This window comes from Schistocerca cancellata, chromosome 5 (genome assembly GCF_023864275.1).
Source record: "Schistocerca cancellata isolate TAMUIC-IGC-003103 chromosome 5, iqSchCanc2.1, whole genome shotgun sequence".
NCBI classification, from domain to species: Eukaryota; Metazoa; Arthropoda; class Insecta; order Orthoptera; family Acrididae; genus Schistocerca; species Schistocerca cancellata.
The window spans coordinates 555,739,898-555,884,076 of record NC_064630.1 but is presented as its reverse complement, the minus strand read 5'-3'; the positions used below and the strand labels follow the sequence as shown (position 1 = coordinate 555,884,076).

The window sequence follows — 144,179 nt, the reverse complement described above, 5'->3', positions numbered from 1 at the left end:
CTGACTTCCTCGGCGTGCCGTATTTTACTCCCTCGAAGGCCACTTGCAAAAAAGTCTGAAACTTTATCGTTCAGATAACATGAATATGCCGTCGAATACCAGGAAATACAATGCCTGAAAAAAATGTGAAGCACCCAGGAAACTTAATGAAACTTCACTGGTTCAGAAGGAATGTGGTCATTACAGTGATCACAATATAGACTCAAATTCACAGAGAACATGGCAGTAAGAGCACACTTACCAGTATGACGTCAGACACCTGGCCTGGATGCTTGCACTGATTTGGTTGGAATGGGTGTTGTACAGCCGTTGTATCCTGTCCAGGGGCAGGCTGGACCACAACTGTTGTAAATGGTCATTGATATTCTGCATCCTGACACTGGAACAAGATTAACTCTGGCACAGCAGGCCGCTGTGGCCGAGCGGCTCTAGGCGCTTCAGTCCGGAACCGCGCTGCTGGTACGGTCGCAGGTCCGACTCCTGCCTCGGGTATGGATGTGTGTGATGTCTTTAGGTTAGTTATGTTTAAGTAGTTCTAAGTCTAGTGGACTGATGACCTCAGAGGTTAAGTCCCATAGTACTCAGAGCCATCTGAACCATTTTTGAACTCTGGAACTGATCCCACACATATTCAGCCGGGAACAGATCTGGGGACCACGCTGGTCACGGGGTAGCTCAATATCATGCACATAGTTCCTAGAGACAAGCGCCATGTGTCGCCGTTCATTGTTCTGTTGAAAAGTCATAAGAGGTAACACATGAGGATGCAGGCTGCCCATGACGAACCATTGTACCGTCAGAGTTCCCTCTATTACCACCAGACGCGACGTGAAATAATATCAAATGGCTCCCTGCACCATGTCGCTAGACATAACACCACTGTGCCACTCCAAAACATTGGATGACTGAGACCTCCCCCCCATACCACCATACTCCTCATGACTGAACACAATGTGGAGCCATTCATCGGATGTTCATGATTGCAGGTCCTGGTACTTGTCGAAACGCAGCCCCTTGTGTTGTGTTGTTAACGGCAGCCTACATATGAGACCGTAATTCCCTAGTCCGTTGCTGCCACTCTCCGACTAGTGGTATGGGATGAAGCAGAAAGCTGCAGGGAATCCACTGCTTCTCTCAGGTGGCAGCGCAGATGTGAAGCGGTTACGATATGCTTGGTGCACAATAAGACGATCCTACCTTGTGTTGATCAGACATGATTGACCGGAACTTTGATGACGATTATGCCTGACCTCACGTTACCATCCACTCCTACATTTGGTACTGTGATATACAAATGCGTCGTACATATGTATACTGCACGATTCGAACAGTCGGCCAAACAGAGGCCCACAGTAAGGCCTCTTTCAAAGAGTATCAGGTGCTGATAATGCCATCTCACACGATTGCGTGGTGTTTTCGTGTCCTTAAAAGTGATCAAGCAACATTTCAAGTGTTCACGCTCCTTATAGATCGACCCAGCCTGGTAACAATGAGAGATTGCAGGCCACTCTCACTTCTGATTCGGTGTTATGCCACTTCATGTTCTTAGGGAAAATGATCTTTATTGCAAATTTGACTTCATACATCATGATAGTGGTGGTCAGTAGTTACTGCTCTTGTGGTGGTCAGTAGTTAATGCTCTTGTCTTCGTGGTCTAGGGAAGGAATAACGGTAAGCTTTACGTGCGTTCAAAGGAATAGGGTGCCGATTTAAACGACTGCAGTAAAAGCCCACAGCGATGGTGAGTCGAGGGAAGCGCGTTTTTTCTGAGGAACCTGGGGGAGACATTTCCGGACTTCCAGGAACCTGGGGGAGACATTTCCGGACTTCCGAGTTCTGTGGTCACATTGTGCATGCACTTTGGTTGGTGCTGGCGCTGAGAAATCACCGCTGCAATGGCCCGCGCATTTTAGACCGGCAACAAAGCGGAGGATGGGCCTTTATTAGGCAGGAAGACGACAAAACAACTGTGAGCGTTCTGCGGATTTCTGTGGGACAGGGCCACTGGCGCCCACACGTCCAGACTCTGTTACAAAACACATATGTGAAAGCACGAGGCTTTTAGCGAGTTTATGGCCATTCTTTGAAAACTTTGAAATGGATGCACCAGGGGAGATAACAAGCTTTAATGGTGGGATGTAGTTCCATCCGGATCATGCTGTTAGCAAAAGAAATGGCAAACGTGTGGGAAAGAGGCCTCGAAGCTGAATTTCTTTCCTTTTCTCCCAATTAACTTTATAATCTCTGATTGGTCAAATCGGGGTATGCAGAGCAAAGCCCGCTCTCCCAGCTTCGAATGCCGGGCTCCAACGCGTGATTGGCTTGTGATAAAGTGGGGGAAGTCTAAGACGTAAATGTGCTTTGCTACCGACCTGAGGAGTAAGCGGACGGAAAGTGCAGAGGACATTCTTGTACTGGCGGTTCACTAGTAAAGAACTGCAGGTCTGTACCTAAACGGTGAGACTTGTGTCCTTTGATAGTATGCCACTCAGAGCCTGTGCCAGTCACCTTCTGAACTGTCAGAGGTACTGCTTCTAGCATCACACACACAATGAGTCTTGCATAGTCGTGGCATGAAGTCATATTGGTTTGGCAGACCAGCAAACAGGTCCACGTGCACACTGGAATCCACTGGGCTTTCAGAGGCTCATAGGGATGTACCTACATTCTGAATTAATCGAACGTGAGACTACGTACTTGCATTTTTCGGGCGAGCGCCACTAATAACAGATTGCGGCCGTCCATGACTTCAGTCGCTAAGCGCATCGTGGTGTGCCGCCCTGACCAGCAGGAGGGTAAAGTATCCGCTGCTAAGGCTTAGGGCTCCAATATATGTTTCTCAGCACCCTGTTCTTTCGAAGCATATTTTTCTTTTTGGAATGGTAGAATATAGATGCTTGATGGTGGCGCAGTTTTAGTGCCATATCCCTGATTCACGTTTATGAAGTCAGATAAAGCGATTAGTGTTCTGATTAGTGTCGTGTGTCGATCCCCAGCTGATCACTTTGTCCACCAAAGAGCCCGCGTTAGTGAAAGAGTTTGTCAAATAAAGATGTTTGTGTGGCGTTTCTTTAGTCATTTTTTTGTCTTGTTATGTTAAGATTGAATAAATCTATTGTCACATAGATCACAAGTTATCCCTGAGTTCTGATTAACAGTACCTTCCCATTTTTTTAAAATTAAAGTCTAGATCTGAAACGTAAGTAGAAGGTTTTCATTTGGCGTCCCCTGCCAGGATGTCTTACTTTATTAACGTTATCTTTCAGCAATACTTAATAGGAACAACATTAATGCACAGCGGTGGCCATACTACCTATCTCAGAGAATTATATACCCGTCCATGGTCTGCAAGTGTACGACGTCACACTGACTTCTGACCATGTCTTCTGAATGCTTCACATTATTCGTAGGCAGTGTATTTCAGAGAAGAATCCATCTGATTTTCGTCTCCCTTAACAGTGCTGTCACATACGCAGTGCATTTGAATATGTTGCGTAGAGAATACAAGATATCTGCACAGAAAAATAATGCAGGGCAACAATATACACATCAACATTTATGCCCAAGCTCGATGTAGTGACCTTTTGACTTACGGGTTTTCGTCTTATGGAGCCGGCTATCTAGGCGCAAAAAATTGGAATACTTACAATAAAAAATTGAAAGTAGCATTGTGAAATGTAATCTTGTGTTTGTTGGCATCAGATTTCCTTGTCATACAACAGCATGCTATATATAGATCCATTACAGTCGTAGACACTCAGTAGATATATTTGAGACACAACTTTCACACACGTCTATGACAGGTCCATTGTTTGCTGGGTAAGAAAACTCTTTACGATTAGCAACCCTAATCTATCCTTCGGAGTCTCGTAGCCAAGAATGTCATAGTGCTTTTTCTTTTCCCTTTACTTCTTGCTGCCCCATGCGGTAGTTACCTACAAAATGAATCAAAACTGCAATATATATATATATATATATATATATATATATATATATATATATATATATATATATAAATGGTGACAATTATTGAACTATATGAAACAAATGTAAATTAGTTACAAACTACGGCGTGCACACACTTTTTTTCAACACGTAAATGTCACTACAGATATTCTGATTTAGGTTATGAGTAGTTCTATTGCCTGCCATCATTGGCGATGATATGACGCAGACGAATAGAGAAATTCTGCATGGCCCTCGGAAGTGTCTAAACATCGATGCTATCGATGGCCTCCTGAAAGACTGTTTTCAGCTCAGCAATGGTTTTGGAGTTATTGCTGAACACCTTTCCTTTAATACAGCCCCACAGAAAGGAGTCGCATGTGTTCAGATTCGGGAGAATATGGCGGCCAATAGAGGCCCGTGCAGTGGCCTCTGGGTACGCCAGAGCCAGAATGCGTTCCCCAGAGTGCTCGTCCCGGACATCAAACACACTCCTGCTTCGATGGGATCGAGCTCCGTGTTGCGTGAACCACATATTGTCGAAATCAGGGTCACTTTGTATAGAGGGGGTTAAATAATCTTCCAAAACCTTCATGTACCGTTCGGTAGTCACCGTGCTATCAAGGAATATCGCACCGATTATTCCGTGGCTGGACACTGCACACACACCCGTTGAGGGTGAAGAGACTTTTCGATCGCAAAATGTAGATTGTCTGTCACGCAAATTTGCCAATTTTGCTTATTGACAGATCCATCCAAATGAAAGTGGGCTTCGTCGGTAAACAATGTATGCATGCGCACACTAATTCTCATCATGCCCCGCGGCCAACCCTGCAGTATGAACGTACTAAAGAAAACCGTCCAGAAGTTATGACGATTTTATTTCATATAGTTCAGTAATTGCCACCATGTATCATGTCATTATTCTGATTACACACAACAGTCTCATTGCTCAGAGGCACACTCAGTTTTCTTAACTTCCATTACGAACAAGTGCGATTCAGGATTTTCTATTTTTAATAAGTGATCTTAATCAGAATAATATGCTTTCGCAAGAGATGTATTCCTTATCTGTTTTTTAACTGTGACGTAGTGAGAGCGAAAATTTGTTGAAAGCAGCGCGAGGGTTTATTTTCATAGAAATATAAAAAAAAGTTTAGAAAAAAGAATGAAATGTTTTGTAAAATGATTTGACTATAAGTAATAAATGAAATAGACTACAGAAACATTTAACGTGCCTTTGAATGGTGCTCTAAGTCATGTACAGTAAATCAGGCCCCTCAAATATTTTGCTAATCTATTTTATTTAAGACGAAACGTTCCACAACATACGGATAATTTGGGGTGTAAGAAATGGGAAGGAAAGGCGATGGGAAAAAGATAGGAAGCAAGTAATGACATCCAGCCCCGTTCCATGTATTTGTCCCAGCAGCTTCATTGCATGTTCGACAGAACAGACACCACTCATATCGATAATTTCACAAAACATTTGACCTTTCCTTCTAAATTTTTTATTTTCTACTTTTGTTCAGAAGGCATCAAGTATGATATATTTAAATACTAGTCGGTATTTTTACATTATTAACAGTATTTTAATTAAAGGAAAGAAGTTTCATTTCATTCTGTAATTTGATATCTATTTTGTTCTTTCTGCATGAAAGAAGAAATTCCACAGTTTTTACTGTAATGTATGCAAAATATTAGGTCTTGAGGAGAGCGACTTTCTGGCACTTTATTTACGTAGCTAGCAACAGCTGTTCCTGGAACATTTAAGTATCCAATCAATGTTTCAGTTTTCCCTCAAATCACAAGTTAAGTTTTTCCTGTTACCTCTGATTACTTTCAAGCAATGAAATATCTTCTTGCAAATTTAGACTTCACGCCGGTTAATTCGATAGGACATTTATCCATTTCTCACTCTTACGTTGTTCTACTTGTCTCTCATGTTTTTGTCTTCTTTTTCCTTTCTTTTTAAATTGTGATTTCATTCCCTTGCCCCATATGGGCAGGGGAGGGCTGCCAGCGGCATAAGCCATTGTTCTTCAGCCGAGTGACATTACAGTTACAAAAAGAGGCAACCATACATTTAAAAGGCGAAAAAACGGGGGCATAAGAACATAATAGGTAGAGACACGGATACGTTCATTGTGGGACAGTTAAAGAAGTGAATATAAAGTTAAAATCCACAGTTGGCGATTCGTGAAGAACATAAAATCCCCTGAAGATACTTGTCCCTGCCTAGCTACGTACTGTTATTCCTGCTTTTCTGTATAGCAGGAGTGGGAATATCCTTTGTGTCTTTGTAGTATTCTAGCTGCTTCAGTAGCACAAGATCGAGCTCATGGTCAGGATATTTTAAATTAATGGATTTAATGAGCCTTGAGTCTTTGAACTTGCGAAACTGTATCTTATTTGGGAGCCAAAACTATCCGGGCAGACGAAATTCAGCATCACTGCGCCATCTATCGCCTGCGGAGTGTAGCGCAACCACACGAGTAGGAAACGGGTGGCTACTCCTCGTGATGAAGGAGCGGAGCCTCGCGCCATCTGTAGCTCGGCCCAGGAGACACATCGTTAAGCAACAGGCTTGGCCTCATTTTCTCTGCTGTTAGCGCAACTGGTGGTCTCGCGGCCTTCTTTACTCCTGTTCGAAGATGATCTTGCTCGCTTTTCTTTTTTTTTCCAAATGTTCAAATGTGTGTGAATTCCTACGTGACCAAACTGCTGAGGTCATCGGTCCCTAGACTTAAACACTACCTAAGCTACCGTAAACCAACTTATGCTAAAAACAACACGCACACCCATGCCCGAGGGAGGACTCGAACCTCCGGCGGTAGGGGCCGCGCAATACGTGACATGGCGCCTCAAACCGCGCGGACCCTCCGCGCGGCATTTGTTTTCCTAATCGATAATTAGGCATTTAGCTACAATAAAAATACACAAATTACTGCATGCACGAAAGAAAGTAATTATGCTGAAGTTACACAGGTGAATTGTTAATCTCCACTTACTCTCTAAATACTCATTGCTCCCTGTCATTGTTTTTTTAAGTGCATCTTTCATTTTCCCTAAAGTTCTTCATTCAGATCGGTGCAAAAAACTGAAACTCAACAGACTGGAATTTACATCTGTGTCTTGTATGACAGTTCACGCGAAATCAGAATGGTTAAGCTCCTCTGTGGTATTCGTCCTTCGGACAGGTACTACAGTTCTACAAACTTTCAGAAATGACATTACGTCCCCTAGTGACTGTAATCACAAGTGGAGTGAGATAAAAATGACTCCACATGCTTTCGTAACAGTCCTGATTTCCTCGCCCTGATTATGCAGCCCTTATAACCGTATATACGTCGGTGGCAGTGGAATCGTTCTGCTTTCAGTTGCAAATGCGGGTCTCTAAACTTTCACAATAACGTTTCGGGAACAGAATGTCTTCTTTCCTCCAGGAATTCCCATTTGAGTTCCAGGAGCATTTCAGAATTACACTTATGTTCATCGAACCTACTGGTTACAAATCTAGCAGGACAACTCCGAATTGCTTTGATCTCTTCCTTTAATCCGATCTGGTAGAGATCCAAAACACTCAAGCGGTATTCAAAAATGGGTCTCATAGATGTTCAGTACACGATCTCCTCTATAGATAAACTACACTTTCATAGAAATGTCCCAGTAAATCGAAGCCGACCTTCCCTGCAACTGTTCTTACATGCTCGTTCCTCTACATATCGCTTAGCAACGTCATGCCTAGATATGGTATTTAATACACGTGACTGTATGAAGTAGCTGACCACAGATATCGTCCAAGTTATCAGGTACACTCCTACAACCAATCAACAACGACAATCTTCTGTACATTGCAACATTATCAGTAAACAGTCGCAGACTGCTGCTCACACCATTCGCCAGATCGTTTATGTACGATGTTTGTTGAAACAATTCCAGAATATTCCTAATTTCGCGCCAATGGTGTGTTGGGGCGAAGATCGGTTGTCATCCTCGCACACGCCTGTGTTTAATGTATAGCTGCCGGACTTTCATTGTTGCATGTCTGTTGGTTATTGTTCAGTGCTTTATTGCGTAGAACGTGGTATCATACACACTTGGCGAATTCCGAGATGGTAGGGTTGGAGGAGCAACAAGTCTGCATTAAATCTTGCATGAAAATCAAGAAAACCTTTACAAAGACATACCAAATGGTGCGGAAGCCTACAGTGATGAGCTCTTAAGCCTTACTTGGTGTTACGATTCGTTCAAACGGTACAGCATAGAATCTTTTCTGTCTCAAGGATATGTATTATATTCGAATGCTCAGTAAGCATTAAGGATATAGGTCCTTAATATAGCGGATCAGTTCTTTTATCCGTCTTATATATGAGTCACCTGCGTTTTTTTCCAGTCGTTGGACTAGACCTACAGTTTCGCGACAAATGCAGGTTGGGCAACGAACTAGTGTCAAAGTAAGGCCGCACTGGGATTCCATCCGGATCTTGCGACTGTTTTGTTTTCAGCTCTCAGTAGCTACTCAATACCAGGGATCATATTTTTATGTCCTTCGTATGGCAGTTTCTGGGATGGTCAAACCATTATACTCATATACATGTGCGATTCCGGAAAAGAAGAGAATCGAAGTGTTTGGGAATTGGTGTGGGAATGCTGAAAATTTGTCGGACTGATGAGTAATGAGTAAGTTCTTTGCAGAATGGGTGAAGAACATTTGGGAAACGTTGACAAGAAAGAGGGATAGGATGGTAGGACATGTTTAAAGGCATGAGGGAATAACATTCATGACACTACAGGGAGCTGTAGAAGATGAAAGGAGTAAGGAAAAAAAGAAATTGGAGTACATCCAACAAATAATTTGAGGAGATAGAGTGCAAGTACTACCCTATGATAAAGGTGTTGTGACAAGAGAGGAATTCGAGATAGGACGTACCAAGCTAGTCACAAAGCTGATGACTTCAAAAAATAATAAAAAATTCGGTTCTCCCCCGCGAGTGAATTTTTAAACGTGAAATTTAAAACGTCAGCTTTTCTTTTGATGTCGTTTATTGCCACAACAAACTGGTCGACGAGTGACTGAACAAAAGCCTTCGGCCCGCTTAGTGATTCCTTCGTAGAGCCATAATTTTCTCAAGGTCTCGGCCACATTTTTCTGCAACGTATGGCAATGGAATTTGTTCTATACTTTGCGCGTCGATCCTTTTTTTTATAGAAGCATGAATTTCTAATTACTTTTGCCATGCGGTGTTCCTGCATTCGTTTTTGAACCGAGAATGCAACAATATCTGTTTTCTCAGTATTTTCTGAATTTTGTTGTTAACAAAGGATGGATATTTTCCGTCCTCAATTAACTTACTCGGCACTTGCTTCTCCAGAGCGCAGTCTAAAATCAGTTTAAGCATTGCCCGTAATTTCTCTATGTCCATCGTATCCACATTACTAAGCAGCTAAAACGATCACCCGGTCACTTGACCCAGTTGAAGGTCGTCCATCTGACGGCTTCCTGGGGCAACAAAAATTTCATTTTCAGTATTTCATTTAGTTTGTAGGCATCTGACTCCCTCGTCATACATCCCACGCCATACACACATACATTAAAATCACAGACACTCAGCAGATACACTTGAAACGTGACACTCACTCACTGCGGTGAGAGTGGTCATTGCTTGGTGGGTGAGAAAAGCCTTTCGGATTAGGAAGCTGAAGCTATCCTTTGGAGTCTCGCAGCCAACAGTGCCGTAGAACTCTTTTTCCTATAGAATACATTATTTTTCAGAGATGTTCTCAATTTTACGAATTTGCTTTACGAAAACGAAGTCACTCAGATTCAGCTCGGTTTAAAAATTCAACATGCTGTCATAACCTACTCGCTAAGATGTACAATATTACGTTAAATTCTTAACGCAGTAGGTCCAGCATTAAAGTTAGAAACTGTTTGTACGGCTTGACGCAGAGTAACTCACTCATCCAGTAGTTCAGAATGAGAGCAATAACCTACATGTAAGTAACATTACACGTAATTTGAAACCTTTTTGAAAATTTTTTTCTCTGACTTCAACAAAATAACTAACGGAGAAAAGTTTATCTTTGACTAAATTTCGGTGTTCGAGCAGTAAAATTTCAGCATCAGGCATTACTTTATAATTTGTTACTTCTTTACAACTAACTCTAAATGCAACACAGATTACAGACAGTACCCACATGTACTACTGAAGGAACCTTAAAGAATACACTACTGGCCATTAAAATTGCTACACCAAGAAGAAATGCAGATGATAAAGGGGTATTCATTGGACAAATATATTATACTAGAACTTACATGTGATTACATGTCCACGCGTTTAGTGTGGATAGATCCTGAGAAATCAGTACCCAGAACAACCACCTCTGGCCATAATAACGGCCTTGATACGCCTGGGCATTGAGTCAAACAGAGCTTGGATGGCGTGTACAGGTACAGCTGCCCATGCAGCTTCAACACGATACCACATTTCATCAAGAGTAGTGACTGGCGTATTGTGACGAGCCAGTTGCTCGGCCACCATTGACCAGACGTTTTCAATAGGTGAGAGATCTGGAGAATGTGCTGGCCAGGGCAGCAGTTGAACATTTTCTGTATCTAGAAAGACCCGTACAGGACCTGCAACATGCGGTCGTGCATTATCCTGCTGAAATGTAGGGTTTCGCATGGATCGAATGATGGGTAAATCCACGGGTCGTAACACATCTGAAATGTAACGTCCACTGTTCAAACTGCCGTCAGTGCGAACAAGAGTTGACCGAGACGTGTAAACAATGGCACCCCATACTAGTCCATGCTGCTGCAAACGTCGTCGAACTGTTCGTGCAGATGGTTGTTGTCCTGCAAACGTCCCCATCTGTTGACTCAGGGATCGAGACGTGGCTGCACGATCCGTTACAGCCATGTGGATAAGATGCCTGTCATCTCGACTGCTAGTGATACGAGGCCGTTGGGATCCATCGCGGTGTTCCGTATTACTCTCATGAAGCCACCGATTCCATATTCTGCTAACAGTCATTGGATCTCGACCAAAACGAGCAGCAGTGTCGCGATACGATAAACCGCAATCGCGATAGGCTACAATCCGACATTTATCAAAGTCGGAAACGTGATGGCACACATTTCTCCTCCTTACACGAGACATCACAACAACGTTTCACCAGGCAACGCCGGTCAACTGCTGTTTGTGTATGAGAAATCGGTTGGAAACTTTCCTCACCTCAGCACGGTTTAGGTGTCGCTACCGGTGCCAACCTTGTGTGAATGTTCTGGAAAGCTAATCATTTGCATATCACAGCATCTTCTTCCTGTCGGTTAAATTTTGCGTCTGCAGCACGTCATCTTCGTGTGCAGCAATTTTAGTGGCCAGTAGTGTATATCGTTGTACGACACAGAGTTTGTGGCTGTGGTGGACTGGCTGGTAGAGCACTAGGTCGACCTCGAGGAACCGGTTGAATCCCAGGTAGGAGCGGGGATTTTCCATAGTTCCAAGTCCACTGAGTCTGCTACCAGATGAATGCCGAGGATGTTTCCCGGGGCTAAGAGGAGACAGTGGCGATGGCTCCGCCACCTTCCGCTCCTAGTGCCACGGTCAAGGAAGGGCGTTCTTTACCGGCACTCAGGCCGATAGCTCTGTTGCAGGTTTCCACCACAGACTTTACCTTCACGATACAAAGTTCAGGAGACATGATGTCATAGGAATTGACAGACGTTAAAAAGTAGCTTTTCTTCAAACAGATTGCAAATTACTCGTCCATGAGAGCACGATTCTTTAAAGAATCGGGCGTGGCTGGTTACAGGTTGGAAATAAATGATTTCCATGAATTTTCTGAGTAGGATGTTAACGACAAATGGTTCAAATAGCTCTGAGCACTATGGGACTTAACAGCTGTGGTCATCAGTCCCCTAGAACTTAGAACTACTTAAACCTAACTAACCTAAGGACATCACACACATCCATGCCCGAGGCAGGATTCGAACCTGCGACCGTAGCAGTCGCGCGGTTTCGGACTGCGCGCCTAGAACCGCGAGACCACCGCGGCCGGCTGTTAACGACAGATTATCTGCTGTTTCAACATAAAAACTCATCCTTCTTGATAAATTTACTAAAGTTAGTAACCATCGTGGCTATGATGACATTGCGATCGCTAATCCTTGTCTAGGTTCTGGTAAAGTCAGACCTATTTCTGCCTATGAGATGTAAAATATTTCCATTACTTGTTGGTTGTTAAACTGGCTGCTCATGGCAGTGTTTGAGAAGCGTTCAGAACTACATCGCAAGACTATATGTCCGTACCACCTGCAATGAATCCATAGGGCTCTCGGTCTATTCTCCGTAGGATAAAGTCGCCTCCATCTGACATTGCATGATCGGAGTACCTCCGCGCTACTGAGCGTAGATTTTCTTTGAGTGGCTCTGCAAGTGCTACAGTGGAATAGAGATGCCAATAAAAACATCCGCTGATTAATTTTATTTCACTTAGACTGGTTATCGCGTCCAGATAACTTCACTGTCACCTCAGTAGAAATAACTGCGTATTGACTGGCGACCGTTCATCACAAATGGACTCCACTCTGTTAATCAAGTTGCTGCTGCCTCTGTTTATTGCATCCCTGCCCTATCAGGGGGAATCCTACCACAACGCTGATCAAGAAATTTCCAGCAAAAACGGTCAAGAAATAGACGGAGACTCTGGAGGAGACTCTTCACTCGGCTCCAAACCGCGGAATCACAGTCAGTTCTTGAAATGATACTGCAAATCGTAAGCTCTGCTAACAACCCCCGAGCAAGAACATCGGCCTTCACCACTTCTGCCCATTGCCTGTGTAAAATTAGGACGGTCTCAGAGCCCAAGCGACACATGTCATGGGTGCCAACATGAGCCACAATTTGCAGATGACTGCACCCTGCACATTTCGGATGAGTCTGCCCAGGAGGCATACCCAGCGGACATTGGACTTCTTTCTGGCACTGTACACGATTTGCCTAAGAGGTTCCATAACGGTCCTAAAATTGCAGCTCTCGATAACCGGCAAATCTCTCTCTCGTAGCGCTTTTTTGCATTATTGCGAAGAAGCGGCCACTTGTCCAATCGCGTAGCGAATGGCTGAGACCAGACAGCCAGTCGCTCATTCAATTTTAGCTTCGAGCGACGCCAAAGCGTTACAGCCTGCCTCTTATTCTGTTGAGTGTGATCCTACACGTGTCGGGTATGCTGAAAGGCGCCTCGGCAGCTGAGCTCCTGGGCGAAACAAGCAACGATTGAGGTGCCCCCTCCGAAACGCCAGTTTCTCCACCGCTACTTGACCCCAAAGCAGCATCGTGCAGCCATGTCTATCTGTTGCTGCTGGCCCGGGCGGTAGCTTAGCGCTTCGTAAACACTTAGCTAGTATGCTTGCGGATTCTCTCTTCTATAGATTAATTTCAAGGTCAATCCCCATCACTTTAGCCTGTTCTGGTTAATAACTGGTTTTTTATCATGAAATGACGATCATCACATCGTTGGATGCATTGGTTATTTGACTGCATGGTCTATATGAAAAAACTACGTGTTGCAGTCAGTTAGAGCGTAGGTGAAAGTTTTATCGGCGATGTTTCATTTCCTGAGATTTCGTCACAAAAAATCGCACAAAAAGCTCGTTCTTGAAAGACCTTAAATGTGTCATTACACCAAAATTTTGTATGCTCGGAACATGCAGTTTTATAAACGGAAGCCACCAAATGCTACTCGTGAACATTACACAGATTCAAGCTAATGCGGAATTTGCTGGATATGTTTTTGTCTACTAATCGCAGCACGAAGTGTGTTTTATTTTATAACGACTCTACGTCACAGCACATGATTGATGGGACAATTCAATATGCGAACGTCAAAGATCCCAGTCCCTGTTCGGCACACAAGTATAACCTGCCAGGAAGTTTCAAATCAATGCACACTCCTCTTTAGAGTCAAACTTCATTTGGAGTTTAATTCACACTCGTGCAGTACACTACATAGTGGTTCATGATGTAGTGCCAAAATAATTGTATCTGAGCTTTTGTTAATGAAGTCATTTTGTTGGCTTCGGCAAACAACAACAAAATTACCACCTTTTATCCTTGAGTTTCACTACAATTTAGTCCTTCACCATAAAAGTCACTACAAAAAAATAGTGGACATGATACTGAAGGAAACAAACACATTCGGTGTTCTACATACTAACGTGACATCACTTGTCCTGCTCTGTGATTAGCTGATACATGTAAATCGAGCAAACGTCTTACCACATTAAACATATCTGAACTTTAACTTCTATGTCTGGTAGTTTTCCTATTTAAACTTGGGACTTATGCTGCTTTAATGTGACATCCTTCAAACCCAGGGACTCCACTGGCCAAAAGAGTAATAAGAATGTTTATTCAGACATACAAAGTAGCACTTAATGGGAGGAAAATGAGATTCGCCACTTCATTAAAACTGTGACATGACTCTGACTTACTCTGAGTATAGTTGTCTCTCGTTCAAAGGTTCCATTCCTATCCACCTACTACTGTGACATACTCTATTATCTCTCCTTCTCAGAGCCGCCCCTGACGAACAACACATAAATTTCGTCCAGCAATAACCACCTAGAAAGACAACTTCTCATTTTCTATTTTCTTATTCATTGGAAGTGGATTTAACTCCACCCCCCCCCCCACCCCACCACCACCCCCTCCCGTCACAGTATCCCTTTATGCACTACAATAAGTGCCTTGTTTTCATTTTCTACAGTATCCCGGACACAACATAACAGTTATGCAAACCGTTGGATGGCTATTCGTAGTAAACATTACGTTCAAGCTGACACAGCAGTCACAGGATGGCGTCTGCAGCACGTGTTAGACTCAATTCAAGCCACCAAATCAACTCGGTTCTGGGTTGTGATAAAGTGAAAGTGTGGGACGAAAATGTAACACGGATATCTGGGAAGTACCCTCTGTTTCCACGTGCATGGGTGTAGTGGGTGGACAGGGACAGTCACTGCACTGGAACATGTTGTAGGTCAGTGTCCTTAGAACTGCGATAGCGAGTAAGCCGAACTCCTTCTGAAATGAGAAAAAATTAATGCATCGACGAGCCCTGCTGTGCCGGGACCACGAGAACACAATAGCCACCGTCTACCTTCTCACACAGGCTGCCGCTTAACCAAAAACAGAACCTTGACACGCACTGCCTGCTATATGGACATCACTATAGTACTCCATTCCACATTCTTACATTCTCGGGAAGAGTTTGACACGGTACCCCACTGCAGACTGTATCAATATGAAGATGGTCGAACGATATATGGATTAGGTTCTCAGATATGTGAGTGGATTGAAAATTCTTAATAGAACCCAGTACGTTGAACTCGAGGGCAAGGGTTCGTCAAGGACAAGGCTGTCGTCAGGTGTGGCCCTGGGAATTAGGATAGGACCACTCTTATTCTCTGTTTACACAAATAATTTGACGGACAGGGTGTGCAGCAGCCTGCGGCTGTTTGCAAATGATGCCGTATCGTATGGTAAGGTGTCGTCGTTGACTGGCTGTAGGATGATACAAGACTACTTAGACGTTATTTCTAGTTGGTGAGACGAATGGTAGCTTGCCATAAATCTAGAAAAATATAAATTAACGAAGTTGAGTTGGAGAAACAATCCCGTAATGTTCTAACACAGCGTTAGCAGTGGGCGGTTGACACCGTCACGTTCATTAAACGTCTAGGAGTAACGTTGCAAGGCGATGTGAAATGGAACGAGTACTTAAGTATGGTAATAGGGTAAGCGAATGGTCGACTTCGGTTTATTGGGAGAATTTTAGGAAAGTGTGGTTCAACTGTAAAGGGGACCGCATATAGAACACTAGTGCGACCGATTCTTGATTTTTGCTACAGTGTTTGGGACCCGTATCATTAAAGGAAGACGTTGAAGTAATTTAGAGGCGGTCTCACTGCTTTACTACAGTCAGTTTCCGTCCACACTTGAGTATTACGGAAGTGTACATCTTCATGTTTTCACGACGCAGTAATTGCTCCATTAAATTTCGGGTGTGCGGCCACATAACTTCCACTATTTCTAATATGCTTTTCGGCCATCATCAGAGTGAGCCGAAAGTGAATGGGTATCTCGACTTAATATGAAGCTGGCCGAACGGTATATGGCCGAAATGTTAGAAGTAGTGGAATTTATACAGCCACAGGCCCGAAGCTTAACTGAGGATTACAAAGATGCTTCGTGAACTCAAATGGAAATCCAAGGACGGAAAACGGTATTCTTTCCGCTGAATATTTTTGAGAAAATTTACAGATGGCGGCTCATCCCTATGTCCAGCGTCCTGTCTCTCCCCTCCCCCCATTGTCGTTCGCATCTTCCTACAGGACAACGGTGCGGCATTTCGAGCGGTGGGGGGGCGGGGGTGGAGTAATGTGCTGGCGTAAGCTGTCACGAGCAAAGATGAAGAGCGAAGTTCGTTTAGTAGGCGCTGGATCAAGCGCGCCTCCATGAGAGAGACACATCGCAAGGAACAGGCCGCCAACGCCCTCTCGGAGCATGTGCTTAGGCCGCCACCACTGACTGGAGGCATCACTCATTCATCCAGTTTGGCGTGTCAGTTTACCCACAGAGCGGGTTTAGTTCGTCACAGGCTATGATAGTAAAAAGCGACCAGTTTAGTTACTATAGCAGGACTAGTTTACCACAGCCAGAATTGTACTTTACTAGCAATGAGAAACTAAAGTTGGTAATGGCAAAATTACCGATATTGACATCACATCAGTCTGCAAGAGGACTGCTACTGATAAGCTTGCATCACAAAACATGGACTCTATTCAAATTAAGTAAATGTTTCCAGTTCATGTAAATAAAGAACCATAATAATACACGTGTACATTTGTGTTGTAGAAGAGGTTACCCATAACAACATTCTTCCCTTGCTTCCTCAGGTACAAGACTCAACAGTTACATTGCAACCAACTTCAAGATGAAGATTTATTGAATAGGATTGATTTATAAGCACAAGTACAGTAGCTGTACACTGGTTCTATGTATTATTACAAAGTTGAGGGAGGTGGGGGTGGGTTGTTCACTTTGGCGCTTACACCGTTTAATGTGCCTTTTTCAGGACAATTACAATGTCCTTATCATATGATACCTATCTATACCTCAGTTAACTTCAGCAAGCAATTAGGCAGTGGGGATGAGGTTAGGCAGTATTTATTATACACAAACACTGGCATACAGGCAGCACATCCACCAGACAGCAGAGCACATGTACTTGTTGCATACACACTCTGCACCTGCAACCATCAGCGACTGAATGAACAGCAGCGGCATCGCCCCCCACCCCCTCCCCCGATAGTAGGTGCTGTATTCCCTCCCTGATGTCTGCTGGCCCCCCATAAAATGTACAGCAGACTGACTGTGCACCATGGCACTATAACTTGTCACCCTATTATGAAAAGACGAGTTGTCAAGTTATAGTATATCACTCTGACAGTTGCATGTTTCCAATTTAACGGTTTTCGTTGAAGTTTGCTATATACATGATGAACATAATATACCACTCCTCCGCTAAGCTCCAATTTGTCTGCCACCCCGTCATCCTGCTATTGACTGTCACCATGATTTATTATGGATTCTGTTATTATCCACATTAATAATGTTTTGAAGAACTCTGTTATGTAAATTATCAACATTGTTGCGCCATCCAGAAATCGTGGTGCCACAGCCAAGTTGGCAACTCGAATCGATTCTACATACATTAGTGAGGTCTTGTTGCAGTCCGTAATGTCTGTCATATGGGAGGCGCTCCTGAAGACCACGCCTCCCCTCTGAGCATAGCAGTGCGCTCATACTGAGGACAATATAGTGTCAAGCTGGCAAGAGATCTGTCATAATGTGACCTCATCTGAAGGAGTAAACATCACCGTACACGGACAAGGTGATAATTAAAGTTTCTGATGGACTTCTTCATTTAAATGTGAAACGTAGTGCTGCAAGAGAACAGTTAATCTGTTCGAAAATGGCTCTGAGCACTATGGGACTCAACTGCTGAGATCATTAGTCCCCTAGAACTTAGAACTAGTTAAACCTAACTAACCTAAGGACATCACAAACATCCATGCCCGAGGCAGGATTCGAACCTGCGACCGTAGCGGTCTTGCGGTTCCAGACTGTAGCGCCTTTAACCGCACGGCCACTTCGGCCGGCCAGTTAATCTGTGCATGAAGTGATTCTTTGATAGAAAATAACAGCTGTCACTTATCAAGCAGTCCTGTGCCAAAGATCTGTGGCTAAGTTAAGTAAATCTTTCGTTCATTTGTGTACTTAAGTTAACTACTATTTCATGTGTTTTTCTTTAATGTGCCACCTCAGTGACCAATCAGAGAACCCACAGTTGTGGCCGGATGGAAGTATTTTCGCCTGGTTACAACAAACAAAATTTAATACTGGGACATAGCTTCCAAGATCTGCTTAATACCATGTAAATCCTGTTTCTGTGCACAGTAGGGTAATCACAGTGCATGACGCAAACCGTTTGCAGGTTTCAGGGGATATATCGAACCAAATGTATATTAAATTCCTGTAAAGTGCGAATGCAAAGCAGATGTCGAGCAGCGTCAACAGATGTGTTAAAATAACAATAAAGAAACAGGACGTGTAGTGCCTCAACAGATAAGTTTCATTGTCACCCGTCTACCAAATTTCGACTACTTTTCAAAATCACATCTAAATACCCATTTAGATTATTAGAGTAAAAAAATATTCTTTAAGCTGTAAGTTAGATCAGCGGTGGCGCTTTGCAACATGCATGTGTTTTGTAGTAACTTAAATGTGATTCCATGGCAGAAAATCGAAGAAGTTAATTCATAATCACATCAGTTACCTCAGAACCATAAGCCTAACTTTCTACTTATTATTAACACATCTGCCGATATGCAGCCATCAATAAAATGGTACTCTGTGCACTTAAAGTGCTCTGTAGTGAGCAAATGGAGAATAATATTTTATAACTATCGCTGTCACATTATTGTTCCTGTACAGGAGAAGTATTAGTTTGGCCTTGCGAGTTATTTGTGAAAGGATGTAATTTATTGTCTGGAACGTAATGGCCTGGATTCCTTCAACGGTAAATCTATCCATGATGCACAACGCCTACCTTGTAGCGATGTTCTCCGTGTACTTTTTTTTATATAGTTTTTCCACTTTAGTTCGCTCCAGATTGTTACTTCCAGGTATTTTGAAGATTATTGCAGTCTCCAGAGACGGTGAAATTATATGGTAGTGGATGTCTTATGCTATGAATACGCAGTATGTAACATTTCCTTGCGTCAGGTTCTCCCTACACGTACTATCAATCCTCTAATCCTCTGCAGTTTGCTAGGCTTCTCGCGTCACTACCGTCTTATAGATAACCTCTGCTTCTGCGAACAACCTTTGTGTATTACGATAAGCACTCTGCATGTATTTTCTACACACATATTTACTTTCCACCCTAAAACACCTACTTTTGGACGAATTTCAGAGGAGCATTAGAGTAACACTTACATTGTAGCTTGACAGCGACAGTGAAGAGCCAAGGAAACTGGTAAACCTGCCTAATATCGTGTAGGGCCCTTGCAAGGGCGCAGAAGTGCCGCAACACGACGTGGCATGGACTCGACTAAAGTCTGAAGTAGTGCTGGAGAGAATTGACGCCATGAATCCTGCAGGGCTATCCATAAATCCGTAAGAGTACGAGGGGGTGAAGGTCTCTTCTGAACAGTACATTGCAAGGCATCCCAGATATGCTCAGTAATGTTCTCGTCTGGGGAGTCTGGTGACCAGAGGATATGTTTAAACTCACAAGAGTGTTCCTGGAGACACTCTATATCAATTCTGGACGTTTGGAGTGTCGCATTGTCCTGCTGGAATTGCCCAAGTCCATCGTTATGCACAATGGACACGAATGGATGCAGGTGGCCAGAAATTATGCTTACGTACGTGTTACCTGTCAGAGTCGTATCTAGACGTATCAGGGATCCCACATCACTCCAACTTCATATGCCCACACCATTACAGAGCCTCCACCATCATGAACATTCCCCTGCTGACATCCAGGGTCCATTAATTCATGAGGTTGGGTCCATACCCATACACGTCCATCTGCTCGATACAATTTGAAACGAGACTCGTCTGACCAGGCAACATGTTTCCAGTCATCAACAGTCCAATGTCGGTGTCGACAGGCCCAGGCGAAACATAAAGCTTTGTGTTGGGCAGTCATCAAGGGTACACGAGTGGGCCTTTGCCTCCGAAATCCCATGTTTCATTGAATGTTTCGCACGCTGAGACTTGTTGATGGCCCAAATTGAAATCTGCAGCACTTTGTGGAAGGGTTTCACTTCTGTTACGTTGAACGATTCTCTTCAGGCTTCATAGGTCCCGTTCTGGCAGGATCTTTTTCCGGTCGCGGTGATATCGGAAATTTGATATTTAAGCGGATTCCTGATATTCACGGTACCACTCGTGAAATGGTCGTGAGGGAAAAACCCCACTTCGTCGCTACCTCGGAGATGCTGTGTCCTATCGCTCGTGCGCCGACTATAACACCACGTTCAAATACACATAAATAGTGATAAGCCATTGTAGCAGCAGTAACTGATCTAAAAACTGCAGCAGACAGCTGTTGCCTTACATGGGCGTTGCCGACGGCAGCGCCGTATTCTGCCTGTCTACATATCTTTGTATTTGAATATGCATGCCTATACCAGTTTCTTTGGGGCTTCAGTGTATATTGCATCCTTGTGTGGTAAAGTAATACGAACTGCAAAACCCAATCTATATGCGCCGCCTTTGATGACTGTGACCCCATATATGGGTTATCAATTGACTGACAAAATTCTCCCATTACAAAATGAGTGGTGTGTGGAGTTCTAGACTATTGATCCACGTTCAGACTATATAGAAAATTTAAAAAAAGCTTACTGTTGGATACCATTTCCTTACAAAAATCAAAGTAAGGCACCTGATTTACTGTTGTTATTTGCAGAGCATTGCCAAGTGACAATGTTTATTTGTTTATAGAAGTAGTTCTACATTCACTTCTGTATTTAGACTATGACTTTTTTCATGCGACTGGACTTACGAGTACACCCAGGAAATTAAAAATATTAGCCCTCTCCACCTCTGCATCCAACATATCCACCATGGCCTCATTGATTTCAACTTGTGCACCCCCACCAGCCTAGAAAGACAGGCTTGAGCAAGTTCCATTTTACGCACTGGTTTCAAATTGGTAGCTCTCTCCACCACTCCAGACTTACAAGGGCTATGAATGGTGGACAGCAGTTGGAGTTGGGAGGGGTTGCATGTGTGTGTGAACCTATGAGTTCACCTAGCCATCACTGCAGTGTTGCTGTTCATAAGTACGTTTTATTTGACCAGTTGTAGATCGAAACACATCAATGATGGAATAACGCTAGACCTCAAGTTCGCCGTCTTAATTGGACTAGAGAGTGTCCAAAACTATAGAAATTTTCAGGTCAATCAAACAGAGTGGAGTCACCTGTCTGAAAATCTGTCGTAAATCGAAACTCAACTCACCGCAGAATACAGCCCACATGAGAAGTAGACACTAACGTGTTATCCAGAAGAGATATAAAGACCAACAGCAGCAGTAGTCATGTTACCATCTTCATAGCAACAGTGTTTGGTGGTACAGCACTAAAACTACTTTACCATGAGACAACACATAGTGTGGTATCAAGTGTCAATACCACCCCATAGGTGTTGTTGCATTGGTAATGGAATTGAAAGTTTCCGTTTGATGCTGACCGCAGTCGTGCAGTATCTGTCATACCCATTGCTGCATGTCTGCTGAGCCCACACCTCCAGCAGCTCTGTCCTTTGATCCAGCGGCAGCCATCCAGCCTACTTGTGCACGGAGCCACTACACTACGATGCCTTTGTTCGTACATAAGACAGCTAGTCACATCCTAGTTGCTACTAATGAGCTGGACTGTATTTCTTGGTGAATTATTTGCATTGCTTCATCTTATTCTTGTAGGAATACAAGTTAAGTAAATATTCTGTTTGTTGTGTTAACGTGGTCGGTAGTCATTTCTGCTCCTGTCCAACTTTCCTACAACACCTCTCTGTCGCTCCCTTTCCTTACCATCATGTATGGAGTCATACAGAACAAATAGTGTATTTTTCCAAAATCTAAGTGTTTCAAACACGAAAATGTACATGATGCAGTGTCTTTCACCATTGGGAGAATATACCATTTAATCTATATTGTAAAAAAAATTGTACAATAAAGTGGTGGAATGTATAACGTGACAAAGTTTGTGTGCATGTTGAACGGCATGATTGCCTTGCTAAATGTGAACATGATTATGTGCATACAGAATTTAATGAGTACAAATGAATCATTTGCAAAATATTGCTATATAGTGAATGGCTGTGATCAAAGACGATTAATCATGTATTAATAATCCTTGTGTACATGAGAGTTTTACAAAACCTAATATATTTTTAACATTTCAACAGATATTTAATTTCTAATAATGCATATTACGTTTCCATGCATTACTTTTATACATGAGCTGCTGATCCACTTTGAATTTATTATTATTATTAGTATTATTATTCCTATTTGGTATGTACTACTGGTGTAAGGTTGCCTAGGAGTGAAAGGACAGGATCAAATAAGAACTGAACAACATTCGTATCAAGATTTTATAAACGCTTCTCAGTAAAATATCTTTATCCATTAGGCCAACAGAACCTTGACATATTAAGTCAAAACTGTTGGATCAGATAAAATTATTTAAGAACAATTACTAATAACTGATCAACAGTGTTATCAATTATTTAATTGAGATAAAATAACAAAATGTCATTCATGGAAATATGAAGAACGAAAGTTTAAGTTTACAACAAATGGCCAAGGCAACCACCCCTGCTTACACCTGATAGTAAGGAAGTTCAGCAGCCAACCGAGATTCAGCTTCAAATAATGCCACAAGGCAGAAACAGTAAATACTAAATCATCACACGAGATGGAAAACATAGGCAGAAGGAAGACGAAAAGGTTTGGCTGGTGAATCTCGTCCATGTGAACACAAGCTTGGTTTACAGGTATAAGTATAAAAGTACTAGAACCATATGCGCAACAAGATTTGCCCTGGTGAGGTGCATAAGCTTGCAGGCAAGTTGTACCAGTAGTGTCAATATGTGAGCCCTGCGTATTTGTTTTTACCAGTATAAAACACGTCAGTTATAACAGTAGTGTTACATGCATGTTTTATATTCGGTATCTTCCATATTTTGATAAATAATAGTCAAATTTTACTTTTGGACGCAGAATTGAAATTTTTCGTTTGCAATCAGTGATCTGTAGTCCTACTTGCCCCTTACAACGAGCAAAATATTTTTTAACGCAAAGTGCTACTCTACATGCCAAAATACCTACCTGGGGAGGAAACTGCAGCATGCAACCACTTCACATTGTTATTTATAGTCTATGCTGATATTTTGTATTCCCCTGCAACATCTAAATTTCTCCATACACCGCGTTTAAAGTAATTTGTAGGCGTTACTTTCACATCTGCAATGGCTTGTTCTTTTCCCAGTACCAGTTTATATTCCTCCACTGCAGCAATTATTTTTGTAGTATACTTCAGTTTTCATTTCTTCAATATTGTTATATTCTATTTCCAGCTTTTTTTTTGCTCAAAGATAATATAATCCTATCTGTTTTTACTTCTAATGTGATTTAAAAGTTTATAAACATGTGCTGACACTGAAGGTCAGACGATAAGGTAATTGCAAAGGCTTCTTAGCCGCATTAATGTCACACCAACAACGGGTTAAGCCATAATGACGTTGCTGTTGAAATATATTCTCTTCAACTGTGGCTCTCCTGAGGTCACCCAATGTGTGAGGAGGTTTCCTGTGACGACACACTGCAAGTTGCAAAATTCATTCCAAGTGTGCTCAATTGGTTTCTTACTAGATAAAGATGTTCTTGAGATTGATATGGTGTGTTCGTTGTATCATCATATTGACAGACAAACCTACCAGTGGAATGAAGGCTGTATGCTGAAGACACTGCATAGAGCTCAAAGTACCCATGACAGTGAATCCAGGCATACATCCATACACGATACCAGACCAGAGCATCACGCACCCACTTCCCTGCTATATTCACTAGAGTGTACTCCAGTACAATGCTTAACGATGATCATCAGTATCAGACAAATAATCCTGCACTCCTCAGTGAAGAGAACCTGACACCAGTGAGCCATCCAGGTGTCCCTTTGCTCAACATCTTTGTGCACTATTGTGCTTTGCGGGGAAAGAGTTAAATACTGTTGTTTGTATTGGGAATATAGAGGCCAAACTGATTATGTAGAGACAGTTGAATACTGTCTGAGTCAACACAGTCCCCCCAGTTTTTCTTTTCGAGGTACCCAAAAGCCCCAAATTATAGGTAGGCGTCATCAGCAGATGTTCAATACAGGCAACAACAGTGAGGCACATGTTCGATATTTTGCGTTTCATGACAGCAGGTGAATGTTTGAAAGATGTCTCTGCGATACATGGCAATTAGGTGGGCAACATCCCATCCCTCTTGCCATAAGGTAAATGGAACAGCCGCTACCACAGCTGCACCAGATATGCTAGAATGTCTCCCTCCCTGATAAAAAGTCCTACTCACACTTCGGTTCATTGCTATTTCCATTGTGGCATAATGGCTAGTGCATCTGTCTAGTAAGCAGGATATGTGTGTTCGAATCCCAGTGCTGATACAAATCTTAATTTATTGTTTCAGCCTAGATCATCACTATAGATAAAGGTGAGACTCAATTTGTATCAGGAACATCAAATGTATGTGATTAATATACACATAAAAAAAAGTTTTGCATCATCCCGGTTCCCAGAACTCCTGAAGACAGATGTTGACTGTGGGTATTGTAACACAGACACGGTCCCTTTGACCGTTCGGAGATGTCACTAAACCTGCCTAAAGATGTAAACAACAATGCATTAGCAGCAGTTATTTGGTGGAGGGGGTCGGATAGTCGATCAGTTCCATTCATTCCACCAGGAAGAAGGTAAACAGTTCGTTTTGTCTGCAACTCAACCACGCCTAGACGGTCTATACCGCGGTTCGCTCGCGTCCGCATTGTTACTTTGCGCCACGAAGGGCTCTCAACAAGGGAAGTGACCAGGCGTCTCGGAGTGAACCAAAGCAATGTTGTTCAGACATGGAGGAGATACAGAGAAACAGGAACTGTCGACGAAATGCCTCGCTCAGACTACCCAAGGGCTATTACTGCAGTGGATGACCGCTACCTACGGATTATGGTTCGGAAAAACCCTGACAGCAACGCCACCATGTTGAATCATGCTTTTCGTGCAGCCACAGGACGTCGTGTTACGACAAAAACTGTGCGAAGTAGGATACATGATGCGCAACTTCACTCCCGACGTCCATGGCGACCTCCGTCTTTGCAGCCTCAACACCAGGCAGCGCGGTAAAGATTGGCGCAGCAACATGCCGAATGGACCGCTCAGGATTGGCAACATGTTCCCTTCACTGGTGAGTGTCGCATACGCCTTTAACCAGACAATCGTCGGAAACGTGTTTGGAAGCAAGCCTGTTAGGCTCTACGCCTTAAACACACTGTCGAACGCATGCAGCAAGGTGGAGGTTCCCTGCTGTTTTGGAGTGGCATTATGTGGGGCCGACGTACGCCGCTAGTGGTCATGGAAGCCGCTATGACGGCTGTATGCTACGTGAATGGCATCCTCCGACTGATAGTGCAACCATATCGGCAGCATATTGGCGAGGCATTCATCTTCATGGACGACAATTCGCGCGCCCCTCGTGCAAACCTTGTGAATGATTTCCTTCTGGATAACGACATCGCTAGACAAGAGTGGCCAGCATGTACTCCAAATATGAACCCTATCCAACATCCCTGGGATAGACTGAAAAGGGCTGTTTATGGATGACATGACCCATCAACCACTCTGAGGAACCTACGCCGAATCGCCTTTGAGGAATGGGACAATGTGGACCAACAGTGCCATGATGAACTTGTGGATAGCATGCCGCGACGAATACAGGCTTGCAACAATGCAAGAGGACTTGCTACTGAGTATTAGAGGTACCGATGTTTACGGCAATCTGGACCACCACCTCTGAAGGTCTCGCTGTATGGTGGTACAACATGCAATGTGTTGTTTTCATGAGCAATACAAAGGGCGGAAATAATGTTTATGCTGATTTCTATTCCAATTTCCTGTACAGGTTCCGTAACTCTCGGAACTGAGGTGATGCAAAACTTTTTTTGATGTGTGTATAACACCTAAGTCGAAGGTACAGGCAGGAGTAAACCCATTTTACTTATTGCTAGGATGCTATTCCAATACTGCAAAGCCTTGGAAATATTGCTGCAAATTTAGAAGGGGAACAGCAATCGGCTATGGTGTGAGTTGGAATTTCTTTTCGGGCTAGAGATGTACTAAGTTATTCTGTGTAACTATAGTAGTCCCAGTGACAGTGTGGCATCTGGGCTAGAGAATTTGCCTATTATGCTACATTCCGGCTTTCACAGCTGTGCAGTGCAAGATGTGCTGCTTTTTTTCTGCCTGTGGAGTGCACGTGCTCGCCGTTGTTTACTTTTAGAGGCCTTTACTTATGTGTCACTTATTTATACAAGAGCCATAGTCAACAGTTTTCTAAAACCCACACCATGATTCACTTTTTGTTATGATTACACCGGACCAAAGCCTTTGGCAATGGAATGCTTCCTATGTGATGAAGGTAAGATCCCGGCTTCTGACTTTATGGGCATCCATTTGTCCATTTTGAAAGCAGCACGCTGTACTTCAAAGTAGTCAGTGGCACAGCATGTGAACGAATTCTTCCTGACACCAAACATGGATTAGCTTTTGCCATGCTGACAGTAATGTCAGCATAGTCATTGTCGAACAGCTTAGCTTGTGCATGTCCAACATACGAGTCCTCGAACTACCATTCGAGCTCCCAGAAGAAGACATTATCGCGGTACATGATCATACCGTCAAATGCAGGGCACAGTTCCAAACATACTCCATTCTTAACGGTGTACAACAGACATCAGTCTCTTTACAGCGCGCCATGTTACATACCAATCAGCAGGTGACGCACAGTCAGTATATACAGTGGCAACCCAAGACCTGTTCCAGATGAAGCAAAGAAGACCACCTGAGGTCTGAGGATCTTCAGCGGCACATCACCCTATAGCAGACCACTGTTGTGGCGTCTCCAACACTGATGACGGTTTTAGTGAACAGTTATGTATCAGCACTCTCTTCCCCACACACTGACCATCACCGAGCGAGGTGGCGCAGTGGTTAGACACTGGACTCGCATTCGGAAGGACGACGGTTCAATCCCGCGTCCGGCCATCCTGATTTAGGTTTTCCGTGATTTCCCTAAATCACTCCAGGCAAATGCCGGGATGGTTCCTCTGAAAGGGCACGGCCGACTTCCTTCCCCATCCTTCCCTAATCCGATGAGACCGATGACCACGCTGTCTGGTCTTCTTCCCCAAACCAACCAACCAACCAACACTGACCATCTTCAGCCAGAACACATACCCTTCGAGCTGCCACGGATAACGCCAGGGTCGACACATCACCTCACAACCTGACGTGAATTCAGGGAGACTACCAACAGCAATGACTGGCAGTCCCCTCCCAGCCGATGATATGGAGGCCACATTGCTCATCATCCCTGTATGGGCTGCATCCTAGACTACAAAGAGTTGCTCCCATCTTTCAACACAGAGGGATGGACATCTAGATTATGTTCAGCTAAACGGCGCTGTCTGACTCGATGAAGCTATAGAGAACCTGCACGATGGCCAATTACGACATCTTCAAGCTGGATATGTTGCGTTGGCACTACTCCGCTGGCTAGCCAAAGGCATGGCAATCACTTCATGAAAATGCATATCGACAGCTTTTATATGTCAGGCTACACCTGCAGGCGCTATATAGGACGCCTCTGCTGTGACCATTATATTCTTGGAACTAATTTTAATTGTGTCCAGCATCCTAAGAATCAAATGCCCCACTACAAAACCTGTTAAGAACGCGCCTTGTCGTCCACTATCTGTTGCTCAGCGACACTTGATGTTCAGCATGGGAATGCACCTGGACATGCTTACCAAACAGGTCACTCCATGAGCCATGATGACATGATTAACATCTCTCAGGAATTCACATCTGCATTCCAAGATGGAGAACATGGTCACCATGCTCAAACAGTGGAACTGGGATGCCTCCCTTGCACACAGCTTGCTGGACATATTTCAGCCAGTGCCAGCAGGAAACATCACAACCCATCTGGTACACATTTCTGAGTTCATTGTAGACTTCAGACCACTATGCCTACATCTGCACTACTCTCCTCCAACAAGTGGTGTAAGGCAGTCATATGCAGAGGACATTAAACACCGCCGGCTGCGATGGCCGTGCGGTTCTGGCGCTGCAGTCCGGAACCGCGGGACTGCTACGGTCGCAGGTTCGAATCCTGCCTCGGGCATGGGTGTGTGTGATGTCCTTAGGTTAGTTAGGTTTAAGTAGTTCTAAGTTCTAGGGGACTTATGACCTAAGATGTTGAGTCCCATAGTGCTCAGAGCCATTTTTGAACATTAAACACCTCCCATCTTCATGATCCTCATTGCCTTCAGTGCTTTACTGAGACCTGGGCCACATGTGACCATTGGGACCTTTGCTTGCCTAAGTGCCACACAATGACTTGGTGGCTGGAATGTTCCAACTCTGTCATTTGACCACATTGATTCAATATGGCAAGCAAGTAACTGTGTAGTGTTGGAACGCAACTTACTATTTCTACACCATTCCCCATTACCTCAATATCCAGCTGTCCTCCCCTTAATCTCAGTGTGTATGCAGCAGGATTAAGGTGAAAATAGTGACACAGACACTCTGTCGACTGTAGGGGGTGATGGTCAAGACCTGACATCATGATTCAGTGGAAAGAATCACCCTGTCATGCATCATTTCGCCTCCAATGGGAAACGATGATGACTCATCACCAAAATCTCCAGCTCCTGTGGTCAGTCCATCATTTGTCAGGCCAAAATTATTTGTGCCTTTATAGATCTCTTCTGTACAATTACCAGGAGGAGCTCACCGGCATCGATGCTGAGGAGGTTACATTATCACATGTTGCACACATCCTTGCTGGCGCTGAGGTGAACAAACTGATAAAGGAGGTTACATGTGACGAGATCAGCAATGCAATTAAAACAGGTGCTTTGAATGAGTCGCCTGGCTTTAATGGGTTGCCAGTAGAATTTTATCGGGCGTTCCTTGCGCTAATGGTGTTGCGGTGGCCAATAAATTTCCTGAAGTGTTGACGATGGACAATGATGTACTACCAACTTTGTCAAGGGAATTATGGAATTATTATACCCATCCACAAACTGCTGCTAGGAACAACAGCAACATTCTACAGCCCCATAATTCTATTTAACGTATGTTATAAGATTTTTGCACATCTCCTGGTGATGCATTGCCATAAGACATTCTCTTGTGCACCATCACCAGAATGGGCAGCTCCAGGTGCCCCAGTTAATATATAAATTGCCACAGAGGAATGTCGTGATATAATTGCACTGGCAGCAGCATGCAGACCCTGCCACAGTGATTGCCATTGATTTTGACAGTGCATTTGACAAGATACAGCATCATATTCTATTCTCCATCATTGGCCAAATGAGTTGCCACCACCCTTCTTTGCCATCAATGGCTCCTATACAAGAGCACAAAATCACTGATTCAGGTCAATGGTTGTTATGGTTGGTCCAAGGAACCTGACAACCCTACTTTCTGGTCTCACATGACGACCGCACACTTTTGTTATGATGCATTTTCAGATGGACTCCTGCTCTCAGTTCACTCATGGACCAAAGGACACATGGTACTTGGATTATTCTCAGTGTCTGGAACTTCAGTGGGTAGTACCATGTATGTGGCTAAATCCTCAGAGATGCCCACTGGTCACGCCCTCTCACATGAAAACTTAGCACCCCTCCTGAGTATAGAGAACCTTTGATGCATTGCGATAATTTTCACATCTATCGTGCATCGAGATGCTGCCATCAATTTTCGGTGTACCAACATGGCAGTGCGACCTAGACACCTTCACCAACTCGATTTTTTATATGTTGAATACCTGAATTAACTTGTGGCATCAAGATGATCCACATCACACAAGTGCTCCAACTCCCATCAGCTACTGGACACAGCCTACAGGCCATGTTCAGATACTTCCTTATGGCCAGTGTGCTCTTTAAGGTCCGTTACGTAGTGCCCACGCTCCCCCCATGAATGTGGGGGCTCTGGCTTCGCTATTCGACTCTGAGCAGCGTCTTTGCACATGGAACTCAGGTGCCTCCCTTACACACTGCTCACAGACATTTTTACACCCATGTCTATATTTCCACTGGAGCCTGTAGGTCACATCACACCCCATCTGGCACTCATTTCTGAACTTATCGTAGACTTCAGTTACAAAGTCCATACTCAGCATGCATCTACCTTGAACCAACGATAAAAGAGCATACTGGCCATAAAAAAGTATCTGAACATGGCCTGCAGGCTGTGTCCAATAGTTCATGGCACCTTGTTGCGTGTGGAAATTCAGATCAAAGCCTTCATGCAATCAGATTGTCAGACGCTCTGGTTTTATGATTTTCCATCTCATGGACAATGATGTCCACCACTTGGATCCGTTAGACTTTTATCCATCCTAAGGACACTCATTTCCCCACAGCCAAAAATCATGCTGTTGTATGGATCAAGACATTGCCAACCACTTGCTCATATAGTCGCACTTTGACTTCTGGCAGTAGTTACAAACCACCCACTGTGAAATTAAGCAAGCTACTGCACCTTCTTCGCTAATTACCTCAGCTGGATGGTGCCACATGTGGTCGGCAATACCACCCCCTTGCTGCCATTTGAGACAGCCTGTGCTACATTTATCTATTGTACCACACAGCAGGCCAATCCAGGCATTCCCCCAAGTCTACTGTACCCCTCCTTGGTTTCCCTCCTCTTATGCACTTCTGCCCAATAGTGGTGCCAGGGACACTTTGGTCCAGCCTCACATGTTGACCCTTGCCCACTCTGCCCCCACACCCTATCCACCAAGCAGGAGGATGATTGCAAGTCTTACCGCATCTCTGCCCCTTCTTCCCTCTTTGTCTACAATCTCACACCTTTTAGTTTAATTTTACTTTATTTGTTTACAGATGTTTACTGCCCACACACATCATTAATAAAGATTATTATATGCCTTGTTCCTAAAAGTTAGAGAACTTCCTTTTGAAGGGCAAAGGTCCCACGTAGTACATATATTAAAATTGGCTAGGAACCACAAAAATGTAAGCAGGAGACCCAGGTTCGAATCCTGGTACTGGCACAAATTTTAATTCGTTGCTACAGCTTGTATCATTATTGTAGATATTTTGCCAGCTTACACTATATGATAAAAAGTATCTGATCACCTATTAGTGGACATCAATATAGGCTATCTCGAACCTTTACCTTAACTACTGCTGGAACTCTGCTGGGGATCTTTTCAATGAAGTGTCTGAATGTCCATGGAGGAATGGCAGTCCGTTCCTCTTCATGAGATACTGATATTTGACACTGGGATCTGGAGCGAAGTCGACCTTCCAACTCATCTGAAACGTCTTTAATTGTATTCGGGTCAGGATTCTTGGCATACCAATCAATTTCAAATGTGTCACTGTCCACATACCACTGCCTCGCTGGTTATCCTTCGTGACAGGGTGACCTGTCACACTGTTACAGTCATCGTCTCCTAATACTTTCTCGACTCTACACAGCAAGCAATGCCGCAAAGTTTGTTCATATCTTTTTGCATTTACCGTTTTTTTAAGCGCAATAGGGCTACCATATTCTAACCATGAAAAACACCTGCACACTGTAACATCATCTCCTCCGCACTTCAGTTTTGGCATTACTCATGATAGCAGATAAAGTTCTGCATGGATTCATGAAGTCTAACCACTTCCATCACATTGGCACAGGTTATAGCGTGAATTTTCACTCCAAATCATTTGTTTCCATTCATCCTCGGTCCGGTAGCGTCACAGTGGACACTACCTCAGGAGACACTTAGTCGCTTAGCATTGTATACAGAAGTATGTGTATTACAAGGAGCTCATCGAACATTGTAACTCATACCTTTTAACATGCTACACACAGCCATTGTAGTAGCTGGACTTTAGAACTCAAGAGTTATTCCTTCTGCCTATTTTATATGATTTTGTACAATCTCTCTCCGCAGTGCCAAATGGTCCCCTTCTATCAGTACATTAGGTCTGCCTGGTCTTGATTTAGCTGTCGTTATTACTTCACGTTTTCACTCCAGAGTCACATCACCGGGGCTTGACTTGGGCAGATTTAGAAAATTTGAAACGTCTCTGTCCAATTTGTTACTCAGGTCACGTTCAATGACCAGACCAAATTCGAAGTCACTGAGTTTTTCTGACTGACCCATTGTGTTGTTATTGCTTTTCTACTGATAATATTTTTTTAGCATGTTTAAATCCTCACCCCTCATGGTAGAGGAACAGGCTATTCCAGAGCAAGTTATTTGCTATTTACGAGCAAATGAGTTATACATAGCAGTATAGCAAAGTCGGTATGAGCACAGTTTTAATTTATCGAATGGCCCTAGTTGTTGATGTGGCATCGTCACACTTTCGATATCAAATTAACTAATTAAATTGATCAATTAGTTACCCCTCCTTCCCCCATATGGAAAAATGGCGGGAAATTCCAACTCGGTGGGAAATTCAAATTTTCATGGGAAATTCGAATTATCCTGAGAAACACAAATGGTAACTACATTTCATTGCAAAGAGCAAAATGGCGCAGTCTATGACGTCACAATCAAGGATGACTACTGGAACAGTCTAACTCTCGTACTCCTATTGGCAGGAAATCCTAAAATTGGTGGGGAATTCAAAAATCACCAAGAAAATTCAAATTTTTTCCTGTGGTTGTGAAGCATGGAATACTAGGGAGTAACTCTAGCCAGTCTCATCAACAAGTGCCAGATGCAGCGAGGATATTTTCGCTGTTAGTTGTAATGGTCGCCTGGTCGTAGATATTGCTAATTGCTATAATCGCACTTATTCATTCCTATTTACGGAGCTTGTTAGCACTTGATGTTAGGTTGGCGCCATTAAAATGCATTGTGTTGTGGTAATCGCTGCTACTTGCTGGATCGCTGCTGTCTCTCGATGCTGATGCTGGCTCTACATCTGATTGTCTAGGGTTAAAAACATGAGGTCCCGTGTTTTTTATGTGCTTTTGATGATAAAGAACGAGCGAAACCAACAAATATGTAAACTTCAAATATTTATTACTCTGGTGGCTATCTTAATTCCACTGTCCACCAAAGACCATGACACAACACAAAGTAGTATTTCCGTTACATGTTCTTTGCATTGTTTATCCACCTCAAACAATAACACACAAACGCACTTTACCAAAGTGACATTCCGACTGCCCCTCGACCCTTCTTGCTGCTCGTATTTATAACATTGTCAAAGAACTACTAAAAACAGTATAGTTTATAAGTCACATGTACATCTGTTATAATTTGTGCAGAAAAGTTATTAATTTGCATCGAGTGACATAATTTAACATGTTATTAAAATGACAGACAGATTTGTTGACTTGACCGAATAATTCTTTGTTACAAAAAGGCCGTTTTTTAGAAGTTTGTCAATTGACTTCTCTAATTTGCATAAATAAGTAAATAACATGAATTATTAAGAATTACATTGGTTTTCGTCTAAAATAGGATTGATTTCGTGAATACTGAGTGAAAACGCTCCTAGTGAACAAATAGGTTTCACTGGGTGATTTTTATTTAAGGAGATCCAAAATACCTAAGTTGGCCACTATTTTTCGTACTTCATATTAATTATTTAAGATGAACTTAGTGTTTTTACATGATAACATTTGCTGTATCAGTGATCAAGTGATATAAACTTTTGTGTGGGTCAGTTACTCAGTATAATTTAATGGGTTGACTGTTTATGCAGATATGTTATGCAATCATTGTTAACATACACAATAACTTTTCTATAATCATAAATACTCGTTAAACTGGTTGAATTTGGAGGGTATCGCATACTTCGGTACAGTAAAGCCTTTAATATGTTCCGTTACAATACCCCCCTCGGGTAATATCATTTACAGAACGTTAATGATATTAGCCGACTAGGACAAATGTGTCAAATGGTTAAAATTTGGAAAAGTACTACTTTAATAATTTTTTTTTGTTTTACTATGCATAATGTGTATGTATGCAATGACCGTTACACCGTTTCATAATGACTTTTTCCTTCAAATATTTTAGTTGTGTTGTTTCAAATGCACTTTGTGTTATGGCTGTCAGTATGACAGCATAATAAAAATATTTAGTAATATATGAAAGTAAGAAAACTGTTAATCTTTGCTCCCAGTGAGCCACATGGAAAATGATCAAAAACAGACACAAATATATCACATGCGATTTTAAGATATATAAAAAATATATGTAAATTATTTCAAAGTCAGTTCTCATTGAGTCACAGATTAATCAAGATAATAGAAGGAACATAAATATATTACATAGATGGACAGGTCATATGTCCATAGGAAAATATTGCAACTGTCTGCTCTTTTTGAGCCACATAAAAGAAATGAAAACAAAGAACATAATTATAAGTATGGTCATGATATATAAACACAAACACTAGAGAAGTCACATGTATGAGTATAATATGCATTTGCAAAAAAAAAAGAAGAGTTCTTTAAATATTGTCTCCCATTGAGACACAGTCAAGATAGTACAAGAACATATTAATACTAAAATTGGACACTTAAATTGGTCACAACATAACACAAACATCAAACTTGGTGAACATCTGATTAGCTGTAGACAATTGTACACAAATCTTATGCCTAAGAACACAACAGTCACAAAATGATGGGTCTTGCACAACAATTTTTTCATTGTCTTTTATTTGGTGCAAATATGTTCCATATTCAACAATACAAAAGGAAAATAATAAATGTTTGTCACCTTCTTGCCCATTGCAAGTAAAGAAGATGTCTCAAAATTTAATATTCAATAGTGACAATAAAAATTAAAAAAACATTCTCTCAGAGATCTGGAACTTTTCCAGGGTCTGTAGGATGAGTGGTAGTTGCTATTTGACACACCCAGTAAAAATCTTTGCTGATAACATGCTTTATGGAAAATGGGTAAGTGACTGGATTCAAACAGGGAAATGTGCTTAATCATGTTTATATGGTTTCAATTCAGTGATGTTTCTTAATCCAAATAACCTTCTTGATCTGGGAAAGATAAGTCTATACGCATTAGGGTGTGGGCTTTCTTTTATTTCAAATGGACAAATGTCAATGTTAGTTTTACATATGGACAACCTAGCTCAACATCTTTGTCTATTTCAGTATTTTCAAACAATAGATCATTTTCAATTTCTTTAGTTCCTAAGCCTAATGTCTCTTTCCTACACTTAGACACATCCCTCTCTGTTTGCAAAGCATTGACATTTAAACATAAACCTTTGTTTTCATCTGTTCCTTTTAACACAGTGTTGTCACTTAACAAACTACTGTTTTCACCCCCTTTTTTATAAAGTCCACTACGGATTCTTGTCCACCATGTAGGATACAAGGTTGCACTTACCTTTGCTAATTCTTTCCAAAAGGCATATTTGTTTATACAGTTTCCATAGTTGTTCCACAAAACTTCTAAAAACTTTTTCCCTTTTTCTTGAAAACACACATTTACATTCCATCCCTTTATATTTTCTTTAATATTATTATTATTACCATTCTCATAGATTAGTGTTTCATAGTTCCCAATAGGCAATAGCTTGTCCTCAGATACACATTCCCTAGCCTGCATTTCACTTAAATTAACCACATTATTACCCATGTTTGTCACATCACTTACCTTTCCCACATAATCACTTTTCAATTCTACCAATACTTTTATTTCTTCCTCCACACTCTCATCAGTAACATCACTTGATTTAGGATCATTATGTAAATGTCCCTCTATTACTTCTTCCTCCTCCTCCACAACAACCCCATCTTCAGTTTCCCCCTATGTATCTGAATCTCAGCAATTGAGTCTTTGGCTCCATTAAACACTTCATCATCCCCCTTCTTATCAAATAAACCCCCCAAAATAGATTATATTTGTGGTGTGTCTGACTTGTTATTAACACCAGTATCTTTTTCAGCCCAACTATGGAACTCTGCAATACATTCAACTTCTGCACTTTCACTAACTACCTGCGCTTGAACACTGTTTTCATTAATTGTATCACTTTTACTCATAGTATCCCAAAACCTTTTATTAAATTCTAATTTATTCATTCTAACAACATCAGTATTTTCAGGGTACTTACTCTTTACATTGTATCTTCTTCTCCAGTTTCGGTTATGTGTTGTCCTGTCATAGTATTGTCTAGCCCCAAAACTACGGACATCTAGTGGGACTGTCCACCATTTCCCGGCTGGTTCCCTCGATCTGTCCGTTTGTAGTTGTCGTTTTGTTCACTAGTTTCAACAAACCCCCTTCTATCTTGTTCTCTTCCCCAATACCTATTTCTATCATTCCTGTTATCTCTCCTCCCTCCTCCCTCCTGTGTAGTGTTGAAATCATTTTCATATCTCCTATCTCCCCTATTTGGAGCATTATTTCCAGAATGTTCGAAGTCTCTCCTCCCATCATAATCTCTATTTACATTCCTGTTCCACCCCCCATACTGGTTGTTGCCAGAGCCAAAACTTTGGTTATTTTCTCTTTCCAAGGCCCTATCTAATCTATCTACAAATTTCAGGAACTCTTCCATTGAATCGTCTGGTCCATGGACCAATTCCCACTGCAGTCTCTCTGGTAACCTTCTTTTTAAAACATCAATTTGTGTCATAATATCAAAAGAGTTATTCAAATGAGCAAGTTTTTTCAATTGATCTCTGCAAAATTTTTGCATTCCCCCTACTTTCCCTCTGTACACTGGTCCATTTAGAAATTCTGACTTTAATCTGGCTTGTATGGATTGTGACCAAAATTTGCAAATAAACTTAGCTTCAAACTCGTCAAAAGTATTCCAAGAATCATTATTCTCATTTGCCCAGGATAGGGCCTCCCCTTCTAGAAACCGTTTTACTAACTTAATTTTTTTGTTATCTGACATTCCTACAACAAACATATCCTTACATTGGTGAATAAAGTCAATAGGGTGCAGATTTTCACCAGGAAAGCATTTCACTTGGATGTGCCCATACATTGTATTTTGATTGTAAAACATTTGTTTTGACATCAATGCATCTTCCAATTGTGTATATTTAGTGTGTATATTTTCTACTTTTGTATCTACATTAGTAGTATACAGGTTGTATTCATGTTTAAGGTTTTCTGATGTTTTGTCTATTCTCTGATCTAATCTTTCAACTTCAGTATCTACTCTGTTGTAGATGACAGCAATGCTGTATGTGTTAGCTTGTATGTTTTCATTTAAACTTTCAACTTTAACTTGAAATTCTTTTCTGAAGTGTATCAACTGTTCTCTAGTGTCCTTACTGAGGGTAGTTTCAATTTCCTCACATTTCTCATTGAGATGAGTACTTAATAGATCAAAATCCAAACTTAACTTATCCAGTCTATCTGTGAGTTTCAAACTTACTTGTTCACTTGATTGTTTAACATCCAAACTTACTCGTTCAATTGATTGTTTAAGTTGCGAGCTTATTTGAGTTGCAAACCCTGCTAGCCACTCTGTTAAGTTTAATTGTTCACCATCCCCTGGTTCAATTTTTACATTTCCTACGATCTCATCACTCTCAGGTAGAGACATGTTAACTAATAATTATTTTAAATGACAACAACAACAAAATACCTTGTTATATGTAGCTATGCTATGATGTCGTGATCGGTGTTTCTGTTGGCTTTCTTCACTTCTATTCAGTTTTATCGAAGCTGAAGTCTTGATAGATGAATTCTATTGACATAATCCAGACGTTAATCTTCCGAGCGGCGTAGTCGCACAAACACACTTTATTTATTTATTTATTTTTGACATATTTTCACTGTTGCCACACTGCACAAATAAACTGTTTTGGAATGATAAGCACTTACGAAATTTATCGCTGCACTATTATCATCGATGCACTTAAAGATCCCGGCTGAGCCCCCACTTCTGTAATGGTCGCCTGGTTGTAGATATTGCTAATTGCTATAATCGCACTATTTCACTCCCATTTACGGAGCTTGTTAGCACTTGATGTTAGGTTGGCGCCATTAAAATGCATTGTGTTGTGTTAATCGCTGCTACTTGCTGGATCGCTGCTGTCTCTCGATGCTGATGCTGGCTCTACATCTGGTTGTCTAGGGTTAAAAACATGAGGTCCTGTGTTTTTTATGTGCTTTTGATGATAAAGAATGAGCGAAACCAACAAATATGTAAACTTCAAATATTTATTACTCTGGTGGCCATCTTAATTCCACTGTCCACCAAAGACCATGACACAACACAAAGTAGTATTTCCGTTACATGTTCTTTGCATTGTTTATCCACCTCAAACAATAACACACAAATGCACTTTACCAAAGTGACATTCCGACTGCCCCTCGACCCTTCTTGCTGGTCGTATTTATAACATTGTCAAAGAACTACTAAAAACAGTATAGTTTATAAGTCACATGTACATCTGTTATAATTTGTGCAGAAAAGTTATTAATTTGCATCGAGTGACATAATTTAACATGTTATTAAAATGACAGACAGATTTGTTGACTTGACCGAATAATTCTTTGTTACAAAAAGGCCGTTTTTTAGAAGTTTGTCAATTGACTTCTCTAATTTGCATAAATAAGTAAATAACATGAATTATTAAGAATTACATTGGTTTTCGTCTAAAATAGGATTGATTTCGTGAATACTGAGTGAAAACGCTCCTAGTGAACAAATAGGTTTCACTGGGTGATTTTTATTTAAGGAGATCCAAAATACCTAAGTTGGCCACTATTTTTCGTACTTCATATTAATTATTTAAGATGAACTTAGTGTTTTTACATGATAACATTTGCTGTATCAGTGATCAAGTGATATAAACTTTTGTGTGGGTCAGTTACTCAGTATAATTTAATGGGTTGACTGTTTATGCAGACATGTTATGCAATCATTGTTAACATACACAATAACTTTTCTATAATCATAAATACTCGTTAAACTGATTGAATTTGGAGGGTATTGCATACTTCGGTACAGTAAAGCCTTTAATATGTTCCGTTACATAGTCTAGCACTAGAGAATTGCAAGAGCTAGGCTGATCAGTAGCCCCATATGGGTAAGATGGGTAATACGAGTAATAATACGGCAGCGGACTATCACTGAAACCATCTGCAATCTACAGGTGAATAGCTGCTGAAAGGAACATAAGAATGGGTAACAATATTACACTGTCCTAGTGATGCTATAAACCCATCCTCCTACACACGGGTAGCAGCAGCATTGGGAAATGAAACACATTTACATCTATTTACGAGTCGCAAGTCATATCATAGCCAACAGAAATGTGGGAAATACATTATACGATATTTTTATTAGTGTAGTGCTCATTACAAGGCATCTCAAGACGAGAAAACTCTCCTGTCACCTCCCATCTAGTCCAGCGCCTTCTACCGAGTACTGTGCACTTGAAACCAACTGACTTTGTACGTGCACAGCGTGACAAGCTAACCCCTTGGCTTCCACTTGGGCGAGTCCTCATGGGCATGCCTGACGCTGACTACAGATAGGGGTCGATAACTCCTAGCACATTGCAAGACAAGCAGGTGCAGCTTGGCTGTAGAGCTATAACTGCAATTTCCCCAGTTTAAAAAATCCTGTTTACCTAATGCGAGACAGGGATGTGGTGACCATACACCTCGAATTTATCACGTGAAATTTAGATTCCTCCCTTTCATGAGCTTTATTTTCGAAAGCAGAAGAAATCAGAGCATACTCACGTTTTCACATCGCTAAAGTATCGTTGCTCGTTGATTCCTAGTATGAAAGTCATGTATGGCATAGGCTATTTTTCCTCTAAGTATTTTCTCACCTGCTAAGTAAATCTGATCTTATCAGTTTTATATCTGTTATGTCCTGCATCAGACGGCTAGAATATCAAACTCATTTTTAACTCACGACGAAGACCTAAGAGAATGCTCTACCTCTGTCTCAGGATACCTCCTCACTTTCGAACTCTCTTAACGTAGTCAAATGCGTCATAACTTATACACTTCACTTCATATATTCGGTAACACAGATGATTTCATTACGGTGGCTATCTCTCCTTATGTAGGTGTAAGATTGAAATTTCGTTAAAAGAGCGCCCTCTCAACGAAAAAAACGCCTCATTAACACTCCAACTCTTGAATCATATACAGGAAGGTCCATTGATCGTGACCGGGCCAAATATCTCACGAAATAAGCGTCAAACGAAAAAACTACAAAGAACGAAACTTGTCTAGCTTGAAGGGAGAAACCAGATGACGCTATGGTTGGCCCGCTAGATAGCGCTGCCATAGGTCAAACGGATATCAACTGCGTTTTTTTTAAATAGGAACCCCCATTTTTATTACATATTCGTGTAGTACATAAAGAAATATGATGTTTTAAATGGACCATTTTTTTCGCTTTGTGATAGATGGTGCTGTAATAGTCACAAACATATGGCTCACAATTTTAGACGAACACTTGGTAACAGGTAGGTTTTTAAAATTAAAATACAGAACGTAGGTACGTTTGAACATTTTATTTCGGTTGTTCCACTGTGATACGTGTACCTTTGTTAACTTACCATTTCTGAGAACGCATGCTGTTACAGCGTGATTACCTGTAAATACCACAGTAGCGCAATAAATGCTCAAAATGATGTCCGTCAACCTCAATGCATTTGGCAATAGTGACCGACATTCCTCTCAACAGCGAGTAGTTCGCCTTCCGTGATGTTCGCACATGCATTGACAATGCGTTGACGCATCTTGTCAGGGGTTGTCGGTGGATCACGATAGCAAATATCCTTCAACTTTCCCCACAGAAAGAAATCCTGGGACGTCAGATCCGGTGAACGTGCGGACCAGGTTATGTGCATCGACGACCGATCCAGCTGCCATGAAATATGCTATTCAATACTGCTTCAACCGCACTCGAGCTATGTGCCGGACATCCATCATGTTGGAAGTACATCGCCATTCTGTCATGCAGTGCAACGTCTTTGTAGTAACATCGGTAGAATATTACGTAGGAAATCAGCATACATTGCACCATTCAGACTGCCATCGATAAAATGGGGGCCAATTGTCCTTCCTCCCATAATGCCGCACCATACATTAACCCGCCAAGGTCGCTGATGTTCCACTTGTCGCAGTCATCGGGGATTTTTCGTTGCCCAGTAGTTCATAAAATGCCGGTTTACGTTACTGCTGTTAGTGAATGACGCTTCGTTGCTAAATAGAACGCGTGCAAAAATCTGTCATCGTCCCGTAATTTTTCTTGTGCTCAGTGGCAGAACTGTACACGACGTTCAAAGTCGTCGCCATGCAATTCCTGGTGCATGGAAATACGGTACGGATGCAATCGATGTTGATGTAGCATTCTCAACACCGACGTTTTTGAGATTCCCGATTCTCGCGCAATTAGTCTGCTACTGATGTGCGGATTAGCCGCGACAGCAGCTAAAACACCTATTTGGACATCATCATTTTTTGCAGGTCGTGGTTGACGTTTCACATGCGTCTGAACACTTCCTGTTTCCTTAAATAACGTAACTATCCGGCGAATGGTCCGGACACTTGGGTGATGTCGTCCAGGATACCGAGCAGCATACATAGCACACGCCCGTTGGGCATTTTGATCAAAATAGCCATACATCAACACGATATCGACCTTTTCCGCTATTGGCAAACGGTCCATTTTAACACGGGTAATGTATCACGAAGCAAATACCGTAAGCACTGGCGGAAAGTTACGCCATACCGCGTACTTATACGTTTGTGACTATTACAGCGCCATCTATCACAAAGCGAAAAAAGTGGTCCAACTAAAACATTCATATTACTTTACGTACTACACGAATATGTAATAAAAATGGGGATTTCTATTAAAATAAAAGCAGTTAATATACGTTTGACCTATGGCAGCGCCATCTAGCGGGCCAACCATAGCGCCATCTGGTTTCCCCCTTCAAGCTAAACGAGTTTCGGTCTTCGTAGTTTTTTCGTTTGACGCTTATTTCGTGAGATATTTGGCCCGATCACTATCAATGGACCACCCTGTATATGGCACTCTCGCCTTTCTTCCACCTGCCTGGTGACACAAAACTGATTGACTAATTAATTAAATTTATCGTGAGATTCCCTTTGCATGGTAATTTTTTTCTGCAGTCAGATTATACTCCGCAGGTAACCATTACAAGCCCTTCTGTGACGTCTCTCTGGACTTCCCACAGGCTAGCGTGTCACGTCTTCCGGTACCAGAACGGGTGGTAACCATCATCATATAGCTGAAGACATCCAACGCTAATTATGTTCTGTCAATTGAATTCTCACACACTGATCCGGAACTAAACCTGCTGAGACCTGTTCGTCTATGGGGCCCTCTAACCGGCCCAGGATTTTGACGATTTAATGCGTCAGTCGGGCAGAGGTTGGCACGACATCACTTAGGGAGACATCCGACAACTCTATCAGTCAATACTAAGCCGAATAATTGTTTGCGTAAGGGCCACAGTGGATTAACACATTATCCTGTGAAGCTTTGTCTTTTGAATAAATCATTCAGTTTGTTTGAAATTGTAATCATTTGTTTGTCCATCTATACATGTATATCACATCTAACGATTTCTGTCCCATACGGATAATTCCTTTGGGGTTCGTCTTTTTTTGTGTGATACAAACTACATTTACGGGATATACAATAGTTAGTTTAGGTAGCTCATAGCGGTTAGATAGCATTTGGTGTAAAGTGTAACTTAAGCTAAATAAATAAAATAGAAATATTGATAAAATATTGTGTTAAGGTGAGCAGTGTGTTTTAATTACTTGGGTCGGCTACCCTCGGAGAGTGCAAGTTACAGATGACATTTTAGCTTGTAATATTTCGTGTAGATTGGTTTGTGGAATGTTGTGTCAAGGTTTGCTAAAATATTGTCTGTTGGTCAATGGCGCTGTTGTCTTGCTTTGTTCGTATAGTGTAGTCTTTATCTGTGTTGAGAGAGAAAGAGGGAGAGAGAGAGAGAGAGAGAGTCTGGCGTCTAGGTGGGGTGGGTGCATTATTGGTCACAGATCCATTGTGGGCGAAATATCCGGAAGTCTTTTCCGCACTGTACACGAGAAGTACGTGTATTTGCGTTTTGGCCGTCTGTTTTTTTTTTTTTTTATTCTGAATGTCAAAAGTTCTTCCATGTCTAATCGTTTGGTTAGAATATGTTTTTCGCAGTTGGCGTGTACTTTTATTAGTCTTGTCTGTAGTGGTTCGATATCAGCGACGTCGCATCCGTCATTGCTGGGTGTAATGTTGGAAGATTACCTAAGCTATGAAGGAGTCTTCGTTCTGTTAGGTGTAGTCTTCTGCATTGGGCTTTGTCAGTCCTGCTGGGGTATTGTAAGTTTGGATGACTGTCGGGAAACTGCTTGCGCAGAAGCTTCCATGTATTTGATTTCTTAACTTTTGTCTTTTTCTAGTCTTGTCTGGAAGGCAAGTGAAGTGCGTCTGAGAGTTTATATGTTTGTCTGGGAACACGTCTGGATACCTAGCAGAGCTTATGTTAGAGGCGTGATCCATAGAGTGAACTGTAGATTTTTTTTTCTTTTCCTCGTCAGATGTCGGTGTTGGAAGAGTATTGCCTTATTTTTCTCTTTTCTTTTTTTTGAGGGGGGGGGGGGGGGGAGTGTTCGGTCTATACCTAGATTTGATTATCCATTGCTCTAATTTTAGAAGCTAAGAGGCTGTCTTTCTTTGTACGGTCGTCGTGTTTGCAGCAGTGCACCGGTGCTTACAAGGGAACCTCCCCATCGCACCCCCCTCAGATTTAGTTATAAGTTGGCACAGTGGATAGGCCTTGAAAAACTGAACACAGATCAATCGAGAAAACAGGAAGAAGTTGTGTGGAACTATGAAAAAACAAGCAAAATATACAAACTGAGTAGTCCATGCGCATGATAGGCAACATCAAGGATAATGTGAGCTCAGGAGCGCCGTGGTCCCGTGGTTAGCGTGAGCAGCTGCGGAACGAGAGGTCCTTGCTTCAAGTCTACCCTCGAGTGAAAAGTTTAATTTTTTGTTTTCAGACAATTATCAAAGTTCAGGTACTCACACATAATCAACTTCGCTCTCCAAAATTCCAGGACATGTTCAGATTTGCTTGAACATATGCAGGATTTGACGGTCTACGTAAGGAAAAATTTGAAAACGTTAAAAACATATGTTTTGACAGAGCACAGAGAAAACTGTGCGACTGTGAAACTGTTGCATTCATTTGTTGCAGTTTATGTTACACACTCTTATGTTATCATAACTTTTTTGGGAGTGATTATCACATTCCCAAGAAAACCTAAATCGGGAAAGGTACATGAATCTTTTTACCCATTCGCCAAGTGTGCAAGTTAGGAGGGTCGACAACACTCTCCTGTCGTGTGACGCACATGCCGTCACCAGTGTCGTATAGAATATATCAGACGTGTTCTCCTGTGGAGGAATCGGTTGACCTATGACCTTGCGATCAAATGTTTTCGGTTCCCATTGGAGAGGCACGTCCTTCCGTCTACTAAGCGCACGGTTTTGCGGTGCGGTCGCAAAATACAGACACTAAACTTATTACAGTGAAATGAGACGTCAATGAACGAGCGGACAGATCATAACTTTGCGAAAATAAGAAAATTAAAATTTTAACTCGAGGTAAGACTTGAACCAAGGTCCTCTCGTTTCGCAGCTGCTCACGCTAACCACGGGACCAGGGCGCTCCTGAGCTCGCATTATCCTTGATGTTGCCTATCTTGCCCATGGACTACTCAGTTTGTATATTTTGCTTTTTTTTTCATAGTTCCACACAATTTCTTCTTGTTTTCTCGATTGATCTGCGTTCAGGTTTTCAAGGCCTATCCACTGTGCCAACTTATAACTAAATCTGAGGGGGGTGCGATGGGGAGGTTCCCTTGTTAGTGTCATCTGCATATCGTGCAACTGTCTCGTCTCTTGGTGTAGTTGAGATGTCCGCGGTGTAGAACGTGCGCAATACCAACGATAGTACACCTTCTTGTGGGACGCCTGTCTGGGGTGCGAATGTCGCTGATGTTTCTTCCGTACTCGGTAGGTCCTTACGGTTTGGCAGAGTTAGGTAGGCTCTTATTACTTTCAGCAGTTTCGTGAGGATTCCCAGGTAGCTCAGTTTGAGGATTAGTTTCCTGGTGCTAAATATTGTCGAATGCACGTTTTGCGTCGAGGAACACTGCGAGTGTGCATTGGCCATTGTCGGAGCTCTACGTGACGATGTAACGAGTTTGGAAAGGGGGTCATTTGTTAGGCTCGCCCGAACTTGGCGTTTTCTATTGCTGGTGGAAAACGAAATATTCGAATTCGGAAATTCTTCCCTTAGCACCTCCTGAACGGCACGCAAAACTCATGGCAGACTAACTGCACAAACTCGGCACACTCTTCCAAATCTGAAAGGAGCAAGTGCACGACATCCGACACTATTTACAACGCTCTTAAAGAATTTTTGCAAATACTACACCAATGAAGAATATGAGAAAGAAAACAAATTATACATAAACACCAAGTTTATTATAAATTTGACACGCAAAAATATTTCCTGAAAACAACAGAATTTCTTTTATCATATGTTCTGCTCACGACTGCTTTATATGAAATGCACTTTACAAATTCTAAGTTGCCAGTTCCACCATTTCTGAGTGAATCTAATTTCTGCTGTAGGAAAGTTAGCCTCTTACAGATTTTTGAGTCCGTTTTGACCATACGGCCTTTTTTTTGCTGAGTTAATTCTTCTACATCTATGTCTACACGTCTATATGGATACTCCGCAAATTACACATAAGTACGTGGCGGAGGGTTCATCCAATCACCTTCACAATAATTTTCTATTATTCCAATCTCGAACAGCGCCCGGAGAAAACGAACACCTATATCTTTCCGTGTGAGCTTTGATTTCTCGTATTTTATTATAATGATCTTTTCTCCCTGATTAGGCCGGCGTCAACAAAATATTTTCATATTTGAAGGAGAAAGCTAATGACTGAAATTTCGTGAGAAGATTCCGCTGCAACGAAAAACGCCTTTGTTTCAATGATGTCTGCCCCCAATTCTGTGTCATGTCAGTGACACTCTCTCCCCTATTTCTCGGTAATACAAAACGTGCTGCTCTTCTTAGAATTTTCATGATGCACTCCGTTAATCCTTTCTGGTAAGGATCCCACATCGCGCAGCAGAACTCCAAAACAGGACGGACAAGTGTAGTATGTAAGCATCAGTTTGTTCATGCTTCAGACTTTCTAAAACCTGAAGATCTTTGAGTGAGGAGATTCACACGAAGCTTTGAAACAGGAATGAAAGTTTTCACAACCGTTAGTTGTTCTCCACAAGGAAGCGCATAATGCTGCCCAAACGTGAGAAGGAAACGGCGCAACTTCGTCAACAATGTAATTTTGAGTTACATAATCGGCACATTTGGTGAGTTTCTGGACTTGTGGCAATATGCTGACCAGATCAGAAAAAAACATTAGGAAGACCTTTTGAGGATCTAAGTAGCTAAGCCCAAAGATGTAATTCAGCCACTGGCTTTTTAAACTGTCTTGGCCTTGTATTTTTGTTTTTCGCTACCTAAAATAGTAGAAAAAGAATGTTTTTGGAAATTTAAAAGGCAAAGGTTTTTTAAAGTCTACGACTTAAGAATGAATGATGTATAGCTAATTTTAGGAATAACTGTATACTACTGCGTTTTGAAAAAAGCTAGTGGTATTCTATACTAATTGTGGCCGTTCATCGTTCAACAGTAATACGGCGCTCTTAACATAACAATTACAATTCCATTTACGAAGCTTGATCCAGGTGAAACCGACAGCAAGTGATCTTGACTTATTGGAGAGGAGACTTGATACTCTCATGGATGCGCTGTCCGACGTCAGTTACCACCGTTTTTGGATTAAAAGATCTTTGCCTCTTCCTGCATTCATCTTGAACATGCTTTACAATTTTCAAACGTATCTTGTTCTTTCTATCCGCTATAAGCCTGAACACTAATAGCATGTGAGAACCTCCAGAGTAGCTGTGGATCGTGAATAACGGGAGAAAGTGTTTCGCTGAATACTGAAAACTAACAGCCATCAATATAGTTTCCTGCTGACGTGGGTATTGTAGATTGGAGTATGGTGAATAAAATTACATGACAATTTTCCTTATTATTATTGAGGTCAAAGGCTTCGCCTTTTGTAGTAGTCACTTCCATCAGCGACAAGCCAACACGAATTACCATCGGAGATTTCGGCAGTTTCGGCATACTCTCCAAACGAGAATGAGTAATACTGTTGCAAATGTACGGTACCTCACATTCTCCGTCGCTAACAGCTTCATGGTTTCGATTTGTCACCTGCTTTTTTGCATATAAGCTTTGAGATCTCTCATCCGAAGCTTCACTATTTGTTTTAACAGAATTCGGCAACATTCTCCTGTTTAATACATGTTCTCGAGCTGATGTGTGGTCATTAGTGCCTTACAAACGCGAAACTAAGTTTTCGCCGTCTACTGTGTGTGGGGTTAACTCACCCTTTCACTGTACCTTTCTTCTGATCATTAAAAGTTCCAGATTTTGAGTATGCCCCATCTGGTGAGCGAATGCGTCTAAACCCTGCTTGAATCAAGGGGAGGAGTCTGTTGTTCTCTGCAAAGTGTTTGAGTCAATCAGTTATGATTCTTTCGAAGGTCGTTCCTACTACGTCCAACAGACAAATGGTCTGTAAGGTCGTGGGTATGTCCTTGGTTTGTCCGGCTTTATTGCCATCAGCGTCTTACTTACAGGGTGTTTCAAAAATGACCGGTATATTTGAAACGGCAATAAAAACTAAACGAGCAGCGATAGAAATACACCGTTTGTTGCAATATGCTTGGGACAACAGTACATTTTCAGGCGGACAAACTTTCGAAATTACAGTAGTTACAATTTTCAACAACAGATGGCGCTGCAAGTGATGTGAAAGATATATAGTCTATTCACCGAGAGCTGGGACGAAACATAAACAGTGTCACGTGAGCGACTACGCTCGTTTCTAGAGAAAGCATTCGGTGTTCACGTGATACGTAGGGGTGTGGAAAATCCTTGGCGCACGCTTTGCATCTGGCGGCGTTCGGCTGGCTGCCGAGCTGTCACAGCGGACTGTGAGAAACCTGGGCAACAATGTACGAAATAAATAATGTTAAACTGAGTTCATTCTGTCGAAGCAGATTTATTTTGATTCAGGTTTCTAACAAAACGCTCCATTAAAACAGAATTAATTGTTAATTTTAATAACAATACCAGTAATAATAATGAGAAATGACGAAACAAGGTTCACTCTGTCGAACTTGAACTGTTTTCATTGAAGTTTATAATAAACGGCTCCTCTCTCTCCTCTATAATGCAATCTAATTTCCACATTTGAGTTTCCACTTTTTCTACGACATGGAGGACGCACTTGTTCCAATCCTGTCCAGTCACTGTTCTTACTGCTTCTTCTAGCAGTACTTTAACTTCCGGCATTTTGTATGTTTTGTTTTTCGCTGCAACATAGCCTTTGATTCTGGCCCACACTAACTCAATGGCGTTTAATTCACAGTGGTACAGAGCAATTCTGAGAACAGTTTTCCCTGCATTCTTCGTCATTTCATTTATTGCGTATTCGTTGTGCGCTGATCTGTGATTTTTAACTATATCTAAAATTTCTTTCTTCATCATACCGTCTTCGAAATCGATGTTTTTAGATTTCAGCCACTCTGATATTTCGTGCTTATTGGAATTCGCATTGGGAACTTCCTCTTTTCTCCGAGAATGTTACGGCGCGTTATCAAGAACAATAACTGCATTTTCCTGAAGCCGAGGAAGAACATCTTGAAACCACTTCTCGAAGGTTTCGGCGCACGTCTCCTCATGATAATCTCCACTTTTCTTGGATTCGAAAGTCCACAAACATCCTTCAACGAACCCTGCTTTGCTGCCAATGTGTGCGATAATCAGACGTTTCCCTTTACCTGATGGGCCCTTCCTTCCGGTGGATAACCCGGACAGAAACGCTTGTTTTGAGGAATTTATAGTGTCATCTACCCAGACGTAACTTCGGGTATGTCCTGCGTTCATCCACGTCTCGTCCAAATAGTAAATGGGTCTGCCTTCATCTCTCAACCGTTTAATGGTTCGAATTGACAGTGAAAGGAAGTATATCTAAAGCCATTGTCACTTAAATTTGAGTCAATATTACTGCTGTTATGAGTAGTTTAGAAATAAAACCACTATAGCAGTATATATTTATGATATACATATTTATCAAATTTTAGGCCATATTTGCTTGTAATTAAACTATGGATCGTATTAAGCATTATGAGTTCATAGAAGTTCCGAGATTTGGGATTGTGTCTAAGAAAAACACGAAATTCTTTTAAAATATATCTCATGAAACGACAGGTGATTCAAAACTGCATGTTCCAGTGGTTCCAAAGAGAAACCACGACTTTAAAACAATTGATTTTTTACTTTTTGGCAACGTATTCCTGTATTCATTGCTTACTATGATAATAAAGATTAATTTTGTAATCAAAAAATTAATATTATGTTCCAAAGTGAAATCACTTCTTTAAAATAATTGTTTGGTTTTTGGCAGTCACTTCTTATATTCGTTAACATGATGGTGGAAGTCAGTTATATATATTGTTGGGACTTAAAGGGTTAACTGATGCTCTACATTGCGACTGGGGATTTGGCTAGAAAGATTGAGTTGCAGGAATGAGAATATTTTCTGCGTAATACTCCTTGCTTCTTTTATATTGGCGAGCCCTTCTCAAGTGAAAGTATTCGTCAACTCCGCACTACGCATAAAAGTGTCCTTATACTTCTGATCAGACATTGTATATTAATGGCCTCTGACGTGAAAATGAGATACCCGACGAAGTATGTACTTTCTGACAATTTCTGAAAAGTATTCATGGTCTAGGATAAAACCCAGTAAACATTATGGAGCTTTCATGACTGTGGACTCGTAGGAAATGTTGATGTCACACTCCTAGGAGTCACAACTGACAAGAAGCTGATGTGGACCACACACTGCACATGCGTATTCTAAGCTCGCAGGAGTAATTGAGCTCGACAGGAAGCTCAGATGTGTGATAACTCAAATGTGTGACAACAAATCATTACTTAATCACAATCTATTATGCACTGTTGCACAGCCACATCACATGTGGATTTCTGTTGTGGAGACTCTTTACTCCAAGTAAAAATCTATTGATCCTACAGAAATAGGCTACGAAAATATCTTCCAGGACGGTAGACCCATTTTCAAACAGTTGAAAATAATGACAATATTTACGCAGTATGTTTAAACTCCCTTGTCTACATAAAAGGAAAGCAAGGATCCTTCTGCAAGAGGTAAGAGTTTCACAACACACGAAATAAGGACGAAATTGATATTTCAAGCTGTCGCCTAAGTAAGACACTGGACAGTTTTCCCACAGTAGCTCTAAAACCAACTACCAGCAGATGTTCGAACACTGTCTCTGATGACATTAAAGGCAGACTGACACGTGTACTCAAGCAATAGCCGCTGTATTCTGTAAACGAATTTTTTTCTACAAGTGGAACCGTAGACCGGTCAACAAGATACCATCACCCGTGAAGCCACAAATTGGAAAAATTTAAGAGTTGTTTATAACCATAGTTTGTAATATCAGTGTTGTATAATGCTTCTTGTCACTTATTTTAGTTTTAATGATTATTTTAATATATAATCGAAAGATGTGACGCAACCTGAGCAGCCATCAGCCAGCGAATGATGTTGACTTCGTAATAGTAATATGTTCTAATATGTCCGTAATTCCCTTTTTTCCTTCATTCATAATGGGTGCTGAATGAAACAGACCCCACATGTGTGCAATTAAGGCGAAGACAGCCAAAGATCTCTTCAGTGCAAATGCACACCAGGCTCGGACTGGGCAAGGGGTTCTACATTCGTAGTGTGTGGATAAGCTGAGAATTTGGGTCTGACGGGAGGCATGCTAGGGTAGTCTGTGCAAAGGCGATGACCACTGTGTTAGGATGGCTTAGTGGTCAGAGCATCTGCCTAGTAAACAGGAGACGTGGTTTCGAATCTCGGTCCAGCGCAAATTTTGAACTTTTCTCAGTGATTTAAATCAATGCACACTCGCAGCCAATGTCTAATTCCTTTGTTCTTGATGCTGTCTGTCCAGCCATGACTAGTGAATGACAAAGAATTGGTAATAAAGGTATTATTTTCTGTAGATAAAATGGTTTCCAAAGTAAGAAAATTCAGAATTTATTCCCACGTCAAATTAAGTAATGTAGCAGGTTCACTCCACCATTCAGAACGATCCGTAAATTTCCCTGGTATTTAACGTGAACCCTCTCTGTTCATTTTGAGAAAGCGAGATGGTCTTGAGCAGTATGTCGACGGCTAGTGAGTTGTGCAGCGACAGTGGGAGTGCTCAGGTGTTTCCGGCCTCTGGAGGGGGGTAGAGCACCAGGTGGAGCGGCACGTCCGCCTTGTCCAGCGGCAGGTGGGGCAGGACTTGCTGGCGGAAGGCCAACCCCACGGTGAAGGGCGGGGGACCTGCGTAACCTGCCTCAGGACGCAGCCTGCCCAGGTAGACGTCGTAGTAGCCGCCGCCGCGGCCCAGCCGCCCTCCGTCGGCGGTGAAGGCGCGCCCGGGCACCACGATCAGGTCCAGACCTCCTGCACAGCCAAACACACGGCAAACCAGGTCAGTTACAGTCACTCGGACACATTAACACACTCGGTCCTTCAGGTCTATGTTGTTATCTCAATTTATGGCCAATAATACTTGAAGCGTTCGACGATGTAATACGGCGCAAGATGTTGGACAGTATGAGAAAAACAGGGGTAGTTCCAGTTTTCAAGAAGGGTCGTCGATCAGAAGCGCAAAACTATGGGCCTATATCTCTGACATCGATCTGTTGTAGAATTTTAGAACATAATTTTTGCTCGCGTTTCATGTCATTTCTGGAAACCCACAATCTACCCTGTAGGAACCAATATGGATTCCGGAAACAGCGATCGTGTGAGACCCAACTCGCTTTATTTGTTCATGAGACCCAGAAAATATTAGATACAGGCTCCAAGGTAGATGCCATTTTCCTTCACTTCCGGAAGGCGTTCGATACAGTTCCGCACTGTCGCCTGATAAACAAAGTAAGAGCCTACGGAATATCAGACCAGCTGTGTGTCTGGATTGAAGAGTTTTTAGCAAACAGAACACAGCATGTTGTTCTCAATGGAGAGACGTCTACAGAGGTTAAAGTAACCTCTGGCGTGCCACAAGGGAGTGTTATGGGACCATTGCTTTTCACAATACATATAAATGACCTAGTAGATAGTGTCGGAAGTTACATGCGGCTTTTCGCGGATGATGCTGAAGTATACAGAGAAGTTGCAGCATCAGAAAATTGCAGCGAATTGCAGGAAGATCTGCAGCGGATAGGCACTTGGTGCAGAGAGTGGCAACTGACCCTTAACATAGATAAATGTAATGTATTGCGAATACATAGAAAGAAGGATCCTTTATTGTATGATTATATGATAGCGGAACAAACACTGGTAGCAGTTACTTCTGTAAAATATCTGGGAGTATGCGTGCGGAACGATTTGAAGTGGAATGATCATATAAAATTAATTGTTGGTAAGGCGGGTGCCAGTTTCAGGTTCATTGGACAGTCCTTAGAAAATGTAGTCCATCAACAAAGGAGGTGGCTTACAAAACACTCGTTCGACCTGTACTTGAGTATTGTTCATCAGTATGGGATCCGTATCAGGTCGGGTCGACAGAGGAGATAGAGAAGATCCAAAGAAGAGCGGCGCCTTTCATCACAGGGTTATTTGGTAAGCGTGATAGCGTTACGGAGATGTTTAGCAAACTCAAGTGACAGACTCTGCAAGAGAGGCGCTCTGAATCGCGGTGTAGCTTGCTGTCCAGGTTTCGAGAGGGTGCGTTTCTGGATGAGGTATCGAATATATTGCTTCCCCATACTTATACTTCCCGAGGAGATTACGAATATAAAATTAGAGAGATGCGAGCGCGCCGGAGGCTTTCCGCCAGTCGTTCTTCCCGCGAACCAAACGCGACTGGAACAGGAAAGGGAGGTAATGCACGTAAAGTGCCCTTCGCCACACACCGTTGGGTGGCTTGCGGAGTATAAATGTAGATGTAGAAGTTACAGGGGAAGACTAGTAATATACGATATGTACGAGAACCAAGAGGAAACAATAAGAGTGGGAGACCAATAACAAAGTGCTCGCATCAAAAAACATATAAGACAGGAATGTAGTCTTCTGCCCCGACTTTTCAGTCTGTACATCAAAGAACCAAGGTTCAAGAGTGGGACTTAACTTCAAGATACAAGGATAGCGTGATAAGATTCGATCCTCTGTGAAAACGAAGAAGAATTACAGGATCTGTTGAAAGTCTGATGAGTGGAGAATATGGATTAAGAGCAAGTCGCAGAAAGACGAAAGAAATGAGAGTTGGCAAAAATTAGAATTATGAGAAAATTATCGTAATTGGAGATCACGAAGTATATAACGTCAAGCAATTCTCCTATCTATGCAGTAAAATAATTCACGATGGACGGAGCAAGAAGGGCATAAAAAACATATCAGCACTGGCGAAAACGGGACTCCTGATCAAAAGAAGTCTACTAGCAACAAACATTTCCCAAAAGTACGTTTGAAGCACGGCATTATGTGGTAAAGAAACAAGAGCTATGGGAAAACCGCAACAGAAGAAAATCGAAGCATTTGAGATGTGGTGCAACAGAACAATGTTGAAAACTAGGTGCACTTATAAGATAAGGAATGAGGTTCTGCCGGGAATCGGCGAGGAAAGGAAAATATGAAACGAAATGGTCGTATTTCATGGCCCAAGCAGTAATGAGTATATTCAGCCCAGTTGTCAGTCGTGTGATTATTGCCAAATGTTTCGGGACAACCTTATCCCATTTTCAAGTGCTTTGTTTCTAAGCTCTGAAAAGGTGTAATGACATGAAAAATTTTCAAGCACTTGAAAATGGGATAAGATTGTCACGAAACATGTTGTGGCAATAATCACACGACTGACAACTGGGCTGAATATTCTCAATATTGCTTGAATAACAGTTGTGTGATGGCTTCACATCAGTTAGTATGGTACTGACTGCTGGTAACTCCCACCTGCGAAGTTCGGCCGCCGATCTGCAAGCCTTTTTAGCTGTCGCCACATTGGGTGACTCCGTGTTGACCGTGATGAAACGCAACACCCAATCCTCGAGGCCGGAAGTCTTGGCCGGCAGCATCAAAACAGTCAGGAGATTACGACCGAAAAAAAGGCTAATACAGTTGAACAATTCTCGGCCTAGCATAGAAATGACGTTGAAATCAAAACGTTTTTATTTCTGTAATTACCTATATCAGTGTATCACTGTAAAAAGGCTTGCAAAATAAAAGTTTCATTGCCCAGTTCACAGTTGATATACACTCTGGAAATTGAAATAAGAACACCGTGAATTCATTGTCCCAGGAAGGGGAAACTTTATTGACACATTCCTGGGGTCAGATACATCACATGATCACACTGACAGAACCACAGGCACATAGACACAGGCAACAGAGCATGCACAATGTCGGCACTAGTACAGTGTATATCCACCTTTCGCAGCAATGCAGGCTGCTATTCTCCCATGGAGACGATCGTAGAGATGGTGGATGTAGTCCTGTGGAACGGCTTGCCATGCCATTTCCACCTGGCGCCTCAGTTGGACCAGCGTTCGTGCTGGACGTGCAGACCGCGTGAGACGACGCTTCATCCAGTCCCAAACATGCTCAATGGGGGACAGATCCGGAGATCTTGCTGGCCATGGTAGTTGACTTACACCTTCTAGAGCACGTTGGGTGGCACGGGATACATGCGGACGTGCATTGTCCTGTTGGAACAGCAAGTTCCCTTGCCGGTCTAGGAATGGTAGAACGATGGGTTCGATGACGGTTTGGATGTACCGTGCACTATTCAGTGTCCCCTCGACGATCACCAGTGGTGTACGGCCAGTGTCCCCTCGACGATCACCAGTGGTGTACGGCCAGTGTAGGAGATCGCTCCCCACACCATGATGCCGGGTGTTGGCCCTGTGTGCCTCGGTCGTATGCAGTCCTGATTGTGGCGCTCACCTGCACGGCGCCAAACACGCATACGACCATCATTGGCACCAAGGCAGAAGCGCCTCTCATCGCTGAAGACGACACGTCTCCATATGTCCCTCCATTCACGCCTGTCGCGACACCACTGGAGGCGGGCTGCACGATGTTGGGGCGTGAGCGGAAGACGGCCTAACGGTGTGCGGGACCGTAGCCCAGCTTCATGGAGACGGTTGCGAATGATCCTCGCCGATACCCCAGGAGCAACAGTGTCCCTAATTTGCTGGGAAGTGGCGGTGCGGTCCCCTACGGCACTGCGTAGGATCCTACGGTCTTGGCGTGCATCCGGGCGTCGCTGCGGTCCGGTCCCAGGTCGACGGGCACGTGCACCTTCCGCCGACCACTGGCGACAACATCGATGTACTGTGGAGACCTCACGCCCCACGTGTTGAGCAATTCGGCGGTACGTCCACCCGGCCTCCCGCATGCCCACTATACGCCCTCGCTCAAAGTCCGTCAACTGCACATACGGTTCACGTCCACGCTGTCGCGGCATGCTACCAGTGTTAAAGACTGCGATGGAGCTCCGTGTGCCACGGCAAACTGGCTGACACTGACGGCGGCGGTGCACAAATGCTGCGCAGCTAGCGCCATTCGACGGCCAACACCGCGGTTCCTGGTGTGTCCGCTGTGCCGTGCGTGTGATCATTGCTTGTACAGCCCTCTCGCAGTGTCCGGAGCAAGTATGGTGGGTCTGACACACCGGTGTCAATGTGTTCTTTTTTCCATTTCCAGGAGTGTATATTCTGATTACTAGTTTCAGCAAAGTTATATTGCCATATTGAGATCAATTGATGTGTGAATTTTAAAGCCCCTACCTGTGGCACATTGCCATCTGGCCATTGAGAACATGGAGGTAGCCTCACAGAAAAGACACTCCCATGCCAGACTAGGCACCACTAAAATAAAATCCATAACTGTATCAGCGAGTGACAAAGTTGTCAAATTCATTAGATAGAGTACATCCACTACTGTCAGGTTTGTGTGTGTGTGTGTGTGTGTGTGTGTGTGTGTGTGTGTGTGTGTGTATGAATAACTGGCTCCGAACTGGCAGTACGGAACCACCCGCTGATGAACTTACGCCTTTTATTTCAGTGTACTTAGTGTTACCTGGAAATGTCTTCTCTGTGATGTTTTGAGTGGCTACGCGGCAATGTCCCATACGTGGCGGTTTTATACTTCACGTATCCGATGATCTAAAGATTGCACTATAACTTTGCTGAAAGTAGTAATCAGTATGCATCATCTGCGAGCTGAGCAATAAAATTTATATTTTGGAAGCTTTGTACGTTTTTATTTCTTTTGTATTGATGAGTCTTCTGCAATAATATGCCAGCTCGGTCTGCTGGATAGTCATTTTGTGTGCTACACTTTTGGCTAATATGGGTGCGAAATTAAAATCATACACAGACATAGCGTTGATACTACTGACTTTTTTTTACATTGGTACATGGTGGAAGACGGTAGAACTGGTACAGATAAAACTGTATTAACGATTTTTATGCTGGTACATGATGCTCAATAATTAGAGGCCAACCTGACCAACAGGTGTTAAAGACGAAAAGCTGTCATAGACAGGGCACTGTACCGACAATATTTTTGTTTTGGTTTATGAGGCACAGTGATGCAAATACTAGCTCGATCTGAGTTATATTTATGGTTATATGGCTCTTTAAAGTTATAGAATTGTGCATGTCCCATTCAAGCGGATAAACTGTAATGCTGTGGTCTCCTAAGTTTGTTTGTTACATTTTGTTTATCATCTACAGAAATTCACCCTAAGTTTGTGTTGGTTTTTAATGGAACTGAGTCTTGTTTTGAAAATGGCTGATGTAAAGCGCGTCGCGAAACTGTAACCACACTGAGTTACCTGCAAAGTCAGTGGATCGTAATGGCCATCTTTTGATTATATGGAGTAGGAGGAGTTGTGAAGCAGATAAGTTGTGATTGAAGTTAATTATATTAGCTATTAGATTCTGGGCATCACTACAGTAGATTTCATATAAGCCGACAATTTTGGCAGAGTTATGTCTAACATGTGCTTCTGCATTTATTGAATGATAACCAAGACTAAATGGAAAATTGAAGCTCTTAAAAATATATGGACAGTTTTAAAAATGAATGAAAATAATGAGGAGGCCCATGACACTACAAGCACATAAAATATCATTCAACAACTGTACGAGTGGGAACTCCAGGGTTGTCTTCCCAGAAGGAAGCGATCCTTCCTATCAGGACGATACTTCAGGTACGGAGTTGGCACTTGGCCTCAGACCGATACACGCAGGAAGATGGTGCCCCACAGGGGAGCGTCTACAGTGTTACCCGTAAAATGCTCAGTTGCCTTAGTCAGCACCCCTGTCTGATGCTGTCCCTTTGTGGACGATTCTACAGTCTTTTGTTAGTCTATTGGTCTCGAGAGGACTGGTCGAAAACTGCAACTGACGTTAAGAAACTCTAATTATCGGCTAAAACTACAGGCTTCAATTCGTCCCCAGATTAATACGTGTGTCTCAGATTTAGTCGGGTATGTAGTCGTTAATCAACCCGATCTGCGACTGGGGGACATCACCCTTACTTTTAAAGATTCAGTAAGGTTCTGAACTTCATCTTCGATGAATAACTCACCAGATTGGCACACATGGAGCATCTGAAAGGAAGAGACCTAAATGATCTGACTATCTTAAAATATCTATGGTAGGGCACATACTGAGTGGCATTCCCGTATTCCAGATGAACACTTAGAGGAGCTTCTTTCTCAGATTGTAAATCTGAGACTTTTCCACGATGTATCACAAACATGTGGAGAGGCCTCAGCGAATGTGTCGTCCAGACCTTACCAAGAAAGAACACGTGATTAAGGTTTACTAACATTTGCAATCATGCATTAGTTCAGGAGCCAAAATTACAAATCAAATAAGCGCGGTGAATGGCAGATTGGACGAACATTTCAAAAGGTAGAAAACTGTTACGCAAATTTCTATTAAAATAATTTTTCTCTGTGTCAGGACCTGCCAGTGTGTTAGCTCTGTATGTGACATCAGATGATGGGGGAAAAGCAATCGAGGTCGCAATCTGCTTTGTCGATATGAGCTCTCAAAAACAATTACGCTGTAATCCTTAAGATACCATATAGTTTAACAAAGTCTAAAGATGGCGTAAATCGTTAAAAAATGGAGCCCCTGCGCTCAGACTGGAGACTCAGATACGTTATAGTGGACGTGTATCTTTTTTTACATGGAGACGCCCTCCTGGTAACAGAGCAGAATGACCAACCTAAGGACTAGGGAGTCTTTTCCCGCTATTCCAGCGAAAAAGCTACGGAAACGGTGAGCGTTTCCGCAACCCCCTCTCCCTCCCCCCCCCCCCCCCCCATCTCCGACGATAAAGTTGGCCACAGAAACCAATATTTCTCCGGAATAGGCATTTCACAATGTCTCCTTCGAGACAATCAAACCATGGAGACCTCCTCTTGCAGCTCATAATTAGCAGACTCTTGATGGAGCCCATTCAGCTGCAGCTATGGGACTGTGCAGTAGCTGCCGCCACCTTTAATTAAAATGCACTAGCCTCCATTGCCTTGGAGCCAGTCATGTGTAGAACTACGTCGGTAGGTTTCCGGTCACGCTGCGAAGACATGCATGCATCTACTGCACTCACTCGTGTTTTACACGTAAATGCAGCTTTCTCTGTGAACTGACCGATGCTAATGGGTAGGTTTTGCCACACTGTCCGCCTTTGTACTCAGATCACCCACTGTCAGCAAAAATTGAGCCACTTTTTGTTCAGATGGTTTCCAACTTTTTACTAATTAGGCGTCTCTAGGAGCTGGACGAATATTACTTCTTGTTTCATTGTTTCTGTCTTAAAATTTGTAATTCACATGGAGCACTGACTACCTCACTTTTTATTATGATTGAAACGGTCAATGTATAATTATTTCACTGACCTACTGCTTTTCTGTCATGTGTTTCCAGGCTTCCGCCTGTCCCTTGTTCTGTATCTTCATATGGCTGAAACAGCTGCTGTAGCTTTGACTTGCGATGCTGTCACGGTTCAGGAGGCCGGAGATTTTCAAGTAAAACCGTTTTATCTGTTGATAGAGAACTGGTAACAGAGTTATAGAAGCAAGATTATGCAAGGAGACTGTGGTGTGTGAAGAACAGTTTGGGTTCATACCTGGAAGAGGAACGACTGATGCAATACATGCTTTAAGGCGGATAGTGGAGAGAGACGGGGAGCTACAAGCCGATCTACATATGGCTTTCATTGATTTGGAGAAAGCATATGACGGAGTCCCAAGGGACGAAATATGGAGAAGCATGAGAGAGCAGTGCGTGCCACAGAAGTATGTGAGGTTAGTGAAGGAAATGTACAGAGGAGCAATGACACAGGTGAGAAGTAGTTTGCGCACGACAGAGGAGTTTCCAGTAAAAGTAGGGTTACATCAAGGGTCTGTGCTTAGTCCCTACCTCGTTGACCTGATTATGGACGTGCTGGTGAAAGATGTGAAGAAGGAAGCGCCGTGGAATATGATGTTTGCGGATGATGTGGTTCTTTGTGAGCAGAGCATCGACAGACTTGAGGAAAAGCTGGTGGATTGTCAGGAAGGCACTAGAAGAAAGAGGGATGAAAATTAGCAGGACAAAGTGAGAATATTTAGCACTGAAGGATGTGCAGATGAGGTCTTGCAAGATCCAGGATGATGAGCTGAAATCGGTCTGTAAATTTAAATACCTGGGGTCGTACATACAGAGGGACGGAGGACTGGAAAGCGAGATACAACACCGAATAAATTGCGGTTGAAACAACTGGAGGAAAATAAGTGGAGTATTGTGTGACAAGAAGGTGAGCAGTGGGTTGAAAGGGAAAGTGTACAAGTCGGTGGTAAGGCCTGCTATGATATATGGGGCAGAGACATGGCCAATCACAGTAGCCCAGGAAAGGAAGATGGAAGTGGCGGAAATGAGGATGCTGAGGTGGATGTGTGGGGTAACAAGGAAGGACAGGATTAGAAATGAATTTGTTAGAGGAGCTGTGAAAGTGGGACCCATGGTGAAAGAGATACAAGAGAGCAGGCTAAGGTGGTATGGACACTTACAGAGAAAAGGGGAAGAGTATATCGGAAACAGAGTTGAAGATATAAAGATTGAAGGAGCGAGAAGGAGAGGAAGATCGAAGATGAGGTGGAAGGATAAGATATCCGGGGACCTGAGGAAGAAAGGATGGAAGAAGGAAGAGGCAATGGATAGAGTACTATGGAGGAGAAGGATCCAGAAGAGCAACGCCGACCCTACGTGACGTGAGACAAGGCGACGATAAACAAGAAGAAGAAGAAGAGGGAACTGGTAACAGATAGGACAACAATTTTAATCGATTCTTCTTATTTACTTCGAATGAGACGCCATCGCGCAAACGTTTGATCGTTTTCGATAACAATCCCACGACAGCCACAAGCTCCATATCAATATCTAATGCCAGTATAACTCTTTTAGTGCCGAAGTCCTTCTTTGCCGCCGGCCGGAATGGCCGTGCGGTTCTAGGCGCTACAGTCTGGAGCCGAGCGACCGCTATATCTGTATTCAAATTCCAAAAAATGGTTCAAATGGCTCTGAGCACTATGGGACTTAACTTCTAAGGTTCAGTCCCCTAGAACTTAGAAATACTTAAACCTAACTAACCTAAAAACAGCACACACATCAATGCCCGAGGCAGGATTCGAACCTACGACCTAAGCGGTCGCGCAGTTCCAGACTGTAGCGACTAGAACCGCTCGGCCACACCGGCCGGCTCGAATTCCAAAAATCGGGTATTTTAACGCAAAACTCTATCGACTGTACTAACTAGACAATATTGGATCAAGACACTTACCATATATGTGATTACAGTGCTGCAAGAGTACCTTTCTTTGACCCCAGTTTTGTACTGAACATAGGCAAGATACAAAATTTTGTTACAGACATTTCTGTAGCGCAGGTGTGCAAGGAGTCGCGCTGTGGCGTCGGTGTGCACGATTTTTGGTCCACCCTGTATAATGCTGCTTCTCTATTATGACATCCGCGACGTTCAGCCCTCCTCTATTGGTTGGAAGTGATCACGTGTCATATTTCACTTTGAATGTACTGTATCTCTTAGATTAATAAAATCGCCTGGGCCGGCCGCTATGGCCGGGCGATTCAGAGCGCGTCAGTCCGGAACCACGCGGCTGCTACGGTCGCAGGTTTTAATCCTGCCTCGGGCATGGATGTGTGTGATGTCCTTAGGTTAGTTAGGTTTAATTAGTTCTAAGTTCTAGGAAACTGATGACCTCAGAAGTTAAGTCGCATAGTGTTCAGAGCCATTTTTGAACCTTCTTTGCCAGTGCTAAATTAATTCTGATATCTTCTGTACTTGGGCTGTCCTGTGAAATCTTGCTCCCTCTGCTTGCTTCTTCCACTACTACATCGTTTCCAATTTTTATTTTAAGCAAGTCATTATTCTCCTCTCTACTACTTAACACCTTCGTCATTGGTTTGTTATCCTTAAGCAGTAACGTGTTCCAACTATGCTGTCCAATCCTTTAAACAATTCCTCTTGACCGTCCTTACGCCCACACAGATAAGCAACTTTGCGTTACACCCTTTATCATTAGGATAACTGGGTAACAACTTATAGGTGGCTATCTGGTTTCAGGATATTAACGGCCCCTCAGAAACCCTTATAGTGTGCGCGCTTCGCTCTGGAAACGGCAGAACGCCTTGCTGTCCAGGTGCGACCTGGCTGCCTCGGTGTTTCCGAGTGGCGCGTTTCGCCAGCCATCATTCAGCTGCCACGCCACGCGTTATCTCCCGGCGTGAGCGCTGCCGGCAGGTAGCAGGTGGTGGACCCCTCTGATGGATGGCCTGTGCGTCGCAGCAGGCCGCTGCAGCCGCGCGCTGGCTGCCTCTGTTCCGCTCTCTTATCTGCACGCGGCTCCAGTCGCTAAGCGCCCTCGTTACGCAAGCCTTAAGCGCTCGAGTTTGCCCGGCTATTCGCATAACAGCTCCGTCTACTTTCGCGCAAAACGGCGCAACGAGGTTTTCTTTTCCCTTAGAAAATTACGGCCACTTCTTCGAAAGAGGTCGCAATACCGCGGTACTGCACGGGTGCGCTGCGATGGAATATCTCGCCAGATTTCTGATGATGGAAAACATTCAAGCCCTGTGACGTCTGACTTAAAACTCGATCTTTCCTTTAACAGTCGAGTGCTAAGATCGATGTGTCTTATATAGTTGCTAGCCGTCCTGTATAGGAATTTGTGACAGTTAAGCTGAGTGACGCTTGTGCGGAGATGGAATGTGTTGATAGTTCTGCGGTGACCAAGACATTTCAGATAGCTTTTATTTTCTTACTTTCCACTGGCAGTGTTCCTGCAACCAACATACTGTATGCCTGTCGATCCATTAAGGACGCGGGACAGTGACTGGTCAAATACACACATAAAAAATGTTTTGCATCACCACGGTTCCCAAAACTCCTGAAGAAGACGTTGACTGTGGGTATTGTATCACAGACACAGTCCCTTTGACTGTTCAGAGATGTCACTAAACCTGCTCAAAGATGTAAACAACCATGCACGAGCAGCGCCTATTAGACGGAGGGGGTCCGACAGCTGATCAGTTCCAGTCATTCCACCAGGAAGGAGGTGTACAGTTCGTGTTGTCTGCAGTTCAACCATGCCTAGACGGTCTATACCGTGGTTCGATCGCGTCCGCATTGTTACTTAGTGCCAGGAAGGGCTCTCAAAAAGGGAAGCGTCCAGGTGCCTCGGAGTGAACCAAAGATATGTTGTTCGGACATGGAGGAGATACAGAGCAACAGGAACTGTTTATGAGATGCCTCGAAAATGGTTCAAATGGCTCTGAGCACTATGCGACTTAACTTCTGACGTCATCAGTCGCCTAGAACTTAGAACTAATTAAACCTAACTAACCTAAGAACATCACACACATCCATGCCCGAGGCAGGATTCGAACCTGCGACAGTAGCGGTCGCTCGGTTCCAGACTGTAGCGCCTAGAACTGCACGGCCACTCAGGCCGGCGACATGCCTCGCTCAGGCCGCCCAAGGGCTATTGCTGCAGTGGATGAACGCTGCCTCCGGATTATGGCTTGGAAGAACGCTGACAGCAACGCCGCTATGTTGAATAATGCTTTTTGTGCAGCCACAAGACGTCGTGTTACGACTCAAACTGTGCGCAATAGGCTGCATGATGCGCAAATTCACTCCGCAACGCGGTACAGATAGGACCAACAACATGCCGAATGGACTGCTCAGGATTGGCATCACGTTCTCTTCATATTCGCATATGCTTTCAACCAGACAATCTTCGGAAACGTGTTTGGAGGCAACCCAGTCAGGCTGAACGCCTTGGACACACTGTTCAGCGGGTGCAGCAAGGTGGAGGTTCCCTGCTGTTTCGGGGTGGCATCATGTGGGGCCGACGTACGCCACTGAGGTCACAGAAGGCGCCGTAACGGCTGTACGATACGTGAGTGCCATCCTCCGACCGATAGTGCAACGATATCTGCAGCATGTTGACGAAGCTTTCGTCGTCATGGGCGACAATTCGCGTCCCCATTGTGCACACCTTGTGAATTATTTCCTTCAGGATAACGACATCGCTCGACTAGATTTGCCAGCATGTTCGCAGATATGATACTCTATGGGACATGCCCACAGGCGCCGACTCCATGGGGCCTGAAGGGGCCAAAGCCCCTTCAAAAATTCGTTTTTTTTGGGGGGGGGGGCGGGGGCGGGGATAGAGCACCTCCAATAATTTAAGAAAATTATTACTTATATTATGCAGTGTAAAATCAAAAAATTATGTTGGAATTTTTTATTTTCTTTGTTTTACGATAGTTACCTTTCACAATAAATTCAGTAATGAGTTAGAAGAAATGATTATAACGGTAGTAAGCAGGTTAACTGAAAACGAGTGGTGTGAATGATGATAGTGTTACAGTGCTGTGGTCACACTTAGAATTTGTCCCGGTGCACGAACCTTTTGGTAAAGTCTGGCGCCGGCTGGCCAGCGCTGCGGCTGCGGCGACATCAAAAGGACTGGAGCATAAGCGCCTGAAACCCTCTCCCTCGCGTCGCCTTGACGCTTCGAGACATTACGATGCCAAGGCTATATAAAGCCCACTCTGCTGTCGCAGACATTCAGTGGGGATAGTTTCGTTCAGCGCATGCTGCTGAAATGTTTAGTGTTTCGACTTTAGTGTCTAGTGGACTATTTGATATTACTATATTTTAATCGTTTACCTTAGTCTCTTAGTGTATTGTGAATTAAGTTTCCAATAATTAATTTTATTACCAAAAGGCGCGCTTGGAAGTTGATGATACTGCATGTCAACCTCCAACAATTATTGTGTCAATTGCTTCGTCGTTTTCAGGCGAGAACCATTCACAGCCGAAACCTGGACAATTCAGCAAGAGAAGATCGTTTCAGAAATCTTGGTTGATAAAATATATATGGCTAAAATATGAATCATCTATCGAAAAAGTTTTTTTCAAAACCTGCGAAGAGGCGGATGCTAAAAGTCTATTACAATTTTCTTCAAAAAAAGAAGATGCATTTACTTCTGTATGGTTTTCTAAATGGGAAAAGGCTTCGGAAAAATTCCGTCTTCATGAAAATACCTTTACACATAAAGAAGGTGTTCTGAAATTAAATTCTATCACTAACCGAAGTGTTGCCTCCCAATTGAACGAACAGTTGGATAGTGATATGAAGAAAGGCCGTTTAGTTCTTGAGACAAATTTTAGTACCGTTCAATTTCTATGCCGACAAGGACTAGCAATTAGAGAGCAATAGGTTAAAAACTCAAATGTTTTTCAATTGTTGGAACTCCGAACGAATGACATACCCGAGTTTAAAGATTAGGTAGGGCGTTCGGGCTATAAGTGGACGTCCCATGATATTCAAAACGAGATCATTGATCTACTAGGAAAGTCTGTGTTGAGAAAGGTATGGGCTTCAATCAAGAAGACTGAACATTTTTCTGTTATGGTTGACGAAACAAGTGAATCTTTGATTCACGAACAAGTGTCATTTTGTATTCGTACTGTCGATCATTCCTTAATCATTAACGAAGACTTTATTGGCTTATACGAGACACCCTACACTGAATCACAAACTCTGTTTAGTATTTTAGAAGACGTTTTTGCTCGTCTTGATTTGTCAATGTATAACTTAAGAGGACAGTGCTATGATGGTGCCTCGAATATGACAGGTAAGTTCAAAGGACTAAGAAATTAGTTTAGGATATACAACCAAAAGCACGTTATGTGCACTGCACTGCCCACAGTTTAGATTTGGCGTGTATGAGGGGTATTATGGCTTTAGCCAAGGACTTAATAAACACCGTAAGGGAATCTAACAAAAGAATGGGACTTTTCAGAATCATACGCTGTGACAGCGCCAACGACCAAGCTGGTCTACGACCCCTTTGCCCGACTCGATGGACTTTGTGACTTCTAGTATCTTGAGAATACTGAAAAACTTTGAAGAAGTTCTAGAGTTTTTTAAACATTTTCTGCAGAGGACAAAACAGAGGCAGGTTACAAATGTGCAGGCTACCTTAAGTCAATGTTACAATTCAAGACTTATTTCTTTTTGCATATTTATTGCCCTGTAAAGAACCCAGTGGAGGATGTCAATGAAAAAATTCAATGCCCTCATCTAGGTGTTGCTGATCTGGAAAAATTGTATGAGGGCTTGATTTGTATATCGAATGGATGGCGTGATAGTTTTGAACACTTTTTGGAATTGTGTTCAAAAGAAAAAACTTCACAAGTTGATATTCCTTCGCTTCCTCGGAATCGAAGCATTCCACAGAAGCATGAAAACTACGAAGCCAGCTCACCGCACACTTTGAAAACCCCGAAGGAATACTACAAAGCTATTTACATTGAAGTTGTGAAACGATGCAATCTTGCATTACTGAGCGGTTTGCTTCGACTGGACTCACACAGGTCACTATAGTTGAGCAAGAGTGCTTGCTTTTAATAAACAGAGGTGAAGCAAATTTGGAAAAATCAACTGAGTTTTTCAAAAATGACCTAGACATTGAGAGAATGCGCTTACACTTGAATATGTTAGCCGATATCGCGAACAAAAAACAACTGTGCTTAAAAAATATGCGTGATGTAAGAAAGTACATTACACGCAGTTGGAGAAACGTTATGTAAAGTACTGAAGTGAATTAAGCTTCAATCTGGACCAACAGTGCCTTGATTAACTTGTGGATAGTATGCCACGATGAATACAGGCATGCATCAATGCAATAGGACGTGCTACTGGGTATTAGAGATACCGGTGTGTACAGCAGTCTGGACCACCACCTCTGAAGGACTCGCTGTATGGTGGTACAAATACAATGTGTGGTTTTTATGAGCAATAAAAAGGGCGGAAATGATGTCTATTCCATTTTTCGCTCTGTGATACATAGCGCTGTAATAGTCACATACGTGTAAGTACGTGGTATCACGTAACATTCCGCCAGTGCGGACGGTATCTGCTTCGTGATATATTACCCGTGTTAAAATGGACCGTTTACCAATTGCGGAAAAAGTCGATATCGAGTTGATGTATGGCTATTGTGATCAAAAGGCCCAACGGGCGTATTCTATGTATGCTGCTCGGTATCCTGGAAGACATCATCCAAGTGTCCGGACCGTTCGCCGGATAATTACGTTATTTAAGGAAACAGGAAGTGTTCAGCCACATGTGAAACGTCAACCACGACCTGCAAAAAATGATGATGCCCAAGTGGGTGTCGCGGCTAATTCGCACATCAGTAGTAGACAGACAAATTGCGAGAGAATCGGGAATCTCAAAAACGTCGGTTTGAGATTGCTACATCAACATCGATTGCACCCTTACCATATTTCTATGTACCAGGAATTGCATGGCGACGACTTTGAACGTCGTGTACAGTTCTGCCACTGGGCACAAGGGAAATTACGGGACGATCATGCATTTTTTGCACGCGTTCTATTTAGCGACGAAGCGTCATTCACCAACAGTGGTAACGTAAGCCGGCATAATATGCACTATTGGGCAACGGAAAATCCACGATGACTGCGACAAGAGGGACATGAGCGACGTTGGCGGGTTAATGTATGGTGCGGCATTATGGGAGGAAGGATAATTGGCCCCCATTTTATCGATGGCAATCTAATGGTACAATGTATGCTCATTTCCTACTTAATGTTCTACGGATGTTAATGTAAGATGTTTCACTGCGTGACAGAATGGCGATGTACTTCCAACATGATGGATGTCCGGCACATAGCTCGCGTGCTGTTGAAGTGGTATTGAATAGCATATTTCATGACAGGTGGATTGGTCGTCGAAGCACCATAGCATGGCCCGCACGTTCACCGGATCTGACGTCCTCGGATTTCTTTCTGTGGGGAAAGTTGAAAGATATTTGCGATCGTGATCCGCCGACAACGCCTGACAACATGCGTAAGCACATTTTCAATGCATGTGCGAACATTGCGGAAGGCGAACTACTCGCTGTTGAGAGGAATGTCGTTACACGTATTGCCAAATGTATTGAGGCTGACGGACATTATTTTGAGGATTTATTGCGTTAATGTGGTATTTACAGGTCATCACGCTGTAACAGCATGTGTTCTCAGAAATGATAAGTTCACAAAGGTACATATATCACGTTGGAACAACCGAAACAAAATGTTCAAACATACCCGCGTTCTGTATCTTAATTTAAAAACCCTACCTGTTACCAACTGTTCGTCTAAAATTGTGAGCCATATGTTTGTGACAATTACAGTTCCATCTGTCACAAAGCGAAAAAAGTGGTCCAACTAAAACATTCATATTTCTTTACATACTACACTAATATGTAATAAAAAATGGGGGTTCCTATTTAAAAATACGCAGTTTATATCCGTTTGACCTATGCCAGCGCCATCTAGCGGGCCAACCATAGCGCCATCCCTTTAAGCTAGACAAGTTTAGTTCTTTGTAGTTTTTTCGTTTGACGCTTATTTCGTGAGATATTTGGCCCGGTCACGATCAGTGGACCACCCTGTATGTGTGTTGTAGCTTTCACATTTTGAAAACTGCACAGTCGAGAACAGCTAATACACCGTTGGTAAAAAAATCGCAACAGCAAAGAGGAGTTGTGGGACACAAACGAAGATTAGTAGGTGTGTTTCTACATCTGAAAGACGATGTATATTCTACATTTCGCAACAGTCGTGTAAGAGCGGCGCTAGTAGCGCCACAATGACGATTCGAGTCAGGTTTGCTTTAAATTCACGCTGTAACAGCCGTGAGTGTTAGTTACCTTTGACTCTGGACTTGGTGACTTAATGTTAGTCAAGCATGCCTTTCAGACGACAAAGACGCCATTAAAGATGCCATTATCAACACCTTACTTAGTTTGAACAACGTCGTCTAATAGGGCTAGAAGAAGCTGAATGTTCCTTCTGCGATGCTGCAGAAAGATTTGGCAGGTTGTAGCCACTGTACATGATTGCTGGCGGTCACATGAAAGCACGGTCCCTAGAAGACCAGGCTCCGGATGGCCGTAAGATGAACGGGCTCTGAACGGGCACACGTGGAACCACCAACAGGGAAGAGAATCGTGTTCAGCGCATGGCTCTGGAGAATCGCACTACTCTCCAGCGACAATCTGATAATAAGCTGGCTCCACAGTGACACAGCGAAGTCTTCCAAATCAGCTACTTCAAGGACAGTTCCGAGCCAGACGCCCTGCAGTTTGCATTCCACTGATCTCAGAACATTTTCGACTTCAGTGGTGTCAACCTAGAGCTCATTGGACGGCGGGTTGGCGGTCGGTTGTGTTTTCTCCTGGAGAAAGTTGGTTCTGCTTCGGTTCCAATGACAGCCGTAGGTTGATTAAGAGAACAGTTGAGTGCCTGCAACCAATCTGTCTGTGTGCTACACACACTGGACCTGCACCTGGATTTGAGGCCTGGGATGCGATTTGGTATGAGAGCAGGAGCACTCTCGTGGTTATTCCTCGCACCCTGTATGCAAAACTGTACGTCAATCTGATGATTTGACCTGTTGTGCTGCCATTCATCAACAGCATTCCAGGTGGTGTCTTCCAACAGGATAGCGCTCATCCACGTACCACTGTTGTAACCCAACACGCTCTGCAAAGTGTCGACATTTTGTCTCGGCCTGCTCGATCACCAGATCTGTCCCCAGTCGAGGACATATAGTACATCATCTAAAAACTCTAGCGTCATCCACAAACAGCATTATCCGCCCCTGTGTTGACGGACCAAGTACAACAGGGATGGAATTCTATCGCACAAACTGACATCCAGCACATGTATAACAAAATGCAGGCATATTTGCATACCAACATTCAACAGTACACCCGTTATTAATGTACCAGCATTTTACATTGCAATGGCTTATCTTATGCTTACATTACCTTGTAATCTTGCAATGTTAATCACTTAAATACGTTACCCAAACAATTTATTCCTAAAATTTAATTTCTCTAAATTATGAAATATATTAAATATTTTTTGGTGCCGCGATTTTTTTCAGTCAATATGGATGTGTGAGAAAGTTCAGTTACATATGCTCCTTCACAAAAAAAAAAAAAAAAAAAAAAAAACAAGAGTGAAATATCGACTAAGCCATCTCCACTGTCCTGGACTGGTTTTTTAGGTAGATATCGACTCATAAGCAGAAATGAAACGTGCCATCCTTCATGAAATAAAGGCATACAACAACCAGGAAAATCTTCTACAGACACGAAATTACTGTAGTATTTAGGAAGTAAAAGGGAATGGCATCAATACAAAACCACGTTCAACGGCTATCCTTTTAACTGACTGAAAATGAAATGATTTCATTTCGTGGTGTGTGATCTAATAGTGAGATGAAAACCAGAGACATAAAAAAAAAGAGCCCTTGCCCATACGCTCCATTATTGCAGTATTACACTCGGGCCTCTAGATATGATGGTAATATGGAAAGGACTGATACTGAGGTTACCTGTTTCGAAACAACTAGTTCATCATCTGACTGCTGATCACATCTAAAATTACATTGTACTTATGCTATACATGTTGGCAGTTTTCGTTGTGTCAAAATAGGTTGGGTTGCTGGTGCTTGTACCACTGATGCTATTCTCTACCCTGACACATGCCCTGTCATCCTTTTCCTTCACCTAGTTGGTATTTTCTGCCTATTTCTTTCCTAAACGGTTCTGCAGAAAGTTGTCTCATTGCTTATCATATTAGTCCCCTTAACTTTCGGCAGCATTCTGCAACAAGATGTTTCCTTATTTTACGGTTTTCCTCACAATCCGTGATCACTCTTACACAATGCTGTACTCCAGACGTACATTCTCAGAAATTTCTTTCTCAAATTGAGGCCTATGATTCGATACTACCTTTCTTTTGGTGAGGAATGCTACATTTTTCTGTGTTAGCCTGCTTCTTACATCATCCTTGATTTGCTTGGTAAGCCCTATTTTGCTTCCAAGGGACCTCAATTGCTTCGTTTGTTATTGTAGCGTAGCATCTGCATTCGGTCAAAAAGTGCACCAGGCTGGAAGTGAGGTGCAGCAGAGGCAGCCTTAGGCAGGCAAGTGTGTTATGCATTGCAAAACAAAACACGGAAGACAGGCGTTGCCAAGGGGAGACAGCTGGATGCAGTATAGCAAAAGCCAATATAGCAACAGCCAACATTGCAGTACGCTGGTGAAAGGAGGGAAGCCTTTCCTCACTTGCCACCTCAGAAGTGTTTATAGTGCGTGCCTCAACCCCTGAACGAACATAGTTTGGAGCGTATAAATATTCAGCCTTTTGTGTACTAAAATATTCTCATCTCAGTGTCACGGCCCACACCTCGAGCCAGTGACAACCAGAGCGACATGCTGGAATGCAGTACGGGGTCCGCTGTTTTAACAAGGTTAGGACAGCCTGCCCTGAGACATGAAAGCAGTCGCCGCCAGAGCGGAGAGCCGCCTGCTTGCTGGAAGGAGGTCACCCCATCCCTTGTGTAAGTCTCAGCTGTGCTGCTGCGCTGTCAGCATGGTCACATCTGGAGATGTCGCTGGTAGCAGCATTCAAGTGATGCCACATTCGTCTCCGCTCTTTCCACTGTCAGCAGTGCTGAACGTCTATTTTCTCGCGTGAGAGGCAACTGGATGCCTCCACCTAGCTTTTCCTGATGTACTACAGCAGAACAGCAGAGCACAGGAATAAAGAAGTTTATTAAACAAATCTACTGTCGCCCTGGCGTCTCATTTCACTCTCCATGGATCTCCTAACACTTTACTGGAAAGCCTGTAATTCTGATGTTACGTTTTTCGCAAATCTCATTTTAGTTGCTCCACAGTACGTCAGTTTTCTTTGATTTATTCCAAATTAAATTTTGCACTCAGCAGTTTGTTTATACCCTTTAACGTTGATGCAGTTGTTCGCCACTTTCACAGAGAACAGCAACATCAATGATAACCTTTCAACCTGAATTTTAATTCCATATCTCAAACACTTTCTATTCTTTCATTGATTCTTTGATGTATAGGTATATAGTTTCATCTGTAGAGGTGAAAGAATGTACCGCTTTTTAATCACACTACCAGTGACAAAATAACTGTGAAAATGTGTCCTCTATTATATCAAAACGGTGTTGTGCAATGTAGTAGCATATTATGTTACATGGTATCTGTAATCCAGTCTTCTCCCCATGTTTTAATTGGAACATAGAAAAGACCCAGATACCTAACTGTTAGTGGTGCTGACAGCTCCTTTTGTGTCTTTATTAGTCACCAAAAAAAGAAAGAGATTAACCCTATTGGAGGCTGATGGTGCCAAGGACTCCTTCTCGTCACAACTGACGTCCACAGGGGCAATGAACTCGTTCACGGATGGTGACACCAACTGCATTGAGAAGCAAGAGAATCATTCATCCATACATTGCGTTCTGTAAATCCCTGGACAGTCTTCATGGATTATGAAACAAGTCAAATTATACATTGACAATAGAAGCAGCCACCGCAGTATACTTCTGTGAAGTACACTATCTGATCAAAGGGATCCGGATCCTTATTAGTGCGTATTAAAATGTGATGTGACCATCCTTTGGCTTTACGATGACTCATCAGTGGCTCCTTCCGAAAATTTCAGGCGATTTTATAAAACCACTCCCTGCAAAGCTAGATGGTCCTTGTACGTCAGTACGTAAGGTCTGCTTGGCCTTGGTTCAGCTGTGAAAGTCGCTTCGCTTTTCCACTTCACAGTCACATCACCGAGAGTCGAGTTGGCCAGCTTTAGAAGGTTTGAAATGTCCCTGATGAGTTTGTTACTCAGGTGATATCCAATGTCTAGTCTTCACTGATCTTTCCCTATCAACTGATTGCGCTGTTAATGCTTCTCTATTGGTAACACAAGGTTCCTCGCCTCTTTTTACGCTGGCGAGTCTACAACGCCTCTTCTTTTTGATGATTTGGTTTGATTTGTACTTGGCCTCGGTTAAAACTCGATAGAGTGTTGAGATCGTTATCAAGTTACGAAGACGACGTTACACAAAATAACAGTGCTGAACCGAAATGTCGACGTGCGTGAGATATTTACTTCACCAAGAATCGTAATTAATCGTTCGTAATCGATGTTTAACTGATTAATGAGGAAATATTAATGATAAAACCAATACAGTCACATCCACAACAAATTCCCTACAAGCTGGTCGCAATTTCAAGTATCGAAGAAATCGTAACAGTGGGCTTGTTATTTGAGTCAAAAATTCTAAACAAGCGCCGAGCGCTACAGTCAAATATTATCGATGAGCGTAATTATTACTCGGGAGTTTCATGTCAATAATTTGATAGAATTGTAAATCACAAATGCACGACTTGGCACGAGAGGGTGTTTTATTGCACTATATCAGTCACTTCCTAACCGAGCCTTGAGAAGAAAACTTTCCCAGGTGTTGGAGGGATTTAAATTATATGCTTTGGACCTATCACTGAAGTTCCATAAACCACTGGCTGTTATGAATGAAAATTGTCTATCAGTGTTCGTTGCCTAAATCACTGTATAAGTAACGTTTAGTTCAATTATCTAGTTAAAACTTCACTTTATTCTAGTAGGTAAAAGTCCTCCGTTCGAATTCTAATGCCATGGTATTTGAAGTCAGAAGATCGTATTACTGCGTCACAACAGAACACAATTATTCAATCTCAAAAAGAATCTAAGCGCGCCTACGTGTACGAGCATTCAAATATATGACCTGATTCGGCTAATTCTCGTATCGTAGTGACAATGCATTGAATTATACTTAGTCATTACTCACGATTCCCAAAGAGTCATCACACGGAGTATCCTTTGGGATCGTTGGTTCTACTTTGCGAATGTGAATTTATGCTAATTTTGTGATTTATTATGATTTTGATTTTAATTTTACAGAAATTTAATCTTTCTTCCGTAGATTGCTAAATTGTCAAGTCTTAGATTCCTGATTTAATTACTTGTTATTGTCCTAAGAATAGTGATAAATGGAACTTCGTTCGCTTATTCACTTTTCTGGGAATTTGGGACTTGGGGGGAAATCTTTGGGGTATTGGGAGCTAATTTTTGATTTTTATTTCTCGTCCGAGGAAGTGGAATATAAGTCCTCCTCTCGTAGCATCTAGTGATCAGTTCGCATTCCATAGGGGTGTCCGGATACTTTTGATCAGGTAGTGTATACTGGTAATAAAGAGCCTGCTGTGGTGGATAACATTAGAAGGCAGGCACCTCGGAGGGAAATAGTTTGCTGCCTGCTGGTGACTGGGAGAGGCTCCCGTACCTGTGAGTAGCGCGTTCTCCCTGGAGTCGGCGTCGTCGCCGCTGGGCTGGGAGATGCCCCAGGACGTGCTGGGCATCGCGGACAGCTCCTCCACCGAACGCAGCCGCAGCATCTCCATCCGTGACTCGCGCTCCCAGTACCTGCCGGACGAAACATTGTACCACTGTCCTGAAACTGTTTAACAGGCACGAATTACTTACACGCGCATGCCCCTGCCAGCATTCACGTAAGCCTAAGTCAGCTTACATGTGGAAACACCGTTCTTGAATACTGTCACGCCAATTTACGTGTAAGGTATGAAAGTTAAACGGCGTTTCGCTTTCTTGCAAGAAGTCACTTCTCCCATCATCGCCTACAAGCTAGGTGTATCTGCTCTCATTCTGATATCGTTTGTTTGACAGAACAGGTCTTGACTGGTTTCTTTTGTGAATAGTTAGTGCCATGGCAAAACAATGGACTAAGTTTTCAACCAAGTAAATAAATAATTTATGAAGTGGAAAAATGATATTGAACAGTGCAAATGGAATCTCACTCCACAATAATAAAGTAATACAGCATCGTTTAAAGTGATGAAATGGACCCGAAAATTATTGTAAAGAGGAAAGTAGCCTAGCTGAAGTTCATGTTACTCCAGAACAGTCAACAGCATAAAGTTATTGTTTATTTCAGTATAATGATAATAATTTTATGCTTTAGTCATCGCCTGTATAATTCCTCTTTCGCTTGAAAGAAAAGATCAAAGAGGAAGTGCAGTTATCTTAACGGCATTAGCTAGGAAAAAAACCGGCGAAATCAGTGGTTGCTGATTCGTTGCTAATAGGTTGATGCATGATCGTGAATTGGTATTTCAGTGCCTGTATGACCCTTCTAATGCTATCATTCCTTGTAAGAAAACGGAATTCGTGTGATAAATTTAGAATACATGGAGTGTCTATTAATGACCATGCGATATGCATTGAAGGCTGCTGCAACAGTAGCCCGTCAATGTTATCACCGAGCCGGCCGTTTTGGCCGACCGGTTCTAGGCGCTTCAGTTCGGAACCGCGCTGCTGCTACAGTCGCAGGTTCGAATCCTATCTCGGGCATGGATGTGTGTCATATCCTTAGGTTAGTTAGGTTTAAGTAGTTTCCAAGTCTAGGTGACTGACGACCTCAGATGTTAAGTCCCAGCCGGCCAGTGTGGCCGAGCGGTTCTAGGCGATTCAGTCTGGAACCGCGTGACCGCTACGGTCGCAGGTTCGAATCCTACCTCGGGCATGGATGTGTGTGATGTCCTTAGGTTAGTTAGGTTTAAGTGGTTCTAAGTTCTAGGGGACTGACGACCTCAGATGTTAAGTCCCACAGTGCTCAGAGCCATTTGAACCATTTGTTAAGTCCCAAAGCGCTTAGAGCCATTATTTTGGAATCACCGTGTTATGAATGTCCAGGTTAAATCGCCGCTTACCGTCACAGAACAAGGAATCCTGATAACATAAAGTAAAAGATATCGCCTCTCACAAGAATTTATTATTAGTCTAGGAAATACGAAACTAGAATGTCATAATCTTACATACAAGAAGCTGAACCTGATCCCTCAGTCAACTGTTTTTAAACAAAATCCAAACGGTCAGCCAGACTTTACATGCGTTACAAGTGGTTATAATATTATCTATGCGTTTATATGGTTCCAAGACACGTACATATATTGTTCGATTCTAAGTGTAAATATTACGGTACAGTAGAAATACAAAATTTATCTTTACATTTACAGATTTAATGCTACTTTTGACCGTAATTAAAATCCTACGTAAATACAAGTGTGTTCGTATTATTGCAGTCACTAATTAGTCACTGTTTTGCACGGTACTACAAAGTTTTGTTGTGTACTGAAGAGCCAAAGAAACTGGTACACCTGCCTAATATCGTGTAGGGCCCCCGCGAGCACGTAGAGGTGCCGCAACAGGACTTGGCATGGATTGGACTAATGTCTGAAGTAGTGCTGGAGGCAACTGACACGATGAATCCCCTGGGCTGTCCATAAATCCTTAAGAGTGCAAGGGGGTGGAGATCTCTTCTGAGCAGCACGTTGCAAGGCATCTCAGATATGCTTAATAATTTTCATGTCTGCTGAGTTTGGGGGCCAGCGGAAGGGTTTAAACTCAGGAGAGCGTTTATGGAGCCACTTTGTAGCAATTCTGGACGTGTGGCTGGAATTTACCAAGTCCGTCGGAATGCACAATGGACATGAATGGATGCAGATGATCAGACAAGATGCTTACGTACGCGTCACTTGTCATAGTCGTATCTAGATGTATCGGGGGCCCCATATCACTCCAAGTGCACAGGCCACTACCATTACTGAGCCTCTAACAGCTTGAACAGTTCCTTGCTGACATGCAGAGTCCATGGATTCATGAGGTTGTCTCCATACCCGTATACGTCCATCCTCTCGATACAAATTGAAACGTGACTCGTCCGACCAGGCAATATGTTTCCAGTTATCAACAGTTCAATGTCGGTGTGACGGGCCCAAGCGAGGCGTAAAGCTTTGTGTCGTCCAGTCACCAAGGGTGCACGAGTGGGCCTTCCGCTCTGAAAGCCCATATCGTTGATGTTTCGTTGGATGGTTCGCACGCCAACACTTGTTGATGGCCCAGCATTTAAATCTGCACCAGTTCGCGGAAGGGTTGCTCTCCTGTCACGTTGACGATTCTCTTCAGTCGTAGTTGGTCCCGTTGTTGCAGGATCTTTTTCCGGCCGCAGAGATGTCGGAGATTTGATATTTTACCAGATTCCTGATATTCAGGGTACAGTCGTGAAATGGTCGTACGGGAAAATCCCCACTTCATCGCTACTTCGGAGATGCTGTGTCCCATCGCTCGTGCGCCGTCTATAACACCACGTTCAAACTCACTTAAATGTTGGTAACCTGCCATTGTAGCAGCAGTAACCGACCTAACAACTGCGCCAGGCACTGGTTGTCTTATAGAGGCGTTGCCGACCACATCGCCGTATTCTGCCTGTTTACCTGTCTGCGTATCTGAATATCCAGCCTATACCAGTTTCTTTGGCGCTTCAGTGTAAAATTAAATACTGGACTAGTACAGATAATGTCATATTTACAGCACCTGTGACCTTTCAGAACATTGTCTAACTCCAAAAGTAAAAACAAATCAGACATGTTGAGTCAAAAGCCCTGCTTTCGGATGCACCAGCAGTATATTGTAGGTAGGGTCCAGTACTTCGCATAATTTCCTTTCTCAGTACTCTCTCGGAATCTAGGTGGGACGGCTTTACATTAATGAAAGCAGCAATTGTTCTCACATTTGAATCCGATTGTTCTGACAAGACGGGACACTCGTCTTCATGCTCTCTCTATTAGTATCTTTCTTGCAACCATTGTTCTAACATGGCTGCGAGTGGTACAACATTTCTTCTAGACATATTGGACTGTCCATGTTGATAGATCAGTTAATTGGGCAACTTCACTCATGGTGTGTGCGTAGAGACGTCCAAGGACGATAGCTCATTATAACATTCTGACACATGTGCCATGTCGACCTGTCTTACTGCGCTGATTCTGTACAACCGCCCCCCGCCCCCCTCCCCCAACCCACACAGACACACACACCACTCCACTGCATTGACTTATCGCCTATTAGCAGTTCTAAACAATGTACAGCGCTCCAAAGGTATGAGTGTGCTCTTGTAAGTGGGGGACTAACATTCTGTCTGGTGAGCATATTTTGAATGTTGAAGATTGCGGAGGGACCGCAACATTTCCACAGGTTATCATATTCACAATACAATTGGATAACAAACTGAAGTAAAAACATGTAATCCTTTCATAATGGAAATAGCGTCACCTGTTGACAGTAGCTAATTTTTGTCACAAAACAAATGTAATGTATGTGTTTATCAACTTTCGCATAGAGAAACAGCACAAAAAAAACACTGCGGAGCAGTTGTTGTGAAACTTCTCAGAGAAAAAAGAGCTCCGTGCATGTTTTGAAAAGTTTGTCGTGAAGAATATAGTCGCTGTCCAGTTTAAATTTGGCGGGTTTTAGTTCGTAAGTTCGTGCATACGAAATATAGCTAACATATGAAAATCGTTTTAACAGTAGAAGGAGTGCGACACCTCTTCCTGTTCTCCAGAAAATGCTTCAGATATATTGGAGATTGTCCGCGACGAGATACGCCCACGCGCCAGGGCCATGCTATTGCCGCCTGCTTTGGCGTGCTATGCGGAGTGCGGGGCTGCCCCGTATTTCTCTTTTCCGTATGCTGCCGGTACGAGCCGAGGCAGCTTACTTACTGAAATGAAAAGATACCGGGAGTCCAGCTGGTGACGCTGACTGGATGTTTCTCCAATCTATGTTCCCTGGTTTTAAGAAACTTTGTGACAGGCCTAAAAGAGAAGTGAAACCAAAATTCCTGTTCTTTCTGATTGAGCAGCTGGACAAAGACAAGGAGGAGCCATAGGAATGTTCCTTATCGTGGGATTCTTCCATTTCTTAGAAATATAGTCTACTCCTTCACAGAATTCACCACCCGCTGCTTCGCCACTGATGGTAACTGGTCGCACTTAAAATACAGGAACGTTTCTTCTGAATGCTCCACAAACTGAATCAGATACTGTTCCGCAGACCCTAACAGTTGTAGCAATGCTGTCCTAACTTCACCAGTCTTCCACCAATATTTGTGTATCTACCACACGGAACGAACGTTGTGTCTTGCTTTGTCCGTGTAGCTGATACTAGTTGCTCGAAAATGTGGAAACTGTCTGGCTTCATTCAGTGAAAAACGTGGAATTTGTGTTCGTGTTGGGAGAGATCACCACAAACCACGGCTGAAAAATGTTTGATATTTATAGCATCGTATGGGTGCACCCAGTACTGCCGGTTCTTTTTCCTTTTTCTTGAGCTTTAAGTAATAATAAGCCACAACAACGTCCCCTCAGAAGAGCTAATGATCGCAACTGAGACAGAAACATGAATCATGCTGCCTTGTTCTCTTTTGCGGGGTGAGTCACATCGCATATTGTATTACATATCGTGTCATCCTAATGGGAACATGAGTATCACACCTTTATTACAACTTGTCGTATGACATATCGTATCACTTCAATGTGAACAGGGCTTTAGGTCATCAGCAACATCAGGGCTTAGGCCTACAGGCTTGTTTTAGATCCCTGTTAGCATCATATTTTAGATTCAGGCATGTCCAGCAAGCACTGCAGTCGGTTCTTCCTGTACGAGTGTATCATTACTGTATCAATAATGCTCTGAAGCATCAGCTCATTATCGCATGTCCTCATTCATTTTGTGGTCGAACAGTGAACATTCCCCAGCGTTTCAACATAGGAATCACACAGCCAGCCGGTTGCAAGTAACAGTTTGGTACACTGACCTAGGTTTAGACACATGCAAGGATATCTTCGTCAGTATGAAAATTTAAGAAAACGTAAAGTTACAATGCGAGAAGGCAATGGTCAAAGTTTAGAGCAGAAATGCTCAACTCAAAAATCAAAATTAAGCACGTTCCAGCTCTTGGCACATGTGCCTTGCTAGGAACATCAGTCCTATGATGTTCCTAGGAAGGCATACATGCCAAAGCTGGAACGTGTTTAATTTTAATTTTTGACTCAGCTCTAAACTTATTCCATTGTCTTGACAGTTCCTTAAAATTTCATTCTAATGAGGACAGGTTTCGAAACCAAACATTTAATTGCAACCGGTTGGCTGTGTGATTCCTATGTTGAAACTTACATACGGTTGCTTAGAAACAGTCATGTTTAAAATTGTAAGTCCCCAAAGTGTCATTTCCACTAATCGTTACACTTTTCCCTAAGTCCACCTTTCAATCCCATGCAGCAAAAATTCTACTGCATTTACCTTACGTAATGTCCTACCTATGGTTCCTTAATTCACTCATTCATGCACATACCGTGATAAACAAATCGCAACGTGTACGACAACCTTGATGGATGTGGAACGAGTTAATTGGTACAGTGTGTTAGTGGTACAAGTGCAGGTATTTTTATTGGTGATTAAGTGCAATGAACAACAGTACATCAGTATGTACTTAATTTGCAGAATAATAATCATAGCTATTACGGGTGCTATGATTTTAGGTTGGTTAATGCCTCCAAGTACATGTCGGAAGAGCAAGCGGTTAATGCTTATTTTCCGCTGGGCACCAAGTCAGCTGCTGAAGTGTAGGTACGTGATGCAGAAGTGTTAGTCTATAGTGACAAGTGTAATCCACTTAGTGGTGCAGTTACGACCGTGCGGAAAACACTAGGTAGTAAGAAAAATGTTCAAATGTGTGTGAGATCTTATGGGACTTAGCTGCTAAGTTCATCAGTCCCTAAGCTTACACACTACTTAACCTAAATCATCCTAAGGACAAACACACACACCCATGCCCGAGGGAGGACTCGAACCTCCGCCGGGATCAGCCGCGCAGTCCATGACTGTAGCGCCTAGACCGTTCGGCTAATCCCGCACGGCTTTGCAGTAAGACTTTGACGCAGAGGAAGAAACAACTAACGCACTGAAGTGTGTTCGTGTTAACGTATCACTCTTCACAATACCTGCACTAGCACCTCTAACCACACGTGCGAAGCTACAGCAATCACTTTACGCTACTTCCCTAGACAATACTAGTAACGAATTATGGTTAGCGCTAATCTACTCATACGGATAACGACGGGAATTACTTATAAATTACTTCATAAACGTCTGTGTAAAGTTAAAAAGAAAAGTTCCGCGTTCTAGCCTTGACAGGCCAATCGCGCCCGAGTGACCACTATGTCATTCTCTGTCAACGGCATCACTGGATCAGCCGCGTTGACCACTCAGCTACATAGGTGGACATATGTTTATGTATGTTAGGAAAACAACGAACTAATTCAAAAAATACAGCCACTGTACCTCTTCCTATACCACTCACTTGCTTTTTTGCCAATACTTCAAAAAAGCACTTACATAACTTCGCAAAGACTACTATACGAAAAGTAAAAAACGGTTTAATTAAAATATTACAGTTGTGCAACATATCAATACCAGAGTCTGTCTAATCTGATAAATTGTAGATGTAATGCCTTATGCTGTATTCTTTTTCACTCATGTTCAGAAAAAAAGCGAACACCTTGAACGGCTAAAGATACCCTTAGTATATTCTGCAGAAATGATTAGTATTTCAACCATGTCGGCCCATGGGTTCAAGGTCAACATCGATATCGTGACGCAACACCACCCACCGCTGTAATGTGTCTGCGGCTTTTGTTGTTTCTATAAACCGAAGTAATGGATCAGTGTGACTTGAGCAGAAGTGCTGGATGCCATGCAGACGTATGTGCGAACCGTACCGTCAAATCAGTAAGTTTGAAAGATGGCGCATTATTGGCATGAGAGAATGTGATGCATCCATCCGGGAAATTGCCGCTCATCTGAGATGAAGTGTTCCGGCAGTGCTACGGCTGTGTACAGAATTGTTCACGGAAGGCAGTAGAAGACAATGCACAGACGACCCCCCGAGAAATGTCGACACCTCATCCGAAAGGTTTTGCAGCCCAGATCTCCCTCCTCCTCGGCTCTGGCGCAACAGTGGAACAGTGTAACACATCGTACGATATCAGGAGCGCCGCTGCCGTTTATTACGGCATGGTTTACGTGCGCATCCTCCACTTCTCCGCCTACCTCTGACGTATGTGCATAAACATGTTAGACGGCAATGGTGTATGGAACGACGTCACTGGGGAAAGGAACGGCATCAGCTAGTGTTTTCTGATGAATCCAGGTTCAGTTTGTTTAGAAATGATGGCCGCATTTTGTTTTTCCACAGACCGGGAGGGTTGGGGGGGTGGGGGTTGGGGGGAGGGGGTGCGGTATCACAGTGACTGCATTCTCACAAGACATACAGCGCCACCTTAAGGCCTTATGTTGTAAGCTGCTATTGTGTACAACGACAAATCACAGAATCACAGTTGACGCGCGTCCAGCGCATTGCGATCAGTGTGACCTACGTGGAAGACATCCTGCCACCTGTAGCCATACCCTTTCAGCACAACAACCAGACGCCATCTTTTAGCATGCCAGTGCACGACCACTTGTTGTTGCACAAACACGTGCCTTCGTGGTGTCAACGGATTTCAGCCTTTTGCCCTGGCACGCCAGATCACCAGACTTGTCGTAATCGAAAATGTGTGGGATGTGGTGAAACGACGGGTGCAGCGCTGATCCATTGCCAACGGTCACAGATGAACTTTGGAACCAGGTGAATGCATCATGGACGGCTATACTTCAGGACGCCATTCGCGCCTTATATGCGTCGACGTCATCAAGTATGGAACAAGTTATCAGGGCCCATGGCGGACCCTGTGGCTACTAGGCAACAGGATACTTGCTGAACCGAGGTGACTGAAATGCTAATAATTTGTGGAGAACATTCTAACGTACATGACCTGTCAATATGAAAGACCTGACTCTTGTCGTTTTAGATGTTCTGTTTTTTTCTGAACTTTGGTTTCGAATTACCGGACATTTTCAGTATGCTGTCCGGTAACATGTTATAGACCTTCATACCAAAACATGAAATAAAATTCCGAACCCTGTAGAGGGATGGGTTGTCTAGATTGTACATTTTTATTACTCCTAGTACTGTGATTGTGACTATGATCGTCATTCGTGTAGTTCACCCTAAATTATCTCTTGCTGTTAACTGCAATTAACATTATAGAGTATATTTATTGCCATGTAGGTATGACTACATCCCTGAACAGGTTTCTGCAAGATGTTCGGTTTACACCACATTCTTACTGCACACTTGTGTAGACTAAATACTTTATTGCCTTTGGCTGCGTTACCATGGCAATTCATTGGAGGTCTGCAAGGTATACTAACAATATCTCCAGCAGGTCAACACAATGAGAAATATTTTAAAGTGGAAACTTAATTTAGGAATATATAGTTTGGGGGCACCCTGTATAAGTGGTGGTCACAATGTTGTGACTGAAATAAGTGTACGTTGGCGTACAGGGGTTCGACAGAAATATGGAAGCACAGCGAAATATGCATTTTTGAACATAAATGCAGATGCTAACTAAGCTTACAGGTTGCGCAGTTGTACTTGACAACGAACGGCAGCTGTGTAACGTCCTCAATACGTTATAAGTGTTAGTCGTGGGTAGAGTAGAGTTCTGTGTAGCTGTGAGCGCATTATGTCGGAGATAAGTGAATTCGAGTGTGGACCAACTGTTTGTGCTCCTATGGTGGGTGCTTCTATAAACAAGGTAGCCGACGTGTTTGGTGCAGATTTATACCGCATATGGCGAAAGTGGGAAAACATCATTTGCCAAGTCATAATGCGGACGAAAGTCTATGTTGAGTGATCGCGACGGACGGTCACTGTAGAGGACTTTGACGAAAAATAAGACGACGGCAGCTGTAAAAGTCACTGCAGAACTGAGTGTCGCACTCGCCAATCCCGTCAGCACCAAAACCAAACGGAGGGAGCTCCAGAAGCTGGGAAATGCAGAGCGATACGGAATTCCAAAACCACTCATCAGTGGAGCAAAAGCTCATGACAGAAATAAGTGGTGTCGAAGCCCTAAAACCTGGTCTATGGAGCAATGGAACCAATTCATCTGTTCGGATAACTCTTACTTCACGCAGTTTCCACCTCCTGGCCGAGTTGTCGTGCCAAGACTGAAACATTTTGGGGATTCGGTGATAGTTTGGGCAGTCCTTACGTGGAATTACATGGGCCCAATTGTTACTCTGCAGGGTAGGATTAACGACGAGGGTTATGTGGCCATTTTGACTGATAAGTCCATCCTATAGTACAGCCCAGACATTACGCTGTGTTCCAAGAGGACAGGAGCCCTATTGACACAATTCGCATCTTTCAGGATTGGTTTGTGAGCATGAGGATGAAGTGTTACATCGCTCCTGGCCACCACAGTCACCAGATCTCAATGTCATTCAGCCTTTGTGGTCTACTTTGGAGAGAAGAGCGTGCCATCGCTATCCACCCGTACCATTGCTATCTAAATGGTTCAAATGGCTCTGAGCACTATGGGACTTAACTTCTGAGGTCATTAGTCCCCTAGAACTTAGAACTACGTAAAACTAACTAACCTAAGAACATCACACACATCCACGCCCGAGGCAGGATTCAAACCTGCGACCGTAGCGATCGCGCGGTTCCAAACTGTAGCGCCTAGAACCACTCGGCCACCCCGACTGGCTGCTAGCCTAGGAAATTGTTCCCAGCACGAACCTTTCAGTCTATTTTGTACTGTGCGCTGTTTTGGAATTTTCTAGAAAAAACTTGTCCTGATCTGCCATAGAGTTTTAACCTGCATGAACATTCAAAAACGGGTAACTACACTCCAGAAAGAAAGCTTCGTCCTGGGAACTATATTATCACTAACCAGTGCATACCTATAGAAAAACAGAAAGAGCTTCTTATTTTTAACATCGCAAACTATATCCACGCTATAACCCTGGACTGGCATTCAGTATAGTTTCTCGTCAACTTTCAGCTGAATATTTCACTAAACAAATAAATAAGTGCCATGTGGCTACAAGCTTCGGCAGCTTATTTTCATCAAGCGACATTAATTAGGCCTCACAATGAAGAGTAGAGCACCTTCCATATTTTCCGACAGCAGAAAAATTTGAAATGATCATCGGGCTTCGAACCCGGGGTCTACACATGGGTAGCCAGCGACACTAAACTCTTTCTCTTCCTTCTTCTGAAAATACTGAATTTATTCAACAACAGATAATACGAAATTCCTTACATTGGCCTCAAAAGCAGTATAATATATATACTCTGATTTCGTTCAGAAACTGCATAACGCACGTGGTGTATACACACGTATTAGATACTTTAGCGATTTGTTTCCGTCATCAAAACTTTACACAAAGCTCATCTGAACATGGGTCAGAAACCCTTCGTCATGGATGTGTGAAAGAAATTACCCTAATGACTCCTGGTAATGTAATTAACCTCAAACGTCCATTTTTACTCACTTTCTTGTTTACAGTTGGCCATGGTATTTATTTAGCTTTGTCTCGTTCATTCCGTTCTAAAGGAACTCCTATCGCTACATATCACAACGATTTATTTAGTGTCTGAAACGACGGATATGTGAGTACACTATACGTGCGGCTTAGCAGGTGGGAATGCGGGCGCAGAAATTCACTGTCATGCTGATCGTTACCCTGGGAGACAATTAACCTTGTGCAAGAACATTTGCACGACTCCACCAACTCTTGCAAGCGAGAGACTCATTTGAGAAGAGAGTTGTTGATGCTGAGAGACAATGTAATGAACGCACGACTAAGCTCGAAGAACGGGTTCTTCGTACTGTGCCCGAAACTCACGGCAGTGGAAGCATTAATCAAATGACGATCTGGAATATTCTGCATTAAAATCTTCGACAGGTGCAAGGATTATGTATGGCGGACTTTCAGCCGAGAATAATTTTCTGTCAACGCACATTAGGGCAGTGTCATGTGTTTCTGCAGTTTTTAACATGTACCTTATTCACAAACGAAGCTTATTTGTAAAGTGATGGGATCTCCAATTGTCTTAACAATCACGAATGGGCTTACGAAAACTTCCATGAAGTGCCACAAGACGGATATCAGCAGAGGTTCAGCCTCAAGGTGTGGGGTGGAATCATTCGTGTCCACATCATCGACTCCTATGTCTTTCTACAACGCCTGACTGGACAATCGTAGATGCAGCTTGTCAGACATGAGTTGCTTCATTTACCTCATAAAATACCACTAGACGTCATCCAACGAGTGAGGTTTATGCACGATGGTTCTCCATCTGACTTTACACGGGTAGTTTGATAGTATTTGGACAAACACTGACTGAACAGGCGGATTGGTCACGAAGATCTATTGCAAGGCCTACCCAATCTCCCAATTTGAATCCAATAATTTTTTTCCTTTGGTGACATTTTAAATCTTTTCAGCTCTCATACCGAATGTCTGTGTACTGAGGGAGCGTATCAAAAATTGATTTGACCAAATAGGGACAACGCCAGGAGTTTGCTATAACGTATAGCGAAGTAAAGAACACAGGCTCAGGGGATTCATGGAAGCAGAAGGTGATTACTTCGAGCAGTTTCTGTAAACGTAAATGTGTTTCGTGTCACTTCCGTGCCATGAATAATACTTTCACAGATTACCAACGAAGAATTTTCGGTTCCATGTTCATATGAGCCTTTTGTAAAGTTTTGATGTCAAGAATAAATCCCTAAAGTTTCTGACACGTCTTCATACACCCTTTACATTCAAGTCAACTTCATATAAGTGGAAGTCTGTTCTTTTGGAAGTTGGCCTATCTTTCCTTGCAGTTTTTAGTTTGTTTTGACTTATGGTGCTGCGATTTAATGTTGCGCCAGATATCTTCTTTACTCTTAATTTCTTCTGTTAAGATATAACAGACTACATTAACACAGAAAATCCGTAACACAAGTAATCTGGCTCATTAACACAAATATAATAACGAGACAAAAATAACACTGAACTCATACAGCATACGACACTGAAACCAGAAACAATAATACATAAATAAAGTATAATAGAAATGTATCAAGAGATTAAGTTGCATGAATCACGGCTAGTTATTATACCACGTACCATATTAACTTGTAATGAGACTACATTAACGTAGAAAAACTTTCACACAAGTAATCTAGCTAATCAACACGCATAGAAACACAAACAAAACCTAGATATTAGAACACTTCTGCGAGAGATGAATCAAATCGTGACATCGGAGACGTGAATTATCTCGTGTAATAAAGTAACAATGGGACGCGCTGGCCAGAGACGTCGAGTTCGGTGTCACATTCCGAGACCAGCTCCCTGAATAGCGCCGGCGAAGGGACAACTGTCTCCTGCATTAGTCTTCGCTATCTTCTTCTTTCTCTTCTTGTAAAGTAATATTTTATAATTTTCCATTTTATAATTTAATGTATCATAATTTCACTAAGTAATCAGAGCCGTATCTCAAAGAAAAAGGAGAGAAGGCCTCCACAACGGTGGCCGCGGCCTCAGCCGTGGGGCCTTGGGTACCGGCTGAGTGGACCGAGTGGAGCACTACGACCCGCATGAAATTTATCAGATGGCGGGCCCTAGTTGTTTAAATGCAGCCTTGTACACCAGAGCAAAAACTGTGGTCGCACTGCGCTCCAGAGGGATGCGACCAGGTCCACTGACGTTGCTGGCCAACGATGACCTTCGAGAAGGTTTGAATCGTCCGAGGAGTGTCTGCAGTGACAAATGTTGTCAAGACTAGTTTTAAACATGGTTGTCTCTCAGCAATCGTACACATGTTTCAACGGAGAAATACCGGTTGCAAATTTTTTTTATTACATTGACCTAGGTTTCGACACCTCTGATGTCTTCATCAGAATGAAATTTTAACAACCATAAAGTTACACTGTGAGCAGGCAATGGTCAAAATTACGAGCAGACATGCTCAAGTCAAAGATTAAAAATTAAAAATATTGTCAAGATCATCATCCTGTTGCACATCATGCTGCGAACTGTTGTCTTTCACCGCGAAATGTGTGGGAATAAATGCCACAAGAAAAGGGGTGATTTTGATGACACCCTTTATGCTATTCCGTAAGGCCTTTTCGTGTAGATTCTGAGCGGCAGTGTTTCTCAAATACTTTCTCGGTCACCCACAAGGAAACCGTGTGATTTCGACGCTGGCCGGGAGAACCTCGCCTCCGTCGCAGAGGCGTCAAAAGAAGGGGTGGCATGTAAGAGAGGCTTTGACTATTTTCTCCAGTGTGACACGTCACTGTGGCATTCGGTAGAATTGTGGTAAATTTTGATACCAATATTACATCAATAACCCACGTTGTACCTCACATGAACTTCTGAGCTCTGGTCGTTTATTCGTATTTTTAACACCATGCTGTTTCAAACCCGAACCCGAGGGTGACTAGGACCCCACGCTTTTGCGCCATTACAGAGGAATGTTGGAGATACCTTCGAGTCAAATTTAAAACTTCTACGTCGAAATGATGGACAATTACGGCATTTCGAAAAAGTGCTCGTTTAATGGTGTTGCGCTGTGTACCACCCATCCTGAAAGTAAAAAATCAAAAAAATGCACCTGTACTCGAAATGGTATTTCCAAACTCGGGTATTTTAACGCAAAACTCTATCGACTGTACTAACTAGACGGCACAACCAGACAATACTGAATCAAGACACTTACCATATAAACGAAATTAGAATTACATTAATACCTTCAGCTGTTGACGGGCGTTGATATATAACAACGGGGAAAGGTCAAAATGTTTGACCCGACCGGGACTCGAACCCGGGATCTCCTGCTTACATGGCAGACGCTCTATCCATTTTTTATTTTTTTTTTAAATCTCATTTTGTTCGTTCTCGTTCGTTGTATCCGCTCTGGGCGGACGTCGAAAGACACCCGTTTCAGTTCGTTGTTGATCCATTAATTCAGTTTTTTTTTTATTACAGAGTGCAGCTAGCCCTCTGACCGAACACGCTGAGCTACCGTGCCGGCGTTCAATTTGTTCGTGGCGGACGTCCAATGACACTCGTTCCGGTTGTTAGTTCATCCGTTCACTCATTTTTTTTATTACAGAGGGTAACTAAACCCTATGACCGAACACGCTGAGCTACCGAGCCGGCAGTTCGTTGCGTTTGGTCTCGGCGGACGTCACGAGACATCCGTTCAAGTTGATCGTTGATTCCTTGACTCAGTTGTTTTTATTACAGAGAGCACGCAGCCCTCTGACCGAACACTTTTTTTTTGTGGTTTTAGGGCGCACAACTTCAATGGTCATTAGCGCCCTGACGACGTTAAGAATGCACCGCGAGGCACAAGTTTAAAACAACAACTAAAAGGGAAAACACGATAAAAGACAGACTGACAGGCATAGGATTAAAAAACAGCATCATCAAATGTCCTTAGTGAGGTTTGTCAAATTGATAAAACGAAGAACACGAGCAGCTGCTCGTGGGTCATCCGCTAAAACGGCATCTAAAGTACATGGCAGGTTAAGATCGAGACGCAGTGCGTTAAAATCCGGACACGACATTAAAATGTGGCGGACCGTCAGCAATTGCCCACATGGGCAGAACGGCGCCGGCGCAGCCGTCAGCAGATGGCGATGGCTGAACCGGCAGTGTCCAATTCTTAACCGGGCCAAAACTACCTCCTCCCGCCGAGAAGGGCGTGAGGAGGACGTCCAAGCCACGGGAAGAGGTTTCAAGGCCCGAAGCTTGTTGGCTGTAAGGGCAGCCCAATCGGCATGCCACAGCGATAAAATGCGCCGACAAATAACCCTGCTAAAATCTGACGAAGGGACACAGCAAGTAGCTGTCCGAGGCTGGAGGACCGCAGCCTTGGCCGCGGCATCTGCGCTGAGCTACCGTGCCGGCTATCTCGAGCACTCCTCCCGCGCGACCTACATTCTCACCTTGTATGTCCACAAACTACATATCCGGACATGTCCGAAAGAACAGACACCATATCCATATAAATATATCGTTCTGGCAATACCGACCATGACCTCCTTCTTCTGTGCGGATGCGCACATATTCCCCGAACTCTTACGAGACTTGGTAAGAATGTCTTCCACGAGTAATGACTGTTGCGGTGGGACACTACGAATGTAGTGTGCGGACAAACAAGGTGAGAGTGTAGGTCTCGCGGGAGGCGTGCTAGAGATAGTCCCTGTGTTCTCCGTGGCCCAGATGGATAGAGCGTCTGCCATGTAAGCACGAGATCCCGGGTTCGAGTCCCGGTCGGGGCACACATTTTCACCTGTCCCCGTTGATATATACCAACGCCCGTCAACAGCTGAAGGTATTAATATAATTCTAATTTCGTTGCAGACACCTGTAGGTCACCAATGGTGTCTGTTGTTTCTGGCATGTCCGAAAGAACAGACACCATATCCATATAAGTATACTTACCATATATGTGACTGCAGTGATGCAAGATTTCCTTTCTTTGACGCCAATTTTGTTCCGAACATACGCAAGGTACGAAATTTTGTTAGAGACATTTCTGTAGCGCAAGTGTGGAAGGAGTCGCGTTGTGGCGTCCGAGTGTACGATTTTTGGTCCACCCTGTATAATGCTGCTTGTTTATAATGACGTCCGTGACGTTCATACCTCCTCTATTGGTTGGAAGTGATCACGTGTCTTATTTCACTTTGAATGTGCTGTATCTCTCTGATTAATAAAAACGCCTGAGGCTTCTCTTGTACTATTCGCTTTTTCTTGCGACACTGGTGAAAATCTGTGCTTAGATAGAAAGCAGATATTTGTCTGACGACTGAGAACCATATAATTCACTTCTAGGAAGCACACGCGCGCTGTCTACCAAGTGTACGTACCTGGGTATGAAGCACGCCCTTCCAGACTCGATGATGCACCGGATGAGCTGCTCGGTGCCGACCTCATCCGCCTTGCTGACGTACGCCGCGACGCGTCGGCTGCGTTCGTATTCGGGCCGCTGCAGAAGCTGCTGGCCACAAAATGAGCTCCAGAGTTGCAGTACAATGAAATTCACATAGCTGAAAACATGTCACTAATGTTTCGAATAAGTGCCATCTATCATAATCAGTACAAAGTAACTTGTAGTTCGGTCTACAAACTGTCTGTGACATCTATGCGTGTCTGCAACAAAATTAACGATTCTTACTTAGTATTTTTTCGTTTAAACCTGAGACACTCTCTGCGTAATACTCGTTATCAAGCGACCACTGAGGTATTTTTTCACGAAGCTATTTTTCACTGATCATAAATAGATCAAGAAGAAATATTTTATTATGTTTTATAGCTAGTAGCTAAACCACGCACTTCTTTTAGCACCGAATTCATATTCGACCTCGGTTATTTCTCCATCATGTACCGTTTTGACACCGAGGCCCACGAGAAAGACTGGCTGGGGCATGTACTTCACGAGACTAGGCTCGTGCTCGCTCGCTAAGCTCATCAGACGAACTGCGTTTCTACACCTGTTAAATGGCAATTCGGTATTTGCGATTGCATGTTTAGGTACAAACGGGAAATGCATCTTCTACTGGAATCCGCTGTTATGAAGCCGTACTGTTTATTAGTCCTACAACGGTTGGAATTCTGCAAGGCAACTAACAATTTGTTAGGTCTTTACTGTGTACAAAAAAGTTAAAATCATGCCAAAATAGCCATCTATTGGATGAGACACTACATCTTGCATGAAATGAGGACTGTTAAGTAGAAGAGACGAAATGCTATAAACATACCGATATACCATTTATATCGAACACGGATCTAAAATTACAGCATACCGCAAAGTTATGTATTTCGTTGTTGGCCGTGCGGGATTAGCCGAGCGGTCTGAGGCGCTGCAGTCATGGACTGTGCGGCTGGTCCCGGCGGGGGTTCGAGTCCTCCCTCGAGCATGGGTGTGTGTGTGTGTGTGTGTGTGTTTGTCCTTAGGATAATTTAAGTTAAGTAGTGTGTAAGCTTAGTGACTGATGACCTCAGCAGCTAAGTCCCATAGGATTTCACACACATTTGAACATTTTTTCGTAGTTGTACTTGTAACCGATAAGACTCCGTAATAGCAGATTCCAGTAGAAGATGTAATTCTCGTTTGTACATAAATACGCAATCACGAGTTACCACGTGCAGAAACGCAGTTTATCCGCCGAGCTGAGAGAGCGAGCTCGGTCCTCCCCTCATGACGTATGCACTGTGGCTTGTCTTTCTCGTGGACCTCGTTTGCCGCACTGTGACGTTATCGTAAGCTAGAATATTAGCAAAACACATGTAATCAGAGGGAAATAAAATTAATTTTTTTCAATATCAAGGGTCGTCTTGTTTGAGTGCAACCACTAACATTCCTCTTTATTACGTAGGAAACATATGGCAGTTGGATTATACACTGGTTGGAGATAAGAAGTTAATTACCAAGAAGACATGGTAGACATCTGTGTAACTTGTACACCCACACGCTATCGGTGGGTGTGCAAATGCTTTAGAGTTGCAATTCTCTATGACAGACATAACGGCCACCACAGTGCATTAATGTTGTTACCAAGACTTGTAGGATATGTAAGGGTGAAAAGCGTCAGATGTTGAGTGAACACTGAAAGACACAGAGATATCGCACATTCGTATTAGACAATGTTATCAGCACCTGGCAGTGTGGAACTCCATTTACGCGTTCGGTCGAATCGTGCAATATCTCGATTTTTTGGTGCATTTGGAAGTGACAGTGGCTCGAGGTTTTACGGAACGTGAACTTGAGGGCAGACATACTTGTCGTTCAGTTTCCGGTCGCCGACGTCTGACCATCACAAGGGAGGATCCTCATACTATGCACCAAGTATATCATAACCCCTTCACATCAGCGCCTGCCATACGAGAACAGGTGATGGACCCCTTGATCCAATCTGTGACATCCCGCACCATAAGTGGGAGACTAGCAGACGGCAACGTTTGCAGACGGAAGCATGGACTGCTGATAAGCGGATTCTCGTTGTGTTGAGCGATGAAGCGTGGTTCTCTCTTACCCCGGATGACCATTGTCAGGCGATTATCGCGGCGAACTGGGGACAAGTCCCATTCTTAAGATGTGGGTAGCTATCACCTAAGACTTCCCGTCTCTGTGAACTGTGCAGCTTTAAAAGACATTACTAAAATTACGATAAAGTATTTGTCAACCTGTGCGGGAATCATGAATTATGCGAGCATAAGAGTTGTGATGAAGTGATATATGAAAGTTTGGATCGACCGCGAGGCGTGCTCGGATAGCCGATTTGATAAGGCAACCGCTCACGATAAAAGGAAAATTCGTATACGAATCTCTGTCCGGCACAAATTTTCGTGTGTCGCAAATATCTGACGTCAATGCACCGTCACAGAACGCAAATCTATTTCGTAATGTTTACCACTGCTGTAATCGTCAAAGACAGTGTCTGTTCCCTTAGACATACAAGCGTGTGTCAAGGACATTGAACCGTGCAGGTACAGAAGCTGCATAAACACAGGCATTGTAAACACCAATAAAAAAAATGAATTTGTGATTTTTGATTGAAAATCCGGAATACTCGAAATTATGATCGCAAACAATAAAAAATATTAAGAGCTGTTCGCGATGACTTATATTTTTTTCAATTACACTGATCAGTCGGAACATTATGACCACCTACCCAATAGCCCGTATGTCCACCTTTGGCACAGATAATAGCGGCGACGCGTCGTAGTATGGAAGCAATGACGCCTTGGTAGGTCTCTTCTAACAATACCACCACTTGCAAAGTAGGTTAGAAATCAAATTAATAATGTTGCTCACGCATCATATATTCGCTTTATCGGGCAACAACAAAGTTATTGACTGTGGATGGTATCGTCAGAATGGAAATAATGAAGTCACTGTAAAAAAGTCATTAATTTTGGCACTTATCTTGAATGGATTCCCACGTAGATTTCGTCGAAGTTGTTATGGCTCATCTTGTTGATTCTAGGGTGATTCCACTTTGACTGCTAGAATGTCCAGATCTGCATTTTAGCAATATTTGAAGACCTAACGAATGCGTTTTTCAGGAAATTCTTAATGATCAAACAATCCCAGATCAGAACAATGGTATGGTAGAAATAATTTTTGACTTGGTGTTCACGATCCACATTTTTATTAAACTTCTTGTAAATTCACATATACTTCTTCTTAACTGTCACATCATCAAGAAAACAGTTTTGTATCGATCTTCATGTATTTAATTTCCACTTTAACCAAACACAAGACTTGACTGTTCTTTTACAAAGCGAAATAACAACTTAACTTCTGCAAAGTGAAACCAAGACTGCTCTGTGCGTATTCGCGCCAAAACGGTTAGAAATAAGCCAAAGATTTTGACAGTCTCACAGAAATAAATGCACACAAGAACCATATCACTGCAATATATCGATACATCGGAGTACCTACACATTAATAAAACCAAAAGTGAATATCGTCACAAAAATATGTCTGTTACTTCGCAGAAAAGTAGTACTATGTGCCGTAATGGTCACGTAAATAAAGAACCATTACACTCTGGAGGGAGTTGGCACCACGTCTGGACACGCAAGTCATCTAATTCCCATAAATTCCTGGGAGGAGGGCATTGAGGGGACAGCACATCAATTGGAACTCGACACTGTGGTCCTTGAATCATTCCATCACACTCACGGCCTTGTGACATGGCGCATTATCTTGTTGAAAAATGCCATTGGCTTCGGGAAACATGATCGTCATGAAGGGCTGTACGTGGCATGCAACCAACGTACGATACTTCTCATGGTGCCTTTCACGAGGGTCACTGGACCCATGGATAGACATGAACGTTTCCCGTAGCATAATGGAGCCGTCACCAGCTTGTCTCTTTCCCGCAGTGTATGTGTCAATGTCTTGCTCCCCTGGAAAAGACGGTTTCACGCCCTCCCAACGGCATGATGAAAACGGTATCGAGATTCATCACACCATACAACGCGCTGCAAGGCGCCAGCGCCCAATGCCGATGGTAACGTGCCCATTTCAGGCGTAGTTGCCGACGTAGTGTTAACATTGCCACGTGTATGGGTCGTCGGTTGCGGAGGCCCATCGTTAGGGATGTTCGATGCACTGTGTGTTGAGACACACTTGTACTCTGCCCAGCATTTAAGTTTGATGTTAGTTGCGTCACAGTTCACCGCCTGTCCTATTGTACCAGTCTGCCGAGCCTACAACGTCCGACATCTGTAATGAGGGGTAGTCGACAGACCTTCGCGACGTCTGGACATGATTTCCCTTGGTTTCGCCACGTGTTGAAGACACTCACCACAGCACTTCTCAAACAGTCTACAAGATGATGATGAAGAAGATGATGATGATGATGTTTGGTTTGTGGGGCGCTCAACTGTGCTGTCATCAGCGCCTGTACAAAGTCCCAATTTTTACTCCGTCCATTTGTTTTCACAATCCAATCTAGTCACTGGCACAAATGATGATGATGATGAAATGCTGAGGACAACACAGACACCCAGTCCCCAGGCAGAGAAAATCCCCGGGACCCCGTGATCCAGAGGTACCAACGCTAGCCACTAGACCACCAGCTGTGGACAACAGTCCACAAGTCATCCAGTTTCCGAAATGTTTGTACCGAGCCTCCGGGCCAAAGCAGTCTGCTTCAGTTAAACTCAGATAGATCATGCGCCTTCCCCGTTCTACACATGGACAGCACGCTCACTGATGCTACATGAACAGTGTGTGTGTGTGTGTGTGTGTGTGTGTGTGTGACCAGTAGTCTTTCCTCGCCAGGTGACGCTACTATCGCCTGGACGGGTTTATATCGATAGTAGGTCTGTGGTCATAACGTTCTGGCTGATCAGTGTATAGGACAGTTGTGAACCCATCTCACATCATATTACAGTCCATTTTTAATTTCACATTGTTTTGCGTTCTGGAAACGATTGAGTTCTCATTGTTATCGTAAGATTTTGTATATTGCATGAACTTAATCCGTACAGTTTCGTCATGTGTTTCCTCATTTATATGTAGCATTCACAAACGTGTCTGTCTTAGTTCCTGATACCTATGTACATTTCATAAGAGTGCGTTAACGTATATCACAACTGCAACGACAGAATTCCAAGCTGTTTCCCAACAGCGACCCCTGAACTGTCAGGCTTCAAGTTAATACATCAGCTCAATGGAAAACAAGAGCAGTTAGCGAAACATGCTGTTGTACATCTCGATCAGAGTATAAGTCACGAACAAGTTAGGGCATTCAAGACAATACGAAGTGGCACATGAACTGTTACGACTGAACGCACTGTATTAAAGAAACTGTGCATTGCTGCAACGAGTCACTGGTCGCCCGGTGGCAATTCACTTCGGCTGCTGCTAAGAGCTGGTTCATCGTTCTCTGTCAAATATGTTAATACCACTGACGTTTAATCAATGGCGTCATCCACAAGAAAACAATGCGTGATACTTGACAGATGCCACCTTTTAGGAGAAAGAATCATGCCTCTACACGGTCATGACGAGTTATCTGAATTATACTTACAGAACTCCCGTACACCCAACATTCAGTCGCACACTGTACCATTCACCTCATTGGCTCTACCGCTCATTGATGGCTGGCCTTATGCTGACAGATGTAACGTTATTCCTGAAATGTTGCGCTCTCGCGGTAACGTTACAAGGAGTAGCCACACCTACAGCACCTGATAAAAGGCATCCGTACACCCTCTCGTAATGTAGAATTGATCGCTATACAGGAGGAGGAGCCACCAGTATAAAACAATGTGGTGAGTATTATACTGTCAGCAGTGAAGAAGTAACATCAGAATGGGCCGGGCAGGAGACAGTTCAGTGACTTTGAACATGAAGCAGTCGTTGGATGTCAGCTGAGAGACAGATCCAACAGGGACATTTCAAACTTCCTAAAGCTGCTTAAGTCGACTGTTGGGGATGAGACTGTGAAGTGAAAACGCGAAGGTAGACCTACAGCTAAACCAAGACGACTTGGAGTTTATGTGCTGACGGACAGGGATCGTCGACCGTTGAGGAGGGTGGTTGTAAAAATCCGCATGAAATCAGCGGAATGTATCACGAGTGACTTCCAAAGTGCTACCAGCAGTAGAGATAGCACAATGACTGTGCGTAGCGAGCTAAAAAGGAAGGAGTACAACAGCCACACATTTATGTGGTCATTGCTAATCGATTCTTCAGGTGGGGTGAAGAACGACGCTAACGGACACTGGATGACTGGAAACGAGTGATTAGGAGCGATGAATGACGCTATACCCTGTAGCAATCCAACGGAATGGTTTAGGTCTGGTGAATATCTGGAGAACACGACCTGCCATCATGTGCAGTGCCAACAGCGAAGAATGGAGGGTGTTTATCGTGGTTAGTGTGTCATCACTTTCACTGTGCTTAAGAAAACATTAAATACGGAAAGATATGAACACATATTACAGAACTGTGTACTACGTGTAATAGAAGAACAGTTCGGAGACGGTGATTGTGTCAGCAGGATAATACACCCTGTCATAAAGCAGCATATTAGAGGCAATGATTTGTGGACAACTTCATTTCTGAAATGGACTGGTCTGCCGAGAGTCCCGAACTGAACCCACTGAAATACCCTTGGGATGCTTTATAACATCGACTTCGCTCTAGACTGGAGCGTCAAACATCACTATCTACTCTGGTTTCGACTTTTGATCAAGACTGGGCTGCAGTTTCTCTTGTGACATTCAGAGAACTCATTGAAAGTGCCCCTAACAAAGTTCAAGTCGACAAAGGCAAAAGGTCTTCGCACCACATATTAATAATGTTCAGAGATAGGTGTACGGATACCTTTGATCATTATTGTATACATGTTTTAGCCAATTGCGATTCCATCTTACACAGTGAAGCGCATAAAATGCTATCTGAAATCGGTAACACGTTGTACACTTTATTTCGTTTCACTGTGTAGTTAATTACGAATGCAATGGTGTAGGTTGTAAGATATGGTTCAAATGGTTCTAAGCATTATGGGACTTGACATCTGACGTCATCAGTCCCCTAGACCTAGAACTAATTAAACCTAACCAACCTAAGGACATCACACACATCCATGCCCAAGGCAGGATTCGAACCTGCGACAGTAGCAGCAGCGCGATTCCGGACTCAAGCGCCTAGAACCGCTTGGCCACAGTGGGCGGCAGGTTGTAAGATATAACACAAGAATTTCTTGAATCGACCGTCATCTGCAGATGGGTTTCCGTGAACAGTAGCAACGCCTTGGAACAATTATAAATATGTCAATAAGTAAGAACAACTTGAGGAGCCGTGGCAAAACCACGGACAGACGCCTCGCCGGTGGTAACCACAATAACGTGAACAAGAGCGCTAGAAGACGAGACAGAAAATGAAAAAGCTACGTGACCGACGAAGAAATAAAAGACTAAGACGAAGATGATGCTGGCTTAGAAGTCACGGCATGGCGTAGCTGATTGGCTGCAGCGACGGCCTCTCGCGGAATATCGAAGAGCTGTAGTTCCAGGGACACAGAGTGGTCACGGCAGGTGCGGTAGCAAGACATTTTCAGGAGCGCTACGGGCAGGACATCGCATACGTGGTTAGCTAAAGAATATTAGTCCGTCTTCGGATTGCTCTGTCTCTCCTGGTTCCACTTTAATGCGCTGCAGATGATCATTAACTGTATGGTTTCGTAAAACTGTGTAAAAAATAAGGACTGAAAAACGTGTATAAAAAAAAATGCGGCGGAAAGTAGTCGTTTAATGTAATAGTTGTATCGATAAATTATTTTCACTTAATTTTCTTCTTTAACTGCTTAATAATTAAATATTTTCCTTATAAGCACTAATGTTACACTGATAAGCCGAAACATTCTGACCGCTGCCCACTGCGGGATTCAGTGCCGTCTGACGACGTTGACGTTGACGATGCGACCACGTCAATCGGTAAGGAAAGAGCGAGGGCGGTCAATAAGTAATGGAACACATTTTATTTTTCTCTGGAATCATGTTGATTTCATTCAGGATTCCACTACACGATATTATTCCTCAATTTGTGGGCTAAAAAATCCTATTTTTCTACATAATCCCCGTTCAATGCGACGGCGTTGCGCCACCTTACTGGGAAGGTCTGTATGGCTTCATGGTAGCACTCTACTGGTCGACGTCGGAGCCAGCGTCTTGCTGCATCAATAACCTCCCCTTAAAAAACTTACTGCTTCCTTCAAATGGCTCTGAGCACTATGGGACTTAACATCTTAGGTCATCAGTCCCCTAGAACTTAGAACTACTTAAACCTAACTAATCTAAGGACATCACACACATCCATGCCCGAGGCAGGATTCGAACCTGCGACCGTAGCAGTCCCGCGGTTCCAGACTGCAGCGTCTAGAACCGCACGGCCACCATGGACGGCTGACTTACTGCTTCCTGCGAACTGCATCCTTCATTAGGCCAGATGGACGTCGGAAGGCGTGAGATCCGGGATGTATGGTAGACGATGAAAAACAGTTCAATGACTTTTGTGAGCTCGTCCCGGGTGTGCAGACTTCTGTAAGGGCTTGAGTTGCCATGGTGAAGAACAAGTTCGTTTGCATTTTTGCGGCGACGAAAACGCTGAAGTCGATTCTTCAGTTTCCTGAAGGTAGCACAACACACTTCCCGTTGATCGCTGCACAATGAGGAAGGGCATCAATGAGAATAACCCTTCACAGTCCCAGAAGATCGTCGTCATAACTCTACCGGCTGAGGGTGCGGCATTGAACTTTTTCTTCGGAGGAGAGGTGGTGTGGAGCTACTTCTAGTTCGAAGTGAGGAACCCATGTTTCATCGGCTGCGACAATGATTGACAAAAAACTGTCACGATCAGCTTCGTAACGCGCAAGCAATTCCGCACAGATGGTCCTTCGTTGCTCTTTATGGTCTTCTGTTCGGCGGCGAGGAACCCATGTGACACACATCTTTGAGCAGCACAACTGGTGGCGAGTGCTTCAGCACTACCAACAGAGATGCACAGTTGCACAAGGTGTTTGATTGTGATCCGTCGGTCAGGTCGAAAGACAGTATCTGCACGTTCCAACACTGTAGGAGTCAGAGCTGTGCGCGGCTGGATTGCACGCGGGATATCGGACAGGTGTGTCACCTTGTTGCGATGATGACTGACGCCTCCCCCAACGACTCATCGTGCTTTTGTTCACTGCCAGCTCTCCGTACGCCTTGTGCAAGGACTACGAATGTCTGACACTTCTGGTTTTCTGCCAAAAGAAACTCAGTGGCAGCTCTCTGCACATGCGTTACAGACGCTGTTTGAACGCTATCTATAGCGCCACCACCCATCGGGATTTCATGACTATAGTTGCTTAAGCGGGAATAGTCCAAGATGTCCCACCACAAATTGCGCGTTTTTCAACCGAAACTGGCCGAGAGAAAAAATTTTGGCATAGCGTATTGAACGCCCGTGGTATATAAGGGAAGCAGAGACGGCTGCGGAATCATTCAACGGACAATACGGATTGCAAGCGGGTAAATCCACTGACTTAAGCGACTTTGATAAACGGCAGATTGTCATTGGCTGGCGGCTGCGAACGAGCATCTCGGAGACGGCGAACCTGGTCGGCTGTTCGCGTGCTGCCGTTGTTATTATCTCCGTAAAGTGGCTGAAGGACTGTGAAACCACGATTAAGCGATTAGGCGTTGGACATCCACGTCTCATCACAGAACATGCAGGTTGGAAGCTTTCCTACAGGATAGAAGGCGATCTGTGACAGATGTGGCGACAAAGTACAGTGCTGGTGCAAGCACAAGTGTTTGGGAGCCCATCGTTTGGCATACACTGTCGAACATGGAACCCCAAAGCAAACGACCGCTACGGTTTGCAATGTTGATCCTGTGAGATCGTCAATTGCGACTATATTGCGTACGGCATCATCTAAACTGAATCGTGGATAGATGGAAAATTATCGCCTGGTCGTATAAATCTTTTTTATTTATTTATTTATTTATTTTTTGACAACAGTTTTATAGTATAGTTCAAAGACGCCGCCACCCAGGCGAACAACTACTCGAAACTTTCATTGTGGCACGGACGCAGGCCGTTGGGGCCAGTATTGTAATATGGGGGGGGGGGGGGGGGATATACCTGGGCTTTAATCGGTCCTGTAGTGGTAATCCAAGGCGCCATGATAATTGTGGAATATGTGAAGATTATTGCAGGTCACCCGCATCCTGTCACGCTTGATGTTTATCCCGACAGAGGAGGCATCTTCCAGAAGGGTAACTGTTCGTTAACAAGACCAGGCTCGTACCATAGTGGATTTCTGAGCATGATAGTGAATTCACGTTCATGTCTTAGCCACCACACTTGCATGACCACCGACTCGTAATTTACCGTGACCAGTGCGTTGACATAAGGTGCCACATACTCCCGAAAACGGACCAAGAACTAGTCGAATCGCAACAGTATTGCGTTCCAAAGGCGAAAAAACATACTATTCAGCAAGCTGTCACAAAGTTTTGGCTTACCAGTGTATGTAAATTGCATATTAAGTAACAGAAATTTAAAAGGGCTGAGTTTGAGCTATATTAAATCTGGAGGGTTGCATCCTGAGAATCCGATGGAAAGTGTTCTGGATAGTCAGAGACACTTACGTAGTAAAACACAGTAAGATCACCTTTTTTTAAACTTAAATTACTTGTTTAAAAATGTACGTTCTGCAACAACATCAAGATTGCAGACTACCATTAAATTACGTAAAATACGAAAAATTTTGTAAATAGTAAACAAAATCTTTCTTTCTTGTCTTTCACCCACATATGTCTCAGATGATTTTTATCTGACATTCTAGACAAGTGAATTAGTGGCCAAATGCCGCAGTCCATCTGCATTAAATAACTGTTCATTCCCAATAAAACAGTCTGATAATCTGCGAGTCTCCGACCGATGTAAAAAGTCATCAAGTCAGTGGAATGCCACTAATTAAGCTAGTCACCAGCACGCTCATATCTTTTTCTGTTTCTGAATTAGCGATCCCACTTTTACGCAAGATGTCTCGATAGTGGACCTAACTAACTTCTTCAGGTGCTTTGAAACGTGGTCCTATGAGCACTTATTGCTTGAATGCCAGCATGACTGCGACTGTTTTGTCCTTACGTTCATATAATTTTCACTATCAAATAAAAAGTTCAGTTTGTGATCTTGTGCTTTCCATCGTAGCTCACCTACCAATAGGAATTTTAGTTCACACTTACATTTAAGCTTTCGCTATGCAACAGCTGGACATGTACTTTTCTTTTGTGTCATCAGTCTTCTGACTGGTTTGATAAGGCCCGCCAGAAATTCCTCTTCTGTGCCAAGCTCTTCATCTCAGAGTAGCACTTACGACCTACGTCCTCAATAATTTGCTAGATGTATTCATCTCTGTCTTCCTCTACAGATTTTGCCCTCTACAGCTCCCCCTAGTACCATGGAAGTCATTCCCTGATGTGTTATTATCCTGTCCCATCTCCTTGTCAGTGTGTTTCACATATTCCTTTCCTCTCCGATTCTGTGCAGAACCTCCTCATTCCCTATCTTATTAGTCCGCCTAATTTTCAACATTCGTCTGTAGCACCACATCTCAAATGCTTCGAATCTCTTCTGTTCCGGTTTTCCCACAGTCCATGTTTCACTACCGTATAATGCTGTGATGCAAACGTATATTCTCAGAAATTTCTTCCTCAAATTAAGGCATATGTTTGATATTAGTAGACTTCTCTCGGCCAGAAATGCCCTTTTTGCCAGTGCTAGAGTTCTTTTGATGTCCTCCATGGTCCGTCCGTTTTTGGTTATTTTGCAGACTAGATAATAGAATTCCTTAAATTCATGTACTTCGTGACCATCACTCCTCATGTTAAATTTTTCTCTGTTCTCATTTCTGCTAATTCTCATTTCTTTCGTCTTTCTTCTATTTACTCCAATCCATATTCTGTATCCATTAGATTGTTCATTCCATTCAGAAGATCATGTAGTTCTTCATCACTTTCACTTAGGATAGCAATGTCATCGGCGAATTGTATCATTGATATCCGTTCCCCTTTAATTTTAATTCCACTCCTAAAACTTTCTTTTATTTCCATAATTGGTTTTTCGATGTACAGATTGAACAGTAGGGGTGAAAGACTACATTCCTGCCTTACACCATTTTTATCCGAGCACTTCGCTCTTGGTCGTCCATTCTTATTATTCCCTCTCCGTTCTTGTACATATTGTATATTACCCTCTCTCCCTAGAGGTTACCCTTATTTTCCTCAGAATTTCGAACATCTTACACCATTTCACTTTGTCGAACGTTTACTTAGTCGACAAATCCTATGAACATGTCTGGATTTTTCTATAATTTTGCTTCCATTATCAACCGTAACGTCAGAATTGATTCTCTTGTGTCTTTACTTTTCCTAAAGCCAAACTGATCGTCATGTAAGACATACTCAATTTTCTTTGTCATTCTCTGTATATTATTCTTGTAAGCAACTTGAATGTATAAAATGTTAAGTTGTTTATGCAACAGTGTTCGCACTTGTCGGCTCTTGCAGTCTGCGGAATGATGTTTTTCCGAAAAACTGATGGTATGTCCCCAGACCCAAACATTCTACACACCAACCTGAGCTGCCGTTTTATTGCCACTTCCCCTAAATGATTTTAGAAATTCCGATGGAATGTTATCAATCCATCCTGCCTTATTTGATATTAAGTCCTTCAAAGGTGTCTTAAATTCTGATTCTGATACTGTATCACATATCTCTTCTAAATAGACTCTTGTTTCTTCTTCTTCTAGCACATCAGAGAAATCTTCCCCCTCATACAGGCCTCCAATGTCGTCTTTCCACCTGTCCGCTCTCTCCTCTGCATTTAAGAGTGGGATTCCCGATGCACTCTCAATGTTAACACCCTTAATTTTAATTTCACTGAAGGTTGTTTTGACTTTCCTATATGCTGAGTCATCCATTCCGACACTCATTGATTTTTCGATTTCTTCACATTTTTCGTGGAGCTATTTTGTCTTGGCTTCCGTGCACTTCCTGTTTATTTCATTCCTCATGTACTGCTCGCTGGAAGTGGAGACTTTGCGAAGCTGGCGCCCCAGAGTAGGTCAGACCGCGGTGTAGATGTTGGCAGGCGGCCATCTCCACCCTGGAGTAGTTCTCGCGAGATTCAGACGCAGCAAAACGTGGTGACCTCGGCACACCATTCGGCGCAATTGTGCTCTGGTGCACCTGATATACGATCTTCCAACGACCGCTGCAGGGAGCGCCAACCCAACCCAACCCGCAGACCACGGCGACGATGCGCTCAGCGAGCGAGCAGAGTTCTGTCGGGACAACCAGTGCATTCCCACTGCAGCAGATGAATGCAGTTCCATAATGGATGCATCTGTTTCCGGCAATTTCCTTTGCCATTTAATGGAACATTCATGCGGAGTACATAGAGGCCATCACACTTCTCTTACTACAGCGTGTCCCACGAAAAATGATCAATATATGGCAGGAACGATTATGTGAATCAAAATACTTCATATGATCATAAGTCCTGTTTCGAATGGCTTCCGAGAAAGAACACATTTAATGTAAACTGTTATTTATGTTCTGTATAATCCAATATACTCTCAGGTTTTCACATGTACAACTTCTAGTAACCACTATAACATGCATTCTACAAAATATTAATTGAACAAATACGTATTTTTAACAAATTCACCTCTAACCATCATCGTACACGCCACATTATAGCCGTTGTAACGTCCACAATTATGTTCAAATATCCCACTGTCAACTTCATTGCATTTCTGCACTCTTGGGAGAACACGCTGTGCTGCTTGTCTGAGTGACTCAGCACGTTCCCTAATGAAGGGCCGGCCGGAGTAGCCGAGCGGTTCTAGGCGCTTCAGTCTGGAAACGCGCGACAGCTACGGTCGCAGGTTCGAATCCTGCCTCTGGCATGGATGTGTGTGATGTCCTTAGGTTAGTTAGGTTTAAGTGGTTCTAAGTTCTAGGGGACTGATGACCTCAGAAGTTAAGTACCATAGCGCTCAGAGCCATTTGAACCTAATGAAGGAAGCAGCGTCCATGATGCGACCAAGCAGTTCATCTCGCGTATTCACCGTCGTTTGTACACACCAGAATTCGTCCAACACCATAAACAAAAATGTAATGGCGTAAGGTTAGGCAGTGTTGGTGGTTAATTAATTATACTACTGCAACCATACCGACCATTAGGGTAAGTGCGGCTGAGGTGTTCCCTCACACGACTGATAATATGAGGAGGGGCTCCGTCGTTCCTCATACGTCTGGTAAATTGTTGAGGGGCTCCTTGATGCTGGAAATACATTGCAGTCCCCGTAGCCAAACGAATGTCATCAACGTTTTCAAGAAATGCATTTTTCAAAAAATGCAAGTAATTCTGTCCCGTCATTGCTCTTCTAAAATGATTGGAGCTCCAACACGTTACCTACAATGTCACGCCAAACATTAATCGAAACTTGGAAATAGATTTCAACTGCAGCATCTGGATTTTCCAGCAATCATTGATGATTATAAGGTGTGTTGTTGATTCCATTCCGTGTAAATATTGTTTCATCAGTGAACAGTATTAACGGAAGCAAACGACGATTATTATTTAACCAATGACAAAATTCAAGCCCTGCAGTGTTGTCAATGTGAAGATTGTGGATACGCTCTATCTGGAAGGCTACAAGTTTTCCGCATGTCTTTCATGGGTCACTGATATTGTTAGAACGTAACAAATGTTTTGATTTCGTTTTTCAAAAAAATGATAAGGTTCATAAGGTTGTTTGGTGAGCATTTCACAATTAAGCTATGTAAAGAAGTTTAGGGTCCATGTCCAGGTGATCCTAAAGGGCGTGAAGATCCCTGTCAAAGAACTGGTGTTTATTAAAGGTCAAAGAGAAAAATTTGGGCGAGTTGGATGGTATCACATTGGGTTAACAGATCTACCTGAGCACGGAAGGCAAATTAAAAAACAAAAGGGGCAAGAAAATTAATTAAGAAGAATTTCTGAATATAAGCTCAAAATGAAGAATTAACATTACAGTTAAATGAAATTCTTTTCTCCGAAAAAGATGAAGAGGCAGTGATGTTGAAGTTTGTGAATATCCTTTGCAGATATCATGTGATGACTTGATGTACCCTCTACCTGAAATACAAGTTAGTATAATACATTACAATTGCGCAATGTTGCATTGCAAAGTATTACGTGTCGTGTCGCTCTTTGTGCTACAGGTGCCATTACAACAGCGAAATATTGGATGCTGGATTAATTACCGAAGGAGACAGCACACTCACTGTATATCTCAATAAAATAAAAAGGGCCCAAGAGAAAGTCACGAATCACTTGATTATGAATTTCATGGTCGTTGCAGGATAGGCAAGATGCCATCTATCTTCTTTAATGGACACCAAGATTCCACTGAAGTTGTGTTACAGCCAGATAACTCAAGTTATCCGTTTCCAAGTATTGTGAAAGAAGAGCGTTAAATTGTTTGCAGTCAGCCAGGTGGAAGGTACGAGGGTGAGTCAATTATTATCCCCGAAGCAGTTAAAAAAATTGTACTATAATCAAACAGGAAACTTACACGAATATCATTTTTCGACATACCCTCCTTGCGTTTCAGCGCACTTGGTACATCGTTGTACAAGCTTCCTGATGCGCTCATAAGAGAAGGTTCTGCGAGCAAACAAGTGATAGTCAGACGGGGCAAGATAGAGACTATATGGAGGATGATCCAGTACTTCAAATTTGAGTTTCTGGAGCGATTCAGCAGTATGCGGACGGGCATTGTCGTGCAACAACACAACACCTTTTGACAGCAATTTTCGGCGTTTGCTTCCAATAGCAGGCTGGCAGTATGCATCTCAATGTAACGTACACTGTTTATTGTTGTGCCCCTTTATGTTCCAGTACTGGACCGTAAGCATCAGTTTTCCTACAGACGGTTGGGTCTCGAACATTTTCTTGGCCGTCGAATTTGGATGTTTCCATTCCATACTCTGCCGTTTACTCTCCGGCTCGTAATGATGGATCCATGTTTCGTCACCAGTAACGATACTGTGTAAAAAATTGTCCCCTTCGTTACCATAGCGATCCAAATGTTTTTTTCAGATGTTAAAGCGCGTTTGTTTATGCAACTGTGTGAGTTTCTGAAACCTAAGTCAATTGTGGATGGTTTCGTCGGCAGAACCGTGACTATTTTGCAGAGGATGTGACACTTCGTCAATAGTTCATCTTCTGTCCAAGAGAATCATTTCACGTGAACGCTCAATGGTTTCTTCATTTGTGGCGGTAAACGGTCGCCCGGCTCCTCCATCGTGCGTAACACTTGTGCGACCATTTCAGAATTTTTCAATACATTCGTAGACACTCCGTTGTGGCAAAACACTGTGACCCAACTGTACCGAAAGTTTTCGATGACTTTCGGCCCCTGATACGCCTCCCGATCACAAAAAACGGATCACTGCACGTTTCTCTTCTTTGGTGCAAGTAGGCAGCGGAGCAGCCATGATTAACAGCACGGCAGCCATAACGAAACTAACCTAACAGCTTGAAAATTGCAAAGCATGTGTCATCAACGTAAAACGACAGTACTACCAAAATAAACAAAAATATAGCTCAATTGTTGGTAATAATTGACTTACCCTCGTACTAGTACATGCTTGGAGTAGTACAGTCTATAAGCAGCTTAGGAGGGTGAACGCCGTGTGTTCGGTCCTAGGTCGTCTTCGTTATACAAAAGGCTCCCACAATTTGGTAAACACTCTACGATAAGGAATTCGACGTGATGGAAAGCACCGTTGTTATTCTTCGATAGCAGCACTAGTGCTACCATCCCAGAAGTCTTAGACGTATGCTATGCTTGTATGTTCTTCGTTAGAGTTGATGTATGTCATTTTAGCCAGCGTGTGTATAAAGACCATTAACCGATGCTTCTCTTTGACACACTCTCAGTGTGGTAGTTGGCAACGAAGTCAGGAAGTCGGTGAAGAAGGGGGCAGCGAGGGGCGGGGGGGGGGGGGGGGTTGCAAGACACACACGTTTTTGCTTGTAGCTCAGAAGCAAATGTACATTAATTTGTTCTACCCCGTAAACAATTCGGAATAGGCCATACGGCAGCATGAAGGTTTTAGTTACAGATGAGCTTTCATGTCATATCCCTGAACGTTTGACGCCACGAATTTAACACTTCGGGGGACGTACCGATGTCTTGCGCAAGTGGGCGTTGAAATAATTCAGTGACAAAAGTTGAAAACTTGAAAACTTGTACCGGACCGGGACTCGAACCCGGATTTCTCGTTTTAAGCGAGCGGTCGCCTTAACTGCTTCGGCTGTCTGGACACACTTTGCGTCCGACCCAAATTCTCAACTTACCGCACCGCACCGCACGCTACGAAGTAGCGTCAACTGCCCACTACCTCATTTGCTCGCAGCGTTTCTTGTAGTCTCACAAGAGGTACGGACGCTATGTGCATCCGCGTTGAGCAGGCAAGTGAAAATTTGTTGACTTCTCTGATATCCGCAATTCAGATGCACAGTGGGATCCGTGCCAGACGTGGATTACAGGGCACGCAGCGAGCAATGAGGTAATGGGCAGTGGACGCTACTTCGTAGCTTGCGGTAAGTTGAAAATTTGGGTCGGACGCAAAGCATGCTCGGATAGCCGAAGCGGTTAACGGGACAGCTGTAGAAAAGCGGGAACTTCGGGTTCGAGTCCCGGACCGGCACAAATTTTCAACTTTCGCCATTGAATTATTCCATCGCCCATTTGTGGCTGACATCGGTACCTCCTTTGAAATGTTGATATTTACACCCGATGTATAAAAAAAGGTGGTGCCGGTTGGGACGGACATGTTCAGTTACAGATGAACTTTCATGTCATATCCCTGAACGTTTGACGCCAAAAATTAAACATTTCAAGGGAGGTACCGATGTCAGCCACAAATGGGCGATGGAATAATTCAATGGCGAAAGTTGAAAATTTGTGCCGGTCCGGGACTCGAACCCGAAGTTCCCGCTTTTCTACAGCGGTCCCGTTAGCCGCTTCGGTTATCAGAGCACGCTTTGCGTTCGACCCACATGTTTACATTCATCTTCTAAGGCCCTACCTGAACTTCCCAAATCAAAACATTTTTACCTAAACAACGGTAAAACTTTTAGTCCACTTGCTCGTTTCACTAAAACCATCAACATGAATTTTACTATTACGAGTGAATGTCACTTGCCCTAGATTTTTTTTTTTTTTTTTGGTCATCAGTCTACTGACTGGTTTGATGCAGCCCGCCACGAATTCCTTTCCTGTGCTAACCTCTTCATCTCAGAGTAGCACTTGCAACCTACGTCCTCAATTATTTGCTTGACGTATTCCAATCTCTGTCTTCCTCTACAGTTTTTGCCCTCTACAGCTCCCTCTAGTACCATGGAAGTCATTCACTCATGTCTTAGCAGATGTCCTATCATCCCGTCCCTTCTCCTTATCAGTGTTTTCCACATATTCCTTTCCTCTCCGGTTCTGCGTAGAACCTCTCATTCCTTACCTTATCAGTCCACCTAATTTTCAACATTCGTCTATAGCACCACATCTCAAATGCTTCGATTCTTTTCTGTTCCGGTTTTCCCACAGTCCATGTTTCACTACCATACAATGCTGTACTCCAAACGTACATCCTCAGAAATTTCTTCCTCAAATTAAGGCCGGTATTTGATATTAGTAGATTTCTCTTGGCCAGAAATGCCTTTTTTGCCATAGCGAGTCTGCTTTTGATGTCCTCCTTGCTCCGTCCGTCATTGGTTATTTTACTGCCTAGGTAGCAGAATTCCTTAACTTCATTGACTTCGTGACCATCAATCCTGATGTTAAGTTTCTCGCTGTTCTCATTTCTACTACTTCTCATTACCTTCGTCTTTCTCCGATTTACTCTCAAACCATATTGTGTACCATTAGACTGTTCATTCCGTTCAGCAGATCATTTAATTCTTCTTCACTTTCACTCAGGATAGCAATGTCATCAGCGAATCGTGTCATTGATATCCTTTCACCTTGTATTTTAATTCCACTCCTGAACCTTTCTTTTATTTCCATCATTGCTTCCTCGATGTACAGATTGAAGAGTAGGGGCGAAAGGCTACAACCTTGTCTTACACCCTTCTTAATACGAGCACTTCGTTCTTGATCGTCCACTCTTATTATTCCCTCTTGGTTGTTGTACATATTGTATATGACCCGTCTCTCCCTATAGCTTACCCCTACTTTTTTCAGAATCTCGAACAGCTTGCACCATTTTATATTGTCGAACGCTTTTTCCGGGTCGACAAATCCTATGCAAGTGTCTTGATTTTTCTTTAGCCTTGCTTCCATTATTAGCCGTAACGTCAGAATTGCCTCTCTCGTCCCTTTACTTTTCCTAAAGCCAAACTGATCGTCACTTAGCGCATTCTCAATTTTCTTTTCCATTCTTCTGTATATTATTCTTGTAAGCAGCTTCGATGCATGATTGTTAAGCTAATTGTGCGATAATTCTCGCACTTGTCAGCTCTTGCCGCCTTCGGAATTGTGTGGATGATGCTTTTCCGAAAGTCAGATGGTATATCGCCAGACTCATATATTCTACACACCAACGTGAATAGTCGTTTTGTTGCCACTTCCCCCAATGGTTTTAGAAATTCTGATGGAATGTTATCTATCCCTTCTCCCTTATTTGTCCGTAAGTCCTCCAAAGCTCTTTTAAATTCCGATTCTAATACTGGATCCCCTATCTCTTCTAAATCGACCCCTGTTTCTTCTTCTATCACATCAGACAAATCTTCACCCTCATAGAGGCTTTCAATGTATTCTTTCCACGTATCTGCTCTCTCCTCTGCATTTAACAGTGGAATTGCCGTTGCACTCTTAATGTTACCACCGTTGCTTTTAATGTCACCAAAGGTTGTTTTGACTTTCCTGTATGCTGAGTCTGTCCTTCCGACAATCTTATCTTTTTCGATGTCTTCACATTTTTCCTGCAGCCATTTCTTCTTAGCTTCCCTGCACTTTCTATTTATTTCATTCCTCAGCGTCTTGTATTTCTGTATTCCTGATTTTCCCGGAACATGTTTGTAGTTCCTCCTTTCACCAATCAACTGAAGTATTTCTTCTGTTACCCATGGTTTCTTCGCAGCTACCTTCTTTGTACCTATGTTTTCCTTCCCAAATTCTGTGATGGCCCTTTTTAGAGATGTCCATTCCTCTTCAACTGTACTGCCTACTGCGCTATTACTTATTGCTGTATCTATAGCGTTAGAGAACTTCAAACGTATCTCGTCATTCCTTAGTACTTCCGTATCCCACTGCTTTGCGTATTGATTCTTCCTGACTAATGTCTTGAACTTCAGCCTACTCTTCATCACCACTATATTGTGATCTGAGTCTATATCTGCTCCTGGGTACGCCTTACAATCCACCATCTGATTTCGGAATCTCTGTCTGACCATGATGTAATCTAATTGAAATCTTCCCGTATCTCCCAGCCTTTTCCAAGTATACCTCCTCCTTGAACAGGGTATTCGCTATTACTAGCTGAAACTTGTTACAGAACTCAATTAGTCTTTCTCCTCTTTCATTCCTTGTCCCAAGCCCATATTCTCCTGTAACCTTTTCTTCTACTCCTTCCCCTACAACTGCATTCCAGTCGCCCATGACTATTAGATTTTCGTCCCCCTTTACATACTGCATTACCCTTTCAATATCCTCATACACTTTCTCTATCTGTTCATCTTCAGTTTGCGACGTCGGCATGTATACCTGTACTATCGTTGTCGGTCTTGGTCTGCTGTCGATTCTGATTAGAACAACCCGGTCACTGAACTGTTCACAGTAACACACCCTCTGCCCTACCTTCCTATTCATAATGAATCCTACACCTGTTATACCATTTTCTGCTGCTGTTGATATTACCCGATACTCATCTGACCAGAAATCCTTGTCTTCCTTCCACTTAACTTCACTGACCCCTACTATATCTAGATTGAGCCTTTGCATTTCCCTTTTCAGATTTTCTAGTTTCCCTACCACGTTCAAGCTTCTGACATTCCACGCCCCGACTCGTAGAACGTTATCCTTTCGTTAATTATTCAATATTTTTCTCATGGTAACCTCCCCCTTGGCAGTCCCCTCCCGGAGATCCGAATGGGGGACTATTCCGGAATCTTTTGCCAATGGAGAGATCATCATGACACTTCTTCAAATACAGGCCACATGTCCTGTGGATACACGTTACGTGTCTTTAATGCAGTGGTTTCCATTACCTTCTGCATCCTCATGTCGTTGATCATTGCTGATTCTTCCGCCTTTAGGGGCAATTTCCCACCCCTAGGACAAGAGAGTGCCCTGAACCTCTATCCGCTCCTCTGCCCTCTTTGACAAGGCCGTTGGCAGAATGAGGCTGACTTCTTATGCCGGAAGTCTTCGGCTGCCAATGCTGATTATTTATCAAAATTTTAGGCAGTGGCGGGGATCGAACCCGGGACCGAAGACGTATTGAATATGAATCAAAGACGCTACCCATAGACCACGGGTACGCTAGATCTACAGTAAAGTAAAGTTTTAATGTTGAACGGCATTACCTTTTTAGTAACGGATTAACGATAAGCGAAGTTAACTTTGTGACTAACGTTGCGGTACACAGATATGATACAGCACCGCATCACCCCTAGCCTAGGGGATAAATACCTGCTGGAATGTACGACGTTAATGCAGGATGGCAGCAGACCGTATTACTCGTTTCGGACCTCTTGATAAGTATGGAGGTGTGATTAGATATGTCAATCACATCGCGATTACGGGCAGCATGGGGTTCACACCTGAGCCTCAGGACGTGCGCTAGCAGCGCATGTCGGTTGTTTCAAGCGTCAACCTCGCATCTCAATATCTCGGGATGTAATGGGAATATTGCGATGCAATCAACGCTATTGTGTATGTGCTTTGTCATGCTATGGATTGCTGAAGAAAAAATATAGGAGGTCCATTTAAAAAAAAAAAAAAGTTTGTGTTAAAAAACACATATGCTTTCATTTTAGAATGTTTCCAAATATGCACATTCATGGGCCCTAGCTCTACATTGATACCAGTGAAAGTCGTTTTCCAATAGCTGTTATTATTTCAGAGATATTTTGGGTGGACAAGATAGCTGGGACACCCTGTATATATTACTCTGAGTCTAGTTTACGGTTCGTCTATTGGCGCCGAAAGACCTCTACCCCACCAACCACTCCGATAGGTTCAATTGTGTAACACAAACAATAGTCCATCTACGATAAAATATGAATTTGTATTCCGAAAGCCATCATATCACTTGCACGAAGGACACAAAGTGTAACAAAATCTTTACCTCAGACATCCGTTCTCGTTGCACTCGAGCTTGGTACCCGGCAATATTATTGACACACGTATGTACACGCCCGAAATATCTAACTTTATCCTCGTGGACATTACGTTTCGGAGGAAGTAACAACTTTCTGAATTCGACTGGAACGTACAATCACACTAATCCGAGGGTCGTGGGGTCTAGTTCCTAAGCGTCAACTTTCTTCTGTTTTCAGGTTTTTCGTTCCTTACACTGCAAATAAACCAAAAGAATGCTGAGTGTTTTGTATTTATTAATGTTTGCATAAAAGGCATGGGAAACAAAGACAAAGAAAAATTTTGGATTGCAAATAAACTTGCAGGAGGGGACTATAAGGCGTACATGAGAACTTCGTATGTAAAATTAAACACTTTTATCATGTTACAGTTAATTTTTATATGCCCTGGGTGATATTCATCGTAAAAACAGGAGAAGTAGTAATTTTCTCGGGTTCTTGCACACGTTATAAAGGCAGCATTTTAAAAATTACATGGTTGTCTTAATGTTTCTATAGGAAAATAGAATTGGTTTACATTCATAAAAGACTTTCTCTCATAGCATTGTTTAGTAGGAAACCAAGGGTAACGTATCATAGGAAATTGGAAATTTGTGGTAAGATCTTATGGGACCAAACTGTAGAGGTCATCGGTCGCTAAGCCTACACACTATTACATCTAACTTATACTAACTTACGCTAAGGACAACACACACACCCATGTCCGAGGGAGGACTCGAACCTCCGACGGGGGAAGCCGCACGGACCGTGACAAGGCTCCCAAGACCGCGCGGCTATCCCGCGCGGCCAACGTATCATTTCGACAAATATTGGCGAGATAAGCTGATGATGTACAGTGGAATGTATTTTGTTGCAGTCTTCTCGGAATGTGATTTGTTTTTCTCTCTCGAAAAGATGCGTTTTGAAGCTTATTGGTTAAATTCTTTTCCTAACTGTAAAAACAGATATCGGAGGCTTCTATTAGCAGCAGTGGACTGCTCAAAGATCAAAAGAAACTAGTAGGATACGAAATCCTGTATTCCTTAATTACAATCCATTCTTCGAAAGTTATTTACAGTGCCCTGGTGGACATTGTCTGCCGGCCGCGGTGGTCTAGCGGTTCTAGGCGCTCAGTCAGGAACCGCGCGACTGCTACGGTCGCAGGATCGAATCCTGCCTTGGGCATGGATGTGTGTGATGTCCTTAGGTTAGTTAGGTTTAAGTAGTTATAAGTTCTAGGGGACTGATGACCACAGATGTTTAGTCCCATAGTGCTCAGAGCCATTTGAACCATTTTTTGGACATTGTCAGTCTTTTCTCAGAAATTTAACAGCATTCCCAAATTTTGCTTTGCCCTTTCTTTTCATACCTTTTGTAAAAACATATCAATAAACAAAATATATTAAGCATTATTTTGTTTTTTTTTCAGTGCAATTAACGAAAAAATTTAAAGTATAACATTGTTTCGCATAGGGACTCGAGCCAACGACCCCCGTATTACCGTTCTGTACTCCTTCCGTTGTGTCAGCCCCTGCCTGGAAACAACGCTAACATAAATGATTGATGCCTTGCCCTACCCTCACCAAAAATGCTACTTCCTTTCTAGACCCTTCGAACCCTTCGCATCTGGAACTCGACCTTCTGTCACTTTCGTTTCTGGCCAAGCCCTGCATGTAGCTGAAATTTGGACGAAATCGGCGATGGAGAGTAGGCGCAGTCCCTTTCTTAGTAAGATCCCCAGACCGACGAACAATTGTCAAAAACTGGACAAGATATTCGTAAGTGACGTCTTTGGTAGAAAAATTACACATGCTTAGGATTCCTTCGATATCTCTGATTGGCGTGTCTTCCCCACCGCTAGATTTTCTTGTTCGTTCACAAAAAATCAGACCAGACAAATACTTAACGGATGAGACTGGTTACCGCTTGTGTACTCAAATGACATCGAATCTGTGAATTTAGACGCATTACATTTCATTTCTTTGTTTTGGGTCAACCGCCACTATTTCCATTAGAGCTGCAGTCCGCAACTGTATCCAAACGACTTTATCTCAATGTATACTACTGCGTCATATGAGAACAGCACATCCAGGAACAGACATCTGCTTAGCCACGAATAGGCTTACCCGCCCTATAATAGAGGACCACAAGTACCTCACCCTGTCGTACAATGAAGGCTAGGCGGCGATCTTCAATGATTTGAGCAGCATGATAACGAACTCACCTTGACGTTTTAGCTGTTAATTCGGCTGATTTTTACCCGATGAGAAACATATGGGTTGTTACCGCGCTCCATTCCCGTGATCACCATCGGCCTTGACCTCAGGTGCCACGTACTCCGGAAACCCATCAAAGACTTGTCGAATCCTTGACAAGCAGAATTTCCACTGTATTGGGTTCCAAAGGTGAAGTCTTCCAATGACCTTCAAACTCGCACTTCCATGTCTTAGGGAGTGGAAATGTCTGCTGGCGTGATCTCATCGTATCATGTCAGCAGACAGTTCCTCTGGCTTGTGCAAAATCTCACTGTCAGCGAATAGTTCCTCTGCCTCGTTCAAGATCTCACTGCATTATTTCTGTTCTTTCCTTTGCGTCTAACAATTGGAGTCTCAACAATGACGACTTATTTTGCATTTTATTTACGCTGCAGACGCCTTTCTTTTTAAATTTTTTTACGTTTTTACTACAGACATTTCACTATAGCTTCCTTGAACTTCCTACTGATTTTATTTCTACGTGACTTCTATTGCTGGATTCTCTTCTTTCTGTTCCTGATCCTTTCTGTATTTCCTTCTTTCGTCGATCAGTCGGAATATTTCTTGTGTTGCTCAGTTTTCTCGAATTACCGTCTCATTTTTATCTCTCCAACTATTGAGATGCGCTTTCCTTGTCAACTAAGTAACTTACTGTGGCATTCATTATCTCCATATCTACAGCCCAGGAACTCCAAACGCACGTAACCATTCCTCAGTGCTATAGTATCTCACTTATTTGGACACTGATGCTTCTTGATGATTCTCTTAAACTTCAACCAAATCTTCATTAGTAAATTGTGATCTGAGTCTGTATCTCTTCCTGGGTATGTCTTAAAATCCAGTATCCTATTTCAATACTTGTCTACCCATGATGAATGCAGTTGGTGCCCTTCTGTATACCCAGACTGTTCTCACAGTGGGCGTAAATAGGGACTGGTGTAAAAAAAAGTTGCTGTGATAAATGCGAGATGATGCTCCTGAGCCGTAACAATTTCAATGAACACAAGTTTGTGTTCACCATCAGTTCCTGCATAAGCTTTACTGAGTTGTGCTATTGATTTCCGTCCATATGGGCCATATTCTGTCACTGGACAACAAGTCATTATTATAGGATTTTGATTTCTCGGCTGTCAAACAAAGTTTCCTTAAAAATGACATAAACAGCCAAACGTGAGTATTTTCGTTGCACAGCACTTAAACTCTTTTGACAACTGGACACATCTGTACTCTAACTGGGAACGTGACGTATACTCTTCTTAAAAGACCTGGCCAAGTTACTCTTATTACATTAAAGCGCAACCAAGCGAAAATTCCGGTGCCTTTTCAGCAGCAGTACAAACGTGACCAGTTACCAGAGGTGTGTTACTGACGCGTAACATAAATACAAAGCTTCAGATATGACGTTATGATTACCTTGATCACATGTAGGTGTGCTGGATTACTAGCAATATGTACCATGTATTTATCTCAGACACATGCGCCGCTTCTTGATGTTGTTGCCATGAGAAGAAAGTTATGCTTTTTAACGTTTTACTTTTTTTTCGTTATGAGATAATGTAATCTTAGGCGTATATTGGAATTTGTACATTTATTGCAATAACTACTGCAAAGGTAATCTCATTTTTGATTTCAAATTCACAGTCCGATAATATGGCACATAAACAAACGTGCGGTTTATCGCACAGCATGATTTCACAACCTGTACACTGATGGTATGTCAAAAAGAAATGCAAAATCGTTAATTTACGATTGCAGCTACAGCAGTGTAATATTTTTGTAATGCTTGCGGATCTGAAGATGGAAGCTTAACCCTGCCGAAATTAGTAATCCACTGCGATCAAGACAATAAAAACTTCATATCTGAAGCTTCCTATGTACTATATAGATGGTAGCCCTCCAGGTGACAATGTCAGGTATCTATAAATACTCATGTTCGGCCATTTAAGCCATTATTAAGGAAAGTATTTTCATACATCAGAAACCAAATTGCTGTAACGAATTATTGGCCAGTGCTAGAAAGTAGCCCACATAAGCGGAAACTACTAGTATCACATTTTAATAAGGTTTATGCAGCAGCTGATGCTGTACATAAATAAAGCTTACACTGAAAACATACTGCCTCTCTCTCTCTCTCTCTCTCTCTCTCTCTCCCTGTGTGTGTGTGTGTGTGTGTGTGTGTGTGTGTGTGTGTGTGTGTGTGTGTGTGTATGTATGTATGTGTGTATCTATCTCTTGCACAGTCACACACGTTAAATCTAAACCCACCATGTTGGTGACGATCTGTGACTGGCGCAGCTTCTCTTCCGTAGTGAGCGCGCCAATGACGCTCTTCATCTGCCTCCGGACGGCGTTCTTCGACGCCTTGAGAGTGGCTGTCATCTGCAAAGCAAATAATTCGTAATTTACAGTCGACAACATTTTATCGTTCCTCTTTGCAAATTGCGGTAGAAACTGAATATGAAATTTAAATATAAGACAGCGTAAATTATTTAGGTCTACACTGATGATCCACACACACTTACGCGAATGCATTGAAGAGGACCTGGAGCACATACTCTGTTCAGAATGAACTTTACCACAGAGAATTTTGCATTTTTACAAATAGTTACGGCCGTATGTTGACGGGGACAGCACCCCGGCAACTGCCTGAAACTGCGCGACCGCCCACATTGTTGGATTTTCTTTAATATTGGGGGGATTTTGTTGTTACTATTTGCACTTATGATTTTTTCTGACATTAACCAAATACTTTGTATCATTGTATTTTTAAGTTTTTATGGAGGTGGCGAGTGGCCCCAACTCATCACGACATTAACAGAATATTTGTGGCCAAGGCAAATATAAAATAAAGTTATACAGGAAATCTCAGGAGGAACAGTAAATATTTTGGGAGGTGGAAGTATATATTAACTCGAATAAAAGATTCGCTATAATATGTGTTCAATTTTTATTGTGTATAGAGACACAGCCTATTACAGAGATAAATATTTATCGATTGTCATTTTAGTTTGAAGTCCACATTGTGAATTTGAGTTTGAATTTACATTTATTCAATTTTTTAAATGTGACTGTGGTCTTTTGGACTACTAGACTGTTTCATTTAAACATCTTCTTAGAGGGCTATGTTGTCTAGACTATTTAAAACGAGCTTTCCGCATTGGCTACAAGAATGAGTACGTTCTTCCAACAAGACGGGGCCCCGCATATTCTACTCGTCAAGTTTCACATCATCGAAACCTAACGTTGCCGGGGCCTTACCCTTTCAATATTGCCCGTGGGCATGACTAAAAGGCAATATTTACAAACAAAAATTAAACACAAGAGACGAATTGATCGTTCTGATTATGAAAAGTGGTGCCTTCATAAAAGAAAGACAAAAACGACATTGGAGGAGCTATAAACTGTGTTGTTATGAGAATTCCAAAGAGCACTGAATTCGGAGGTGAAATTTATGAAATCAGCTGTGAGATTAATTATTTGCATCTGCTTAGCATCTTCCGTGAGTATTTGTTTGGGATGCATTCTAACTGTTGTATCTCTGTAGCCAGTAATAATTGAACGCGTGTTATATGGATTGTTTTATTCGAATTAGTCTCCTCAAATATTTACTGTGCCTCCTGGGACACTCTGTACAAATGCAGCTATGATCACGGCATCTTTCGTTGCTTTCACACAATACGTGTTTTCAATTTCTACTCTGTCAGCGGTAGCAAAAATACTATTACATTTTGCACTATGATGTATATTTCCCCTAACCATATGATGAATTGTTAGAGAAAATGCACTGACGGAAAACAAAATCGAAATGGGACGTTGAACCCTCAAGTATATACAGTCTGCAGAACAGTCTGTTAGTGATTACTATTTCCTTCACAAAACACTGAAGTTGTAAAGTAACTGCCCGTTCGGACTTCTGAGTGGGCAATCCTGGGTGGGGATTTAGCAAGAGGAGGACGGAATATGAGTTGGATCGTGAAATATTACAGTCTGAATGCTGTAGGTGAACTGAAAAGAGAAATTACCATGTTAAAATTATGCTTGCAAAGTGGTAGTTAATTGAAGACGTTGTGAACCACACTCCAGCGGAGGTGACAGAAGCCATTGGATAGCGATATGTGGTATGCAAATAGGATAGCTAATTCGCAGGATAAAATTAAAACCATATGGTCAGTTGTGAAGGAAGTTTCTCGTCAGCAGCACCAGTTCGACGATATAAAATAAGTTCGCAGCAAAAATATTTATGTTACTGATAAATCAGATATATGTACAGTACCTAACAACCATTTTCTGAGCATTGCTGCGGAATTAAATAAAAATTTAGTTTCTACAGGGAATCATATAACTTTCTTGGCAAATGCCTTTCCGAGATTGAGTTTGAAATACTCCTCTGTGATACAGACAAGAGGGAAGAGCGAGACTGAGTCAATAATTAAATCATTTAAGACTAAGGACTCTCATGGTTATGATGGAGTGTCTAGCAGAATATAAAGTACTGTGCTCCACATGCTAGCCCTGTATTTAGCCATATTTTTAATTTTTCCTTTAGGAATGGTGGGTTTCCAGAACGATTAAAGTACTCAGTAGTAAAGCCGCTTTATACAAAGGGAGAAAGGAATAATGTAGATAATTTTAGACCTATTTCTGTGCCATCAGTGTTTGCAAAAGTTATTGAAAAAGCTGTGTATGTAAGAACAATGAGGTGGTGTGTTTTTGGCGCCAGTTTCCATCGATCGTCATTTTGATCTTTGAGTCGACTTATTTGATTATTTGTCTTATGCTCATCTTCGGCGACGCGGATTTAACGGCAGCGCGTGCGATCTGCTGGGGAGGTGTGTCAGGATCGGCGGTGAGCGAGAGTCACGTGGGACTGTGTACGTAGGCAGGGCGGCGAGAGGACGAGTCGAGCAACGAAGGAGCGGGGCCAGCGGCTACGGCGTGTTGAGTCGTGAGGGCAGATCCACTGCCCATGGTGACTTGGTTTTCCTAGAGGTCGGAAGGACAAGCTCCTTCGAGTTTGTTATAAGCTACTCCAGCCGACTGAATTGGAGTCGCCGAGTTGCTTGGGTGGGTTGCGTGCGGCTTAATTGAATATGCCAGTGTACTAAAAATCCTTTGAAACTGTTTTAGTTGTTTATCACTTACCTCAGTGTCGTGACTGACTATCTTGACGGTGGTTGAGGAAGTGTGGCTACGCCCAACCAACCGACACGAGGCATGGTTAAAGACGTAGCTAGAAGTGCAACGAGTAGTGAGTAAGTCCGGCTCTGGCGTTTCAAGACACGCCGAGATACGTCTTCTACTCTACCTTGTAGTTCATTTGGCAGTTTGGCGTGTGAATGTGCGCCGAGATAATTCTTGTCACCTTAACTTCAGGGCATGATTTTTAGCGAACTTTTAAGGGCTGGCACTCGCCAAGTAACTCACGGATGCTAATTTGTTTTTATTCAGTTGTATTGATCACCTGTTCTCTAGATAAGATTGTGTAGTTTATGTCTCAGAATACTGTCTACCGTTGATGTGTGTTGTGTTACAGATAATTGGCAGCGGTCGACGTGAGCATACTGGGTGCAGAGCACCACGGGGGGAGAGAGATATTTAAGGCCCTGTCCTCTCCTTTACATCTTGGGTTATGTTGTCACTGCTGCGTGATTCCATCTTTCCGGTGGGGTATTATAGCATCCGAAGTTCAATTGCAGTGCAAAGTTGAGTTCATTTCTATGTCATTTCCTGTCTTGTGGCTCTCTCGTATTGATTTGAATCCTTGGTCTGCTCGCGTCTATCGCTAATTCACACGCAATATTGAAGCAACCTCATTTTAAGGGTATTATCATATGGTCATGTTCTAGTTGTAATCATTCTAAGAATATTGTTGATTAATCAACTGAGTAAGTAAATTTGAAGACTCGTTTGGTCAAAATTAAAGCACCTCCTTAATTGTTTTAGTCATTTGTATATAGTTTTGTTTCGGAAAGTTGGCTAGCCAAACCTTAAAAGATATGTCTTCTTGCCCTTCTTAATATACACTCCTGGAAATTGAAATAAGAACACCGTGAATTCATTGTCCCAGGAAGGGGAAACTTTATTGACACATTCCTGGGGTCGGATACATCACATGATCACACTGACAGAACCACAGGCACATAGACACAGGCAACAGAGCATGCACAATGTCGGCACTAGTACAGTGTATATCCACCTTTCGCAGCAATGCAGGCTGCTATTCTCCCATGGAGACGATCGTAGAGATGCTGGGTGTAGTCCTGTGGAACGGCTTGCCATGCCATTTCCACCTGGCGCCTCAGTTGGACCAGCGTTCGTGCTGGACGTGCAGACCGCGTGAGACGACGCTTCATCCAGTCCCAAACATGCTCAATGGGGGACAGATCCGGAGATCTTGCTGGCCAGGGTAGTTGACTTACACCTTCTAGAGCACGTTGGGTGGCACGGGATACATGCGGACGTGCTTTGTCCTGTTGGAACAGCAGGTTCCCTTGCCGGTCTAGGAATGGTAGAACGATGGGTTCGATGACGGTTTGGATGTACCGTGCACTATTCAGTGTCCCCTCGACGATCACCAGTGGTGTACGACCAGTGTAGGAGATCGCTCCCCACACCATGATGCCGGGTGTTGGCCCTGTGTGCCTCGATCGTATGCAGTCCTGATTGTGGCGCTCACCTGCACGGCGCCAAACACGCATACGACCATCATTGGCACCAAGGCAGAAGCGACTCTCATCGCTGAAGACGACACGTCTCCATTCGTCCCTCCATTCACGCCTGTCGCGACACCACTGGAGGCGGGCTGCACGATGTTGGGGCGTGAGCGGAAGACGGCCTAACGGTGTGCGGGACCGTAGCCCAGCTTCATGGAGACGGTTGCAAATGGTCCTCGCCGATACCCCAGGAGCAACAGTGTCCCTAATTTGCTGGGAAGTGGCGGTGCGGTCCCCTACGGCACTGCGTAGGATCCTACGGTCTTGGCGTGCATCCGTGCGTCGCTGCGGTCCGGTCCCAGGTCGACGGGCACGTGCACCTTCCGCCGACCACTGGCGACAACATCGATGTACTGTGGAGACCTCACGCCCCACGTGTTGAGCAATTCGGCGGTACGTCCACCCGGCCTCCCGCATGCCCACTATACGCCCTCGCTCAAAGTCCGTCAACTGCACATACGGTTCACGTTCACGCTGTCGCGGCATGCTACCAGTGTTAAAGACTGCGATGGAGCTCCGTATGCCACGGCAAACTGGCTGACACTGACGGCGGCGGTGCACAAATGCTGCGCAGCTAGCGCCATTCGACGGCCAACACCGCGGTTCCTGGTGTGTCCGCTGTGCCGTGCGTGTGATCATTGCTTGTACAGCCCTCTCGCAGTGTCCGGAGCAAGTATGGTGGGTCTCACACACCGGTGTCAATGTGTTCTTTTTTCCATTTCCAGGAGTGTATTTACCTAGTCACATTCAAATTTCAAGTTTTATGGGCCTCGTTCCGGTTAAAGAAATTTATTTGTTATTTGTCCAAGTGATCTAGCCTTGTAAGGCAGTTTCCTGTATTATTGTGATTATGATTTTATAATGCTTTTGATTGTAATAAAATATGTAGCAACTACAACGGATTGCTATTGTGATTTTGGTGTGTCACTACCATTATACATTTCAGATAATTGATCATTTTATGTCACACGATTTGCTGTGATATGTGCAGTTCGGCTTTAGAAGTCTTTTCTCTGTGAGGTACTGGGTAGGTTAAACAAAAGGTAAAGGATGTTTGTTGTGTGCAACATTAGCTCGGTTTCAAATAGTGCAGTTCATGACAATAAGTTCATGGTTTGTAGAAAACAGTCAGTCTCAGTTTTTACAGTTTCTAACACACAATCAAAAAAAAAAAACCCCGAAGCTTTAATTTCACAGAACGGGCATATGGTCGGTGAAACTGAACAGTTCAGATTTCTAGGTATTCAGATTGATAGTAAACTGTCGTGGAAAGCCCACATTCAGGTTCATGTTCAAGGGCTTGACCTGCCATTTTCACTATTCGAGCGGTACCTGCAGTAGGTGATCGTTGAACACGAAAATTAGTTTACTTTGCTTATTTTCATTCGTTTATGTCGTATGGTATTATATTTTGGAGTAACTCTTCCCATGCTAAGCGGAGAAACGGGCGGTTCAGACAATAAGTGATGAATATTAGCTTATTCCCAAGGGTAAGCAGCTTTCACCCGGTTAATACTCGGCAGAAATCAAACCTGCATTTGGATCGGACTTCCTTAACTCTTGTGCAGAAAAGTGTGCAGTATACTGCTGCATCCACTTTCAATAAGCTACTACTCGAATTCAAAAATCTTACCAGTAATCCACACGCTTTCAAACCGGAAGTGAAGAGTTTCTTCGTGGGTCACTCCTTTTATTCTGTTGAGGAGTTCCTTGAAAAATTAAGCTCATTCGTATTGTATTGTTAATTGCGTTTACTTAAACTTATGGCTTGACATTTTTCGGGTTCATAAACATTTATTTTTTATCTGTTATTACTTTTATGTTGTAATTTCATGTACTGACAAGTTCCAAGACCTTGGAGATTTGCTCCTCAATTTGGACCTACGGAAATCTACGTGTAAATAAAATAAAATACATATAAAGATGGCGGTAGTATCGCGTACACAAGATATAAAAGGACAGGGCATTGCCAGAGCTGACATGTGTATTCAGATGATTCACGTGAAACGGTTTCCCATGTGATTGCGGCCGTATGACGGGAATGAACACGCTTTGAACGCAGAATGGTAGTTGGAGCTAGACGCATGGGACATTCCATTTCGAAAGTCGTTAGGGTATTCAATATCCCGAGATCCACCGTGTCAGGAGTGCGTGGGGCAAACCAAATTTCAGGCACTACCTCTCACCATGGACAATGCAGTTGCCTTCATTCAAGGACCGAGAGTAGCGGCGTTTGCGTAGAGCTATGGATGCTAACAAACAAGCGACTCTGCAAGAAATAACCGCAGCAATCAATTTTGGACGTACGATGAACGCTCTCGTTAGGATAGTGAGGCGAAATTTGGATTTAATAGGCTATGGTAGCAGGCGACCGACACGAGTGCTTTTGCCAACACCACGACGTCTCCTGGGCTTCTGACCGTATCTGTTGGACCCTAGGCTTCTGGAAAACCTTGGGCCGGTCGAATGATTCTCGATTCCTGTCGGTAAGAGCTGATAGTAGGGTTCGGGTGTGGCGAATACCCCACGAAACCTTGGACCCAGATTGTCAACAAAGCACAGTGCAAGCTGGTGATGGGTCCGTACTGGTATGGGTTGTGTTTATATGGACTGAACTAGATAATCAGTTATGTTTCGCTACTTGATTTCGCTCTTGATTTCAAACAACGACGGAGTTTATAAGGACGACACTGCACAATGTCACTTGGCCACAATTGTTAGCGATTGGTTTGAAGATCATTCTAGACAGTTCGAATGACCACCCAGTCGCTTGACGCGAATCTAATCGAACATTTATGGGACATAATCGAGTAGTCAATCAGTGCCAAAATACTGCACCAGTAACATTTCCGCAATTATGGAAGGTTATAAATGCAGCATGGTTCAATACCTCTGCAGGGGACTTCCAACGACTTGTTGAGTCCATTCCACGTCGAGTTTCTGTACAACCCAAGGCAAAAGGACTTCCCACTCGGTATTAAAAGGCACCACATGACCCTTGTCAAAGCAGTGTAATAGCCTTTGTCCGTTCGAATGTTCTTAGAGTAAATATAAAACTATGACGTAAATCGGTCAAGGATTTCTAGAGAAGTTTGGTATTAGCGGATGACCTTTAGATGATACATATTGATTTATATATTTTATACATTAAAAACATAGGTATTTAAAAACACGCGCTTATTCGAATGCAACGTTATGTGAAAATTTCAAAGCAATTATCGATCAACTTTTGTAGATTTAAACTTTTGAACAAACGAACATTTACATGTAAATATTCGTTTGATCGACGCCTTAAATCTACGGAAGTTCTTTACCAATTGCTCCGAAATTTTGCACAACGTTCCATTTGAATACAAGTGTGTTTTTACGTACCTACAGCAGCGCCGTACGGTATCTACAGATATAAAAGGAGATCTGTCGCGGTGAGTAGTGGTCATAATGTTTTGGTTTATCAGTGTATAAAATAAGGTTCCTCTGAAAAGCGCGGCGAATGCTCTCACAAAACTAACAATACATGAGTTAGTAAGCTAAAATCTTAGTTCTTACACAGCTCGTACTTATCTTCAACTCTTCTCATTCTGAAGGACAGCTACCAGTCACCCGCAAGAATCCGTCGCACTCGTGTCGTTGCAAAATGTAACGACGTTTTGCTTCAAATTATGGGAAAACGGCGATGAAAACTCATGGAACGTCAGTGCAAGTGTACGTTGTTGAAGCAGTGAGTAAAAAGTGAGCGTTCGGATGGATTAAATGCTGTAGAGACGGAAAGGACGCTGTCGAGAATGAGCTGCGTTCGGGTCGACGCCCACAATTCCAGACAATATTGAATGAGTGCGACGGGTTCTTGCGTATGATCAGCGGGTGCCTGTGACAATTGGAGCTGAAGAGTTGAAAATACGTACGAGCAGTGTAAGGACATTCGCAGTCGCGTGACCACGGTGCTTCGACGATTCTACACTACTGGCCATTAAAATTGCTACACCAAGAAGAAATGCAGATGATAAACGGGTATTCATTGGACAAATATATTATACTAGAACTGACATGTGATTATATTTTCATGCAATTTGGGTGCATAGATCCTGAGAAATCAGTACCAGAACAACCACCTCTGGCCGTAATAACGGCATTGATATGCCTGGGCATTGAGTAAAAAAGAGCTTGGATGGCGTGTACATGTACAGCTGTCCATGCAGCTTCAACACGATACCACAGTTCATCAAGAGTAGTGACTGGCGTATTGTGACCAACCAGTTGCTCGGGCATCATTGATCAGACGTTTTCAATTGGTGAGAGATCTGGAGAATGTGCTGGCCAGAGCAGCAGTCGAACATTTTCTGTATCCAGAAAAGCCCGTACAGGACCTGCAACATGCGGTCATGCATTATCCTGCTGAAATGTAGGGTTTCGCAGGGATCGAATGAAGGGTAGAGCCACGGGTCGTAACACATCTGAAATGTAACGTCCACTGTTCAAAGTGCCGTCAATGCGAACAAGAGGTGACCGAGACGTGTAACCAATGGCAACCCATAGCATCACGCCGGGTGATACCCCAGTATGGCGATGACGAATACACGTTTCCATGTGCGTTCACCGCGATGTCTCCAAAGACGGATGCGACCATCATGATGCTAAAAACAGAACCTGGATTCATCCGAAAAAATGACGTTTTGCCATTCGTCCACCCAGGTTCGTCGTTGAGTACACCATCGCAGGCGCTCCTGTCTGTGATGCAGCGTCAAGGGTAACCGCAGCCACGGTCTCCAAGCTGATAGTCCATGCTGCTGAAAACGTTGTCGAACTGTTCGTGCAGATGGTTGTTGCCTTGCAAACGTCCCCATCTGTTAACTCAGGGAATGAGACGTGGCTGCACGATCCGTTACACCATGTGGTTAAGATGCCTGTCATCTCGACTGCTAGTGATACGAGGCCGTTGGGATGCAGCACGGCGTTCCGTATTACCCTCCTGAACCCACCGGTTCCATACCTGCAAACAGTCATTGGATCTCGACCAACGCGAGCAGTAATGTCGCGATACGATAAACCGCAATCGCGATAGGCTACAATCCGACCTTTATCAAAGTCTGAAACGTGATGGTACGCATTTCTCCTCCTTACACGAGGCATCACAGCAAAGTTTCACCAGGCAACGCCGGTCAACTGCTGTTTGTGTATGAGAAATCGGTTGGAAACTTTCCTCATGTCAGCACGTTATAGGTGTCACCACCGGCGCCAACCTTGTGTGAATGCTCTGAAAAGCTAATCATTTGCATATCATAGCATCTTCTTCCTGTCGGTTTAATTTCGCGTCTGTAGCACGTCATCTTGGTGGTGTAGCAATTTTAATGGCCAGTAGTGTAGAAGGAGCGTTTGCTGACAGTTTCCAACAGCTTAAGATGCGGTGAAAGCTGCATTGTAGCTAGGGATGATTACTTTAAAGGCCAGTAAAGGTTTTTGGTTTGTATCTCATGTATTGTTAGTTTTGTGAGAGCATTCGCCGCGCTTTTCAGACGAACCTTGTATTATACACTGGAAAACCAAAACGTTATGACCACTGCCCACCGCGACATTGACCTGGCGGCGTTGGGGGCACTTGACGCGGTAACGAAAGTATGTAAGCGCAGCAGGCACGGACGGGGAATGACCCCTCCCAAACAGAGAAGTTGATCGAATGTTCACGTGCTACTGTCGTGAGCATCTACGGAAAGAGGTAGAACCACAGTGAAACTACCACTAGGCGCTAAATGGTTGGACGTCCACGACTCTTCACAGGACGTGGGACCTGGAGGCTTTATCTGTGGCATTTCTGATGAAAGAGAACAATGCTGGTGCAGCATCAAGTGTTCGGAGCATACCGCTCATCGTACATTGTTGAACGTGGAACTCCGCAGCAGGCGTGTTCACATGTTGACCCAACGACATCGTCAATTATGGCTGCAGTGGCCACGGGACCATCAGAATTCGATGTCGATAAATGGGAACGTGTCTGCTTTACGGCTGAATCACATTTGTGCTACACTATGTCTATGGTCGTCTCCACAAACGCTGTCATCGAGATGAACGGCGACTCGAAACGTGCAGCGCAGCACGGACGCAGGCTGGTAGGAGCAGTATTATGCTGTGGGAGACATTCTCCAGCGCTTTCAAGAGACCTGTGGTAGTAATCGAAGACACGTTGACAGCTGCGAACCACCTGCATCCCTTCATGCTCGACGTCTTCCCCGATGGTGATGTCATCTTTCAGGAGCACAATTATCCGTGTCTGGGAGCCATAACAGCGCTAAAATGGTTTGAGGAGCAGATAGTGAAGTCGTGTTGATGTCTCAGTTTGGCTGTTTTAAATCTTATGGAATCCATCTGGTTCTCTGTCGGGGGCAGTCACGGCGTACGCAAATCAGTGGCCCATTATTTACACGAATTACGTGACTTGTTCGTAGACATCTAATGCCACATACCTCCACAAACCTACCAATGAGCTGTTGGATGCCTGATCAGCAGAATCAGTGATGTATTTTGTTCAAAGGACGGACAAACAAGCTATTAAGCAGTGTGTCATAGTGTTTTGGCTCATCAGTGTATTCAGTTTACGTATCACAATGTTGACAACTTGGAGACATAGCCAACAGTCATTCAATAAAGGAGATGAAGAGGATTTTACGAAACGTCTATTAGGAATTTTCTTCCTTCTTGAACATTAGTGCATCCGCAAATATACACTTCACACCGGCTAATGTGGACTGTGTTGGTGTGGTTTGTATGCCTAGCGATGAGTATCACAAATTTCTATTAATACTTCCATCAGCTGTGATAGTCAGGTGCGCTAGGTAACAGCAAGAGGTGTTACGATTTTATTATGTGTCGTCGAGTCGCGGTAGTGGGTTCTTAGATTTTAAAAGAAGTCAGATTGTTACAGTTGATTAGTAATGACACAGTGGTGAATTTTTAACCCTGACTACCGGGTCAACGCGAAAATGGTGATCCTTCTACTGAAACTATTTCATTTACGTGGCAGCACAGTGGGTTGATTTGGGTCGCTGATTAATCATTCCTTCGCAGGAAATAACGCAGTTTCGGCGGATAGCAGAATCGCTAACGCCTGGCGCAGGTGCAGTGCATCTTCACACAACTCCAAAGAGAGGATGTCCCTCAAAAATGGGAACTTCATTAAAAATTTGTGGCATTACGTCGGTTGTGGGGACTGTGGGAGGCAGTGGAGAATCACAACAACCGAGCTTCGTCAACACTATCAAAAATGGTTCAAATGGCTCTGAGCACTATGGGACTCAACTGCTGTGGTCATCAGTCCCCTAGAACTTAGAACTACTTAAACCTAACTAACCTAAGGACATCACACACATCCATGCCCGAGGCAGGATTCGAACCTGCGACCGTAGCAGTCACACGGTTCCGGACTGCGCGCCTAGTCAACACTATCTGCGGACGCTTATCACCTGGAGAGAAGGGCTGGAGATGTGCCACTCATGTGTCCTTCCGAACAACTAGCAATCGACTATTTGTGTTTGTTCATATTCCAGCAGCTGCATGAACATGGTCCTCTAACGAGCTCTTGAAAGGTGTACATATCATGAGAAATATCAATTTGTTTCGTACGTTTCTCGTTATAAGCGCATTTGCGTGGCTGAACACATGAGTACAGAGGTTATGGTATTTCTTTCCCACGGGGATATAGCTGATGATAAGCTATAATAACACACAGGTAAACAAAAACAAGTATTTATTATGACCACAATAGGAAGATTTAAGAAAGGAAAACCTCTTCTCGATAAAAATAATACTTCTCAGGCACTGACAGCCATACATCTGGAACACACAGTAAATAAACGTAGTGAGAGGTGAAGACTAGGTCACCAATAATCCCTAACGAAAGGAGGTTGAGCGTTCGCCATAGTTCGCCGACAGATACGTATCGGGATATCGCTGGAAAGTCGTAGGTCCTGTTGCGGTGGGTTCCGACGGGGCTCTGACATGGGCGGCTAAGTGCTGGCGTATGAATTGGCCCAAAGCTTCGTTGGAGCGAACAGACGACGTGTCGGTTTGCAACCCCTAAAGAGCCGGGGCGCGGAGGGATTCGTGCTGATCCAGTCGCACACACGTGAGTCGGCAGAGGTACCCTCCGCCACGCACCGTGTGGTGGATTGCGGAGTATGTATGTAGATGTAGATGTAACAAATGGGTCCCTGGTAAGGAGGACCTCTGGAGGTGCTCGTCCCGACTTCTATCGTCGTTTTGATCGAAGCAGTCCGGGGTGCCCATGCGTTGTTTATATACATCCCGGTGATGCTCCAGTGTCTGTGGCGTTGCCGATCCCTTAAGGCGAACGTCGGGTACATGGCAGTATTACTGACTAGAGCTCGGGTAAGCGAAGGAATGGTAAGTAGTTCTCGGACAGAGAGGGAGGAGGGGAGGAGGGGAGGAGGGGGGGAAGGGGGGAGGGAGGGAGAGAGAGAGAGAGAGAGAGAGAGAGAGAGAGAGAGAGAAGAGCTTCGATGATCGAGGCATCACACAGACAATTGAGGTGCTCCCTGGTGTGACAGAAGATAAAACATGATTTTAAGAGGATTTTGTAGAGAGACGGTACATTTGGAAAAAAAGGTAGTTTTCAATAATTTTGTTGAAAGCGATATCCGAGTAATTATTGGAGCGTAAAGAGTGTATTGTGTCTAACAGCGTCAACGTGTTGGTATCCAGGACGAATTATCAGCCACTTGTGCAGTACTCTAACTAGCTTTCTCCTTCCATTGTTGGTCAAAATATTTCATTAAGAAAGGGAAAGAGTAAATCTCATACAATTTAAAGACTGCTTACAAAACTAATTCTTATGGTGTGTGACTATGATAAAGGAAAGGTCACTGTTCATTGTTCCTTTTTGTTGCATTAACAGGACTCAATATAACTTCAAAATATTTTCCTATTCGTTTATAATTATTTCATGAAGCTTATCCCCAATATTTAGTGAAAGATAGTTTTGGCAAAACCTGCACTTTCATGCATTGCGCTACTGCGTGGTCAGTGACCTGTATTTTGAGAAAAGGAACAAAAATGTTATTTGTTAATGGAGCAGTATTAATAGAATAAAAAAGGATAAGACAGTCTGACACGCATTGATTTATTACAGGTACATGCAGTTCGGCACTTTACATTCTCGCAGTTTGCAGACAGAGTAGAGCAAATTTATTTGCTATTGTAAAACCTAAATGAATCTATTGAGAGAAAATTAGGAATACAATTCATTAGGAAAATTTCATATAAATTTAGCTGACGTATTTTTTCAATGGGGTATTTCTTTTGTTACGCAACAGTTAGCCATTGCGTGTGAATGTTTCACGGGAAAACCACTCTGCTATTAGTGACAACCATTCTTCAAATCATTATACAAATAATCATATGCAGTTTACAGTAGTTAATATCATACACATCAGAAGTAATTTGCACAGGTAAGTTCTGTTTAAGAGTGGGGTAGCGAAGGCGATTCTTGATGAGACACTGTAATCGGAATTTAAAAGTACTCGTACTTGCTTTCACAGTACTAGCGATGGGGTTTTAACACACACAGTTTTCACACAACGAGTTTCAATTTTTATAAGTTTCGCTCTTAATTTCTTTATGTCACTTCCTTTCTTGTCCACATTTCGGAACGAATGAGTTAAGGCCAGAAAGAAACAGATGTGGTGTGACAGAAAGATTCTGAAACTTGAGTGGACTGGTAGAGGGCTAATGAGGTGGTTTTCTACAGAACCGGCTAGGAAAAGTACATGTGGGTAACACTCACAAGAAAAAGGGACATGATGGGAGACGTGTGTTACATAAGGAAGTCCTTTCCATGTTGACTAGTAAAGGCGTCCCAACCTTACCTGGGCACATTAGAAGAAGACGAGGATGATTTCCAAATTCAAATGGCAAATATTAAATTTATCATCAATTTCCATAATAGAAATTTTATGAACTTTTTTTACCGATTGTGTAACAGATGCTCACTTCTTCAGCCGCACTGCTACTTGCTTTGGGCCGCATGCAACCCGCGTGCCGTGAGTTGGACCCAATGGTCTAGAGAGAGACGTAGATGGCAAAAAATGTGCTCTGATATACATACAACAAATAATTGAGGACATTGGGTGGGAGTGCTACTAGGAATTTAAAAGGTTGGCACAGGAAGTCATGGTGTGACTCATCAGACCAGTCAGCAGACAGAAGACTCGCAAAGAACGTTATTTGCTTCTGGCTATCCTCACAGATTTATCTCCGGGATATTTTTCAAGTGCTGTGATTTGGTGTACGAGCTCCGTCTTATTTCCCATTATTAATTTAGGAAATTCTCTCTCGCTCTGCAATCTTTATCAATGATGCTGTTCACCAAATTACAGTTGAATCTACTAGTAACCGACGAGTCATGGGATCACAACCAAATGCCACATCATAGCACACAAGTTTGCAGTCCACACAAGGGGCGTCTAAAAAACGTGTTCCTCCCGGTGAAATATTCACTGTAGGACTATTCTTAGAAGTCGTAAATGTAACCTGTAACCTCATTCAAAGAAACGTTTTTGTCGATGTAATCGTGCATCCTTTTTAACTAGTTCTTCACACAAGTCAACATTAAAGGTAGATTGCAACTGAGAAAAAATAAGTAAGGTTTTACGTCGGCGTTAAAATAATTAGAGATAGAGCACAAATTCGGAGAGGACAAAGATGAGGACGAAAATTGATCACACCGATTAAAGAACGTGACCATGAGATAGTACGTGGCAAGTCCTTGTAAATGATTCAATGTTTTATAGTTGTTTCAATTCTAAAGTTAGTCAAGTATTTGAAGTGTCTATCCCATTCATAATTTTACCCTTGCTATCAAGGATGGAACTGAACGGCAAATTGTTTTAGAATAAAGAAGTTCATTCAAAGACATATTACATTTACGGGAAGCGGAACAAAGGAATCTGAATTCTTAAAACTTGTGCACACTTGTATGTATTTCATTGTATGTTAACCGGAGGCCTAGAAATTACCGAGATGCTCCGTTCCCGCCGCAGCCGCAGTGATCCACAACCCCATGACGACTACCGTAGTACACTTCGCCCTTCGCCGCCCCACACCGAACCACTCTTTCAGGGTTATTGTGCGGTTCGACCCCCCCCCCCCCCCCACCCAGGGAACGTCTCACACCAGACGAGTGTAACCCCTATGTTTGCGTGGTAGAGTAATGGCGGTGTACGCGTACGTGGAGAACTTGTTTGCGCAGCAATCGCCGACATAATGTAGCTGAGGCATAATACGGGAACCAGCCCGCATTCGCCGAGGCAGATGGAATACCGCCTAAAAACCATCCACAGACTGGCCGCCTCACCGGACCTCGACACAAGTCCGCCGGGCGGATTCGTGCCGGGGACCAGGCGCTCGTTACCAAACCGGAAAGCCGTGTGTTAGACCGCACGGCTAACCGGGTGGGCGTTGTTTACACTTACTTGGGGTGAACGTTGTGTAACTGAAACGCGGAACGTTTTCACTTCAGAGAGATTTTTGTAGTAAAAATCTGAGCAGCTGTCTCTCGTTTTATCCGAAGCTATTTTGTCGTTGTATACTGTTAGTTTCAATTCTGCAACGTATTTTCCGTTCTATTTCTTAGTCGATTACTCTCTGAACCCTCTCCTGTTGCTGTCGTATATTCAGCTGAACTGGTTCTCTCACCGCTCTGTCTTCCTGTTGCTCTCAAGTTTGCATTGGAATTATGACTCTTTTTAAAAAAATGTATGCGCTGCGTTAACCTGTCACAGGCGATTTTATTTGACAGATTGATAAGTTCATCATTATTCCATTCTACATCGTTTTAGCTACATATACAACCTGGCATACGGAAAATTTGTGGTTTTACACATAAAAAATACTCATTTGTTCTGAATTTTTCGATAATAACCAATCTTTCGTTTATTTGTTGTTTAAAGAGCATCGATTTCACAAACATTGGAACCAGATCACCGACTCCACTGAAATGTCGTCAGGGAAGGAATCAAATCAGAATTGTTTGAAATATCGTAGAGAAATTAACGTGCTCCAACAGTGCGGCTACTTGGTGCTGTTAGAGACACAGTGAGAATAATTTACTATTAGTTATCTTTTCTCATGTTTGCTAATTGTGAAACTTGTTATGCAGAACTGACAAGGACCTAATTAAAAACTGGCAGTTGGAGACTGACGCGAGTTATTTGAGCAAGCTCGTTACTTTTTATCGGGCGTTTTTAGTTTCCTGGTTACATGAATATTAATTAGTTTCACAACTTCTGCTTTAAATGCAGGCGCCATTTGCAGAAAACGTGCCATGAATTTTTCAGAATACACAGACAGGTAGTACGCTTTATTCTCATGAGAAAAAGAGGAAGACCACGTTTCTCAAACAGGACAGTCACGTACATTGTACAAGGTTTTAGGACTGGCAGTGCAGAAGGAATTTATCTCCTAGATTTCAAGCTTACACAGTTTTACGGACAGAATCCAACCTTTTCCAGTCTCGTTTTATATGGTCGTCATCATTTTATGGACGTTCACAATGGAGACGAAAAATATAATGCAAGCAAAATATCACCTGATACTGACCAGTACAGTATTGTCCAATATAAATCCGTACTTAAATACTTCCGTGCACGGTGAACTGTATGAAATCCGTGTAATGACGATGTCTGTATGGTGGGAAGGTGATCTTGGGCCGCAAGATTCTTATGTAGCGGCGGTTTGGAATAGGCATACGAACTCAACTACGAGTACCACAGCGGCAAGAACACTTATGGTGCACTGCATGGTCTAAGTTCATTGAATGAGGGTGCTTAATGGTCCCACAAAACAGAGGTCATCAGTCTTCAGATTTTGGTAGTTATTTTAATATCAGTGGAATGTGTGGCTAATGATTGTCACATAGAACGGTTATTTGTCAGCAACCTCTGCTGAGAAGATTGCTCCGCTGTAGGTCATAGTAAGCCTATGTTTTCTTTTTTTTTTTCTCTGTCTCTGAAGGCTCCGTCGTTTGCGGTATTCTTTTAGCTCTAGCAGTAAGCACCTCAAATGCTCTGAACTACTATATCGGTAGCTCTACAGCACATCGATGACCGAATGAATTGGCGCAATGGTTAATACAGTGTAATTGGGATGAGCGATTTCAAACCCCCGTCCAGACATCCTAATTGAGGTTATCCGTGTTTTCTTTAAATAACTCAAATACCGGGGTGACTTCTTCAAGAGCTACGGTTTAGTACTTGCTCCATCCTAGTTCAGTGCGAAGTGTCTCGATGTCGACCAATAATTGTAACTTTCCTCACACCATGCAGTAAAATATATATGACAAACTGTAACAATACATATTATCGTATTTACATGAGATTGTCAGTCTTGACTTTTCACTCTTTTCTACGGAAGGAAGATCCACCGAACACCCACAACGTTTTTCCCTTTGAACTGTATTCACTATGACATAAGTTTTCTGAGCATCGTGCTGCATAACAATGTAAAAAACTCTGGTGCAGAAACCACGGCTACAGTAGCTCTCTTCTGGATCTACCGATGATCATCATTAGACCCAGAATAACGTCACTGTGACCGTTCCCGCAACGTTGGTTTCTCCAGTATAGTTTTTTTACGTTATGACAAGGTGGCCCCCTGCGTCTACTGATCATCAGTAGACCCAGGTATGTCAGCTGGTCCTGGCCGCGGAAGCCTACGCGATTGTATTTTCATTACGATGATTTCTCAACCAAGTTTTGTGGATACCATAGACTTCTTTTCCGTCCCTGTACCTCATTCATGTTGCCCGAAATCCTCGTCTAATGGGAGGTTTTACTTCTTTTGTTTTGGTCATCATCCGTAAGGTTGATTGATTCAGTTCTCCAGTCCGTTTCAGTACACCCGCTGCATTTCTCATCATCGACGATTTAGGCATGCCTTACTATTCTTTTATCCGTTCAGCTACGGTCGTTAGCAATGAGTTTTACGTAATATGGGGCCATCCATTCTCTTCGTTTTATTACGTTCTTCATTGGGTATTTTTTTCTTCTTGACGTTTTCCAGGGCATTTCCTTCCTCATTCGATCTAGCAACCTGATTTTGTACAGTCACTGGTAACCAACATTACAATATGTCCATTGCCTAGAATAACAGAGGTCTTCAGCCACGCCTTGATTAACGGTCTGAAAACAGGAACTGAAGCACTACCCGAAAAGGACGTGGCCATAGCACCGTCCGATTACCGTCCTATTTGCATTCTTCCGATACTCTCCAGTCCACGACCAACTCACCAATTACTTAACAGTAGACAACCTACTAGTCGATTATTATAACAGATGACCTGCAGCTTTCCTCGTAGAGAACGGAGGTGACTAATGTTCTTCTGAGACTTTAGCACAGCTTTTGACTCTGTCGATTTCGATGTTTTATTTTCCAAACATTGCAGTCTAAATTCCTCTCCGAGTACTGCTTTCGCTCGTATCTGACATTGCATCAACAACGCGTCATGTGCGGCACCATAACGTCGCAATGGAGACAGATTGCATTAGGCGTCCTCCAAGAGTTCTGTATTAGGTCCTACACTCTTGGCAGTACTTGACTGTGTCATCATCTCGTACTACTGTAAATACCACATGTATGCTGACAACTTCCAGTCATACATGAGTGCAAAAATCAATAAACATGAAGACAGCTATTTATGTGCATTATCAAAATAGACATGAAACACAGAGTTAAAGGTCAGTTCAGCAAAATCCAAGAAATCGTAGTTGGTCATGCAAGGTTCATTAGCCCGAAATATTTGGAATACCCTTCATTTTTAACCCTGAATTTAACAAATAACTATTTCTCCTTCTCAGCAAGGAGTCCACAAGTAATCACTGACGAAAACTTAAACTGTGCTGAGCATCTAGCTGTCCTTTTTGTTCTGAAAAGGAAAGTGGTATAAATGCTCGCACTGCCAGTTGTTGATTACAGTGATGTTATCTCGTAAGGTATTCTTCATGAAAGCTCACGGACTCTGGAAGGAGATGACCACCTGCACCACATATATCTGTGACGTTCGACGTCTTTAATCCTACATCGCCATCTCATTCAGTACTACACAGCCTTTGTGCAGACGACCCCAGAGATTGTCATACACTCTGTCTCCTCTGCCGACTTATCAGCGTAAACAGCCCTTCGTATCTCTCCTCGACCTTAAAGCTCTTGTCTGAACAACAGAGCACAAACACTCGTTCCCATCAGAGAAAAATACTTTCTGCTCTACCCCATCATTCAGCCGCTTTCTAAAAATCCCTTTCAGTAGCAGAGATCCACTGTGTAATGAACTCCTTGATTATGTAGGTTGTGACAAATCTACTTAAGCAACAGTAATGTCTTCCTTTGTTCCTGTACGCACTCGTTAACTAATTACAGCTAAGTATGCCCATTTTCAACCGGATGTCACTTATTTCCAGAAGATCTTAGCTAGTGCAGTACGCTCAAATTTCTCTCCGTCAGAACTTGCTGTCTCAGAAATTATTATATATATTCATTTTTAATTCTAGTAATACCATTTTATTAGCATCATTCACATTAAAATTATTATCATTACTTCAATAACTACATTGTCAAAAAATACTGAGTAAAACCTTGGTCCATGTAAGAGAGGCCTTGAAAGCCCTAATTTAATCAAGTTAAAGAAATAAATATAAATAAATAAACTATCCACATTTCGTGCTCACCAAGAGTCGCACTCAAAACTTAGATTATTCTTCCCATCGTCTTAAGGTTTATATTTTTGAATTTCAGCAGCTGTTTCTTTTTATAGGCAAAAATCTTCCTTCTTTGTCTATTCTACCTGCAGGATAGTAAAATTCATCCAACTCGTCAAGGAACCACTCTTGAAGAAATGTTTTCTTGTATCCACATACTCCATCACGAAGCGCAAGACATTTATCTTTGCATGGATGCAACCTCACTCGGTAAAAACGAAACCCTTTTAGGACTACTTTGCATTACGACTGTCTGTCTGTCTCTCTGTCTGTCTATTACGACCTTTTTTTCTCAGGATCGGTTTGAGGTATCACGTTGAAATCCATGTCCAATACTAAAGCAAAATAAAAATTTTTATCTTCTGAGTGAATGCAGTCATCAAAACTTTACATGCCTATGTACACAATTAAGTTCGACCAGACGCTGAGAGCGCGAGTACTATTCTCACTTGTCCGTTTTTCTTCTTTGTCTAATCTGAAATGTCGACGTTAGTTGTAAACGGAGGGCAACCATCGAATTTTGTAACGAAGTATAGATTGCATAAATTTAAGAGCCACTTCCCGACACGAGAGAAGTTTCATTAAAGAAAAAGAGCCATACACTAAAGAAAGTGGATAACAGATAATCTTTTGAGATTCGAAGAGGTGCGGATGCAAGAGGTGGTCTTGGGGATCACTACAATCATCACCTCAACCAAAACTTCGGCCGCTTCTCATACCAATCTTTATTCTTTTTAAGCTAGAGATCAGGGTCGATATGATCTAGCTTTCCTGCGTAATTAGTGACGATTTGATAATGGGAAATGCAAAATTCGTCCTCCCCTCTTCAACGTCGAATCGATATGATGAGCTGGACTTTGCAAAAGAAACATTATGGCATTTATGTTGACCGGTTTCGAGAAATATTTAAAAGGAGAAAAAAAAAAGAAAAAGCGTAGGTCCAGTTAATCGATATGGGAAAGAACTATGCTCCTCCGGAACAGGAAGAATGTGGCATATGATGAAACAAGCAGTTGAACACTGACTAGAAAACTTCTGCAGTTATCCCGCAACTGTCACAATATTCCTTCCATACCTACTAAAATTTACTGAAATTAATTTAATCAATCGTCATCTGGCAGCGCAGAGGTATAAGGTGGGCAAAAATATCTTAGGGACCGGAGGAAGCGGCTGTTAAGGTAATCGTTATAAATATTTTAGCTTAGAAGCACTAATATTAAGAAAACAGCTACAGCAATCTGTTTCGGGACTCAAACTACAGTTATCTGTATGCCTTAAGTTAATGCCATGTAAAAGGAACTTCAAAATCACTCAAGGTCAAAGTAGAAAATGTGAACCACTTGACACACGTAACCGTAGTTATGTTGTCTCTCCTTGCCCTTTTTAACATCTATGGAATGTTACGGAAAGTCTGATGGCTCCGTACAAGCTATCAGAGCTTTATACATTGTTTACGAACTATAGGTGCACGAAGAGGCAGCTAATGTGATCGGTGTTTACCGCCTTCAGGAAGCAACGCGTTTGTGGATGCGCGGTAACATGGATAAGCGGGAGAGACAATCTAGTGTTGCTGTTTTTAAACTAAGGCGAGGACTTCGTATCTGAATAACTCTGTGATTCAAATGGCTCTGAGCACTATGTGACTTAACTTCTGAGGTCATCAGTCCCCTACAACTTAGAACTAATTAAACCTAACTAACCTAAGGACATCACCCATATCCATGCCCGAGGCAGGTTCAAACCTGCGACCGTAGCGGTCGCTCGGTTCTAGACTGTAGCACCTAGAACCGCACGGCCACTCCGGCCGGCAATAATTCTGTGCTTTAATTTCTGATTTCAAAAGTGAAGTGCATTTAATGCAGGATTAACTTTTACAGCTAGATGATAATAAGAGGCTAAAATATTTATAACGAGAAATAATTTCCCTAAACCTAGATTTACGGAAAAACAAAGCAATTCGTCCATTGGTGAAGGCACTAGACTCCCTTTCCGAAGGAGTATGGTCCACATCCCCATCCGTCCAACTGCATTTAGGCTTTTTGTATTTCCCTAAACCTACACAAAACGAAGAAGTAGTATTCTAAGACTATAACATCAGTCAGTCACAGAAGGAATTGGTTAACTCATAGAAATTCCCGGGCGTAACATCTGTAGAGGCATGAACTGGAACGTTCACATAGGCTCATTCATCCGAAAGGCAGGTAGCAGACTTCGATATAGTGGTAAAATAGTTGAGAAATGTAATCAGCCTAGAATACTGCTCACGTGTGTGGGCCCCCGCACCAGACAGGACTAACAGGAGATACTGAAAAATTTGTTTCACCCACGGGGGAGTGTCACAAAGATGATGAAAGAACTGAACTAGCAGAGTCTTGAAGAAGACCGAAACCATCCCCAGAAAGACTACTTACAAAGTTTGAAGAACCGTCTTAAAATACTGATTTTAGAATTATACTACAATCCCCTACACGTCACTCCCATAGGAACCGTGAGGACAAGATTAGATTAATTACATCGTGCATAGATGCACTTACAGATTCTTCCCGTGTTCCGTACGTAATTGTAGCGGTGAAAAGCTCTAGTTAACTGGCGAAATGGGACGTATCCTCTGCCAAACACTTGACAGTGGTTTGTGCAGCATGTACATAGAGATTTTGAAAGTGGTAAATCTTTCAATGGTTTGTACGGAATGAACATAGAGAGGTTGAAGTGGTAAATCTTTCAAGGAAAATGCCAAGATGTTTTCTTTGGAAAGGCCGATTTCCGTTCCCCATCCATGATCTACACCAGCTTGTGCGTCGTTTAAAATGACATCGTTGTAGATGTGACGTTATACCTCGAGCTTCCGTAATTCATAAAGAATAAAACGAGTTCAGTTGATCTGACGCCCGCAAATTATCTCCGTCGCCCTAGAAACTGTACAGCCCGCGCTATCTAGCGGAGGAAGGTCGCACTGACTGCTCGCTTGACACGGCTCAGCTGGGCAGCTGCAGACATAACCTTCAAAACACATTCATGTTTGCTTAGAATATAAGTTACAGAAACGTGGTTAGTACACAGTATCCGGTGCACATAGCAGGAAATTACATTTTATAACAGGCTCTTTGTGCTCTTAGTAGGGAGAAAAGTCTATCATTTGTTACTTACATTACTGTGCACACACTTCCGACCGCCAATGCTCCTCAGCACAGTAACCGGCAAGCTTATATCGAAGCTTCGATACTTATCGCTTTGAACGTAAGAGTATCGATACTTTAGCAGCAAGTTGTTGGAAGAAGTTCGTTGCTAGAGAAATGAGGAGAAGTGCTATCTGAAGATATTTCAGTCTGGTATATACAACAACGGAAGAATAATAATTCTGAAAGTGAGAAAGGTATTTTATCAATTGGTGAAGGCGTGGTGAGATATTGTCAAACTGTGCCAGGTATTTAACTGAAATAAGGAATAAAAGCGACGTTAGGCCTATATGTTAAATGCGTATTACGGAGTATAATCGTCAGTACTATGTACTTTATTTTAGCAGAATTTTATTGAACATAAGCACATTTTATTTAACATTTAACATAAGCACAATACACACCAGATCGTGACAGTAAACAAAGCTTGTATCATAAACAGCTGGAACAGTAGTCAAAAACCTACCTTGCAGTCATTTCATCGATATAAAATCAGCACATTTAACAAGCACAGGTTGGTATAACATAAATCAGGAATTGCTGCGGACAGTCTAGAACCCCCCCCCCCCCCATTATCCAGTTAATAAATTTGCTAACCGTTATGATGACTCCAGTCAATGAATATGCGCAATTTATTTCACGCTGTCCACGCGTGATATCCTACACTCTGGGAACGCACACCAGCACCTACCACAGAAGGTACAGGCATACGTTACTCTAGCGTGACGTGCAATGCTGTAAAAAACTGGTTCAAATGGCTATGAGCACTATGGGACTTAACATCTGAGGTCATCAGTCCCCTAGAATTTAAAACTACTTAAACCTAACTGTTGTAAGGACATCACACACATCCATTCCCGAGGCAGGATTCGAACCTGCGATCATATCGGTCGCGCGGTTCCAGACTGAAGCTCCAAGAACCGCTCGGCCACAGCGGCCGGCTGCAATCCTGCACATTAGCCTCGACGGTATATGAACAAATGAATCCGTAGTAATAAGAGAAATCAATGGTGAATTCGTAATAGTTTGTAACGTTGGTGAAAGAAGCGAAATATGACCGTTATACATTAATTACTTGGCGAACGGTATTAGTCACCGCGTGATATTTAGGTGCGCTTATCTGCTAGAGTCCGAGCACTTCACGTAACGGAAATAATTATTAGCATTTAACTGCAGAATTATGTTATCTAATATACTCAGGAATAAGAACGCATCACAATATGAAATTAGAATGATCATGCAGCTTCATTGGCGGGGGGTGGGGGTGAGGGGGGTGCAAGTAGTAACAGGTTCGTGTTCGTATTTGGCATACTGGGACGCTGTTTTCGAAAGAGGTTGGTTAGAAAGTGCTTTTTGGCCTGTAACTGTTGTTGGCTCTGGCTGGGATCCATTCCTGTTTGAAATAAGGAGTAACAGCAAAAGTATACACACTAGTGTAGTGTGATCACGACAGGTTTATCTGACTCGATGGAGAGAGAGAGAGACAGAGAAAAGCCGAAAGATTTAAATTTGGTATATTTTCAACGTGAAAGGCGCAATATTTCGTGCAATAAAAATTTAAGAAAACGTATAGAACAGTTCAACAAATAGTTTTAGGTAACATGGTCGGAGATATGTTTTAAATTATCACTTAATGAAACAGTCAAAATCGCAAATAATAAAAAATGGTTCAAATGGCTCTCAGCACTATGCGACTTAACGTATGAGGTCATCAGTCGCCTAGAACTTAGAACTAATTAAACCTAACTAACCTAAGGACATCACACACATCCATGCCCGAGGCAGGATTCGAACCTGCGACCGTAGCGGCCGCTCGGCTCTAGACTGCAGCGCCTAGAACCTCACGGCCACTACGGCCGGCGCAAATAATCATTTATTTAAAAATGATGACCGTTATGGTGGCCTTCTTCAGATCTAAAGTCGATGGTGCACAGAACAATGCGTGACGCTACGTGCGTTTACTGCATTAAACGACCGTGAAGTCACGCGACTTCTGTGCACCACAGACTTCAGCCGTATTGTGCCGTAGTACTGAGCAGGGCCAGTGTAACGACCGAGACCCCTCATCATTTTTAAGTAAATGTGTATTTGCGATCTCGATTGTTTAGTTAAGTAACAGGTCAACAAACGTGGCTCTCACTTTGCACTAAGGTTTATCATACCTGTATCTTCAATTGAAAACGTAATGTAATGTTTCTTACGATATGCGTCCGCAGCTCGTGGTCGTGCAGTAGTGTTCTCGCTTCCCACGCCCGGGTTCCCGGGTTCGATTCCCGGCGCGGCCAGGGATTTTCTCAGCCTCTTGATGACTGGGTGCTGTGTGATGTTCTTAGGTTAGTTAGGTTTAAGTAGTTCTAAGTTCTAGGGGACTGATGACCATAGATGTTAAGTCCCATAGTGCTCAGAGCCATTTGAACCATTTTTCTTACGATATGCCTAACTAGTTGCAGCAGATACGCCGTTCGAAGCCGAAGTCTCGACGGTACGATGTCATAGCATGGACACATATCGCGTTCAAGAGAGAAGCACTTTGCGAATTTCTGCGGCACCAATTTTCTTCGTTTTTGTTAGAAACTGATGTTACACTGCTGACTCAAAAGATAAATTGCCCATCATCCAATATCATACTGTGATTATCTCACATGTCGCAGTTTCGTGATGTCCTATATGAGGTTCGTCTTTAAGAAGAGACAAACTACGCTTCTATTCAGCAACTCACTTGTTAGATGTGAGTCCATTAGACCTTGTATAAATTTCTGTTGGTGATAAATTATTCGAAACAGTTCTGAATGAATAAAACGCATGACACTGGTGTAACATTCTACAATATTTATTATTTTACAAACGGTTTTTGGCTGGTAAGAAGCTAAATG

General features: G+C 43.0%; 1 protein-coding gene across 1 annotated transcript; it reads right to left on the bottom strand.

The window, feature by feature from the left end:
- Nucleotides 1-51,656: 51,656 nt before the first annotated feature.
- LOC126187597 (5-formyltetrahydrofolate cyclo-ligase-like) lies at nucleotides 51,657-141,345 on the bottom strand. Its single transcript, XM_049928784.1, has 5 exons — nucleotides 141,278-141,345; nucleotides 117,928-118,041; nucleotides 90,846-90,973; nucleotides 74,444-74,583; nucleotides 51,657-52,098 (listed from the first exon to the last, which is right to left on the bottom strand). Exons 2-5 carry the CDS (start codon nucleotides 118,039-118,041, stop codon nucleotides 51,851-51,853), a joined length of 630 nt encoding a protein of 209 aa, XP_049784741.1. The 5' UTR covers nucleotides 141,278-141,345; the 3' UTR covers nucleotides 51,657-51,850.
- Nucleotides 141,346-144,179: the final 2,834 nt, after the last annotated feature.

Coding starts and splice junctions, on each gene's coding strand:
- LOC126187597 (XM_049928784.1), bottom strand. CDS start 118,041: ATGACAGCCACTCTCAAGGCGTCGAAGAACGCCGTCCGGAGGCAGATG. Junction 90,974..117,927: donor CACAGATCGTCACCAACATG/GTGGGTTTAGAT, acceptor TGTGGCCAGCAG/CTTCTGCAGCGGCCCGAATA. Junction 52,099..74,443: donor GGAGAACGCGCTACTCACAG/GTACGGGAGCCT, acceptor TTGGCTGTGCAG/GAGGTCTGGACCTGATCGTG.